Here is a 121,896-nt window from a genome sequence, read left to right on the forward strand (position 1 = left end):
GGTCATCCAAGGTCACCACGGGTCATCTGAGGTCAAATTAGTAAAAACTCATATATGGGCATGAAACTTGGTGGGTACAGTCAACATTTAGAGTTATAAGTTAAGATCATTTTGGGGTCATCCAAGGTCACCCAGGGGTCATCTGAGGTCAAATTACTAAAACTGTCGTATGGGCATGAAACTTGGTGGGTACAGTCAACATTTAGAGCCAAATTTTTGGAAGGTCATTTTGGGGTCGCCAGGGGTCATCTGAGGTCAAATTTGTAAAAACTGTCATATGGACATGTCACCATCAGCCTGGTAATCGCGCCCAGCCGAGAACCGCCAAATATGGTAACCGCCTAGTCTATTTTAAAACTGATGCATCAATGACTATGTTCATCATGTCATTATTGTATCATTCTCACATACATTAGGAAATGAATTTGGAGAATAGAGGCCTTGCATGTGACATATCATCCCGTAAATATGGCGGACTACTCAAATGCATTCAACAAAAGCATGATTGCAATCAAATAGGTTGATGACAACATTTGATTGAATGGACTGCACTCCGCCATAACTACGGTGAAGGACACCGGCTCAAATCCTTTGTTTGGAGCCAATCGATAATTCCATGCAGGGCCTCTATACTTTCTGTTAATAAAATACTATGCTGACCTCACACTCCAGTAATTTCAGATCATTGAGCTCAGTAATACATCAAAGAATGTCTTCCAATTCATGAAAACAAATAGATAATCTGCATATCGGATTAAAAGCTTGAGGCATTTCAATTGCAAGGCCCATTACTTATACACCAACAACAACATAGGCCTACAAGTGTATATAATGTAGCATGTGCACACATTATCATGTTGTGGATGGTGAATCAAGCTGCAGTGCCTACCCATTCCCAAATAAATGCATGTGACCAACCGGTGTTCACTCATGATTGACGTACTGATCATTATGTATGATTTAAACTCATAGGTTTTGGCAATTTGGGAGGGGGTGGGTTCAAAATGACCCCAAAGGATTATACGGGGGTAAAAATTTCAAATTGCTCAAATACCCCTTTCAAATATATCAAATTATTTAAATAAATGAATGAATGAATGAATGAATGAATGAACGAATGAACGAATGAATGAATGAATGAATGAATGAATGAATGAATGAATAAATAAATAAATAAATAAATGAAAAAAAAATTGAACAAATTGTAGCGTAGCATTAAAATCATAATAACCATTGCTGGCAGGCGGATTCGAACCAACGATATTGACATTACAAGTCTGATGCTCTAACACTGAGCTATGCCATCATCTAGTAATGAGGGTCAAGTTTTTAGCGTATACAGTGTTTGTCTGTGAAAATGCCGCCTTGTGAAATAAATAAATATAAAGTCTCAATTTTTAATTTAAATTTATTTGATAATTTTCTAACCTATATTTTCTTTAGAGCAGGGACAAATATTTCCCCTTTTATCCAATTTGGCCGCTAAATAAGAATCTACTTCTTTTATTACTGATTTAATTCCGCGATTTGTTCCATTCAGCAATATCAAAGATTAATGTCAAGCATCTCACGACAGATATTTAGTTGGCTTAGTGCTTTTGCACAGTGCTTTTTAACCGGGAGGTACCGAGATCGATTCCCACCTCTGCCTGCAATTTTTTTTCAAGACTGGGAAATAATAACCTGACATTCGCCGCTGACATTCGTACTGCAGAAGCGGAGTTGTAACTTGTTAAACTCTGCTCCTTCCGTAAAAGGGTACACTATTTTGGCACTACATTATTTCTTTTTTTCCACATTGCTGGTAGGCCCCTATTAAATATCAAATGGTCATAATTGGCGGTCACTTCAAATCATCGCCAACTGAACGAGGTTCAGGAATGTACTCTCATTGTTAATTGTTGGTTAATCCACCACTTGAACAGGACTTAACCAAAGGGTCAGTCCATGTCGAAACAGACTGAGTGTACACCCACCCTCTTGGATTATGCTCTCCTTTGGCTCAGGGGTACCTTTCATGGACCCCTAGGTGAGGTCACAAGAAAAAAATCAAATTCAATTTCGTTTCCGAATGGCGGGCCATCTAAGTTTGGCGACCTTGACCAAAATTGGGAATTTAAGGTGTCCAAATGACAAAGCGCTCTCTTTGAGAGGCATTTTCTTCTTAATTAAATCAGTTGTGACCCTCTTTTTTAATGTGGTCACTCACTGGCTGTGTCTGAAATGCCTAATGCCAAAAAAGATTGATTTCGGAATTTCGTTGGGATTTCAGAGGGGGTCAAAATCAGCACTTCATACTGTTCAATCAAATTATCTTTGATTTTGAAGGACCCATGATAATGCCACAGTGCACTTATAGGTCCTAATTATGTTCAGAATGGATTAACCATGTGCCAATGTCTATGAGCAATTAAAAAAAAGAGACATTTCTAGACCCCCTACAGAATTTTAGGCCCCCCTAAAGTGGTTCAGCCACAAATGGCGCTTAAAATCGGCAAATTTTGACACCTAATAACTTAAGGTGTACACCAGATATGAATTTCTAGTCTTTTGCATCTGAAAGAATGTAGTCTAATGTTACTAGGAACATAAGATTTGTTTTGTATTTTTGTGTTTTGATACTTTCAAAAGGTCATTGACCTATGAACATTTTTCGTCATAGCGCCCTCCTGAAAGGTCTGACACATAACAAACTATACATTTTGGAATCCTCATGACCATACGAGTAATTTGATATATTACTTGACATAATTGGGAGCATTCTGAAAATCTGACCCCATAACCTGTACTTTGCATGTGCATCGTTGCCAGGAAGTGCATTTTGACCCCTTAAAAATCCATACAGAGGATTAGAAAGTAGTTTTTCTTATTACTTGACTCAAGAGCAACTTGAAATATCAGGATAAATAATACAAATGGCTATAAAGTGATCAAAAATATAAAAAATATCATACTAAAATTGGCATTTTGTACCGTATCCTGTATGCATGGTATGTTAGGCAAAAATGACTATTTTTGAAAGCGTCAACTTAATACTAAAACACAAAAAATACAAAACAAATCTTATGTTCCTAGTAACATTAAACTACATTCTTTCAGATGCAAAAGACTAGAAATTCATATCTGGTGTACACCTAAAGTTATTAGGGGTCAAAATTTGCCGACTTTAAGTGCCATTTGTGGCTGAACCACTTTAGGGGTGGCCTAAAATTCTGTAGGGTCTAGAAATTTCTCTTTTTTGAATTGCTCAAAGACATTGGCATATGGTTAATCCATTCTGAACATAATTAGGACCTATAAGTGCACTGTGACATTATCATGGGTCCTTCAAAATCAAGATAATTTGATTGAACAGTACGAAGTGCTGATTTTGACCCCCTCTGAAATCCCAACGAAATTCCGAAATCTATCTTTTTGGCATTAGGTATTTCAGACACAGCCAGTGAGTGACCACATTCAAAAAGAGGATCACAACTGATTCAATTAAGAAGAAAGTGCCCCTCAAAGAGAGCACTTTGTCATTTGGACCCCTTAAATTCACAATTTTGGTCGAGGTCGCCAAACTTTGATTGCCCGCCATTCGCAAACGAAATGGAATTTGAATTTTTTCTTGTGACCTCACCTAGGGATTCATGAAAGGTACCCCTGAGCCAAAGGAGAGCAAAATCCAAGAGGGTGGGTGTACACTCAATCTGTTTCGACATGGACTGACCCCAAAGCAAACAAAGACTTAAGCTTTTTTACGAATGCTATACATAAGTATAAGCTTATTATCCTCTTCAACAATAGGATTAAAGATTGGTGCTTGACAGGAATTACGTGCTAGTGTCATTGGTTATTGTTAAAGGCAATAAGGTGTGTAATTGCAATATTTCCTCTGAATAGGAAAGACTCTCTACATCGAACCATGGATGCTGGTGGTTCGAATTAAGCCCGATCCTGACTCCACTTCGCAGCGGTATGCGATGCTGCGATGCTTTTCAAACATCTCAGCATCCCGCGATGAAATTAAAATGTACAGGTGGAGTCAGTATCGGGCTTTAGGAATAAAAACTCAATTCGAAATGATGCGCTTGAGAATTCAACAATATAACTAATTGTAGCTCTATTATAATACACATTAATGATAAAATTCCAAAATATAATACGTTTTCTGTCTTTGCTTGTCACGTGGTAGCGATTATATTTTTAAATAAGTTTCAAATTAAATAACAACAAGACAAGTGGTCGAGTGGTCTAAGGCGCTAGGCTCATAATAGAGTACTAAGCGTTGCGCCGTGAGTTCGAACCCCGCCTCAGCCAAACTTTAAAAGAAGTAAATTAGAATTTGACTTTTTTTAATTTCATATTTGGGAAATGTGACTGGGAGAATTTATGTATGGTGTGGAGTGGTGTGATAGGGCATGTACTTTAACTGGCCGGCGCGGTCCGGTGACTAAGTCTTTATTGGGCGTTTTATCGGCAGTCAACGAGTAATGATCACATATTCTTGTGCTAGGCCTATATTATTATCCCAGATTATTATAATAAAAGCTCAATTATTCCAGTAAACGTTAGCTTTGTCAATTTTATATATACATTTCCATTAGAACACAAAGCGTAACACCAACTTTATCTGTTTCCTCCCCCTAACACCCCCCCCCCCCCCCCACCGGCACCACCTCTCCATATCCTCCCCTCCCTCCATCTATTCATCTATCCTCGCTCTCTCAAACTTTATCCTCTGCTTTAATCATACTGCAGTGACTGTCCGTTTTCCTATACACAATACACAGTGCTCTCACCATTGAGCTGTGACCTCTACAAATCGTGCCACGTTAAAAGGATAGGCATTTGCCTAGTTAACGTCAATGTGTGAAAAATAACCGGCCAATATTAAAAGAAAAATAAAAAACTTCTAGCAAATATATTTCTCTAACATGACCTAAAATTACAGCTAGGTTAGATGTTCAGAAATATTCGTACTTTGGTAAAACAGTGAGTGAGGGCAAGGCATAGCTAGCCAAATCCCGTGTTAATTGAATGGAGATTTGACCGAAAATTTTGGTAAACGGACCGCTCACTTCTGAAGAATGCCACACGAAAACGGTACAAGCTACATTTAAAGTACTCTCTGTTCGATCATCATGATGATTTTTTTTAAATAGTATGCCGAAATTTGTTACTGTAGGTAATTGACAAAGGGTCGTACTTCGCTGATGAGTAAGTGACAGTGAACATGAAAATCAGGGCCCATAACCCAAGTTAGTAGCTAGTTAGTGGAGGCCGTCACGGGACTGATTATTGATTATTGAAGTGCCTTATTAATAGATACGCACGATTTAGGGCTAGAAAAAAAAACCGGGACACTTTTGGAGACATCATCATCATCATCATCATCATCATCATCATCATCATCATCATCATCATCATCATCATCATCATCGACATCATCATCATCGACATCATCATCATCATCACTTTCTACATTTTTTCTATATAACATAGGGCCTACCGTTTTAATAAGATTTTTTCTTGAAATGCATGTAACTATAATTATTGTTTAGAGCGTGATGAAATAAAACATCACGATTTTCATCACAAAACAAATATAATGCACAAGAAATCGTTTGTTTTAGAGCGTGATGATGAAATAAAACATCACAGTTTTCATCACGAAACAAAGTAATATACATAAGAAATCGTTTGTTTTAAAGCGTGATGAAATAAAACATCACGATTTTCATCACAAAACAAAGTAATAGGCCTACAAAAGAAATACATTTTTCGAGAGTGATTAAATAAAACATCACGATTTTCATCACGGAACAAAGTAATACATAAGACATCGTTTGTTTGATTGCAATCAACCGCGACAGTTCGTCTCACACACATAACAATGTACTGCGATCAAATAGGTTGATGACAACATTTGATTGAATGGACTGCACTGCGCCATGATTACGTGCACCGGTTCAAATCCTTTGTTTGGAGCCAATCAATAATTTCACGTACAGCCTCTATGCAAATTAGAGTTTACACACGCTGCAGCTGGGGTAATCGACCGAAGCTGGTTGCCGTTAGTGATCGAATGCATGAGCTTATTTGCTTTATTGAATCGATTTACTGGATTAATTTCCTGTTAACTGGGTTTAATGCCACAAAGGTCGAATCGGGCTTGCCATGGACCATAAGTGCATCATGTACCCCATTTCCACTATACGGTGTTCTGTCATTTCCCGGCCACTGTACTTTTTTTAGTTTGGCTTGATAGTGAGTATATCCGTTTATCAATAGTTCTCATGGTAAATTTTCGCCATGTTTTGTGTGCATAACTCGAGCGGTGAGGGGCGGGGTAAAAGGTTACGCACGCTTTGTGCGTATAAGTGCCATGGCGGAAATTATGGACGACCCCTTACCCAAACTACAATAATCTTTTCTACACATTGGGTGGTTTCCATTGTCATGATTACTGAAGAAGTAGGCCTATGTAGATATTGATGTATGCAGTTCCAATATTACAACACTAATTATAAAAAATATGTATAGGCCTAATTCCGAACAATTCAACCGGTTTTTATGTAAAAACATGTTGTCCAAAACCACAAAGTTAGAATGCTTATTTTTTGGTAACAATAGGCCTACTCTTTTAATAATGAATAATTTGGTTGACATACAATATCCATATATGCCCCTATGTATAACTTCTGTTTGATGAGTGTGTTTGAAGAGTGTGAGCGTATAGCGTGGCACATGTTAGCATTCTTATGAATCGGGGTATACACAAGGTAGGCCTAAATGAATAAAATAAATAATTAAATAACATACTTGAACAGTAGGCCTACAAACATTTTTGGTTATATAGAGGTGTAATTATAAGACACGCAACGTTGTAACAAAATGTTCACAGTAGCTGCAATTCGCAGAAGTTTAGTACACTGCCAGTAAAATCAGACCATTTTTACGGGAACTTAATCCCCTTGGCGTTGAAGTCAAGCCAAAACTTTGTTCCGCAAACTGATTTGGTGTACGTCATGAGCACACACAAAAGTATATATCAAGTGTGACGTTTGGAAAAAAAAAATTTTGATCTAATTCAATCAGTAATTTTCAGCAACATGTGGCATGTTTTTTACCCAAAACAAATTAGATTTCCAATAATTGGTCTATTAACTAGATAATACATAAGTGGTAATTATGTAGTCTATGAGGAAATATGCAAACCATTGTTCTTAATTATGACGTATTTTCATCACAATTTACGGCACACTATAGATTCTCGCGTTAACTTTAACTTCAAGCGGCTTTAATGGCAGAGTGGTTTTGAATGCATAATCCTCAATAATCCTCTAGACGTTAAAGTTTGTGGTTTCTAACTTCACTTCGCAAAGTATCTATTATCACAACCAAATCCACAAAGTAAGCTGCTTTGAAATGTCTGTACGCACATTTGGAAATAACACCAAAACACAAATAAATTTAGCTCATGAAATGAAAATTTTTATTTCTGTTTGAAAATAGTTTTAAAAAACATGCTTAAACATGCTTTTTGTTTATTGTGCCATCAGTTAACAAAAGATAGTGGATTTTCTTAAAGCAAATTATTCTCTCTATAAAAACGTACTTAATCTATAACCTGTATGATAGACTTTCATGCTAGATACAGTAAGTCATGACCAATCCAAATTTTAGCTTAAGTCTTATTTCAGCGCCTTTTAATGTTTACTCCAGGTAAAAGTAAAACCAGCAATACTGTCGAATTCTATTTATTGTTGTGATATCTTTACCGTGGTAAAGAAATATAAGGCCATATACGGTAAATTCAGGTCATGCTGCTACAAAAGAGGTAAAATCTTATAAAAAGCAGTTGTATCTGTAAAAAAAACTAACCAACAAGTAATAAATTAATATCCTTCAAATAATATCGTTTTTTTACAGTTGAGTATTGGATTGATCCAGTTTATGTCTTCGATGAGTGTGATGCCGCGGTGGAAGTAGTCGTTCATAGAATCGGATATTTACAAAACACTGATGACACAGTTGGTAAGCTTAAAATATCTTATGTTGCGTTAATGGTATGATAATTGTTAAAAATTAAAGAACAAATTGAAAACCCACTTAATTTATTTACAGGCATATACACGACCGCCGTATCTGCTACAACCGCTGATTTTACTGATATACCAATGGCTACAGCAACGGTTTCATTTAATGCAGGTGACACTGCTGTTGCTCATCCTCTAACCCTAACACCTGATGACCTGGTTGAAGGAATTGAATATTTTATGGTTGTTATAGCAACACCCGGTGGGGCGAATGCGGCAAATGCTTTGGTCCATACAGTCTTAGATACTGCAAAAGTGTTTATCCTAGATCATTCGAGTAAGTAGAAAAACGTAGTTTTTTTTCGTAAACTTCCTACCATGATACTTTTTAATAATGATAACTTCGAAAATAAGTGTTGTAAATTTTAGAAAAACAATTTACAATGCAAAATGTAACATATTCCTTAAACACATTTTAGAAAAACGATTTACAATGAAAAATGTAAACAAATCTTATCCATCTGTAATCTGTATTAATGCGCAGCTAAGCTTGTAAATAAAAGACAAATCAAACACATTGGACCTCAACTTTTATTATCGTATGAAAGTCATTCAAAAAATTCTACCTCCATCATCAAATCTCTGTTATCTTAAGTGTTAAGATATTGAAATTAAATTTATACTCTTAAATCTAGGCTACAAAATAAACAAAATAAAACTTATTTGATTAAAATCTGATTATTAGTTGTTTAGATAGTTATGTTGGTTGAAGCAAATGCAGAAACGCTTAAACACTGAAGCAAAAAGTTAAGTAACAATCATATTGCATCTTTGGATAATCTCCATAAAAATGTTTTTGAGATGCAGTTGTTCAACTGCTGCAGCAGCTGCTGCTCTTACTCAGGATAAATATTTTGTTCCTATTTGAGCTCCCTGGCATGCCTTGGGACTTCAAAATAAAATAAAATAAAACATGTTTTATATGAGAAGAAAACATCAAAGGGTTCAAAAGACATACAAATGTTAGTGAAATTGGCCAGATTTGAACTAGACTGCTTTTAAGGGTTATTCATAATTACGCCCTTATTTTAAGAAATGGATGCACCTTGACGTTGGAATAAGATAAACAGTATTTGTTAATAGCCTTTATACTTACAAAATACAAAAAATGTGCATACGACTTATTTGATTTTAACTTATGGCCCAATTAATACGACTTGAACCAACACGTGCTCACCCGATGAAAGGGTTAATATGAAGGCTATTCTGAACATGTATCGGTTTTATTTTGCAAAAGACACGATGCCAAGTAAAACTGTACTATCTGCAAGCAAATGTCCTCCATCATGTTTTGAATCATATCGTTATGAACACGGCAGAATGCCGAATACGCAAAGTTGTTGTTCTGAGTAACGGCGTTTGAAAATCTTGATACCATTCCATTGATCTTTCTAAAAATTTAGAACATTCGTGAGCATTCATTTGAAATGTATATTATAGAACTGAATGTACACGAATTATTGGCAATGCTTGCATGTTCTAAAATAATCGATATATCTCTCAAAACGCGTTTTAACAGCTATTCGGCTTTATGCTGTATCCAAAATGTCTCTACCACTGCGAAGATAGAGGTCGAATACGCATTCAACTACGTGTAAACCATAGCACGCATTCTTGATTTGGGGCTTTTGTGTAGAAACTACTGGTTGTCCCAAGGCTGTGTAGACTTAACTTGCTATATAAGTTATAAATAGTCATCCCTGTAATATTTAGCAAAAATAATAATATTGGCCTATATTTTGCGTATGATTTTCCGGGATTTTCCAAATTCACGGGCGCGCACTCACATTATTAAAACACTGGAATATCATGTGGGGAATGTTTGTACTTATTTTGGTTTCACTGGATAAAAGATACCTACAGCTATATGTTGGTATCAAATATATTAGTATAGGATTCGTAATGTAGAAAATTCGGGGTTTCCCGCTACACAATACTATAGATCAACATGATTTGTACAGCTAAGTATACGATTCGTCTCTCTGCCGAATTCATTTATCGCACTTAGGCGATTTCATTAACTACGTCGGTGAGTAAGATTTAACATTAATTTTTAGTAGAAATAAAATATAACCTGAAACATAATCATAAGCATATAAAAAGTCACTTTGCTCAAAATTCTCGTTTCGTCACTTTGCCGAATTCATAACGATATCAACATCAAATAATACTAATTTTCACTTAAATTGGACACACTGGAATTTTACCTCTTTTGACCTTTGGTTGAATCTTTTGTGACCATAAAATGACTTTCATCAAATTTTGATTCATATCAGGATCAATATACTAATTTTTATTCAAATTGGACACAATTTAGAATTTCACCCCTTTCGACACCCCAAACAGACCCTTCCCCATGTTTAGACCAAATCTGATTATAACCTTATAAGCTCCTAACGCTAGAGCTATTTTGGCATTATTCTGATGATCACAGCACTTATTATGCAGCAAATACATGACCTTTATTTATTTATTTATTTTATTTATTAAGGTATAAAACAATCCAGCAAGCAGGTCATAGACCTGATACGCCTGGGTAACAATTAAAAATATGTAAAAAATCAACACACAAAGCAACAAAAAATGCAAACAATAGCATAACCTAGAGGATCTGGTTTAAATACCTTCTCTGTCTCTGGCCCAAGGGAATGGAACAAACTCCCTAAAGCCATCAGGGAGTCTCCATCAATTCCAGTTTTCAGGAAGAAACTGAAACTCACCTTTTCAGTTAGCTTCTTTCTTGTTCCGCTGTTTTTCTTTTTTCCATCCTTTCTCTTCATGTTCAGCGCTTTGATCAATTTTAAAGGCGCTTTATAAATATGTATGTATGCATGATTGGAACCAACATCATTTGGAGACTGCGAAATAGGCTCACCAAAATAAATTAATTCTTCTTGTTCATTTTCATGTTGTTTGTAATTTATTCATGTAATGATTTATAATGCCGCTTTGGTGGCCCAAATGTATTTGTTCATTATTGAATAAAAAAATTCGTATGTATGTATAACCTTCAAAGACAACAAAGAAATCACAGATTATTAAGACGCTGAACAACTTGATGAATGGTAGATTGCACGTACCCGGTTCGCTTACAGCGAGGGGGATCAATCTGTTGGGCATACCTAAGATTCCTACCGTGTCGATCACCTTTAGATTTACTGTCTTTTCAGTTAGCTTAGATTCGTGTATTTTTAAGATATTTGAAAAAATTTAAAAAAATGTGGTCAAAGTCATCGAAGAAAAGTGTAAGTACACCCTTAGACCCAACGTGATTTATACTTTTCAAATTCCGAAATTCAATTTAAAACCCCATTGCTTTTCAATTTTGCCTCATTTTAGGCAGTTACCTGGGTCCACCAAAATGGTTTGTGACCTTTTCACAAATCGAATGGGACGGTCCATTCTCAACTTAAGGAGGGCAAAGACCCTATCGAATTAAGAAAAAAATCTGTCCAACAAGAGGCCTCCACAGGGAATATACATGATAATACAATAAAAGTTAAAAAATAGGTGATAGGTATGAATGGTTGTGGAATCGACCTGTCCCTCTAATAATTAGATCTGTCTTTTCAATTGTTATACCGTTCCATAAAGTTCGTTAATTATGTAGTCAAATCCAATTTTCTTCTCACGTTATTAGACAGTTTCGTCAACCAGGTCGGTTAACTTCATCAGTAATGCGATGATCCGCCTACTCACCCGCAAAATTTCTCATTTCCTGCACAGTTCTTAACAGCGGATCATACATGTGATTTAGAGAGTAGATGCCCTCGTCACGGCTGATAATCTGGGTGCCCCTCTTTCTGATCCAAAGTGCTTCGTGTATCAATCTAGTTTGCTTGTTAGTGTCCTTGTTAATTATGCTTGCCCCCTCCCAATTAATGAAATGATTCTCTTGAGCAACTTGGTCTGTAATGGTCGATTTATGCTGTTCCGAAACAGATCCTTGTCTTTTTGACCTAGTATACTTGGTGTCCTTGACTTTTTCGACGTCTTTCCTGTGCTCATTTAGTCTTGTTTGAAATGTATGATCCGCTGTTAAGAACTGTGCACCCGAGGAGTGAGAAATTTTGCGGAAGAGTAGGCAGATCATCGCATTACTGAAGAAGTCAACCGACCTGGTTGACGAAACTGTCTATAGTCGTGTTCACACAGTCGGACTTAAATCACTTATTACCGATCTTAAATTACGTCGGTAATAGTATCGGATATAAGTGGCAGTGTGAATTAGCGTCGGATATATCTTTATCCGACGTAATGTGCTTTAATTCCGACAATTTGTTCACACAGTCTAAAATTTAAGGCTGACGATGACCAGGGTTAAGAGCTGTTAAGACCGATCGAAACGTTACGTCCGGTAAATCTTGGCAAATTGCTCAACTATTCGTTTTTAAATTATTATATTCAGCTAAACGAACAATTGTCCACCATTTTCATCAATATCGGAGTAAGCCCTGTACAACCAAAATGAGTTTTTGTAGGATAACTTAATCACGACAGGACGCAGATAGCGCACACTATACACTAGTTTAATCCTTGGGATCAGCAGAATTGTACCCGAGTCACGCTCGTCCCAGTCCGAGCAGAGCCGAGTCCATTCGTTTCTGAGTCCGAGCCAAGTCTGATACTTTTGTGTCAGAGTCCGGACTCGAGTCCGAGTCCGGTGGTGCCGAGTTCGAGCAAAGTCCGAGTCCCACAAAAATAAGAACAGAGTTCGGACTCGAGTGCAAACTCGGCCAGAGTCAAATGCCTGAGGGGTTTGTTATTCAACTTTAGTGTGACAGGGATGCCTACTGGCTTAGTAAGGGCCTATTTGTATAAAATAATGCTATAAAAAGGGGTTATTGTGTATAGCATAATGAAAAAGGGGTAATTGGGCATAAACATTTGAAAGAATGAGGTCATACGGTATGGCTCATCGGGCCGAACATTTCCCACCAATGAAGCAACATTCTAAATTTAGTTTCTACGTAAGTTGCCAAATGTATAATACAAATTTTCTGAAATTATAAGAGAATTTGAAAGTTTTACAGTAAAGAATTCTTCTGATCATACACTAATTTGATTGAATTGAAATGAAATCGATTGTTTATAATGCGAAAATGAAATCTTGATTCGTTGCGATCATTCAATCTTGCGCGAAAAAGAATGACACTTTTAATTAATCGAACGCACATGTTGCGAAATTGACCAGGAAAACCTATATATATAACATTTAAAGAACTTTTTTTCTCGAAAACTTCATGCATTTGCAAAACTGTTTGCCCAAAATATTTTACAATAACGTTGAAAAAGTTTTCATGACCATTTTGAGTAATCGATTTAAGAACATTTTCGTGTTTGTTGGCTTATGTATTTTTTATTTGTGAATTTACCATAAACCTCTGTTTATTATTCATCATCAGCTTTAATCTGGATCGATCCCATATATGTCGGTGAAGAAGATAATACGGTTTGTATTTATGTTCATCGTTCAGGATATTTAGGAGACGATACAACAGTCGGTAAGTACTCTGTAATATCATTATTTTTTATACTTCCAAATGAAGGCACGAGTCTAAGAAGTACGATAGATCTTTTTTGAGTTATTTTAATTAAATGTTACCTATAACAATATTGATCATGAAACTATAAAAAATAAAGGGTAATATCATAATTACTTGCGCTATATGAGATTAATTGAGTGGTGTCTAGCCCTTTTTTTCTAAAACACACGCCATCTCTGCCATTAGTTGTATTTCCAACTTTGCAAAAAAGACTATTTTGCACATATCTATGTATCCCTGGTAAAGACATTTCATTCGAAATACACAACTGAAAAAACAAAGAAGCGAAGAATAATTAAAATGTCGTAACATACGACTGTAATATTTATTAACCCTTTTTGGGCGTTTAAAATACCATCGACCAAGTGGTGCTTGATTTCCACAATTTTTAAACATATTAAAAAATTATGTTCGACTTAATAAGCAGGTCCTACTTGAGGAGCGGCACTTCAACATTATGTGAAGTTGTAAAAGTCCCACCCAACTACCCCATATTATTGGATTATACATGGCCTGTCAACCAGAGTCCCATTATACCTTCGTAGATCTGTCAAAGGTTTTGTAAACCCTGGTCATGGGTTCGATTCACGGACGGGATCACCTTTTCTACTTGTCTCCTTTATTATCTGCAACGTCGAACTTGTTTATTTTAGATATTTAAATTCTCGTTGACCATGCCCCTGTTTATCCTTGTTCTGTGAGAATGTTTGAATTATGTTCTCACCTGATGACCCCAATAAAGGGACCCATCTCTCTCACGCCACCCCCTTATTCCTACATTTTATTTCACCGAAAGCCCCTCTATTTCAATGTTTCAGCCTTTAACCTGTTTCAATTTCATAACAAAGTACCTCTCCCTCCGGCATCAATCTCTTATGCAATGTTATTTTTTTTTACTATAGCCCTAACCTTGGGTGCACCAGCAACTGCAACTGTTACCGACGATTATGCAATCGATGGCGGAAGCACTGTACCAGTTGTCTTTGCAGATGGCGATCTAGTAAAGAAAGTGGTTATAAACCTAGCAGAAGACGATGATATAGAAGACACGGAATATGTTACAGTTACACTTGGGGCTATAACAGTAGCTGACACTGCCAAAACTACATTAGACGCAGACAGAGATACAGCCACCATATTCATACTAGATCGTTCATGTAAGTTGTATAGATTTAGTAATGCAATGCGCCCGTATAAAGTTATATTTTATGGATGTGATTTGTTAACAATTGTCTAGTTACACATGGGCTAAACCTCTGCCCATTAGCCTTTTAGAGGTATGGCCGACACAATAGGATGACACTGCACGAAACGGGTAAATGCTTTTGTATTTGACACATTTTACCCATATTGAATACTGCCCTGCTATTGTGTATGTCATGCTTCGAAAACTCCAATGCCGTGTGGCTCATGAACGAGAAGGGTCATGTAGCCAGGCTTCCGAGTTAGGGTTTCGTTTTTGCCAATTTATATAAATTATTATAAACTGATGGAAGTAATGGTGTCTGAAGGGGCATTTGCCCCCTCAGAATTTGAAGAACTTTGAAAAATATAGTCCCAAGTGAAGGCATTTTGTGCAATAATTTGATATTATTATCAGAAATATATGGGTTCAATATATTATAGCCAAGAGGCACATTAGCGCGGTTAAAAATAGAAGTTGCAAATCAGGTATGTTATTTATCATCACAAATAATATCAATTATTTTCTTATTGTCCTGTGTTATATCACTTCCTCCATCTCTGATCTGAGCTTTCTCGGTCATCGTTGTTTTGCAAACGAAATGATTTTAAAAGAAACTTCAAATCTAGATGAGACACAGAGCCAAATTACTCTGCTAATTTATTACATTAATATTTTACACTTACAAATCGCCCCGCTAATCCTAAGATTAGAACGACAGGTTCTCCTTTTTTGTGACAATTTTAAGGGATTCGATCGAACCCCCCTGGCTATGGGCCTGATTTGTTTCTATTTAAATACACAATGCTTGTTTCCGTAACAAAGCCACAAGTATGAATTTAATAACCTTAGTCAAATCAAAACCAAATCAATATATTACAGTCATGTTTGGGATAGATACAAGTTATAAAGGCAGCGACTGTGACAATAAACTGTGACTGCAGTTTCTGTTTGTTTTTCGCGGCGTTTCTTTATGCAGAATAAAGGTTGTGCAAAATGACATATTTAATTAATATGTAAACTTGTATGCTACACCGGCCTTAATGCTGAAAAGGGGCAATAATATTTGTTATAATTGTATATATTTGTAACACAGTAAATCGTTCGTATTCTTAATCCTATCAAATATTATCGATACATTACAGTCATGTTTTGGATCGACCCAGTTTATATTGGTGACGAGTGTGAGACACTATGGTGGAAGTAGTTGTTCACAGATGCGGCTATCTGGGACATACTGATGATGCAGTTGGTAAGCTATAAAAAAGACAGTAAATCTTTCGTAACCTTAATGTAATCAAATATTATCAATATATTACAGTCCTGTTTCGGTATAATCCGATATATATCGGCGAAGAGTGTGATACTATGGTGGAAGTTGTCGTTTACAGGTGCGGTTATTTAGGACACGCAGTTGCAGTTGGTAAATTGAAATTTACATAATGTAAAACCGCTGAAAAGATTTATAAGAGTATTGATGATTGAAAAACTGCAAAGCCATTGCTATGAATTAAATAACCGAATTGGGTATGACTAATATTTGTTTAAATCAGAAAAAAAAGTTAGATAAAATGTTTGTTAAGCTTTAACAATTTTACTGTCAAGGTATTCAGATTAGAGTGTGTAATATCCGTATTCTCTGCATTATCCATAAACAAAGGCATTAGCCTATTATGCTTTTGAAAATTCATATCGTGATTTAGGAGAAGTCCTCAGTGTAATATAACTTATGAATGGCAAAACTACATAGATTTCATTTCATTAGGATCGCGAATTCAACATCCAATTCAAATTGTGTTCAGACAATACGATACAACGTATGAATAGTAGTAGCAACCCGTATTTACAACGGTCTCTGCATAATTCATTCATTCGTTTATTTCCACATATAAAAATTGACCGTTATACACCTTGAACACACCTTCTTCTTGGGCTCTTGTTGAAGGAAAAAGTCCTTATGTAGCCCATCCAATTTCATCACAATACCCTTACTGCATAATCTATTATGGGGCCATGTTAATAAACAACTTTCTGCCAGAGAGCTCCCGTTCCATGGGTGAACTTGTTGTATGTCTTCTCTAGAGCTCTATCTATGCCATTCTTGAATTCATTGGTAGTCTTAGCATGCACTGTATTTGCAGGCAGTCCATTCCATGCGCTCACCACTCTATTGCTGAAAGAATTTCCTCTGATACGGAGTCTAGTGTGTTGTTTCTGCACCTTGAGACTGTGACCTCTTGTTCCCACACCTTGCTGTGCCATTTGAAAGATGGAGGCTGGATTGATGTCATTAATACCATGGATTATCTTATACATCTGTATCAGATCTCCCCTTATTCTTCTGTAGGCTAATGTGGGTAAATCAAGCTCCTTCAATCTCTCTTCATACGTCATCTCTTTCAGGTCTGCAACAATTTTTGTGGCTCTTCTCTGTACTCTCTCAATCCTTACATTATCTCTGTGTAGAACTGGACTCCAAATACAATTTGCATATTCTAGGTGTGGACGCACTAGACTTTTGTACAGAATCTTCAGCATATCTTTATTGATGTAATCAAATGTTCTCCTTATGATTCCAACCATCCTGTTGGCTCTATTGGCAACCATATCAACATGCTTTGAAAAGGTCAACGAGGGGTCAAATTTCACTCCCAAATCTTTCTCTTCTTCTAGTACTTCTAAATTTCTTCTATTACCTTCTTCTGACATGCTATATGTACATGGTGTTGGTTGTGAACCATAGTGCATTACTCCACACTTTGCTACATTGAATTTCAGCTGCCAGGTATCTGACCACAAACTCAGGTTGTCCAAATCCTCTTGAAGCTTCTCGCAATCCTCTTCTTTCTGAACATGCGTAAACACCTTTGTGTCATCAGCAAATATCTTTACATAACTTTCAACTACATCAGGTAGGTCATTGATGAATATGATGAAGAGGATAGGACCTAGGACACTGCCTTGCGGGATACCGCTAATGACGTCTGCCCATTCAGATGTTCCACCATTTACACAGACTCTCTGTTTTCTACCTGTCAGGAAGCTTTCTATCCAACTCTTTAGATTTCCATCTATGCCATGAGCCTTCACTTTCTTGAGTAGGCGCTGGTGTGGTACGCTGTCGAAAGCCTTCCTGAAGTCCAAATATATCACATCAATACCTCCGCCCTCATCCAACATGCTGGACCACAAATCCATGATCTCTATCAGCTGAGTCACACATGACCTTCCAGCTCTAAACCCGTGTTGGTCTTCACTAAGCAGCGTATTCTTGTTCAAGAAGTCCATGACATGGTCTCTGATAATTGACTCAAGGAGTTTACAAATGACTGATGTTAGACTCACTGGTCTGTAGTTGCCTGGGCTTTTTACTGATCCCTTCTTGAAAATTGCCGTCACATGTGCTATTTTCCAGTCATCCGGTACTATCCCTTCACCAAGTGATTTGTTGAAGATGATGGTCAGTGGTTTTGTAATTGCATATGTGACCTCCTTAAGCACCCTTGGATGAAATCCGTCAGGACCTGGTGATTTATTTGGTTTTAATTTATCCAACTTTTTCTTCACCTCCTCCTCTGAAACTGTAATATCCTTTAGCCTATCACCAACATGTTTCATCTCAGGTTCTGGGATGTCTTCATCATTCTCTCTTGTGAACACACTAGCAAAAAACTTGTTCAATTCCTCCGCTTTCTCTTCATCAGTGTGCGCAAGTGTTCCATCTTCTTTTTCCAAATCACTTATCCCTTGTTTAACATGGGTCTTGGAGCGGACGTATTTCCAAAAACTTTTCGGATTTACTTTGATCTCCTCAGCGAGTTTTCTTTCAAATGATCTCTTAGCTTTCCTAACTTCATTTGTTGCTGCATTTCTTGCTGTACAATAATCTTGGTAGTCTTTTCCCTGCCTAGTAGCTAGGTACCGCTGCCATGCATGGTATTTCTTCTTCACCTTACTCATCGCATCTTTATTCATCCATAATGGGTTTCTCTTTTCTCTGGCTTACTTTGTCTTGGTTTGGTCTTGGGAATATTGTCTTCCATGGCCTCATACATCTTAGTTGCAAATAACCTCCAACTGTCATTTGCATCCATACTTCTCATCTCCTCCTCCCAGTTAATTGCATTTAACTCTTTTTTCATTGACTCATAATCTCCCTTGTTGAATAGATATCTCTCTTTTTCAACTTCATCATCCTCTTCCATGTAGCACTGAAGTTCAAAATGTAAAACAACATGGTCACTTTTCCCCAACGGACATCTGGCTTGCACCTCCTTTATCAAGCCATCTTCATTAGTGATGGCAAGATCCAATAAGCTTGGCTTTTGACCCTCTCTAAATCTAGTGCTGCAGTTAACCGCTTGATAGAGGAAGTTGTTCTGTAAACAATCTATCAAACCCCAACTAGGGTGATTCATACTGGCTTTACTAGACCATGTGTCCCATTCTATTTCGGAGTAGCTGAAGTCCCCCATAATAAGTAGATGTGAACTTCCCCTTCTACATGCTGCATCTATAAGGTGATGTAATTGGTCATTGTTGTCACTATCGGAACTTGGGCTCCTGTAAACGTAGCCAACAAGTAACTTGTCTTTATTTTTCAGCCTTAATTCACACCAAATGCTCTCCTGAAATGATAAACTCGAAAGCTCATCAACAGGAATTGCCTTAAACTTCTTTCTTGTGTAAATGCAAACTCCTCTACCTCCGGTGCTAACTAAGCAGTCATAGCCATCTAGCTCGAATTCAGCTTTTTGAACTTCCGTCTCTACATTCTTCGGAAAAACTTCTGTAATTGCAATTACATCTGGCTGCAAGCTGGCAATATTTGCTTCGAGCTCCTTCCTCTTATTCAATAAACTATCTGCATTTGTGTACATGCATTTCAAGTGTACTGGTGTGGTATTGGCTGCATTTGTTTGCTCGCAATTGACACTGGTTTTTGTCTCCTTATTCGGCTTATTGTCATTAGCGTTCGAGGTACTCTTTGTCCTCTGCTTTGTAAAGTCATTAGTCTTCTTCTGTCTCTCATTATTTGTCTCCTTCAGTTTTACTTCCTCATTTATCACCTCAGATTTATTCAAAGTAGTACTTCTGTGCTTCTCTCCAAAGCTTGGTGAGTTTTCCTCTCCGACTGAGGTTTTTCTATTATCTTCCCTCCTCTCACTGTATTTCTCCTCTCTTGTCTTGTTAATCTTACTTAATGTCTTCTTTTTCCGCTTCACTTCCTCGTAGGTCACCCCTGCTGTATTCAGGGTGGTAATACTGTCCTTTACCATCTTCTCACTGGTTTCCTTCTCACTTAACTTACTTGAGCTTAACAACTTCTTCCTCAACTTCACTTCCTCATCATTCATCCCGGCTGTATTTACAGTGGTACTTGTGGGATGGAATGATTTCATCTTCAATTTCACTTCCTTCTCTGTCTCAACTGTGTTAGAATTGTCAAATCCATGTCTACCGCTCAATGAATCTATTTCCCTCTTCTCACCGTTTTCTTTCGCAGTCTCATTTGTCTTACTGAACTTACTTGACTTACTTATAAAGGAATTAATCATCTTCGGCTTCGCTTCCTCCTCCCTCTTCTTTTCTTCACCTGAAGCGGTATTTCTATTCCTGTCCCTACTTCTCAAATAGTCTTCCTCCCTCACCGCGGATTTTCTATCCTCATCCCTCTTCATCTTGGATCCCTTCTCATTTGTTCTGCTCAACTTACTTGTCTCACTTATCTTACTTGTGTGGCCAGAGAACTCCGGTTCCATTTCATTTTCTATCCTCTCGTCTACCTCATCTGTCAATACCTCAAATTTATTTGAAGTGGTACATGCAATCATTACTCTACTACTTGAAGTATCTTCAGAACTCATCGAGGATATACTATCCTCATCACTATCATTGTTTGAGTTCCCACTTACATGTAACTTACAAATCTTACTCATGGAGTACCGGTAGTCAGTCTTCTTCAGCCTCACTCCTCCATCAATCTTCTCGTCTTTGCTCGAAATGTTACTTTTCGACTCATCACTACTGCTTGCAGAATCTTCATCCCTCTTTGGGGATTTACTGACATGATTCTCACTTAACTTACTTATGTATTTACTGACATGCCTCTCACTTAACTTACTTGTGGAGTATCTATTTACATCATCAATCTCCTTTTCTGTGCTACATCTGATTACTGGCGAAATTTTCGCAGCTTTTGCTGTGCTCCTGGCACTATTGTTACAAGAGTCCACTTGGGTAAACTTACTGCTTCTTTCATTCAGTTTATACTTCTGAGTTTCACTGTAATGGGAATTCTTTTTCCTTTCAGTGTCTATATGTATACGGTGCAACTTTGTAGCTCCAGGGGTGTATATGGTGCTTTCAACATACGGTGCGGTGTGCAAAACATGTTTGTTGTGCGATCCCTGCAGCTACTTCCTTTATCTTTTTTAACGAAAGGATTGAGAATTGGATGGTTGAAACGTCTCATCATCACCATCTTTCTGTATCTGAATAATCTTCCCTCTCCGTATCACTAATCCCTCTTCACCTTCTTCGGTTCTTCTCTGTAAATCTTCTCTCAGACTCTTGTTGTGTTGACGTTCTTTGGGTGAGAAGTCAGGGGTTACATAAATGTTGCTCCATTGATCTGTTTCTTTTAGCTTTTTGGCATTCGTTAACATGTTCCTTTTTGTCTTGACCGAGTCTACTGTTACTTTTAAAAGTCTTGCTTTCCTCTCCACTTTCTTCCCTAACCTCACAACTGAACTCAATGCTACCTCTTCTACTTCTAGGCCCATATCAATCATATCTACTACTTGCTCCGTATCTTCCCTAATTCTGTCTTTAGATTCTTCTTGTTCCGATTCAGGTAAATTATGTATTATTACATTACACTTTCGTAATTCCCTCTGTCGGTACTCCTCAATGGCCTCTTGGACCTTAGTATCAATAGAACTCTCCAGCTTGTCAACCTTTATGTTTAACTCCCCAAGTCCAGTTTTACAGCTGTCCTGCTCGTCTCTAACACCCTGGAGTGTTTTCCCCAAATTTTTTATGGTAGGAAGTGCGTGCATGCAAGAGTCACATGTCCAAATGATGTTGGGTACATCTTTATCAAGCATTAGGTCGTACATAGGCTCTGACACTGCCGTGCAGTATAGGCACATCCACATGGCGCAAAATTCACATCTCAGTGCCTTTATATTCTCATTTATTACACCATCACATTTAGCACAGCTTACGGGAGTATCATTTACTTCATTACCACTAGTACTACTGGCGCTTAATGACTGATCTGGTTCGCCCAATACCTCCATCAATTCCTTTTTACCTCTTTGTTTTGTCTTACTTCTTACATTACTTCTGGTAGGTTTGGTTTGCTCACTACAATCAGTACTACTACTGCCTTTGCGTCTACCTTTCCTATTGCTGATGCTAATCTCTCTACTACCTGCATGACTTGAGGAGCGGAATTTGACGCCTTTGGGTTTAACGCTTAAGCTTAACTCTGATTCTGCTAACTCCTCTTCATTTGTTACCACACTTCTACTTCCTCTTTTACCTCTCTTATTCGTGGTACCTCTTACTTTCTGGGTCTGTGTTACTTCTTCTTCACTATCGGGGTTCTTGACCTCCATCTTGGGTAAGCTTCAAAGTATTACGCCACCCACACACACCAGAAAATCTTCACAAATCTCTAAATCGGTACAGCATACACTTTACCTACTTACATCGAGTAAAGCCAAGGACATAAAAGACAATATGCAGTGGGTATTGTGGTGAGAAAGGATGTTAAAACATAAGATTTAGTGAAAAGTTTTACTCAATATCGATGACAACAATCTTCATCAGTCTGACCTCTGACCTCCTCCCTGAACATGAATGTTAATGAATTGGGAAGGACGGCATTCACCCCAAATATTGAACTTAAACTGCAAATGCTTTTAGGGGTTTTAAGCCAAACATTCGTCCCTCAATCATCATACACAATTCCGTCCAGCACCTAGAGCTGCTCAAAATTAATAATAATTTATCAAAATTAATAATTGAAAACTTACACAAATGTGAATAATAGTGTTGGAAGTAAACATTTTAAGGATTAACTGAGCTATGCAAAGCAATAACATATTCTAGTTTGAACGCCTTAAATTGCGTTTTACATTTTATGTACTTCCATAAATTATACAGTATAATTTGTACTCCACGATTAAAATGTAGTTTTTGCATTTACTTGCGATCAAAATCGGTTTGAAAATGTGTCTAGACAATATAATTCAACACAGTCTCAATAGTATGGCTAGAAATCTAAGGGGTTTGCAATGTTTACTATGGGGTTTTGCAGAGAAACATTTGTCATAGACACACAATTTATGGAGTTCATGAATAGAAAAGTCTATAGATTATTATATATACCTTACATTTTCTATACTGCATTTAAGTAATACAGTATTATAGGCACTCGGTTGTATTCTTGTTTTATAGGAGTAAGTACGACTTCAATTTATACAACTACATTTACTTCGTCAACTCCTATAATATACCTCTTTTAATTTTGAATGTATATTTTACACAGAGATATACACGTCTACGACAGGCGTAACTGCTTCTGGCGCCGATTTCACCGAAATAGCTATGGCTAACCCAGTAGATACGGAGGTCTCTTTTGCACAAGGTGATTGTGCAGTTGCTCATCGACTTGCTTTAACACCTGATGACCTGGTTGAAGGAATGGAATATTTTGAGGTTGTTATAGGAACAATTTCTGGTACCAATGCGGCCAAAGGCTCCGTCCATACAATCTTAAATACAGCAAAAGTGTTTATCTTGGATCATTCAAGTAAGTAGGGAAACGTTATTAGAGATAAATAAGTCAGAAGAGAGTGCAACGTAGAATGCTGCCCTCAGTCGTCAACCGTCTGGTTTGACGACTGAGAAAACTACGTGGAAAAAATGTGACGGATTTTGCAACAGGATTTCTGTGGCTTAGAGCATGCGCAGTTGTGTCCAAATTGACCTTTTGACCGAGTTTGTTGTTTTTAGAAGTTCAGAGCGCGATCTTGTCACAGCGGCGTGGTACAGCGACGCGGTAACGGGCGCCGCTAGTCAGTCGCGCTACGGCGCACAACCAAAGTCGCATTGAATAGTTTTCAGAAGTCCGCCACGATATGAAGTGCAAGATAATCAGTCGTCACTACGAAGCATACACAGTACATGCAAAGTGTAGACGGCTGATTGGAATTAGTCTAAGTGCAACGTGGGATGAATATCACAATAGCCAACATGGACAGAGTACCAAATTCAATCTCATTGAAATACTGTATGAGCTACGCACTTTTTTAAAATTCCATATCAATATTACCCACAATGCACTCTATTCTGAATGATCAATATCTTGTTTCTTTTGTTTAACGACATTTCTTTTGATGTTGTACAACTTAAAGCTCCTAAACTTTGGAGTCGTTGTACACTCTTTATTAGAAGCATGAACGTTTCAACACATGAAGTACGAGGTCCAATGTTTATTTAAAACGTTGGGCCTTTTTTGATTTTACACAAAAAGGTAATCATTTCAGAAAATCTTGGCAAATTGCTCATCTTCATGTAATAAGAATCAAGAAACTGCATGGAACATGCATTGTGATATCTTTACCTGTTATGCGCAAGTTACAGTCAAATATTAATAGTGGTTACGGCATGTGCTTGACCCAGTTGGCACTCTATTTCAGTTTGTTAACACATTCGATAAGCAAAACTATTCGTTTTTAAATTATTATATTCAGCTAAACGAACAATTGTCCACCATTTTCATCAATATCGGAGTAAGCCCTGTACAACCAAAATGAGTTTTTGTAGGATAACTTAATCACGACAGGACGCAGATAGCGCACACTATACACTAGTTTAATCCTTGGGATCAGCAGAATTATACCCGAGTCACGCTCGTCCGAGTCCGAGCAGATCCGAGTCCATTCGCTTCTGAGTCCGAGCCAAGTCCGATACCTTTGTGTCAGAGTCCGGACTCGATTCCGAGTCCGGTGGTGCCGAGTTCGAGCAAAGTCAGAGTATTTGTATAAAATAATGCTATAAAAGGGGTTATTGTGTATAGCATAATGAAAAAGGGGGTAATTGGGCATAAACATTTGAAAGAATGAGGTCATACGGTATGATATTTAAAAAACAGGCCCATCGAGCCGAACATTTCCCATCAATAAAGCAAAATTCTAAATTTTGTTTCTACGTAAGTTACCAAATGTATAATACAAATTTACTGAAATTATAAGAGAATTTGAATGTTTCACAGTAATGAATTCTTCTGATCATACACTACTTTGATTGAATTGAAATGAAATCGATTGTTTATAATGCGAAAATGAAATTGGGATTCGTTGGGATCATTCAATCTGGCGCGAAAAAGAATGACACTTTTAATTAATCGAACGCACATGTTGCGAAATTGACCAGGAAAACCTATATATATAACATTTAAAGAACTTTTTTTCGAAAACTTCATGCATTTGCAAAACTGTTTGCCCAAAATATTTTACAATACCGTTGTAAAAGTTTTCATGACCATTTTGAATAATCGATTTAAGAAAATGTTCGTGTTTGTTTGCTTATGTATTTCTTATTTGTGAATTTACCATAAACGTCTGTTTAATATTCATCATCAGCTTTAATCTGGATCGATCCCATATATGTCGGTGAAGAAGATAATACGGTTTGTATTTATGTTCATCGTTCAGGATTTTTAGGAGACGATACAACAGTCGGTAAGTACTCTGTAATATCATAATTTTTTATATATACTTCCAAATGAAGGCACGAGTCTAAGAAGTACGATAGATCCTTTTTGAGTTATTTTAATTAAATGTTACCTATAACAATATTGATCATGAAACTATAAAAAATAAAGGGTAATATCATAATTACTTGCGCTATATGAGATTAATTGAGCGATGTCTAGCCATTTTTTTCTAAAACACACGCCATCTCTCTTTTAAATGCTTACATGCCATTAGTTGTATTTCCAACTTTGCCAGAAAGTCTATTTTGCACATATCTATGTATCCCTGGTAAAGACATTTCATTCGAAATACACAACTAAAAAAAACATACGACTATAATATTTATTAACCCATTTTGGGCGTTTAAAATACCATCGACCAAGTGGTGCTTGATTTCCACAATTTTTAAACACATTAAATAATTATGTTTGACTTAATAAGTAGGTCCTACTTGAGGAGTGGCACTTCAACATTATGTGACGTTGTAAAAGTCCCACTTTTCAGCATCTATGTCACCCTAATACCCCATATTATTGGATTATACATGGCCTGTCAACCAGAGTCCCATTATACCTTCGTAGATCTGTCAAAGGTTTTGTAAACCATATTCATGGGTTCGATTCACGGACGGGATCACCTTTTCTACTTGTCTCCTTTATTATCTGCGACGGCGAACTTGTTTATTTTAGATATTTAATTCTCGTTGACCATGCCACTGTTTATCCTTGTTCTGTGAGAATGTTTGAATTATGTTCTCACCTGATGACCCCAATAAAGGGACCCATCTCTCTCACGCCACCCCCTTATTCCTACATTTTATTTCACCGAAATCCCCTCTATTTCAATGTTTCAGCCTTTTACCTGTTTCAATTTCATAACAAAGTACCCTTCCCTCCGGCAACAATCTCTTATGTAATGTTATTTTTTGTTACTATAGCCTTAACCTTGGGTGCACCAGCAACTGCAACTGTTACCGACGATTATGCAATCGATGGCGGAAGCACTGTACCAGTTGTCTTTGCAGATGGAGATCTAGTAAAGAAAGTGGTTATAAACCTAGTAGAAGACGATGATATAGAAGACACGGAATATGTTACAGTTACACTTGGGGCTATAACAGTAGCTGACACTGCCAAAACTACATTAGACGCAGACAGAGATACAGCCACCATATTCATACTAGATCGTTCATGTAAGTAGTATAGATTTAGTAATGCAATGCGCCCGTATAAAGTTATATTTTATGGATGTGATTTGTTAACAATTGTCTAGTTACATATGGGCTAAACCTCTGCCCATTAGCCTTTTAGAGGTATGGCCGACACAATAGGATGGCACTGCACGAAACGGGTAAATGCTTTTGTATTTGACAGATTTTACCCATATTGAATACTGCCCTGCTATTGTGTATGTCATGCTTCGAAAAGTCCAATGCCGTGTGGCTCATGAACGAGAAGGGTCATGTAGCCAGGCTTCCGAGTTAGGGTTTCGTTTTTGCAAATTTATACACATTATTATAAACAGATGGATGTAATGGTGTCTGAAGGGGCATTTGCCCCCTCAGAATTTGAAGAACTTTGAAAAATATAGTCCCAAGTGAAGGCATTTTGTGCAATAATTTGATATTATTATCAGAAATATATGGGTTCAAAATATTATAGCCAAGAGGCACATTAGCGCGGTTAAAAATAGAAGTTGCAAATCAGGTATGTTATTTCATCACAAATAATATCAATTATTTTCTTATTGTCCTGTGTTATATCACTTCCTCCATCTCTGAACTGAGCTTTCTCGGTCATCGTTGTTTTGCAAACGAAATGATTTTAAAAGAAACTTCAAATCTAGATGAGACACAGAGCCAAATTACTATGCTAATTTATTACATTTATATTTTACACTTACAAATCGTCCCGCTAATCCTAAGATTAGAACGACAAGTTCTCCGTTTTTGTGACAATTTTAAGGGATTCGATCGAACCCCCCTGGCTATGGGCCTGATTTGTTTCTATTTAAATACACAATGCCTGTTTCCGTATAAAGCCACAAGTGTGAATTTAATAACCTTAGTCAAATCAAAACCAAATCAATATACAGTCATGTTTTGGATAGATACAAGTTATAAAGGCAGCGACTGTGACAATAAACTGTGACTGCAGTTTCTGTTTGTTTTTCGCGGCGTTTCTTTATGCAAAATAAAGGTTGTGCAAAATGACATATTTAATTAATATGTAAAGTTGTATGCTACACCGGCCTTAATGCTGAAAAGGGGCCATAATATTTGTTATAATTGTATATAATATTTGTAACACAGTAAATCGTTCGTATCCTTAATCCTATCAAATATTATCGATACATTACAGTCATGTTTTGGATCGACCCAGTTTATATTGGTGACGAGTGTGACACTATGGTGGAAGTAGTTGTTCACAGATGCGGCTATCTGGGACATACTGATGATGCAGTTGGTAAGCTATAAAAAAGAGAGTAAATCTTTCGTAACCTTAATGTAATCAAATATTATCAATATATTACAGTCCTGTTTTGGTATAATCCGATACGAGTGTGACACTATGGTGGAAGTTGTCGTTTACAGATGCGGCTATTTAGGACATGCAGTTGCAGTTGGTAAATTGAAATTTACATAATGTAAAACCGCTGAAAAGATTTATGAGAGTATTGATGATTGACAAACTGCAAAGCCATTGCTATGATCTAAATAACCAAATTGGGTATGACTAATATTTGTTTAAATCAGAAAAAAAAGTTAAATAAAATGTTTGTTAAGCTTTAACAATTTTACTGTCAAGGTATTCAGATTAGAGTGTGTAATATCCGTATTCTCTGCATTATCCATAAACAAAGGCATTAGCCTATTTTGCTTTTGAAAATTCATATCGTGATTTAGGAGAAGTACTCAGTGTAATATAACTTATGAATGGCATAACTACATAGATTTCATTTCATTAGGATTGCGAATTCAACATCCAATTCAAATTGTGTTCAGACAATACAATACAACGTATGAATAGTAGTAGCACCCCGTATTTACAACGGTCTCTGCATAATTCATTCATTCGTTTATTTCCATATATAAAAATTGACCGTTATAGTTATCCAAATTAATAATTGAAAACTTACACAAATGTGAATAATAGTGTTGGAAATAAACATTTTAAGGATTAACTGAGCTATGCAAAGCAATAACATATTCTAGTTTGAACGCCTTAAATTGCGTTGTACATTTTATGTACTTCCATAAATTATACAGTATAATTTGTACTCCACGATTAAAATGTATTTTTTTTTCATTTACTTGAGATGAAAATCGGTTTGAAAATGTGTCTAGACAATATAATTCAACACAGTCTCAATAGTATGGCTAGAAATCTAAGGGGTTTGTAATGTTTACTATGAGGTTTTGCAGAGAAACATTTGTCATAGACACACAATTTATGGTGTACATGAATAGAAAAGTCTATAGATTATTATAATTATATACCTTAAACATTTTATATACTGCATTTAAGTAATGCAGTATTATTGGCACTCAGTTGTATTTTTGTTTTATAGGAGTAAGTACGACTTCAACTTATACAACTACATTTACTTCGTCAACTTCTATAATATACCTCTTTTAATTTTGAATGTATATTTTACACAGAGATATACACGTCTACGACAGGCGTAACTGCTTCTGGCGCCGATTTCACCGAAATAGCTATGGCTAGCCCAGTAGATACGGAGGTCTCTTTTGCACAAGGTGATTGTGCAGTTGCTCATCGACTTGCTTTAACACCTGATGACCTGGTTGAAGGAATGGAATATTTTGAGGTTGTTATAGGAACAATTACTGGTACCAATGCGGCCAAAGGCTCCGTCCATACAGTCTTAAATACAGCAAAAGTGTTTATCTTGGATCATTCAAGTAAGTAGGGAAACGTTATTAGAGATATATAAGTCAGAACAGAGTGCAACGCAGAATGCTGCCCTCAGTCGTCAACCGTCTGGTTTGACTACTGAGAAAACTACGTGGAAAAAATGTGACGGATTTTGCAACAGGATTCCTGTGGCATAGAGCATGCGCAGTTGTGTCCAAATTGACCTTTTGACCGAGTTTGTTGTTTTTAGAAGTTCAGAGCGCGATCTTGTCACAGCGGCGTGGTACAGCGACGCGGTAACGGGCGCCGCTAGTCAGTCGCGCTACGGCGCACAACCAAAGTCGCATTGAATAGTTTTCAGAAGTCCGCCACGATATGAAATGCAAGATAATCAGTCGTCACTACGAAGCATACACAGTACATGCAAAGTGTAGACGGCTTCTTGGAATTAGTCTAAGTGCAACGTGGGATCAATATCACAATAACCAACATTGACAGAGTACCAAATTCAATCTCATTGAAATACTGTGTGAGCTACGCACTTTTTTTAAAATTCCATATCAATATTACCCACAATGCACTCTGTTCTGAATGATCAATATCGTGCTTCTTTTGTTTAACGACATTTCTTTTGATGTAGTACAACTTAAGGCTCCGAAACTTTGGAGTCGTTGTACACTCTCTATTAGAAGCATGAACGTTTCAACACATGAAGTACGAGGTCCAATGTTTATTTAAAACGTGGAGCCTTTTTTGATTTTACACAAAAAGGTAATCATTTCAGAAAATCTTGGCAAATTGCTCATCTTCATGTAATAAGAATCAAGAAACTGCATGGAACATGCATTGTGTTAACTTTACCTGTTATGCGCAAGTTACAGTCAAATATTAATAGTGGTTACCGCATGTGCTTGACCCAGTTGGCACTCTATTTCATTTTGTTAACACATTCGATAAGCAAAACTATTCGTTTTGAAATTATTATATTCAGCTAAACGAACAATTGTCCACCATTTTCATCAATATCGGAGTAAGCCCTGTACAACCAAAATGAGTTTTTGTAGGATAACTTAATCACGACAGGACGCAGATAGCGCACACTATACACTAGTTTAATCCTTGGGATCAGCAGAATTATACCCGAGTCACGCTCGTCCGAGTCCGAGCAGAGCCGAGTCCATTCGTTTCTGAGTCCGAGCCAAGTCCGATACCTTTGTGTCAGAGTCCGGACTCGATTCCGAGTCCGGTGGTGCCGAGTTCGAGCAAAGTCAGAGTATTTGTATAAAATAATGCTATAAAAAGGGGTTATTGTGTATAGCATAATGAAAAAGGGGGTAATTGGGCATAAACATTTGAAAGAATGAGGTCATACGGTATGATATTTAAAAAAAGGCCCATCGAGCCGAACATTTCCCATCAATAAAGCAAAATTCTAAATTTTGTTTCTACGTAAGTTACCAAATGTATAATACAAATTTACTGAAATTATAAGAGAATTTGAATGTTTCACAGTAATGAATTCTTCTGATCATACACTACTTTGATTGAATTGAAATGAAATCGATTGTTTATAATGCGAAAATGAAATTGGGATTCGTTGGGATCATTCAATCTGGCGCGAAAAAGAATGACACTTTTAATTAATCGAACGCACATGTTGCGAAATTGACCAGGAAAACCTATATATATAACATTTAAAGAACTTTTTTCGAAAACTTCATGCATTTGCAAAACTGTTTGCCCAAAATATTTTACAATACCGTTGTAAAAGTTTTCATGACCATTTTGAATAATCGATTTAAGAAAATGTTCGTGCTTGTATGCTTATGTATTTCTTATTTGTGAATTTACCATAAACGTCTGTTTAATATTCATCATCAGCTTTAATCTGGATCGATCCCATATATGTCGGTGAAGAAGATAATACGGTTTGTATTTATGTTCATCGTTCAGGATTTTTAGGAGACGATACAACAGTCGGTAAGTACTCTGTAATATCATAATTTTTTATATATACTTCCAAATGAAGGCACGAGTCTAAGAAGTACGATAGATCCTTTTTGAGTTATTTTAATTAAATGTTACCTATAACAATATTGATCATGAAACTATAAAAAATAAAGGGTAATATCATAATTACTTGCGCTATATGAGATTAATTGAGCGATGTCTAGCCATTTTTTTCTAAAACACACTCCGTCTCTCTTTTCAATGCTTACATGCCATTAGTTGTATTTCCAACTTTGCCAGAAAGTCTATTTTGGACATATCTATGTATCCCTGGTAAAGACATTTCATTCGAAATACACAACTGAAAAAACCATACGACTATAATATTTATTAACCCATTTTGGGCGTTTAAAATACCATCGACCAAGTGGTGCTTGATTTCCACAATTTTTAAACACATTAAATAATTATGTTTGACTTAATAAGTAGGTCCTACTTGAGGAGTGGCATTTCAACATTATGTGACGTTGTAAAAGTCCCACTTTTCAGCATCTATGTCACCCTAATACCCCATATTATTGGATTATACATGGCCTGTCAACCAGAGTCCCATTATACCTTCGTAGATCTGTCAAAGGTTTTGTAAACCATATTCATGGGTTCGATTCACGGACGGGATCATCTTTTCTACTTGTCTCCTTTATTATCTGCGACGGCGAACTTGTTTATTTTAGATATTTAATTCTCGTTGACCATGCCACTGTTTATCCTTGTTCTGTGAGAATGTTTGAATTATGTTCTAACCTGATGACCCCAATAAAGGGACCCATCTCTCTCACGCCACCCCCTTATTCCTACATTTTATTTCACCGAAAGCCCCTCTATTTCAATGTTTCAGCCTTTTACCTGTTTCAATTTCATAACAAAGTACCCTTCCCTCCGGCAACAATCTCTTATGTAATGTTATTTTTTGTTTTTTTTTTCCTTAACCTTGGGTGCACCAGCAACTGCAACTGTTACCGACGATTATGCAATCGATGGCGGAAGCACTGTACCAGTTGTCTTTGCAGATGGAGATCTAGTAAAGAAAGTGGTTATAAACCTAGTAGAAGACGATGATATAGAAGACACGGAATATGTTACAGTTACACTTGGGGCTATAACAGTAGCTGACACTGCCAAAACTACATTAGACGCAGACAGAGATACAGCCACCATATTCATACTAGATCGTTCATGTAAGTAGTATAGATTTAGTAATGCAATGCGCCCGTATAAAGTTATATTTTATGGATGTGATTTGTTAACAATTGTCTAGTTACATATGGGCTAAACCTCTGCCCATTAGCCTTTTAGAGGTATGGCCGACACAATAGGATGGCACTGCACGAAACGGGTAAATGCTTTTGTATTTGACAGATTTTACCCATATTGAATACTGCCCTGCTATTGTGTATGTCATGCTTCGAAAAGTCCAATGCCGTGTGGCTCATGAACGAGAAGGGTCATGTAGCCAGGCTTCCGAGTTAGGGTTTCGTTTTTGCAAATTTATACACATTATTATAAACAGATGGATGTAATGGTGTCTGAAGGGGCATTTGCCCCCTCAGAATTTGAAGAACTTTGAAAAATATAGTCCCAAGTGAAGGCATTTTGTGCAATAATTTGATTTTATTATCAGAAAGATATGGGTTCAAAATATTATAGCCAAGAGGCACATTAGCGCGGTTAAAAATAGAAGTTGCAAATCAGGTATGTTATTTCATCACAAATAATATCAATTATTTTCTTATTATCCTGTGTTATATCACTTCCTCCATCTCTGAACTGAGCTTTCTCGGTCATCGTTGTTTTGCAAACGAAATGATTTTAAAAGAAACTTCAAATCTAGATGAGACACAGAGCCAAATTACTATGCTAATTTATTACATTTATATTTTACACTTACAAATCGTCCCGCTAATCCTAAGATTAGAACGACAAGTTCTCCGTTTTTGTGACAATTTTAAGGGATTCGATCGAACCCCCCTGGCTATGGGCCTGATTTGTTTCTATTTAAATACACAATGCCTGTTTCCGTATAAAGCCACAAGTGTGAATTTAATAACCTTAGTCAAATCAAAACCAAATCAATATACAGTCATGTTTTGGATAGATACAAGTTATAAAGGCAGCGACTGTGACAATAAACTGTGACTGCAGTTTCTGTTTGTTTTTCGCGGCGTTTCTTTATGCAAAATAAAGGTGCAAAATGACATATTTAATTAATATGTAAAGTTGTATGCTACACCGGCCTTAATGCTGAAAAGGGGCCATAATATTTGTTATAATTGTATATATTTGTAACACAGTAAATCGTTCGTATCCTTAATCCTATCAAATATTATCGATACATTACAGTCATGTTTTGGATCGACCCAGTTTATATTGGTGACGAGTGTGACACTATGGTGGAAGTAGTTGTTCACAGATGCGGCTATCTGGGACATACTGATGATGCAGTTGGTAAGCTATAAAAAAGAGAGTAAATCTTTCGTAACCTTAATGTAATCAAATATTATCAATATATTACAGTCCTGTTTTGGTATAATCCGATACGAGTGTGACACTATGGTGGAAGTTGTCGTTTACAGATGCGGCTATTTAGGACATGCAGTTGCAGTTGGTAAATTGAAATTTACATAATGTAAAACCGCTGAAAAGATTTATGAGAGTATTGATGATTGACAAACTGCAAAGCCATTGCTATGATCTAAATAACCAAATTGGGTATGACTAATATTTGTTTAAATCAGAAAAAAAAAAGTTAAATAAAATGTTTGTTAAGCTTTAACAATTTTACTGCAAGGTATTCAGATTAGAGTGTGTAATATCCGTATTCTCTGCATTATCCATAAACAAAGGCATTAGCCTATTATGCTTTTGAAAATTCATATCGTGATTTAGGAGAAGTACTCAGTGTAATATAACTTATGAATGGCATAACTACATAGATTTCATTTCATTAGGATTGCGAATTCAACATCCAATTCAAATTGTGTTCAGACAATACAATACAACGTATGAATAGTAGTAGCACCCCGTATTTACAACGGTCTCTGCATAATTCATTCATTCGTTTATTTCCATATATAAAAATTGACCGTTACAGTTATCAAAATTAATAATTGAAAACTTACACAAATGTGAATAATAGTGTTGGAAATAAACATTTTAAGGATTAACTGAGCTATGCAAAGCAATAACATATTCTAGTTTGAACGCCTTAAATTGCGTTGTACATTTTATGTACTTCCATAAATTATACAGTATAATTTGTACTCCACGATTAAAATGTAGTTTTTTTTTTCATTTACTTGAGATGAAAATCGGTTTGAAAATGTGTTTAGACAATATAATTCAACACAGTCTCAATAGTATGGCTAGAAATCTAAGGGGTTTGTAATGTTTACTATGAGGTTTTGCAGAGAAACATTTGTCATAGACACACAATTTATGGTGTACATGAATAGAAAAGTCTATAGATTATTATAATTATATACCTTAAACATTTTATATACTGCATTTAAGTAATGCAGTATTATTGGCACTCGGTTGTATTTTTGTTTTATAGGAGTAAGTACGACTTCAACTTATACAACTACATTTACTTCGTCAACTTCTATAATATACCTCTTTTAATTTTGAATGTATATTTTACACAGAGATATACACGTCTACGACAGGCGTAACTGCTTCTGGCGCCGATTTCACCGAAATAGCTATGGCTAGCCCAGTAGATACGGAGGTCTCTTTTGCACAAGGTGATTGTGCAGTTGCTCATCGACTTGCTTTAACACCTGATGACCTGGTTGAAGGAATGGAATATTTTGAGGTCGTTATAGGAACAATTTCTGGTACCAATGCGGCCAAAGGCTCCGTCCATACAGTCTTAAATACAGCAAAAGTGTTTATCTTGGATCATTCAAGTAAGTAGGGAAACGTTATTAGAGATATATAAGTCAGAACAGAGTGCAACGCAGAATGCTGCCCTCAGTCGTCAACCGTCTGGTTTGACGACTGAGAAAACTACGTGGAAAAAATGTGACGGATTTTGCAACAGGATTCCTGTGGCATAGAGCATGCGCAGTTGTGTCCAAATTGACCTTTTGACCAAGTTTGTTGTTTTTAGAAGTTCAGAGCGCGATCTTGTCACAGCGGCGTGGTACAGCGACGCGGTAACGGGCGCCGCTAGTCAGTCGCGCTACGGCGCACAACCAAAGTCGCATTGAATAGTTTTCAGAAGTCCGCCACGATATGAAATGCAAGATAATCAGTCGTCACTACGAAGCATACACAGTACATGCAAAGTGTAGACGGCTTCTTGGAATTAGTCTAAGTGCAACGTGGGATCAATATCACAATAACCAACATTGACAGAGTACCAAATTCAATCTCATTGAAATACTGTGTGAGCTACGCACTTTTTTAAAATTCCATATCAATATTACCCACAATGCACTCTGTTCTGAATGATCAATATCGTGCTTTTGTTTAACGACATTTCTTTTGATGTAGTACAACTTAAAGCTCCGAAACTTTGGAGTCGTTGTACACTCTCTATTAGAAGCATGAACGTTTCAACACATGAAGTACGAGGTCCAATGTTTATTTAAAACGTGGAGCCTTTTTTGATTTTACACAAAAGGTAATCATTTCAGAAAATCTTGGCAAATTGCTCATCTTCATGTAATAAGAATCAAGAAACTGCATGGAACATGCATTGTGTTAACTTTACCTGTTATGCGCAAGTTACAGACAAATATTAATAGTGGTTACCGCATGTGCTTGACCCCGTTGGCACTCTATTTCATTTTGTTAACACATTCGATAAGCAAAACTATTCGTTTTGAAATTATTATATTCAGCTAAACGAACAATTGTCCACCATTTTCATCAATATCGGAGTAAGCCCTGTACAACCAAAATGAGTTTTTGTAGGATAACTTAATCACGACAGGACGCAGATAGCGCACACTATACACTAGTTTAATCCTTGGGATCAGCAGAATTATACCCGAGTCACGCTCGTCCGAGTCCGAGCAGAGCCGAGTCCATTCGTTTCTGAGTCCGAGCCAAGTCCGATACCTTTGTGTCAGAGTCCGGACTCGATTCCGAGTCCGGTGGTGCCGAGTTCGAGCAAAGTCAGAGTATTTGTATAAAATAATGCTATAAAAAGGGGTTATTGTGTATAGCATAATGAAAAAGGGGGTAATTGGGCATAAACATTTGAAAGAATGAGGTCATACGGTATGATATTTAAAAAAAGGCCCATCGAGCCGAACATTTCCCATCAATAAAGCAAAATTCTAAATTTTGTTTCTACGTAAGTTGCCAAATGTATAATACAAATTTACTGAAATTATAAGAGAATTTGAATGTTTCACAGTAATGAATTCTTCTGATCATACACTACTTTGATTGAATTGAAATGAAATCGATTGTTTATAATGCGAAAATGAAATCGGGATTCGTTGCGATCATTCAATCTGGCGCGAAAAAGAATGACACTTTTAATTAATCGAACGCACATGTTGCGAAATTGACCAGGAAAACCTATATATAACATTTAAAGAACTTTTTTTTCGAAAACTTCATGCATTTGCAAAACTGTTTGCCCAAAATATTTTACAATACCGTTGTAAAAGTTTTCATGACCATTTTGAATAATCGATTTAAGAAAATGTTTGTGTTTGTTTGCTTATGTATTTCTTATTTGTGAATTTACCATAAACGTCTGTTTAATATTCATCATCAGCTTTAATCTGGATCGATCCCATATATGTCGGTGAAGAAGATAATACGGTTTGTATTTATGTTCATCGTTCAGGATTTTTTGGAGACGATACAACAGTCGGTAAGTACTCTGTAATATCATTATTTTTTATTTATACTTCCAAATGAAGGCACGAGCCTAAGAAGTACGATAGATCCTTTTTGAGTTATTTTAATTAAATGTTACCTATAACAATATTGATCATGAAACTATAAAAAATAAAGGGTAATATCATAATTACTTGCGCTATATGAGAATAATTGAGTGGTGTCTATCCCTTTTTTTCTAAAACACACGCCATCTCTCTTTTAAATGCTTACATGCCATTAGTTGTATTTCCAACTTTGCCAGAAAGTCTATTTTGCACATATCTATGTATCAATGGTAAAGACATTTCATTCGAAATACACAACTGAAAAAACATACGACTGTAATATTATTAACCCATTTTGGGCGTTTAAAATACCATCGACCAAGTGGTGCTTGATTTCCACAATTTTTAAACACATTAAAAAATTATGTTTGACTTAATAAGTAGGTCCTACTTGAGGAGCGGCACTTCAACATTATGTGAAGTTGTAAAAGTCCCACTTTTCAACATCTATGTCACCCAAATACCCCATATTATTGGATTATACATGGCCTGTCAACCAGAGTCCCATTATACCTTGGTAGATCTGTCAAAGGTTTTGTAAACCCTGGTCATGGGTTCAATTCACGGACGGATCACCTTTTCTACTTGTCTCCTTTATTATCTGCGACTGCGAACTTGTTTATTTTAGATATTTAATTCTCGTTGACCATGCCCCTGTTTATCTTTGTTCTGTGAGAATGTTTGAATTATGTTCTCACCTGATGACCCCAATAAAGGGACCCATCTCTCTCACGCCACCCCCTTATTCCTACATTTTATTTCACCGAAAGCCCCTCTATTTCAATTTCTCAGCCTTTTACCTGTTTCAATTTCATAACAAAGTACCTTTTCCTCCGGCATCAATCTCTTATGTAATGTTATTTTTTGTTACTATAGCCCTAACCTTGGGTGCACCAGCAACTGCAACTGTTACCGACGATTATGCAATCGATGGCGGAAGCACTGTACCAGTTGTCTTTGCAGATGGCGAACTAGTAAAGAAAGTGGTTATAAACCTAGCAGAAGACGATGATATAGAAGACACGGAATATGTTACAGTTACACTTGGGGCTATAACAGTAGCTGACACTGCTAAAACTACATTAGACGCAGACAGAGATACAGCCACCATATTCATACTAGATCGTTCATGTAAGTTGTATAGATTTAGTAATGCAATGCGCCCGTATAAAGTTATATTTTATGGATGTGATTTGTTAACAATTGTCTAGTTACACATGGGCTAAACCTCTGCCCATTAGCCTTTTAGAGGTATGGCCGACACAATAGGATGGCACTGCACGAAACGGGTAAATGCTTTTGTATTTGACAGATTTTACCCATATTGAATACTGCCCTGCTATTGTGTATGTCATGCTTCGAAAAGTATAATGCCGTGTGGCTCGTGAACAAGAAGGGTCATGTAACCAGGTTTCCGAGTTAGGGTTTCGTTTTTGCAAATTTATATACATTATTATGAACTGATGGATGTAATGGTGTCTGAAGGGGCATTTGCCCCCTCAGAATTTGAAGAACTTTGAAAAATATAGTCCCAAGTGAAGGCATTTTGTGCAATAATTTGATATTATTATCAGAAATATATGGGTTCAATATATTATAGCCAAGAGGCACATTAGCGCGGTTAAAAATCGAAGTTGCAAATCAGGTATGTTATTTCATCACAAATAATATCAATTATTTTCTTATTGTCCTGTGTTATATCACTTCCTCCATCTCTGAACTGAGCTTTCTCGGTCATCGTTGTTTTGCAAACGAAATGATTTTAAAAGAAACTTCAAATCTAGATGAGACACAGAGCCAAATTACTATGCTAATTTATTACATTTATATTTTACACTTACAAATCGTCCCGCTAATCCTAAGATTAGAACGACAAGTTCTCCTTTTTTGTGACACTTTTAAGGGATTCGATCGAAACCCCCCTGGCTATAGGCCTGATTTGTTTCTATTTAAATACACAATACCTGTTTCCGTAACAAAGCCACAAGTATGAATTTAATAACCTTAGTCAAATCAAAACCAAATCAATATATTACAGTCATGTTTTGGACAAGTTATAAAGGCAGCGACTGTGACAATAAACTGTGACTGCAGTTTCTCTTTGTTTTCGCGGCGTTTCTTTATGCAAAATAAAGGTTGTGCAAAATGACATATTTAATTAATATGTAAAGTTGTATGCTACACCGGCCTTAATGCTGAAAAGGGGCCATAATATTTGTTATAATTGTATATATTTGTAACACAGTAAATCGTTCGTATCCTTAATCCTATCAAATATTATCGATACATTACAGTCATGTTTTGGATCGACCCAGTTTATATTGGTGACGAGTGTGACACTATGGTGGAAGTAATTGTTCACAGATGCGGCTATCTGGGACATACTGATGATGCAGTTGGTAAGCTATAAAAAAGACAGTAAATCTTTCGTAACCTTAATGTAATCAAATATTATCAATATATTACTGTCCTGTTTTGGTGTAATCCGATATATATCGCCGACGAGTGTGAAACTATGGTGGAAGTTGTAGTTTTACAGATGCGGCTATTTAGGACATGCCGTTGCAGTTGGTAAATTGAAATTTACATAATGTAAAACCGCTGAAACGATTTCTGAGAGTATTGATGATTGACAAACTGCAAAGCCATTGCTATGATCTAAATAACCAAATTGGGTATGACTAATATTTTGTTTAAATCAGAAAAAAAAAAGTTAAATAAAATATTTGTTAAGCTTTAACAATTTTACTGTCAAGGTATTCAGATTAGAGTGTGTAATATCCGTATTCTCTGCATTATCAATAAACAAAGGCATTAGCCTATTATGCTTTTGAAAATTTATATCGTAATTTATGAGAAGTCCTCAGTGTAATATAACTTATGAATGGCAAAACTACATAGATTTCATTTCATTAGGATCGCGAATTCAACATCCAATTCAAATTGTGTTCAGACAATACAATACAACGTATGAATAGTAGTAGCAACCCGTATTTACAACGGTCTCTGCATAATTCATTCATTCGTTTATTTCCATATATAAATATTGACCGTTATAGTTATCAAAATTAATAATTGAAAACTTACACAAATGTGAATAATAGTGTTGGAAGTAAACATTTTAAGGATTAACTGAGCTATGCAAAGCAATAACATATTCTAGTTTGAATGCCTTAAATTGCGTTGTACATTTTAAGTACTTCCATAAATTATGCAGTACAATTTGTACTTCACGATTAAAATGTAGTTTTTTTTTTCATTTACTTGAGATCAAAATCGGTTTGAAAATGTGTCTAGACAATATAATTCAACACAGTCTCAATAGTATGGCTAGAAATCTAAGGGGTTTGCAATGTTTACTATGAGGTTTTGCAGAGAAACATTTGTCATAGACACACAATTTATGGAGTTCATGAATAGAAAAGTCTATAGATTATTATATATACCTTACATTTTATATACTGCATTTAAGTAATGCAGTATTATTGGCACTCGGTTGTATTTTTATTTTATAGGAGTAAGTACGACTTCAATTTATACAACTACATTTACTTCGTCAACTCCTATAATATACCTTTTTTAATTTTGAATGTATATTTTACATAGAGATATACACGTCTACGACAGGCGTAACTGCTTCTGGCGCCGATTTCACCGAAATAGCTATGGCTAACCCAGTAGATACGGAGGTCTCTTTTGCACAAGGTGATTGTGTAGTTGCTCATCGACTTGCTTTAACACCTGATGACCTGGTTGAAGGAATGGAATATTTTGAGGTTGTTATAGGAACAATTTCTGGGGCCAATGCGGCCAAAGGCTCCGTCCATACAGTCTTAAATACAGCAAAAGTGTTTATCTTGGATCATTCAAGTAAGTAGGGAAACGTTATTAGAGATAAATAAGTCAGAACAGAGTGCAACCCCAGACAAACGAGAACCTAGACCTATGACTTTGACTCGCGTAGTGAAGCCGACACTGCTTAGCAACGAATTTGACAAGGACGCATACCCGGACGCAAACAAGCAGACATGTTCGCGTCTATGGAACATGTTGCATTTGACGCGGTGATAACGGCGCAGTAATCACGCAAACGAGCGCGTCGAACATGTATGCGATATTTCTCCGCGCCTAGTAACCCCGTCAATCCGTCAATATCACCTTGGATACGGGGCTTCACCTCCCGCTGTGGTAAAGGATGGGCAGTAATAGGTCTAGGTGGTATGTCTATGAGTGCAACGTAGAATGCTGCCCTCAGTCGTCAACCGTCTGGTTTGACGACTGAGAAAACTACGTGGAAAAAATGTGACGGATTTTGCAACAGGATTCATGTGGCATAGAGCATGCGCAGTTGTGTCCAAATTGACATTTTGACAGAGTTTGTTGTTTTTAGAAGTTCAGAGCGCGATCTTGTCACAGCGGCGTGGTACATCGACGCGGTAGCGGGCGCCGCTAGTCAGTCGCGCTACGGCGCACAACCAAAGTCGCATTGAATAGTTTTCAGAAGTCCGCCACGATATGAACTGCAAGATAATCAGTCGTCACTACGAAGCATACACAGTACATGCAAAGTGTAGATGGCTGATTGGAATTAGTCTAAGTGCAACGTGGGATGAATATCACAATAGCCAACATTGACAGAGTACCAAATTCAATCTCATTGAAATACAGTGTAAGCTACGCACTTTTTTTAAAATTCCATATCAGTATTACCCACAATGCACTCTGTTCTGAATGATCAATATCGTGCTTCTTTTGTTTAACGACATTTCTTTTGATGTAGTACAACTTAAAGCTCCTAAACTTTGGATTCGTTGTACACTCTTTATTAGAAGCATGAACGTTTGAACACATGAAGTAGGAGGTCCAATGTTTATTTAAAACGTGCAGCCTTTTTTGATTTTACACAAAAAGGTAATCATTTCAGAAAATCTTGGCAAATTGCTCATCTTCACGTAATAAGAATCAAGAAACTTCATGGAACATGCATTGTGATATCTTTACCTGTTATGCGCAAGTTACAGTCAAATATTAATAGTGGTTACGGCATGTGCTTGACCCAGTTGGCACTCTATTTCAGTTTGTTAACACATTCGATAAGCAAAACTATTCGTTTTTAAATTATTATATTCAGCTAAACGAACAATTGTCCACCATTTTCTTCAATATCGGAGTATAGTAAGCCCTGTACAACCAAAATGAGTTTTTGTAGGATAACTTAATCACGACAGGACGCAGATAGCGCACACTATACACTAGTTTAATCCTTGGGATCAGCAGAATTATACCCGAGTCACGCTCGTCCGAGTCCGAGCAGAGCCGAGTCCATTCGTTTCTGAGTCCGAGCCAAGTCCGATACCTTGTGTCAGAGTCCGGACTAGAGTCCGAGTCCGGTGGTGCCGGAGTTCGAGCAAAGTCCGAGTCCCACAAAAATAAGAACAGAGTTCGGACTCGAGTGCAAACTCGGTCAGAGTCAAATGCCTGAGGGGTTTGTCATTCAACTTTAGTGTGACAGGTATGCCTACTGGCTTAGTAAGGGCCTATTTGTATAAAATAATGCTATAAAAAGGGGTTATTGTGTATAGCATAATGAAAAAGGGGGTAATTGGGCATAAACATTTGAAAGAATGAGGTCATACGGTATGATATTTAAAAAAGGCTCATCGAGCCGAACATTTCCCATCAATAAAGCAAAATTCTAAATTTTGTTTCTATGTAAGTTGCCAAATGTATAATACAAATTTACTGAAATTATAAGAGAATTTGAATGTTTCACAGTAATGAATTCTTCTGATCATACACTAATTTGATTGAATTGAAATGAAATCGATTGTTTATTTAATGCGAAAATGAAATCGGGATTCGTTGCGATCATTCAATCTGGCGCGAAAAAGAATGACACTTTTAATTAATCGAACGCACATGTTGCGAAATTGACCAGGAAAACCTATATATATAACATTTAAAGAACTTTTTTTTTCGAAAACTTCATGCATTTGCAAAACTGTTTGCCCAAAGTATTTTACAATACCGTTGTAAAAGTTTTCATGATCATTTTGAATAATCGATTTAAGAAAATGTTCGTGTTTGTTGGCTTATGTATTTCTTATTTGTGAATTTACCATAAACGTCTGTTTATTGTTCATCATCAGCTTTAATCTGGATCGATCCCATATATGTCGGTGAAGAAGATAATACGGTTTGTATTTATGTTCATCGTTCAGGATTTTTAGGAGACGATACAACAGTCGGTAAGTACTCTGTAATATAATTATTTTTTATACTTCCAAATGAAGGCACGAGTCTAAGAAGTACGATAGATCCTTTTTGAGTTATTTTAATTAAATGTTACCTATAACAATATTGATCATGAAACTATAAAAAATAAAGGGTAATATCAAAATTACTTGTGCTATATGAGAATAATTGAGTGGTGTCTAGCGCTTTTTTTCTAAAACACACGCCATCTCTCTTTTAAATGCTAAAATGCCATTAGTTGTATTTCCAACTTTGCAAAAAAGACTATTTTGCACATATCTATGTATCCCTGGTAAAGACATTTCATTCGAAATACACAACTGAAAAAACATACGACTATAATATTTATTAACCCATTTTGGGCGTTTAAAATACCATCGACCAAGTGGTGCTTGATTTCCACAATTTTTAAACACATTAAATAATTATGTTTGACTAAATAAGTAGGTCCTACTTGAGGAGTGGCACTTCAACATTATGTGAAGTTGTAAAAGTCCCACTTTTCAGCATCTATGTCACCCAAATACCCCATATTATTGGATTATACATGGCCTGTCAACCAGAGTCCCATTATAGCTCCGTAGATCTGTCAAAGGTTTTGTAAACCCTGGTCATGGGTTCGATTCACGGACGGGATCACCTTTTCTACTTGTCTCCTTTATTATCTGCGACGGCGAACTTGTTTATTTTAGATATTTAATTCTCGTTGACCATGCCACTGTTTATCCTTGTTCTGTGAGAATGTTTGAATTATGTTCTCACCTGATGACCCCAATAAAGGAACCCATCTCTCTCACGCCACCCCCTTATTCCTACATTTTATTTCACCGAAAGCCCCTCTATTTCAATGTCTCAGCCTTTTACCTGTTTCAATTTCATAACAAGGTACCTTTCCCTCCGGCATCAAACTCTTATGTAATGTTATTTTTTGTTACTATAGCCCTAACATTGGGTGCACCAGCAACTGCAACTGTTACCGACGATTATGCAATCGATGGCGGAAGCACTGTACCAGTTGTCTTTGCAGATGGCGATCTAGTAAAGAAAGTGGTTATAAACCTAGTAGAAGACGATGATATAGAAGACACGGAATATGTTACAGTTACACTTGGGACTATAACAGTAGCTGACACTGCCAAAACTACATTAGACGCAGACAGAGATACAGCCACCATATTCATACTAGATCGTTCATGTAAGTATTATAGATTTAGTAATGCAATGCGCCCGTATAAAGTTATATTTTATGGATGTGATTTGTTAACAATTGTCTAGTTACACATGGGCTAAACCTCTGCCCATTAGCCTTTTAGAGGTATGGCCGACACAATAGGATGGCACTGCACGAAACGGGTAAATGCTTTTGTATTTGACAGATTTTACCCATATTGAATACTGCCCTGCTATTGTGTATGTCATGCTTCGAAAAGTCCAATGCCGTGTGGCTTATGAACAAGAAGGGTCATGTAACCAGGCTTCCGAGTTAGGGTATCGTTTTTGCAAATTTATATACATTATTATAAACTGATGGATGTAATGGTGTCTGAAGGGGCATTTGCCCCCTCAGAATTTGAAGAACTTTGAAAAATATAGTCCCAAGTGAAGGCATTTTGTGCAATAATTTGATATTATTATCAGAAATATATGGGTTCAATATATTATAGCCAAGAGGCACATTAGCGCGGTTAAAAATAGAAGTTGCAAATCAGGTATGTTATTTCATCACAAATAATATCAGTTATTTTCTTATTGTCCTGTGTTATATCACTTCCTCCATCTCTGAACTGAGCTTTCTCGGTCATCGTTGTTTTGCAAACGAAATGATTTTAAAAGAAACTTCCAATCTAGATGAGACACAGAGCCAAAATACTATGCTAATTTATTACATTTATATTTTACACTTACAAATCGTCCCGCTAATCCTAAGATTAGAACGACAAGTTCTCCTTTTTTGTGACAATTTTAAGGGATTCGATCGAAACTCCCCTGGCTATGGGCCTGATTTGTTTCTATTTAAATACACAATGCCTGTTTCCGTATAAAGCCACAAGTATGAATTTAATAACCTTAGTCAAATCAAAACCAAATCAATATATTACAGTCATGTTTTGGACAAGTTATAAAGGCAGCGACTGTGACAATAAACTGTGACTGCAGTTTCTGTTTGTTTTTCGCGGCGTTTCTTTATGCAAAATATAGGTTGTGCAAAATGACATATTTAATTAATATGTAAAATTGTATGCTACACCGGCCTTAATGCTGAAAAGGGGCAATAATATTTGTTATAATTGTATATATTTGTAGGATGGCACTGCACGAAACGGATAAATGCTTTTGTATTTGACAGATTTTACCCATATTGAATACTGTCCTGCTATTGTGTACACCATGCTTCGAAAAGGCTAATGCCGTGTGGCTCATGAAAGAGGAGGGTCATGTAGCCAGGCTACCGAGTCAGGGTTTCGTTTTTGCAAATGTATGTTAATTGTTATAAACTGATGGAAGCAATGGTGTCTAAAGGGGGATTTGCCCCCTCAGAATTAGAAGAACTTCGAAAAATGTAGTTCCAATTAAAGGCATTTTGTGCAATAATTTGATATTATTATCAGAAATATATGGGTTCAAGATATTATAGCCAAGAGGCACATTAGCGCGGTTAAAAATAGAAGTTGCAAATCAGGTATGTTATTTCATCACAAATAATATCAATTATTTTCTTATCGTGTGTTATATCACTTCCTCCATCTCTGAACTGAGCTTTCTCGGTCATCGTTGTTTTGCAAACGAAATGATTTTAAAAGAAACTTCAAATCTAGATGAGACACAGAGCCAAATTACTATGCTAATTTATTACATTTATATTTTACACTTACAAATCGTACCGCTAATCCTAAGATTAGAACGACAAGTTCTCCTTTTTTGTGACAATTTTAAGGGATTCGATCGAACCCCCCTAGCTATGGGCCTGATTTGTTTCTATTTAAATACACAATACCTGTTTCCGTAACAAAGCCACACGTATGAATTTAATAACCTTAGTCAAATCAAAACCAAATCAATATATTACAGTCATGTTTTGGACAAGTTATAAAGGCAGCGACTGTGACAATAAACTGTGACTGCAGTTTCTCTTTGTTTTTCGCGGCGTTTCTTTATGCAAAATAAAGGTTATGCAAAATGACATATTTAATTAATATGTAAAGTTGTATGCTACACCGGCCTTAATGCTGAAAAGGGGCCATAATATTTGTTATAATTGTATATATTTGTAACACAGTAAATCGTTCGTATCCTTAATCCTATCAAATATTATCGATACATTACAGTCATGTTTTGGATAGACCCAGTTTATATTGGTGACGAGTGTGACACTATGGTGGAAGTAGTTGTTCACAGATGCGGCTATCTGGGACATACTGATGATGCAGTTGGTAAGCTATAAAAAAGAGAGTAAATCTTTCGTAACCTTAATGTAATCAAATATTATCAATATAATTATTACAGTCCTGTTTTGGTATAATCCGATATATATCGACGACGAGTGTGACACTATGGTGGAAGTTGTCGTTTACAGATGCGGCTATTTAGGACATGCAGTTGCAGTTGGTAAATTGAAATGTACATAATGTAAAACCGCTGAAAAGATTTATGAGAGTATTGATGATTGACAAACTGCAAAGCCATTGCTATGATCTAAATAACCAAATTGGGTATGACTAATATTTGTTTAAATCAGAAAAAAAAAAGTTAAGTAAAATGTTTGTTAAGCTTTAACAATTTTACTGTCAAGGTGTTCAGATTAGAGTGTGTAATATCCGTATTCTCTGCATTATCCATAAACAAAGGCATTAGCCTATTATGCTTTTGAAAATTCATATCGTGATTTAGGAGAAGTACTCAGTGTAATATAACTTATGAATGGCAAAATTACATAGATTTCATTTCATTAGGATCGCGAATTCAACATCCAATTCAAAGTGTGTTCAGACAATACAATACAACGTATGAATAGTAGTAGCACCCCGTATTTACAACGGTCTCTGCATAATTCATTCATTCGTTTATTTCCATATATAAAAATTGACCGTTATAGTTATCAAAATGAAAACTTACACAAATGTGAATAATAGTGTTCGAAGGAAACAATTTAAGGATTAACTGAGCTATGCAAAGCAATAACATATTCTAGTTTGAACGCCTTAAATTGCGTTGTACATTTTAAGTACTTCCATAAATTATGCAGTATAATTTGTACTCCATGATTAAAATTTAGCTTTTGTTTTCATTTACTCGAGTTCAAAATCGGTTTGAAAATGTGTCTAGATAATACACGCAACATAGTCGCAATAGTAATAGCACCCTGTATTGACGGCAACATACTTGAGCGCTTATGTCATTGAAATTATAAATAAGTGAAAAGCCACACACATTTGAATTGGTTTAGAAGCACAATTTAAAAGAGTAACTGCGCTGTGCAATGCAATAAAAGATTCTAGTTGAACGCATCTTTTGTGTGTTCGGCATTTTATACATTTCCATAAAGTATGCATAATTACACTCGACTAAGGGATGAGCTAATTTATCCCTAATGTGGCCAGAAATCTAAGGGGTTTGCAATGTTTTTGCTAAGAAACATTTGTCAGAGACACACAATTTATGGTGCACGTGAATAGAAAAGTCTATAGATTAGTATATATACCTTACATTTTATATACTGCATTTAAGGGCTGGGGTATGAACGTTTGGACAGTATTTATTTTGGGACATTAGAGCACATCAGACATATCGAATTGCATTCTGAATACGAAGAATGTCATTCTGATATCAAATAATTTTGATTTCTTGAAAATCACAATTTAATACACATTTTATGGCAAATCGTTAAAAATTGATATTTTTGATATTTAACAGTACCTGAAGTAAACTTTATAAATCTGATGATTTATACTTAAAGTGTATGTAGGTGGGGTGAAAAGCCGACGATCAATTGAAAATTTGGACCTTTGGTATTGAAGATATGGATTTTTTTCCATTAAAAAAAAAAAAAAAAAAATTAGGTCTTTTGGGGAAAAAATCCATATCTTCAATATGAAAGGTCAAAATTTTCAATTGACCGTCGGCTTTTCCTTCCTGCTACATACACTTTAAGAATATATCATTAGATTTATATAATTTACTTCGAGGACTGTTATATATCAAAAATTTGAAAAATATCAAATTTTTATAATTTGTCATAAAATTTGTATTATATTGTAATTTTCAAAAAATGAAAATTATTTGATATTAGAAAGACATGCTTCGTATTCAGAATGCAATTCGATAGGTTTGAGGTGCTCTCATGTCCCACAAAAAATACTGTCGAAACGCAATAAACGCTCATTTTAGATCCCTTAAGTAATGCAGTATTATTGGCACTCGGTTGTCTTTTTGTTTTATAGGAGTAAGTACGACTTCAACTTATACAACTACATTTACTTCGTCAACTCCTATAATATACCTCTTTTAATTTTTAATGTATATTTTACACAGAGATATACACGTCTACGACAGGCGTAACTGCTTCTGGCGCCGATTTCACTGAAATAGCTATGGCTAACCCAGTAGATACGGAGGTCTCTTTTGCACAAGGTGATTGTGCGGTTGCTCATCGACTTGCTTTAACACCTGATGACCTGGTTGAAGGAATGGAATATTTTGAGGTTGTTATAGGAACAATTTCTGGGGCCAATGCGGCCAAAGGCTCCGTCCATACAGTCTTAAATACAGCAAAAGTGTTTATCTTGGATCATTCAAGTAAGTAGGGAAATGTTATCACAGATATATAAGTCAGAACAGAGTGCAACGTGGGATGAATATCACAATAGCCAACATTGACAGAGTACCAAATTCACTATCATTGGAACATTGTGTGAGCTACGCACTTTTTCTTAAATTCCATATCAATATTACCCACAATGCACTCTGGTCTGAATGATCAATATCGTGCTTCTTTTGTTTAAACGACCTTTCTTTTGATATAGTACAATTATTTAAAGCTCCTAAACTTAGGAGTCGTTGTGCACTGTCTATTAGAAGCATGAACGTCTCAAAACATGAAGTACGAGGTCCAATGTTTATTTAAAACGTGGAGCCTTTTTTGATTTTACACAAAAAGGTAATCATTTCAGAAAATCTTGGCAAATTGCTCATCTTCACGTAATAAGAATCAAGAAACTTCATGGAACATGCATTGTGATATCTTTACCTGTTATGCGCAAGTTACAGTCAAATATTAATAGTGGTTACGGCATGTGCTTGACCCAGTTGGCACTCTATTTCAGTTTGTTAACACATTCGATAAGCAAAACTATTCTTTTTTTAATTATTATATTCAGCTAAACGAACAATTTTCACCATTTTGACCAATATCGGAGTAAGCCTTGCACAACCAAAATGAGTTTTTGTAGGATAACTTAATAACGACAGGACGCAGATAGCACCAACTATACACTTGTTTAATCCTTGTGATCAACATAATTGTACCCGAGTCACACTCGTCCGAGTCCGAGCCGAGCCGAGTCCATTCGCTTCTGAATCCGAGCCAAGTCCAATACTTTTGTGTCAGAGTCCGGGGTGCCGAGTACAACTCCGAGCAAAGTCCGAGTCCAACAAAAATAAGAGTTCGGACTCTAGTCCAGAATCGGTCAGAGTCAATGCCTGAGGGGGTTGTCATTCAACTTTAATGTGACAGAATTATGCCTACTGGCTTAGTAAGGACCTATTTGTATAAAATAATGCTATAAAAAGGGGTTATTGTGTATAGCATAATGAAAAATGGGGTAATTGGTCATAAATATTTGATAGAATGAGGTCATTGGGTATGCTATTAAAAAAAGGCTCATCGGGCCGAACATTTCTCACCAATGAAGCAAAATTCTAAATTTTGTTGCTACGCAAGTTGCCAAATGTACAATACAAATTTGCTGAAATTATCAGAGAATTTGAAAGTTTCACAGTAATGAATTTTTCTGATCATACACTAATTTGATTGAACTGAAATGAAATCGATTGCTCATAATGCGAAATTGAAATCGGGATTCGTTGCGATCATTCAATCTGGCGAGAAAAAGAATGACACTTTTAATTAATCGAACGCACATGTCGAGAAATTGACCAGGAAAACCTATATGTAACATTTAAGGAACTTTTTTTTCGAAAACTTAATGCATTTGCAAAAGTGTTTGCCCAAAATATTTTACGATACCTTTGTAAAAGTTTTTCATAACCGTTTTGAATAATCGTTCTAAGAACATGTTCATGTTTGTTGGCTTATGTATTTTTTTTAACTTGCCATAAAAATCTGTTTTATTATTCATCATCAGCTTTAATCTGGATCGATCCCACATATGTCGGTGAAGAAGATAATACGGTTTGTATTTATGTTCATCGTTCAGGATTTTTAGGAGACGATACAACAGTCGGTAAGTACTTTGTAATATCATTATTTGTTATACTTACAAATAAAGGCATGAGTCTAAGAAGTACGATAGATCCTTTTTAAGTTATTTTAATTGAATTTTACCTATAACAATATTGATCATGAAATTATAAAAATTAAAGGGTAATATCATGCGCTATATGAGAATAATTGAATGGTATCTAGCCCGTTTTTCTTAAACACACACCATTTATCTTTTAAATGCTTACATGGCCAAAAAAACAATTTTTGCACATATCCATGAATCCCTATGGTAATGACATTTCATTCAAATCACACAACTGCAAAAACATACGACTGAAATAATTATTAATCCATTTTAGGCGTTTAAAATACCATCGACCAAGTGGTGTTTTATATCCACAATATTTAAGCACGTGTAATAATTATGTTCGACTTATTAAGCATGTTAAGCAGGTCCTACTGAGGGGCGGCACTTCAAAATTATGTTGTAAAACTCTCTTGTCATCCAAATACCCCATAGTTGAATCATTTTCTTACGATCCGTGACCATTCATAGCATACCTTTGCTTCTCTGTGGATTTGACTAGATGGACATATTCTAAGAAAAAATAGCTCCTATGTCCCTCCCAAAAATGGCGGGAAAATCTATTTATAGCTCATTTTTCAAAATGGCCGCCGGTGACATTCTAAAAAACATGAATATCTATATACCATGCTCTGGATGGGCTATAATGACAAATAATATGCCGTTTTCCACTATCTTTGGCATGCCCAACCTTTTAAGATAAAATTCAGTGTTGAGAGGTCATCTTGACCCCTAAATCCAAGATGGCCGCCAGTTTCATATTGAAAAACATGAAAATCAATATATCATGAAGTCGATAGGCTATAATAACAAACAATGTGTCGTTTTCAACTATATTTGGCATGCAAAACCGTTTAAGATCATATTCAAAGAGTTTGGGGTCACATTAACCCCTAAATCCAAGATGGCCGCCAGCGCCATATTGACAAAAACATGATAATCTATATACCATGAAGTGGATTGGCTATACTGACAAACAATGTGTCGTTTTCCACTATTTTTGGCATGCCAAATCTTTTTTTGTCAAATTCAAAGTGTTTGGGGGTCATCTTGAACCCTAAATCCAAGATGGCCGCCAGCGCCATATTGAAAAACATGAAAATCGATATATCATGAAGTGGATTGACTATAATAACCAACAATGTGTCGTTTTCAACTCTTTGTGGCATGCAAAACCATTTAAGATCATAGTTTGGGGTCACCTTGACCCCTGAATCCAAGATGGCCGCCAGCACCATATTGACAAAAACATGAAGTGGATAGGCTATACTGACAAATATTCCACTATATTTGGCATGCCAAACCTTTTCATGTCGTATTCAAAGTGTTTGGAGGCATCTTGACCCCTAAATCCAAGATGACTGTCTAAGCCATGTCGAAAAATATGAACATCGATATTTAAGATGTGACACACATGAGGCCAATACTTATTTTTACTCAATTACTTATACTATAGATTTTGAAAGTGTTACCTTTGTTTTTTCAGAAAAGTTGCACGTTAAGAGCATGTGATGGCGAACAGAACAGACACCGAAGAGCTACAGAGCAACCAAGAGACTGATAAACTAGAATGCATGCTGAAAGATCATTGCCATGTAAAAGACAGTTTAGAAAAAGAAGAGAAATGGGAGAACATTAAGGACACATTTTTATAATGGAAGGGCCTTGGTAAATTTCAACATGTCAATACAACAGTGGAATGGGATAAAGGGCCTAAGGGTTTTCATATGCATGCTACTTGTTGTACCACGTTCGGTGGAAGCTCTATAGTCCGAAGGTTCTTTAGTCCGACGGTTCTTTAGTCCGAAGGTTCTTTAATCCGACGGTTCTATATTACGAAGGTTCTTTATTCCGACGGTTCTTTATTTCGAAGGTTCTATAGTCCGAATTTCAAAAAAGGTTCCCTAATCCGAATATTAAAAGAGGTTCTTTAATCCGAATTTTAAAAGCGGTTCTCTAGTCCGAATATGAAAATAGGCTCTATAGTCCGAATTTTAAAAAAGGTTTGATAGTCTGAATATGGGAATAGGCTCTATAGTCCGAATTTTAAAAAGGTTCTATAGTCCGAAATTGCAAAGCGGTTCTATAGTCCGAAACGGATACCGTGTTCTTTAGTCCGAATTCTTAAACAGGTTCTATAGTCCGAATTTTATTTTCATCATTTGTTTCAGTGTCAAATCATCAATTGTTAAATACATCTCCGCTGAAGTTCAACATGATTGCTTTTTCTGAATATTTTCCGTAACATACATTGACGTTTATCTATATTCTGGTGGTATTTTCTTCATTTTCATCTATTGTGCATTCCGTTGTAATAATGTATTATATACTATGCGATATACTAAATAATCAAAGGTGTATTCGAGTTCTAATTTTAATTGCGCCATCCCGCGATCCAAGTTAAATTTTTTAAGCTATAGGCCTAACATGCCTCTCTTTTTCCTTACAAGTCCACATCATCATCATCATCAGTCGGCTGCGGAGCAGGCGACTGCAAGCTTTCTCCAACTAGTGCGATCTTGGGCAAGCGACACAATTTTGTTTGGCTGCAGCATCCCTTCAGTATCTCCCAGGAGGTGCTGGACATACTGTAAGTACAGTGTGCGCGGCCGTCCCGAGAAATTTGAGTTGATGAATCTTGACTCTGGCAACCAGTGGAGTGGTGTTGGTCAGGTTGTAGATGGTTTCATTTGGAATCCGATCCAAAAAAGGCCAAAAAAGAAGTCCACAAAAAGGCCAAAATGTTTCCAAAAAAGATTTAGTTTTTACAGGAATCCACCCACATTAATTACATCGTGATTTGGTGGTGTGCGCACTTTAGCAGTAGCGTCATCCCGTTTACCATATAAACTCTGCTTTATCTAGCTAGAGGGCGCAGTATATGTTAATGTTTTAACAATTCGGACTATAGAACCTTTTTACTGATTCGGACTAAAGAACCCTTTTTTGATTTCGGATTATAGAGCCTATTTCTATATTCGGACTATAGAACCTTTTTTTAAATTCGGAATATAGAGCCTATTTCTATATTCGGACTATAGAACATTTTTATAAATTCGTACTATAGAGCCTATTTTCATATTCGGACTAGAGAACCGTTTTTAAAATTCGGACTATAGAACCTTCGAAATAAAGAACCGTCGGAATAAAGAACCTCTTTTCAATTTTTTTTCGGACTAGAGAACCTGTTTTAAAATTCGGACTAGCGAATGCTATGAACACATGTTCGGACTAGCGAACCTTCGGACTAAAGAACCTTCGGATTATAGAACCTTCGGATTATAGAGCAGTCCCCGTCTAACACACACGCTCACTGCTAAGCCACAAAACGCAAGCACACATCTGAGAAATCAAAAAGAAAAAGAAAAAAAAAGGCGTTCTGCATGATAAGGCAATGTGCGTCCACAAAAGTCTGGTAACCGGGACAAAAACACTTTTGTTACTTTTGACACAAGATGCATGGAGAAGATTCAAGGCACACACTATCTACATTGCAGATGAGGATACAAGAGAGCGGTTAGATACGTTTATAACGTTAATCCCAGACAGGCAAAAAGCCTTTGGCTTGGAAATCAGATACCACCGTCATTGCTGGTGTCAAAATATCAGCAATCAAGCGAGAGATAATCTCAGTGGAAATGCAGAGCATCTACAGCATGTTAACCTTCGGGAGGCTCAAGCTTTGTTCTTTCAAGTCCTTGAAGGACTGCTCCAAGATTACATTCGTATTACTTCAAACCACGGGCACTTTTCCCAAGTAAGGTCCAGCTACCTCAAGGAACTTCTGATCAAAGAATTTGGAAAAGACATAGGATTTCACGTACGTATTCAGAAGAAAGTTAGTGAGCTTGTGTATGATACAAGAGCTGCCGATACATACATCGAGGCCGCGCTGTTATCACTAGGAGTAACGGATGACCAGTTGGTCAAGAACAGGTCCTCAAAAGAACCACTATTCCTTGGAACCCGTATATACATGAGGTGGAGCAAGCTGAAAACTTGAGTGAGCTCCTACTAAAGTTCATTACCTGGTTGAAAAAACACAGGTCTAACGGATGACAACCCAAAGGTCCGATCAATTGCGTCAATCTTAGGGAGAGATCGTTATTTACGAGAGGGGGGAATGGGCATTTTGAGGGGGAACCCGAATTTTTTATTTGATCTTGAGGTGGAAACGCAAAATTGTTTGTTGAAGCAGGAGGGGATTGTTAAGTTTAAAAGGGTGAATCTGACAATTTTGAGTGGATGCAAGGGGGGAAAGCAAATTTTCAAATTCCGCCCTTGTTTAAACTAATTACTCAATTAAAAACTTAACAATCCCCTCCTGGTTTCAACAAAAAATTTTCGACCCCCTCAAGATAAAACAAATCGGGTTCCCCTTCAAAATGCCAACCCCTGTCGTAAATAACTATTGCTCTAAAGATTGACGAAATTGATCAGACCTTTGGCTTGTCATCAGCTGAACCTGTGTTAGGTTTTTTCAACCAGGTAATGAGCTTTAGTAGGAGCTCACTAAAGTTTTCATCTTGCTCCAACTCATGTATGTACGGGGCCCAAGGAATAGTGGTTCTTTTGATGACCTGTTCTAAGTCGTATTGCGACATTGTTGACCAACTGGTCATCCGTTACTCCCAGTGATAACAGCGCGGCCTCGATGTATGTACCGCCAGCTCTTGTATCATATACAAGCTCACTAACATTATTCTGAATACGTTCGTGAAATCCTATGACTTTTCCAAATCCTTTGATCAGAAGTTCCTCGAGTTCCTCGAGGTAGCTGGACCTTACTTGGGAAAAGTGCCCGTAGTTTGAAGTAATGCGAATGTAATCTTGGAGCAGTCCTTCAAGGGTGTGTATTTCACGATCTTTAAATATGACTTGTTGGATATGTTGAAAGAACAAAGCTTGAGACTCCCGAAGGTTAACATGCTGTAGATGATCTGCATTTTCACTGAGATTATCTCTCGCTTGATTGCTGACATATTGACGCCAGCAATGACGGTGGTATCTGATTTCCAAGCCAAAGGCTGTTTGCCTGTCTGGGATTGACGTTATAAACGTATCTAACCGCTCTCTTGTATCCTCATCTGCAATGTAGATAGTGTGTGCCTTGAATCATATCCATGCATCTTGTGTCAAAAGTAACAAAAGTGTTTTTGTCCCGGTTACCAGACTTTTGTGGACGCACAATGCATTATCATGCAGAACACCTTTACTTGAATGAAGTTTCTTTGGAGGAGGTCCTGAGAAAGATAATTGCTGACCGGACATCCCAGCCTTTTTTTTTTTTGATTTCTCAGATTTGTGCTTGCGTTTTGTGGCTTGGCAGTGAGCGTGTGTGTTAGACATCGTGGTACAACAAGTAGCATGCTTATGAAAACCCTCCTTAGGTCCTTTATCCCATTCCACTGTTGTATTGACATGTTGAAATATATCAAGGCCCTTCCATTGTAAAAACTTGTGTTCTCCCATTTCTCTACTTTTTCTAACCTGTCTTTTACAGGGCAATGATCTTTCAGCATGCATTCTAGTTTATATCAGTCTCTTGGTTGCTCTGTAGCTCTTCAGTGTCTGTTCTGTTCTCCATTACATGCTCTTAATCGTGCAACTTTCCTGAAAGAACAATGGTAACACGTTCAAAATCTATTGAGTAAAAATAAGTATTGGCCTCATGTGTGTCACATCTTAAATATCGATGTTCATGTTTTTTGACATGGCTTATTAGACAGTCATCTCGGATTTAGGGGTCAAGATGCCCCCAAACACCTTGAATACGACAGGAAAAGGTTTGGCATGCCAACAATAGTGGAATATTTCGTCGCCAGAGTGCTACACTATCGTAAGTGACATTTTTGGCCAAAATGAGATTTTGACGAATTATTGAAGGTCATATAAAAACGCACATTTTAAACCAGGTTTTAAGTTTCAAAATTGCTTAATTATTTTTTAATTAATAAAATAAAATATCGTAAGTGCAATGCAATTTTAATTAATGCATGTAAGACTATCGTATGTGCCACTTACGATGGTCTTGCACGCTAATTTTGTTTTTCATTTGCTGCAAGACCATCGTATGTGCCACATACGCTACTTTATTGGGCCTAAACAACAAAATCACGGAATGCTACACCATCGTAAGTGCAAAACAGTCTCTAACACATCACTGGCTGTGACGCTGACGGCTTTATGCGTTGTCGCCATGCTGACTAAGTTCGTAGCTCCCACGACTGGTAATAGAGACGATAAATCCGGTGTTTTTAGTTTTAGATTCAGTAATAAATCTTTGGAGATAACATTACGGCAAAAGGTGTCTTGCTATTGTAAATACTATGTGCCAAAATAAATTAACACTTGTTAACAAACATAAAATGACAAAAAATTGGATATTTGAGCCGATATTATGCATATCTTAATTTAGCAATGCATGCTACACTATCGTATGTGGCACATACGATAGTGTTGCACTCTACACTTATTTCTATTTGAGTGCATCACTATCGGATGTGGCACATACGATAGTGTTGCACTCTACACTCATTTCTATTTGAGTGTAACACTATCGTATGTGGCACTTACGACATCTAAATCAGTAAATAATTCATCGATTTATTAACTTTAACACCATTTATATAGTTTATATTATTAAAATCAAATTGCTTTACATTCCCATGTCATTTTATGGCTACTTGGAAACAAACGGCTACGCTAAACACAAAAATGCTCCTCCTGTAAAACTGTCCAAATTGCACTTACGATAGTGTAGCACTCTGCCGACGATTTATCAGTATAGCCTATCCACTTCATGATTTGTCTATATGGTGCTGGCGGCCATCTTGGATTTAGGGTCAAGGTGACCCCAAACTCTTTGAATATGATCTTAAATGGTTTTGCATGCCAAAAATAGTTGAAAACGACACATTGTTTGTTATTATAGTCAATCCACTTTGATATGGTTTTGTGAACCGTGATCACCTTTTCTACTTGTCTCCATTATTATCTGCGACGGCGAACTTGTTTATTTTAGATATATATTTAATTCTCGTTGACCATGCCACTGTTTATCCTTGTTCTGTGAGAATGTTTGAATTATGTTCTCACCTGATGACCCCAAAAAAGGGACCCATCTCTCTTACGCCACCCCCTTATTCCTACATTTTGCTTTCACCGAATTTCTATGTCTAAGCCTTTTTACCTGTTTCAATTTCATAACAAAGTACATTTCCCTCCGGCATCAATCTCTTATGTAATGTTATTTTTTGTTACTATAGCCCTAACCTTGGGTGCACCAGCAACTGCAACTGTTACCGACGATTATGCAATCGATGGCGGAAGCACTGTACCAGTTGTCTTTGCAGATGGCGATCTAGTAAAGAAAGTGGTTATAAACCTAGTAGAAGACGATGATATAGAAGACACGGAATATGTTACAGTTACACTTGGGGCTATAACAGTAGCTGACACTGCCAAAACTACATTAGACGCAGACAGAGATACAGCCACCATATTCATACTAGATCGTTCATGTAAGTATTATAGATTTAGTAATGCAATGCGCCCGTATAAAGTTATATTTTATGGATGTGATTTGTTGTCTAGTTACACATGGGCTAAACCTCTGCCCATTAGCCTTTTAGAGGTATGGCTGACACAATAGGATGGCACTGCACGAAACGGGTAAATGCTTTTGTATTTGACAGATTTCACCCATATTGAATACTGCCCTGCTATTGTGTATGTCATGCTTCGAAAAGTCCAATGCCGTGTGGCTCATGAACAAGAAGGGTCATGTAGCCAGGCTACCGAGTCAGGGTTTCGTTTTTGCAAATGTATGTTAATTATTATAAACTGATGGAAGCAATGGTGTCTAAAGGGGGATTTGCCCCCTCAGAATTAGAAGAACTTCGAAAAATGTAGTCCCAATTAAAGGCATTTAGTGCACTATTTTGATATTATTATCTGGAATATATGGGTTCAATATATTATAGTCAAGAGGCACATTAGTGCGGTTAAAATAGAAGAAGATGCAAATCAGGTGTGTTATTTCATCACAAATAATATCAATTATTTTCTTATTGTCTTGTGTTATATCACTTCCTTCATCTCTGAACTGAGCTTTCTCGGTCATTGTTGTTAATTTTGCAAACGAAATGATTTTAAAAGAAACTTCAGATCTAGATGAGACATACAGCTAAATTACTATGCTATATTTATTACATTTATATTTTACACTTACAAATCGTCCCGCTAATCCTAAGATTAGAACGACAAGTTCTCCTTTTTTGTGACAATTTTAAGGGATTCGATCGAACCCCCCTAGCTATGGGCCTGATTTGTTTCTATTTAAATACACAATACCTGTTTCCGTATAAAGCCACAAGTATGAATTTAATAACCTTAGTCAAATCAAAACCAAATCAATATATTACAGTCATGTTTTGGATAGATACAAGTTATAAAGGCAGCTACACTAGCAATAGACTGTGACTGCAGTTTCTGTTGTGTTTCTCGCGGCGCACAGTGGGCCAGGCCAAAGTCAAAGTGTGCCAAAACCCTACTTTAGTGACTTTCAATGTTCGAATTTTTTTATGCCATTTGGAAAGATAATGAACCTAAGAATATTTTCTGAAAATATTTCCCCACTGGTTTGTTCTTAAAGGTGGTATTTTTTATAATAAACACGCGAAATTGACACAATCTACTTCTTATTAGAAAAATCATGATTTGGGGGTAAAATTCTATAATTTTGTTTTGACATTTCTGATTCATCTGTGCTTTCACAGCTATTTGATAAACTATTTGTAGAATATAACAATATGATATGAAGAATGTGAAAACCTTCAGGGAATTAAATATTTTGTCTTAAACGTCCTCGAAACTAAGGAAAAATTACATTTTAACAAATTTGATCTCGAAAGATTAGATTCCCGTTGATTCCCGCCTTAAAACTTATACAGGCACAATCAGAAAAGGTTAATCTTTGTGATGGTACCAAATTCAGCTGCAGCTTTCTGCAGTCTTCTGCAGTGGAGTCAGTTTTATGAGGCCCTGTGCCAGTAAAAGTGGCAACAAAATCGTAAATTCAGGTGAAAAGAGATGTACCGCGCTGCAGCGTGTACAAACATCTGCACCTAGTTCTATTAATAGCTTGATGGGAGAATACCGTACAATCGCCATATAGATGGATAAAGTTTAGAATTTAATAGAAGAAGCCTAGAATTTAATATTTAATTCGCGAATTTAACATTGAATTCGCATATTTAATATTTAATTCACCGATTTGATATTTAATTCACCGATTTAATATTAAATCTGCGAATTAAATATCAAATCTGCGAATTTTAAATTTATAAAATAAATTAATTAATTCACAGATTTAATATTAAATTGGCAGATTTAAAATTTATTTTGCGAATGTTATATTTAATTCGAAATTTTTAAATACACTAGTAGGCCTAGATTTTAACATTTAATTCGCGAATTTAACATTGAATTTGCCGATTTAATATTCGTATATTTTAATATTATATATTAGCATTTGAATTCGCAGATTTAATATTTAATTAGCAAATTGAATAATTAATTCGCAAATATTAAATGTGCAGATGTAATATATAATTCGCAGATTTAATATCAAATCTGCGAATTAAATATAAAATCCAAGAATTTAAAATAAATTTCGCGAATTAAATTTCAAATCTGTGAATTCAATATTATATCTGTGAATTTAATATTGAATAAATTAAATATTAAATCTACGAATTTAATATTAAATCTGCGAATTGAATATTATATTAGATTCGTTAATTGAATATTAAATTTGTGAATTAAATTAATAAGTTGTATCATCCGGGGCGGGGGTCTCCCATTGATATGGTATGCGTATATGACTTGCCTTTTGGGGTGCTTTTCGCCAATTTTTGTATAGCGATGGGTGGGTTTTCACTACAGACGAAAGCACCCAGTATGTCATTGTGTATTTTGAGACACATGTTGGTAAAAGTACCCAATTTGGGCAAAATTTGTTGTTTTTTTTCAAGGAAATTGGTATACAGTGATGGGTTGAAAATTAGGGCCAAAATTACGTTTAAGATAATGGCGACATTTTGGAGTCGGACAGGAAGAATCACTTACAAATTTTGAGAAACCACCCCAACATCTAGTCTGGCTGGTTGTTTGTTTGCTTGCTTATATTAAACAATTAAAATGTCAGCATTTTAAATTGATGTCATACGTATTAGAAAATGCCGTCAGTGAATTTTGCAGTCCGTATAACATTGAATATGCTATTTGCTAATAGTTTTCCAACCGTACATTTGAATTACTGTTGTAAGAGTTGTTACCCAATCACGGTTCGGTATTTTAATGACGTCATATGCTTTGGAAAATGGCTCTGTTGGATTCCGCAGTGCTTAAAACCCCCGATTTGAAAGTTTTTTAATAATTCTTACACAGGCATTTGAATAACTGTGGGAGGAATAATTGACCAATCACATATCAGCATATTAATGACGTCATACGCTTTTGAAAATGTCATCACTGAATTTCGCACCCCTTGGAACCCCTATTTAGCTTTTTCAATTAAAATATTAACATATGTCATTTGAAATACTGTTGTAAAAATAATCGACCAATCACCGTTCAGCATTTTGATGACGTCATAATGTCTCCATTGAATTCTGCAGCCTCAAAAACCCCTAATACAGTAATTTTACCGTGTTTTTATGCGTTTGATTGTCCGTTTATAATTTTGGCACACTTTGAGGCGATTCTGGCCCACTGTGGGCGTTTCTTTATGCAAAATAAAGGTTGTGCAAAATGACATATTTGATTATTATGTAAAATTGTATGCTACACCGGCCTTGTTGCTAAAAAGGGCCATAATATTTGTTATATTTGTATTTGTAACACAGTAAATCTTTCGTATTTTTAATCCTATTAAATATTATCGATACATTACAGTCCTGTTTTGGATAGATCCGGTATATATCGGCGACGAGTGTGACACTATGGTGGAAGTAGTCGTTCACAGATGCGGCTATCTGGGACATGCAGTTGCAGTTGGTAAAAAAAAACATAATGTAAAACAGTTGAAAAGATTTATGAGAGTATTGATGATTGATAAACTGCAAAGCCATTGCTATGAATTAAATAACAAAATGGTTTAAATCAGACACAAAGTTAAATAAAATGTTTGTTGTAAAAATTCTAATGTCGAGGTATTCAAATTAGAGTGTGTAATATTCGTATTCTCTACACTATCCATAACAAAAGCCTATTATGTTATTACATGTAAACATTCATATCCGGATTTAGGAGAAATCCTCAGTGTAATATTACCTATAAATGGCAAAACTACATATGATTCATTTCATGAGGATCGCCGGTTCAACCACCCGGAGGACACTCACATAAATGATCTGTACGCATGCGTGACCAAAAAACAAGTAAAAGGGGGTGTTTTTTTAGGCAAGGCATGTTACGCGCATGGCGCATTTAGGGTCTAAAAAACACCAATTTTCAAGAATAAAGGTAGTTTTTTGAATCTGAAGAACTTGTTTAGGGTACCTGATTGGTAAATTATTTGTTGCATTTTTACTAGCCATAAACTCATTAAGGGGTAAATTCTATATTAAATTACCTTATTAAGGGGCTAAATTTGCTGGTAGGGTAAAACTCACTTAGGGGGTGTTTGAAAAAAATTTGGTCACGCATGCGTACACTGTCATATTTAAGTGGTCCCCCGGGAGTTAAACATCCATTTCAAAATATGTTCAGACAATACAATGCAACACAGTCGCAGTTGCGTTTATATACTTCCATAAATTATGCATAATTACACTCGATTAAGGGATGAGCTTAATTTATCCCCAATTTGGCCAGAAATTTGAGGGATTTGCAATGTTTACTATGAGGTTTTGCAGAGAAACATTTTGTCATAGACACACAATTTATGGTGCACATGAATAGGAAAGTCTGTATATTATTATGTACATTTTATATACTGCATTTAAATTATGCAGTATTATTTGCACTCGATTGTACCGTTGTTTTTATAGGAGTAAGTAGGTATTCAACTTACGCAGCTACATTTACTTCGTCAACTCCTATAATATACCTCTTTTAACTTTGAATTTATATTTTACACAGAGATATACACGTCTACGACAGACGTAACTGCTTCTGGCGCCGATTTCACCGAAATAGATATGGATAACCCAGTAGATACGGAGGTCTCTTTTGCACAAGGTGATTGTGCAGTTGCTCATCGACTTGCCTTAACACCTGATGACCTGGTTGAAGGAATGGAATATTTTGAGGTTGTTATAGGAACAATTTCTGGGGCCAATGCGGCCAAAGGCTCCGTCCATACAATCTTAAATACAGCAAAAGTTTTTATCTTAGATCATTCAAGTAAGTAGGGACATGCTATAAGTGATATTATAAGTCAGAACAGAGTGCAACGTGAGGTGATGTCACAATAGCCAACATTGACAGAGTTCACTGTCATTGAAACACTGTGTGAGCTACGCACTTTTATTTTATTCCACATAAATATTACCCACAATGCACTCTGTTCTGAATAATCAATATAGTGTTTCTTTTTCTTCTTAACGACCTTTCTTGATTCTTTTTTATATAGTACAGCTTAAAGCTCCTAAACTGGGAGCCAAATGTACACTTTCTGTTAGAAGCACGAACGTTTTAACACATGAAGTACGAGGTCCAATGTTTATTTAAGACGCGAAGCCTTTTTTTATTTGACCCCTGGTGACCGCTGAAGATCAGAAAAAGGTCATACGGCGGTAGAAATTTGAAAATTAAAATTACTCACCTGATAATATTGGTTAAAATGCATAGTTTGTGCTATCAAGAACCTATCGTTGTTGAATTATCATACTAAAAGAGTTAACATTTCAACATTTCAAAAATTTGGGCAAATTGATCATCTTGAATCTTGATATAAATAAGAATCAAGACACGGCATAGAACATGCATTCTAAAGTGTTAACTTTACTTGTTATTTTCAGTTACAGTCAAAGATCAATAGTGGTTACCTGCATGTGTTTGTCCCTATTTGCACTCTATTTAAGTATGATAACACAATCCATGAGCCAAACTATTATTATTATAATTCAGTTACATGAACAATTTGCCACAATTTTTGCCAATATCGGAGTAAGTTCAAATTTCTAGCCCTATACAACCAAAATGAGGTTTTTGTATAACTTAATAACGATAGATCGTAGATAGCACACACTATATTGTGATCAGCAGACTTGTACCCGAGTCACGCTCGTTCGAGTCTAAGCCGAGCCGAATCCATTCGCATCTGAGTGCCAGCCAAGACCGGGTTCTTTGTGTCCGAGTCCGGACTCGGGTCCACGTCCGGCGGTAAGGAGTCCGGGTCAAGTCCGAGTCCAACAAAAAGAAGAACGGAGTCCAGCCTCCATGATAGGCGTAACGTGACAGGCTCGATACCTACAGGAGAACTATATCGTTGAGAACTGATGTTTGGGTACTTTACCGCATAAACCAAACGTAACTAAATAACTAGTGATGTTGAGGAACATACGGAGCCCCTAAAGTGACATGGTTAAAGTATTTTGGGGATGTTAAAAACATTTTTTCGGAAATTATCTCGAGATAATAAAATTATCCCGAGATAATATCTCGAAATAATAAAATTATCTCGAGTTAATCAAATTGTCTCGAGATAATCAAATTATCCCGAGATAATATCTCGAGATAATAAAATTATCTCGAGATAATAAAATTATCCCGAGATAATAAAATTATCCCGAGATAATAAAATTATCCCGAAATAATATATCGAGATAATAAAATTAACTCGAGATAATAAAATCATTTCGAGATAAGATCTCGAGATAATAAAATTATCTCGCGATAATAAAATTATCCTGGGATAAGATCTCGAGATAATAACATTATCCCGGGATCTTTATCTCTTTAACAAGGCCATGTCAATCACACAAATTTATATTCGTTTTTAATAGACGCCCGTACTGTCAGGTGTGCGTACGTCTGATTAGGAGACTGTTGCAAATGCACTGCGCATGCGCAGACCGGTAACTTAAAAAAAACAGGAAATTACACTTCGGACGTAAATATTGCCGAAATGCAATGACAATACCCACAAAATACAGCCTTTTATTTTTATCAGAAGTACAATCGGATAAAACCAATAACATATGCATGAAAAGTGAAAACAAAATATAAGCTAAATAATTTGACTTGATTTGCTCAAATAAAGATAAAATCGACAGTTTTTCTCACACGAATCACGCCCAAAAATGTCACACAATTTCCCGCGACAATTTCTCTCCAAATTTCATGCAAAATTTTCCCAAAAAACTGCTCTATTGTGGCCGCAATTTTTGATTTTAAGAATTGAAAATTAAAAATTAGCTTTAGCATGGGGTTTTATTTCAACCATAACTTGAAATGCATCACTGGAAAACTAAAAGTAAAACCTCCGAAGCAAAATGGACAGCAGGGTTTTTCGGGATAATTTTATTATCTCGGGATAATAAAATTATCTCGAGATAATTATATTATAAAATATATTTTTACATCCCCAAAAATATTTTTACCATGTCACTTCAGGGGCTCCGTGGGAACATACAAGCTATTACATACTTTTTTTCACATACTATTTTACGATACTCCCTCATTTTAAAGCCTTTCCACGGAGTCAATATCTATCAATGACAAGTACAGACGCATCATGCGCTTATGATGCGCAGTGATTATGTCATCTTAATTTTTAATCTTAATAGTTCATCTGAAAGCCCTTCCCAAGTTAAAAAAAACCCTAATACGGAATGCGGTTTTAATTAATTAATTTTTTAAAATTATTTTTTTAATTTAAATTTTGTGTATAGGAGGCAAGAATAGACCACCTTTTTATCTCTTAGGGAGGAAAAACTGTTCATCATTTCACAAATCTATCGTTCATCAAATTAATTTGACCGTTGGTATTGAAGATATATTTTCCTAAAAAGTGTTGTTAAGTACATTTTAATAGTGATCTGTATTGTTACACGTTGTAACCCCTCTTACGGATGAAGATATTTGAAACATTTTTTTCAGCTATTCTATGGATTGATTCGACATACACCGGTGAAGAAGGCAGTATGGTTAAGCTTCAGATCCATCGATTTGGTTACGTTGGACAAGACACATCAGTTGGTAAGCACCACATTAATTAGACTTAACTTAAAAGAGCCCGGACTCTGTGTCGTATTTGCATGTCGCCGGGGCATGTCGCTCACGGAGGGCAATATCATAGACTAATACAGATATACATACGAGGTATTTATGATACGCTGTTTCAAAGAGATTACAGCGTGTGTGATGATACATAATATATAAATAACAAACAAGAATAAAAGCAAACAAAAGCATATGAAACAAATAATCATTGTGTGAAAGGGTGTGTTTTAAGTGCGCAGAACGCACAGCACCTGGTATAGTGTTCCACAACCGGGGAGCAACAAAGGTGAATGATCTGTCGGCAGAAGATTGAAGAACGCGAGGTGTGAAAGTTTGTCCAGTGAGTCTGGTAGTGTCGGTTGAAGATCGTAAGCCAGTTCGTGCAGGTGAGTGCAGAGACAAGTTGCAGACATGGTATGATGGAGCAGAGACATTTAGGCACTTGAAAATAATGACCATGATTTTGAATGTTGTTCTGTTCTTGGTGGTAAGGTAGCCCAGTGGAGCTATTTAATGAACTGTATTGCATGATCATGATTCTTTCTACAGAAAATTAGGTTTGCCGCCCAATTTTACAGTCTCTGTAATCCCGCGATGTCAGTTGCGTTTGCTCCAAGGAGAACTGCATTGGCATAGTCGAGACGAGAAAGAATTAATGACCTAACAATATGGTGGCATGAGTATCTGTCTAAGAGCCGGCGTATAATGTGTTATTGAATTGGAAAGCTGTCGACCATCAAACAGGACACCCAGATTGCGCGCGAACAGTGTCAGAAGGAATGATAACATTGTTACCAACTTGAAGATGGATATTAGATGGTTACTTGCGCCTATTGTGCGGTGGCTAAACGATAACAAAACTCCGTTTTGTTATCGTTTAGCATCAACAAGTTGTTAGTAATCCACAGTTTTATTTCGCTAATGCAGTTTGAGAGTCTTGTCAGAGCACTGTGAATTGAATTTGGATAAGAAGGATTGAAATTCAAAAACAGCTGAATGTCGTCGGCGTACATATGGTAATGAATTTGATGCTTCCTGATAATACAAGCAACCGGGATGATGTAAATTCTGAAAAATGCTGGACCAACGATGGGTGTCAAATGCAGCTAACAGATCTAGTTATACCAAAGACACAGCTTGCTGGTTGTGGAGGTGCTGCATGCATATGTTAGTCTTGACGTGCAGAAGCGCCGTCTCTGTACTATGCAGAGGGCGTTACTAATATGAGCATTGATGCATCTAAAAAACATATTTCTCGATCAGTTTTGAAATGAATGGAATATTTGCGACAGGACAATAGTTTTTCATAACATTTGGATCTAGAAATTGCTTCTTTATCAATGGGTTAATAGTAGCTTGCGTGAGAGTGTCTGGAAATACCCCTGTGGTAAGAGATACATTAATATATAATACGGTGGATTATAGGTACGGAACCAGACATATTTTGCTTGATATACCAAGTGGGTATTGGATCGAAGAGACTAGTTTCGTACTTATTGATAAGATCAACAACATCATCTTCATTAACAGGATCATAATGAGCAAGATTGCAAGAAGCAGTATTATCATACGATACATCAACAAAATAAAACCACGTGATTCGTGCTTGATAATTATTTATTGGTTAGAGCGTCGTGCTAGTATTACGAAGTCGCCGGTTCGAATCCGGTTGGATGCACTGTTTTTTTTCAATGTCTATGTGCACTCTGGGGACGGATTAAAATGTGTTCAACCTAATAACCCAGAGAACTAAGTGTAATAAGTTTCATACTTATGTGACGTGTAGGCCTATTTGTTATAAATTTGCAGTTCTGATGCCTTCCGCTAAGAATGCACGTACGAACATCATTCAAACCTAATACCTAGAGATTTATATCTTCCGCTCGTCTCCAACGTGCCTCTTTAGCTCAGTTGGATAGAGCGTCGTGCTCGTATTATATTGGCGATGAATGTATTTACAATTTGTGTTTTTTTTTTTTTAATGCAGAAAAATTGTTCCAACGTCATGTATACGTATCATAGCACTCATTATAATTATTATACTGTTGTTGAGAAGAATTTACAGACAATACATGTATTTCTAGCGCTATGGTTTTACTACTGCAGCGCTATCAACTAATAATAATAATATTAAGGGGGTACTACACCCCTGCCCAATTTTGTGCCTATTTTTGCATTTTTCTCAAAAATTATAGCGCATTAGTGACAAGTAATATGTGTATATTATAGGGGCAAGGACTACAACTACTGCACTGGAAATTTTATTTCAGCACAGACAACAGTTGTGGAGTTACAGTCAAAAATGAGGAAAACCAATATTTGATTAATAAATCAATAACTACTTGCCTTGAGTTGCTGACTTTTCAGTGCAGTAGTTGTAGTCCTTGCCCCTATAATATACATACTTTACTCGTCACCAATGCACTATAATTTTGAGAAAAATGCAAAAATAGACCAAAATTGGCCAGAATAGTACCCCTAAAGTGATTAGTATAATAATATCTTAATATTCACAAGTTCAATATTGGAAACAGCAGAGCTTCAACGTTATACCGATGATGCTAATGAGATGACCTCTTAAAAGTTGTGATATTTGCTACAACTAATTAATGGATGGCAATTTGCTTTTTCACTCTAAGTTACGGAGAATCTCTGTTTGTGCACATTTTAATTACAAAAACAACACAAATTTACCTGCTACCATTATTTACCGTTAATAGGCCTAACATTGTAAACATCTCGTCTTTCTTAAATTTAGCAATAACCTTGACTCCGCAAACCGCTGTAATCGGTGACTACGTTGACATTGGCGGGGCAACAACTATTGACTTTGTGGACGGCGAGATTGTGCAAGAATTGTTCCTTGACTTAGAGACCGATGCACTCGTAGAAGGTATTGAATACTTTCAAGCTGTACTTGGAGCCGTGACTGTCGCTGATACTGCTAAAACAACAGTGGATCCTATGTTGAACACAGCTAACATATTTATCTTGGACTTGACATGTAAGTTTCAAACTAATAAATAAATAAGGACGTAATTTACAATTCTAAAATGTTTTTATTTTCTTGAAGTGATTCAGTTGAGAATCTGTAACGTTCAGAATACGCACGCAAATGTCTCAACACCATAAAATTTTAAAGATATACACTAATTAACTAATCGTCTATGTGGCTTTTCACCCTTGAAAAAACCCATTTAGGAAAGTTATTTTCGTATACAAAGTCATCTACATGTATTGATTGATGTTGTTTATGGAAAACCATTTCGTAGAGTGAATTTATTAAAGTGTGTTAAATGTTCGTGCTTTATTTATGTTTTTCTGTATTAACGTCAATGTGTATTTATCCGCCTCATGTATAGGTTGACGGACTGTCGTCAACGTTGAACCTCTATTGAAACGCGAAACATTTGCTAAGTTTAAATATTATGTTTACTAATTTTTTGAATATCTGGTAGAGTCAAACATAAAACTTGCATCTGAGCAAAATTGTTACATGTAAATACAAATCTTCTGCAATAACATTGTGAGCCGTTCTTACAAAACCCATTATATGTCGTTGAGATAATAGCCTTTAACAGAAACATTCATTGAACCAGATTGCGCATCTTTTAAAACAGACTTTTAGAGTCACTGGTTGTTATACCTGATCCCTATCAAAATTTAGATAATCCCTATTTAGTGATATGTAAATTTCTCAGAATTCCATTTGACACTATCAGGTTTCATTGTAAAGCTTATTTCAATTTTTTTTTATCTTTGCGGTTATATAAAATCAGAAGATGAAGTTGAATTCGTTTACTACATCTGCAATTAGCCATCTGCAATAAGTTATAATTGAGTTAAATTAGAAACGTGTCCTCAATGTCGCGTGAAACCTTGATTAGAGGGCCCTTTCTCAGCATGGCCTCCATATTGACAGTGACCTATTTTCCTATGCTACCATTGGTCAAAAAAACATAGATGATGAAACTATTATTTATTCGGTTGATTAATCAAACCGAACATTTTGATCAAAATCGGAGCATTTTTGCCTCTTTGACCTATGCAGAGCCCAAAACTAGGTAAACCTACATTAAACCAATCATTAGAAACATTGCTTTGTTCAATGACCTCTTGCAGAGTTATTGCCCGGGTACTATAAGTCTACCCTCTCTTTTTTGTCATGGCCCATGATCTAGTTTATGACAGCGAAGAGTAACATAGGGGGTATCATGAAAAAAGTTCCCTCAGACAATGGACTAAATCCTGCAAAATGCCAGTGGTAGAGAAAATTCATAAGTGTTTATTATTGATTTTACGCAAAATTGGTAGTACGTTTTATGAATAGAATACAGTGGTGGATTTCATTAGATTTGAAATGTTTTAAGACTTGGTGTTAATAAACATTGTCGACTTGCTTACATTTTGCGTTCTCCTTCATATTTTCCTTTCTTTAAATATTCCTTCAAATATGCAATTTAGTCAACTTGGACAAGCAAGCAAAAACTGTGAATATCGATCGATGTAGTCTTTACCTGTACAACACCGTATTGATTGCAATAGTATTCTTGATGTTCAATCATTCTTCCTTCACAGCGTATTTCTGGATAGAAGAAAAGCAGTTTATAGCATTTGAGGAAACCACGTTACCAGTTACATTTCACAGAGGTGGTTATCTTGGGCGAACGGATGTAATAGGTGTGTGACTATGGATTGAGTTTGCGCAATACTGAGTTCTTTTAATTGTTATGCACATGCGCTCACATCATGAGTACCGACGGCTTTTTCGATTGACTTTTTAAAACTGGTTTTAGGGCCATTCCAAGGGATGTCACAAAGAAAGGTAGCATCGAACTCTGTTGCAATGTGAACTAGATTATTAAACCATTTTGAATTGAGTTTTCTGGGACTTGATTTGTCGATAACTTAAGAATGCTATGAACACGATTACATGACAGAATCTGATTTAACCATGTTACATACCGTGACACCCCGTTACCACTGAAGCATTTTTTTTAAATAAAGGTCCGAAACCTAAGGATAGTTATCGTTAGAAGCGTTGCGCACTTAGGGCGTAGCGCGTATTTAGGCACAACGCGTTACACACAGAACGCCAACAACGACATATACATTGACTTTGCTAGACGAAATTAACCGCACTATTGGCCCTCCATGAGCCACACACAAACATGGCGGAGTCAATAATCTTTGGTTCTAATCAAAATGCCCCCGACATTTAATGTGTCCTGCTACTTTGGTGGGTCATCTTTAGGCGGGAACATTTTTGCAAACTTCCAACAATTCTCAGTAATAACAATCAACTGAGTCGATACAAGGTGTTCAAAGAATTGAGTGGAGGTAGAACTTGCAGATTGTAGGCACAGAAAATGAACCTACATACACAGAAAATGAACCAACATACAAACATCAAAAACCTTCTCAGCATTTACTATCAAATGAGTTTATGAATATTCCCGGGAAATATACAGACACCACTGAATAATCACAGACCATGTGAGAAATACGATTACTAACTTCTTATTGCATGTTGTAGGTTAAACATTTCTCATTTATCTACTATAATTACATAATATATTTTTTAAAAAAATACTGAACAAAGTTATGCTACAACTTTTTTGGAAAATTCAACTAAATTGCGCCCTTCTGCTGTGCTTTAACAGTTTGCACAGATAGACATAACAACTAGCACAGATGATTTTAACTGCTAAAATTAAAAAAAACAAAGTGAAAAGTCTGTGAATTCACAGCGCCCCCGAACTGATATAGCAGTACATAATGTAGGCATAGACAATGAGTCTACGTGCAATAACACAATCCTGCTGACAGCCTCGATGTATTATTTCATCACTTATATTAGAGGTGTCATATACCGATGCAAGGGCGACTGATCCTGAAGACTACGCTCCAGTCGGAGATGCTACCATCACCTTCAATGACGATGAAACTACTGCAACAAAGATGATTGACATTGAGCCTGATAATATTTTAGAATACAACGAGATGTTCTTTTTGGAAATCGAAATACCAGCCGGTTCAACTTTGTTAGATACTGCGAGACTTGATTCCCCATCTGTGTCAGAGGTCATCATAAAAGACCGTAAGTAGCATGATAAAAGTATTGCACAATTTGACTATCGTAGTGGAAACAAGATACCGTGATTTAGTTTTGACAGTACAAAAATTATAACATTTCTTATTGCTCTTTATTTAATATAATAAACTTACGTGCATTTCCATACATATTAACGGTATATTTGAGTTGTCCTATATCTGACAAGCTAAACATCAATTATATATTAGATGTGGTTCATGGCTTCAATATCATGAAATACCTACCAATAAATTTATCTAACCTATATTAATCCTCTAGCCACATGGTACGTATTTGACTGTGCAGACTTCACCGTTATTGAGTCCACTGGGGAAGTTAACATAATTATTGTAAGAAAGGGAGATCTCCGAACCGCGGGACATGTCTGTAAGTGTAGACCTTAGCTATAAAAGTGCCAAAGTCCAATTTTGGCATTTTGAGATATATATAGTAATCAGTTAAAGTTTTCAAAATATTGTAGTAAAAGGTATGAAAATTTAAGTTGACTCCCCCTAAACAGCATTTAAAATGATGAACTTGGTTTAAGAAAGTTTTCATTATATTTTCTGATCCCTACTAATTAGAGGTTAATAACTGCGCATCGGTTATTTGGAGGGCATTGTGAACAATCTAAACATTTTGCCTTTGGAACCGAGAAATATCTACGCCTCGAGGGATATTCCGAGGTCCAAAGCAAAATGTTTAGATTTTTCACAATGCCCGACATATTACCGATGCAAAGTTATTAATATCATTCATAAGCGTCACTTTGATCTTTACAAAATAACACAAAATTTTACTCAAAAGTTTGTAAAAATAAACAATTTTTACATCTTCCCTTTCCCAAAATCGATCAGGCTAAAACAAGACGACCAATATCAAAAGTGCGTATCAGAATATGTGCAAATATGGTAGCGCGCAACCAAAATACGGCAGCTAGCGCGCGCAGTTTGTTGGACGCACTATACGGCGCACGCAGAAGTCAATTGTGTGCGACATTGGAACAATTACGCATTTTGCGGTCAATTGTGAGATATTAATGATCTCGATTTGCGTTCGCGTTTTCACAAATAATACAATATGTGACCGTCCATGGCGGATGAGCCGTAAATTCCTCCCCCGGTCAATTTTGTTTTATTTCGTGTTTAAAAAATAAAAATCATAAACTTAAAAATGGTATATCATTTGACTTCAAACGATATCCAGAAGCGGAGTTATGGTTAGTTAAACTTTGCTCCTTCAACAAAATTATAGCTTTTTGGTTTCTATGTGTGTCTCTTTTTCCACATTGCTGGCAATAAATATCAAACAGTCATAATTGGCGGTCATTTCAAATAATCCCCAAGTCAACGAGGTTTAAGAAGGTTCTCTCATTGTTAATTGTTGGTTATGCATACCTATACAAATAACCCACCACTTGAAAAGGATTTTAGCAAAAGCAAACAAAGACCAGAGCTATTAAAAGTTCTAAAGCCATCTAAAGGTAGAAGGTTATTATCCACTTCAATAATAGGATTATTGATTGGTGTTGTGACTATCCAAAATAGACAGATGTCGCGCCAGCTTAAGTGACCGATGAATACGACCTTCGTACACATTTTACACCATAACTCAGAATACAATTTAGGGAATTTACGGCTCGTTTGTGCTGCCGGGTCACATATGATTGATTGAGTTTATTAATGAGGTTATGAATATCAATTCATAACCTAACGCTTAGACCGTCCCCACATAACAGGTAGCGAACCTCACTCGATTCTATATTGCTGTAGACTGTCCCTACATAACAGGTAGCGAACCTTACTCGATTCTATGTTCCTGTAGACTGTCCATACATAATAGGTAGCGAACCTTACTCGATTCTATATTACTAGAGACCGTCCCAACATGACAGGTAGCGAACCTTACTCGATTCTATATTACTATAGACCGTCCCTACATAACAGGTAGCGAACATTACTCGATTCTATATTACTACATGTATAAACCGTCCCTACATAACAGGCGGCGAACCTTACTGGATTCTATATTACTATACAGGGTGTCTCAATAAAAATAGGCCCTATGGAAATTGGTGCATAACTTAAAATATCGGCAGTAAAATAAAAAAAAATTCTTAAAGATTCAAAAACCATGAAGTGTATGCTTAACAATGGTGCAAACATGATCCAAATCCGCTCACACGTTACTGAGCTAATTAAATTTGTACAAACAGACACATTTTTGGACCATTCCAATGGGGTAATATACATAAACAGAAATGTGTAGTTTATTATAAAAGAAATTAAAGGAAACGCCAAGTGTTGCTGAGTAGGAGTTCAAAATCAATCAATCAATCGCCCAAAGAATGTTCTTCACACGTTTCTCTTTGGCTTAAGGGCTCGGATAGCAACGTTTGCGCAGTATTTTTTATGGGACCTGAGAGCACATCAGAAATATCGAATTGAATTTTGAATGCGGGGAATGTCCTTCTGATATCAAATATTTTTGTATTTTTTTGAAATTCGCGATATAACACACATTTTATGCAAATGATTAAAAGTTGATATTTTATTTTTTATTTTTGATATTTAACCATGCATCCTCCAAGTAAACTTCATAAATCTAATGATATGTACACCTTTCATATTAAAGATATCGAGTTTTTTTCCAAAAAAAGACCCATTTTTTGTGTGTTTTGTGTTTTTAGGGAAGAAATCTTTATCTTCAATATGAAAGGTCAAAATTTTCATATGATAGACGGCTTTTTGTCCCAGTTACATACACTTTAAGTATACGTACATATCATTAAATTTATACAATTTACTTCGAGGACTGTTAAATTTAAAAAATAACAATTTTTAATCATTTGCCATAAAATGGCATTAAATCGCGAATTTAAAAAGAAATTGATATCAGAAGGAAGTTTTCAAAATGCAATTCTACATGTATATGTCTGATGTGCTCTCAGGTCCCCCCAAAACACCTGAAAATGTCGCTGTTCATACATCTGTGTGGGGGTGTGTGTGGGGTGTGTGGGGTGTGTGTGTTTCCTGTGTTCCTCTGCTCCGCAAAAAGTCCAGCAAAGCCACTTTCAAAAGATAACAGCCCAATTCTTTCTGATAACAGCGATAACGACGAAAATATTTAATCATTTATTATAGGGATTGGAACACGAGATCGACTAACACCCGTTGAGTTAACAGCTTCATCAGACACAGACTTCACGCCTATCGATATGCAAGTCGACTTTGACCCAGGTCAGTCGGTGGAGACAGTTACCATAGATATAACTCATGATACGTTAGTCGAAGGAGATGAGCAGTTCCAGGTGTATCTTTACGATCCTGACACGGCTGAAGCACTGGGAGATTTACATAAAGCAATCGTGACGATATATGACGATGACGACTCATGTAAGTAGAATTATTGTTACAATTAAAAACAAATTGATTGAGATGAGCACGGATTATTATCATGCAATATCTACATTTTAATATTATGGTATATTAAGGGCAGAAAAAAGTCGTATTTACGCCGTTGAATCTTTCTATCTTTAATTACAGCTACATACTCGTTTAGGAGAGTGGTACATCACGTCACCGAATCTAGTGGATCTGTAATCATCACTCTTTTGCGTGACGGGCCTCTTGTTAGTGATACTGATGGATCTGTTGGTAAGACAAAACAAAACAATATAAACCATAGTGTGCCGAAATGTCTTATTTCCAGTGGCATAGCTCATTAATTAATCTAAAAATTTGACATCCAGTTGAGCAGCATGAGTTGGAGTACCTTAGATTCAAAGACCATTCGTTATTGTACAATGCTATTGGATTAAAGACATGTGTCATTCAAATCGCCCTGTTGAGATCATCTGGACGGCTACTTGGAGGTTTACTCCATACATTTTGGATGTTTAAAATCGTTAGCCGTATCACATACTGACGTATTCACCTAGGTTTCATTATCATATAGCGCAGTGATTTATAGTGCGCTACGCACCTGCACAACGCCTAGACGTTGATCCACAAGCCTCAGCACACTTTACAGGCGGTCGCTGACCACTACGGCCCCACATCATTCCATAAACCATGAAACAACAAATCTGGGGTTTTGCTGCTTCAAGAGCGCACACCCTAGACATTCCACAAGTAACCTTCGCAACCAGGATCAGCTCCCCGAGTTTCGTACGGGTTACAATGAGACAAATTAGCAGTAAGTTCCTTGTCCAGGGGAATTTCAAGCTTATTCAATTTTTTCCACGAGCGTACTAGGCACCGCCAGGTTCGAACCCGCAACCTCTCGCACCATAGTCGAACGCCTTATCGATTGAGCTAACTTGACTGCCATAGGACTTTTTTATTTTTCAGAGAAGAGCAGGTGGGGCAACTACTTGATTATATTTCTACATGTTTATACCACATACTCTGAAAATTTTTGAAAACTAGCGTTGGTCAGTTTTTTAAAATCACATTTTTGTTCCTAAAATGTGGGTTATAGCGCCCTTAACGGGCACTCTCGCCATAGGGCTACATGTAAAGACCAGTTATAGGAAAATGGCCCTAAAATAAAACTGACTCGTTCATTTTTTCCTCAAATTTTGCATATTATGTAGATTTAACATCTGGAATGTAATGCAAGTGGTGTCGTTGATGCTCTTCTAAATTCATTTATAAAATGTCCGCCCCAGACCAAGGTGTATTCGACATTTTTAACATTTTTGATAAAATTGGAACTTATATTTGTTATGTTTTACTCTATATATACGTCAAAAACCATGCCTCAAAGTGGCTTAATTAGTAGGATATTAATTCATATAATTATGTCGTATTTGCAAAACCTTGAAATAATTTATTTGTATCACGTAACGACGTATTTGCCGATCATCAATACTGCGCAAGTCCATTATGTCGTATCTGCAATTGGGAAGAATTTACCGTTTTCACATAGTGACGTATTTACGCGACGTATTTGCGCGACTTGAACGGTAAAATTGTTTGTTTTGTCCTTTTCACATAGTGACGTATTTGCGCAAATGCTCCACATAGTGACGTATTTGCACGACGTATTTGTAATTTAAACGGCGAAATTGTCATTAGTACTTTTCCCATAGTGACGTATTCTATTTAATATTGATTTTTGTAGAATAAGTTAACCTCTGAGAGTAATAAGTGAATAACATTGAAAATATGATATATTTGCATTACATTTAACCAGGTTTTAATCGACAATAATATTTTGGTCAAGAGTATGCAGCAAATGAAAATCGCTAAATTTTCAGTTCGATTGTCTGGAAATGCGTATTTTGCAAATACGTCAGTATATACGGCCGACGTTATACTTTGTTCAGCTCGTAATTGACGGACGATTAATATCAAAATATCTTATTTTGAGAATTTTCTTCACCAGAACCATCACGAATTATCCTATACTTTCTCTACATTCATTAACACACAAAATCAGCAAAATGAAGACCAGACAGGTCAACAATAGCACTCTTAACGTGGGTATACGGCGTAGTGATAAACGCCTAACATTTCCCGCCTTTTACGAGCTGATCAAACAATACCGCTAATTAATTCATTTTAATCTATTGACACATTCTTTGCTACAATTACAGATATAAGCACTGTAGACGGCGTTGATAGCAGATTCCTGACAGCTGAAGATGGTACAGATTTTGTCGGTTTTGAAAGTGAAACTATCAAGTTCCCTGCCGGTAATCGGATTGTACATCACACCATTAGTCTCGCTGATGGCGTAGACGTTGACAAACAAGAATACTTCGAAGTATGTATGTCTAACCCAACGTTTGGAACCATCGATCCACCAGAGTGCGCTATTGTTTACATTGAAGACGACGATTGTAAGCAAATATTGTGTTGATATTCTCATTACCTTACACCCGCCTTACACATTTACATCACAAGTTGAGTTTCTCTGAGATTTCCTATCATTCACTGAGGTGATCATAAACAGTTATAACCAGATGCATGATATAAATGAGTCCATGGTTTTTTTTACTTACGATAACCATATTTCGTCGGCTGTATTCCATAGTGGCGTATAGTGATTTTTGGTCATTTTTTTGAAAATTGGCACATATGTTTTTTAATGATGTTCTCTTTCATTTTTTCTAAGTCTCATCAGTCATAATTAGCTAATTAATTAGTAATTAATTAATTAAATGTGGCGTATAGTTACAAAGTGACATTTTTTGTATTCCATAGTGGCGTATCGACCATACGCCACTTTTTATACACATTTTATAATTATGAAATATCGGCAAAAATGAAAAACATCGTATGTCATAGTGGCGTACGCGTATCGGACCTATACGCCACTATGGAATACGAACGACGAAAAGTAACGCCATAGGGATTACACGGCGACCGAGGTGGCGTACGGTTAACGTAAGGTTAGGGTATTGCGTTTTGTTCGTTTTCCATAGTGACGTATAGTTTTATTGTCAGTTTGCCAGCAATAGTATGTATTTATTTCTTTTGAAAAATATATAACAATAAAATCTATTTAGTTTACTACAGAAATTTCACATCATTTACAAAATATAATGAATGTCTGATTTACACAACTCGATTTTAAATTGGCATTTCTTCAAACCCGATTTTCTCGAAAAGTTGTTTATTCGCGGCGCCCCACTATACGCCACTATGGAATACGGACGACGATTTAGTCTTGACTTTCTAATAGAAAGTCACTTGAGGTATTTGGTTGTCAATGGGGTATTTCAGTTGAAGCCTTTACATCCCGTATGGAAGACATGGACCTAAACTTCCACATAGAAAGTGTAAGTTTCAAATGAAATGGTTTCCCTTCACCCCTCTTTGTGGGAGATTAAGACCACCAATTTGGCTGAATAAAAAATTATATATATAATATATCACATTATATTCTTAAAAACACTTGTATCCTAATGATATCTACGACCGTTATAGTAGTACAGAGCAATTGCCTGTAATATTAATTTGTACAATAAGTAATCTTTTAAAGTATGAGTTTGCATTTTAAAGTACTTCATCACCAATTTCTATCATTTACAGCTGTGTTCGGATTCGATAAACCCGTCTACTATGTAAAAGAAGACTCATCTGTTACGGTTAACATCGTTCGTCTTGGCTGCCTTAAAGTTAGGGGCAGTGTTGGTATGTACAATTTGTTGATGTTAAAGTCATACTTTAACTTCATGTGACTATTAAAAGTAAAGGGTAACACCATATCATATTAAATGACTACACCCAAAAGAATTAGTGGGTTTTAGCGGGTTCGCCGTTCGACAAACTTAGAACTGTCAAGCTTTCGTCAGGAGTAGCTCTAGCTCCTGACGAAAGCTTGGCACTTCTATACTTGTCCGACGGCGAACCCGGTAAAACCCACTAATTGTTATAATTCCCGTCGTAAAAGCATATCCCACAATTTACACCCAAAAGTTTAAGAAGCCTTCGATGCTGTTGAAGTAGACATGCTGTTGGCCAACTTGACATATATTTTTGTCATAAAGCAAAATGGAGCTAATAAATATACCTAGTATATATTGGTCCCGTTAAGGATTTTTTTTCAAATCGAAGATATAGTGAAAGAATGCTCAACCTGCACTAACTGTCAGGTGTCATAAGTGTACAGGAAAGGCTATTGTATATAGGGTCATTTTCTTAATTGTAGCCCTACAATCATTATTAATGTAGGTACACTCTGGCACACTAATTGTAAATCGCAGCCCCTCTCCCCATCTCCCCAAATTCAATGTTGATGAAAGCAATTTTGACATTGGGTTATCCAGTCCCCACAACATTGGTTGAGGGGGAATGGGTTTGTACTTCTCATCACACATTTAAACCAATTTCACTGGCTTAGAAAAGCGGCAATGAAGACATTTAACAGATTGACAAAGTGTGCCAACCATTTTCTTCCTTGATTGTCTGAGCAATCTGTTAAGACAAATCTATTTTGCTTCACAGTTTTAGAGTGGAATGACATCTAGCTTGTATCAAATTTACAACCACACTATATTTTTATATCATGTCTAAAGAACCGAACCTAAAAGTATCTGGTCAATGATTATTGAAGGAGTGTCGATATTTTACTATGTATACTGGTATTGTATTAATGTATCACTTTTATTTATGTTACGACTAATAACGAAGCTATTACACTTTATTTTTTAACGATTCTTCTCCACCTGTTGTTTTTAGTTATCAGTACAAATGACGTAACTGCGTTGGCGGATGCCGACTATAGATTCATAACCAACAGACCTCTATCTTTCGACGTCCAGCAAACACATCATACTCTCGAAGTTTTAACGTCGTCCCCTGACTTTCGCGTTGAAGGAGAAGAACGTTTCGAATTGTGTCTAAGTAATCCTGTTCAAGGTGTTTTAGGACTTTATGGACTGATTCGATGCACGACCGTTGTCATAGAAGATTGTGATAGTAAGTTAGCCCGTGTGCGTATAAATATTCTATTGACTGTATGAAGATTTTATCCACGTTCCTCGTGACTTACAATTGTCACACTTATGTTATAATTTGTCGACTTCATTCTATAGTTGTGTAATGTGGGGCACCGTGAATAAAAAACTTTCTGAGAAAATTAAGTTTGAAGAAATGTCAATATAAAATCCAGTTGTACAAATATATTATGTATTGTTATCTTTATATAATAACTTTCAAAAGAAAAAAATAAGATATATTAATACTGGCAAATTGAAAACAATACGTACGAGTCAATGTGAAAAATACTCAAAACACAAATACATAACCCTACGCCACCTCAGTCGCCGTGGAATCCCAATTGCGTTTCTTTACATCGGCATCATTCCATAATGGCATAAGGTGACCTTACGCCACTGTGGAATGAAACAAGGTGATAGCTATACGCCAAATTAAATTATTTGTTAACAAAACTTGACTGTTGAAAAAGTAAAGGGAACATCATCAAGCACATATGTGCCAATTTAAAACAAAAGAGACCAAAAAACAGCTTACGCCACTATGGATACAGCCGACGAATTTGGTTGATTTTTCACAAACATTAAAGTTTGATCAATGTTCAGTTACACCGATACTATACCGAAATCTGGTTCCAACAATTTGCATATAATGTGAAGTCGCATTTTTGACATTTCATGATATGAATAACAAATGTGAGCACAAGACAATAACCTTTAAAATGATGCCAAAAGTATAAATAGTACCAATACTTTTCAAGATATGGATAATTTTGTAAATGAAATAATACCTTGATAGTTTTGTCAAATTGCTATTCTGAGTAGTGGAACAATTAGTTTCCGGCCTTACACAGGATAGTTTAACTGTTATTTATTGAATAAATAAACCTCTTTTTAAGAAGTAAGTTCAAGAATTTGAAAGTCCATTAAGTCCCAAAGTAAAATATCATGAATTTAAGAATTCCAAAACTTGATTTTTTATGGGAATGTCATCTTTAAAGACCTATAACTCAAAAACATGTCTGATGACTTGTTCTTTTTTTTTTTGAGCTGGTCACATATTAAAATAAATCTCATTTATTCGCCATTTCCTTTTTTGTAGCTGAAGTCATATTCGGGGACGTGACATACACAGTAAACGAAGGTGTTGGTGTTGTAACTGTCAAAGTTGTCCGAAGAGGATATCTCAATAATATCGTCAGTGTCGGTAAGACAAACACTGATTAATAAAACTCTTAAATCATGTTAATCCTCAGCGATTGCTCCCTGATGAAAGAGATGACGAAGTTAAACCGTACTTACTAACAAATAAGCATTTGGTACATATTAAAACTTGGGATAACTAATTTGATTCAGGCTGAATTATTTTGTTCGACCATGCGAGCTTAGCAGATATCGCATTAGCTGGAGCAGTGCCTCCGTGGCCTCAGATTTATAGAAGTTCATAACGGTCCTTATACTGTTTCTTCATTGACAAAGGGTTGTGCATATTGACATATCTACCGACCTCTAGCCATCATCAATTATTTGTATGTTAGATAACTATCGGTGGCGTAGCGTCATGAGGGTGCCTCCCTCATCGATTTTAAAAAATAGAACATCCTGTGGGAAAAACAGCTTTACCCCAAAGTCAGCCCGGTGCCCTCCTTCAAAGTCGGTGCCCCCATAGGTTGACTCAAGCTACACCACTGATAATAATAAATATTATTACGTAATCACACCTCATTTAAAATATATTGTTTCCTGTATTTGTTCAAAAAGGCAAATAACAGTTGCATATTTCTGACTTCTGGTTACTTACATAATTATTAAAACATTAGATGGTAAATGCTCCTGATGTTGAGCCCGAACTTTTACCTCTCTGAGCTAACATCATCTTTAGCAGTAGCCTGAATCCTATAATACAGGTCTACAAATTTACGACAGGTTTTACAGTGCGGTATGGTATGGTATGGTATGTATTCCCGTAGGATTTGTTTGCTAAAATTAATTTTGTTGGTGTTTTGGTTTCTATAGGGACCAAACTGTCAGAAAATGATGGGGTTCAAATTTTCACATCCCTTCTTCCTGGGGGGTCACCTCAATTTTGGCCCCCTTAACCTATTTTTGCACCTATTTCTGCCATTTGTTAACGAATTTTAATAATGTTTGAAACTTTTTTGTATCTTTTAAGGTATACTGAATATATTTACTATACTTTCTAAGCCACTTTCAGTATCTTTGTACCCATTTATATGGTCCTTCTTCATCATTGGACCCCTAATGGTCCAATTCACAAAGTCAGATTTTTGGTTTATTGGTATTCTCAGTTTCAATGACAGCCAGAATGGAGTCAAGTGACTCTCAAAGTGGAATAAACTAGCACTGACTCTCAAAAGGAGTCGCCTGACTGTCACAAGAGAGTCAGTTGACTCTACCCGTGGAGTCAATTGACTCTACCTGTGGAGTCGCGCACGACGTGGTAGTTATTTAACACTGACTCTCAAAAGGAGTCGAACTTGACTTTTACTACAGAGTCAATTTTCTCTACCCATGGAGCTAATTGACTCTACCTGTGGAGTCATCTACACGGTACACGTGTATTGCTGTGGTAGTGGCCATTTTGCATTATATTGTTGCTGTTTGCTGCTGTTCAGCATGCTGGTCATTCGCATGGTGTATCATATGTTGGTGTTTGGTGTGATGTGGTATTTTCATGCTGTAGGCTATTAAAATTAGGAACAAAAAATAGTCGGCTGCCTTGGATTATTAGAAATCTTCCCATCAATTTACTTTCCTCAAGCAACTTGATGAACTTGTCTCCAGTTCGAAAAGGTCGTTAACTTTTGTTTGTTTATTTATTTATTTTTTGACGAGTTGTTAGGCATAAGCCTTTATTATACATATTACGAAAACCACATATTATACATATTTAAATCATTAAATCACACATTTTCAGAACACAAAGATTATTGCATTTCACTTTATAAAATATACAAGTATACGAAATTAAGTTGAACAATTAGATATATTGCGAATTTTGAGTTCATTATCAAACAAAAAGAGAAGATTGGGGTGATTACCATATCTATGTTTGCTAATACAATTACATAGTTGACAAACAAGTTGTCTTTGCCGTGTGAACCATGTTCACCAAACATGACATTTTTAACATTGAGAGAGATGTTATGTTGGATATTCAAAGATATCACTGTTTTGACTTTATCCCAAATGGGATTGCATTTTTTGCAATAGTAAAAGAAATGATCAACATGATCAATAACATTACAGGTTTCACACGTATTAGAATTTTCTTTGCCCATTTTATACAACATTGTTTTTGTGGGGTATATGTTGTGAAGAATCTTCCAATTAAGAGAAATCAGACGAGCTTCTTTAGTGCATTGGGGGACATTATTCCAAATAGAATTCCAGTTAAAATGATACCTGGGGAATTTGTTCGCCCAGAATTTGTAACACGTTGGGATGGTATACATCGACCTGATTTTAATTTCTTAAAAATCTTTAGCGATGCATTTTTTTTTTTTTTTTTTATTAAAAAAGATGTCAGAGCGTTCTTCACAAGGCATAGGATGAGTTTTCAAATCTTTAGGAAGAGCATTATGAACATCAAAGTAATCAATGAAGACCCTTGGATTTTGAGGGATACGACGCTGAATATCTTGAACAGAAAACATAGACCCTTGATTGTCAAAGAGATCGTTAATTCTTATGAAGCCTGCTCTGATCCAGTCATGCATAAACAGTGATTTACTGTTAAGTTGAATAGCATTGTTGTGCCATATTATTTCAGTACCAGGCATATCAGTAGAAAACGGGACTTTCCAGGTATTTTTTAATTCTATTGTTTTAGTGTGACTTATGACGTAATCATTGCCATCTGTTGTTTATAGTAAAAATAGTTTGTTTATAGTAACCAAACATTTGTTTGTCACTGACCATTATATCCAGGATTGATTCAATATTGGGGGTATTATGAGTACATTGGGTATAGCCAGAAAATATCAATATGGTTTATGGGAGTAGTGAGTTACTCCTTTATGCATCTGATCAATGATAGGTAAAAAAGTACTTACTATCCAATATTGTTTGTCACTGACCATTAGCCTATACCCCAGAATTGATCATTATTGGGATATCTAGTAATTGCAATTGGTATATCCAGAAACATCAATATGGACCAGTGAATAACCCTTTTCCTCTATCTAATCAATGTTAGGGGGTAATAAAAAAACAAAAACAAAAAACAAAAACAAAAAAAGCAACTTTATTTTTCTCCTATCTGATCAATGATATATAAAAAAACAACTTAATTATTGTACTATTTTGTGTGGAAAATGATGTTTTTTATTATTATTATTGTGTGTGTGTGTGTGTGCTACTAAATATTTATATTTGTTTGTAACGTTGCTAAGGATGCCTCTCACAGTAAATCACAATAAAACTATTATTTTAGGCATCTTCAAATCCAGACATTTTTACTTGCATTTTGCATCTTGAAGGAGTAAAGTAGACGGAGCTGAAATGACCTAAGTTCTGTCAAAATGTCGGAGTAGCAGATGCGAACATTAATCGAAATATAAGTTTGAACGTATGGACAGTAAGATGAAATTTGTGAAAGATGGAAAAGTGTGTCGATGTACTTTCTGTGATCCATATTATGGTTGTTACGGTAGTTTAATGGATATGAACATGGACTCGGTGAAAGAAGCCAGAATGCCCCAGAATTTCCTTACCATTTTGGAACAGTTATTAACAATGACGTGTGCTTGAAAATTCATGAATGGGAAACGGAATCTAGATCTCTATCCACGATTCATCCAGACATGTTTTTGCTAATCGCATTGATAAAAATGCACCCTCGATTTTATTTTTTTTTAAAGAAAAGGGATAGAGAACAGTTTAAGCCTCAAAGTGGAAGAAGAATATACAGAAGGAAAAAAATAAGAATCTTACTTTTAAACAGAAGTTGTGGTCCCAGGAACAAAAACAAACTGGTACATCATCATTCCAATTTTCCATGGATGAGAAAAAAACTCATTCCTGATTTGTCTGGTAGATGAGATGTGTGGGTCAACGTTAAGTGAAGTGATCGAGAGCAAAGAAGGGTATCCGGTAAGTTCCAAACGTATTTTTCACATTGGTAATGTGGTTTAATGAACATCAAATCCTATTTATAATTTGGTTTCATTTGGATATAAACAATGACAAATAAACCCAAATTTACAGGAAAAAAGACTTGATATTCTGTCAAAATACAGCAGATCGAGATGAAGTATGAGATTGTATCGTCAACAATGCAATGTAGATAGTCCTAATTTCCCCAAAGTGAAACAAAATAATAGCGTGTATGCAGCACATCCAGAAAACATGTCTGTATTCTTGTATACCTTAGCATGTTATGTATTAGGTGGGTTGCTATGGTCTATACTGTTACAGATACATTATATTGTTATGTAATCATAGTCATGATAGTGACCACAAGAAATCAATCTTTGTATATTAATGCATTAAACACAGGGAAAATGGATTGATTGAATCTATACAATTTACATAGTGGTTATTTCAAAATTCTTAAGGTCTATATACTTACATACATAAATGGATATAAAACTTTATAATGACTATAGGCCTATGGTTCAATGAACTATCATGTACATGTTAAATATGTTGGAACCCCCCTTAAGATCTATATCTGTTTATATTATATATACGGTATGTATAATTTTAAGTTATAGTAATTTATTAAATGATTAATTACAGATCTTCTTAGAGGTCATAAATGTGAATGCTAATGGCACCGAAGTTAGTATAAATAATTAGTGATGAAAGTGAAAACAATGATATGTGGGAAAAAAGACCAAAGTGGAAAACAATAGCTACCGGACGCATAGATGTAGTCACCAAGCAGAAAAAACAGCAGTGAATGGAAGGGGCAGTAGTGAAAGAAAATCAAAGTGAAAAACCAAAATAGCTGTTGGTCATGTATAGGTGGAGCCTCAAAACATAACAGAGCGATATAAAAGATGTCAATGAAATGCTTGTATGAATGAGGAATCAAATGGCATACAATGGGGAAAAAAAGAACAATCACTCACCCAGGATGTATGGCATGAAGTTGTGTGACTGTTATATTGCTGATATTATTTAAATGATTGTTTGTAGTTACAATACATAAGGTAACTGTTCACTATCGGTTGTTTTGCAAAGTGATGAACAGTGACCCTTCACATTGCCTTACAATATACATATATATATGAAATTATTTTTGACCAGTATCATTTCAATTTATCAATGGTATACGACAGGGTTGCTACAATGACTGCTAAAAAGTCTAACTCCATTTTGCATTATTGGAATGCAACAAATATTTCAGTTTCTTACCATACTTGAGAGCACGTCATAATTGTTCGAATTATGATGAATTAATCATAGATGAAGGATTTTGGGAAGATGAATAGATATCGAAATTTATATTATAATTATTGGTTGCATATCATTATGTATGATTTTTGTTTTAATTCTCCGTACTCCCAAACTCATCCCTCCTGTTTTTTATATTTTGTTCTTACACTTCTACATGTATGTTAAAACAATAATGTAAAAAAAATAACGTAAAAGATTTTTTTTTGCAAGAATAAGAAAAACATGTCAAGTTAAAACAATCGTAACAAAACAGTTACGTGTAATATTGAAACATGAAAAAAAATTATAAGATTGATAAATATTATATTTAGATAAAAAGTGAAACACAAAATGAGAAACAAATAAAATTTAATAAAAATGTAATGAGTACAACATGTAACAAAAAAAAAGGTGTAGCAAAAATGGAAACACATTAGTTAAGATAATATAACAAACGAAAAGGGCAACATTAATTTGTAGCATTAAAAAAGGATGTAACAAATAATTTGTGTTTGTAAAGTAAAAGAAATGATAAAAACTGCTTAAAAAGAATAATAATTGTGTATAAATGATATTAAATATAAAGCGTGTGTGGTTATCAGCAATGATATTTTGTTGCATGCATACAAGTAAATAAAAAACAAGCTTTGTGTCATGAAGCATGGATCTATAATAGCCTATGCATTTTTGTCTAATAATATAGATATCAAAGCAATTAAAATACTCTCATTACAAAAGTGAAATAGCAAGCATTTTTTTCTTGAAAATCATTCACATAAACTTACCTACATGTAGTCCGTCTATTACACTTAGTATGCTGAATGAGAAACGCCCATTCACATAGAATTCTAAGCAGAATAATTGCCATAATAAACCTATATCCATGTCTACTCAAAATATTAAAATGATTTAAGTGGCAATAATCATCTTTATTTGAGCTGTGGAAATACACTTTGCATCACCAGTATTTATATTATATCAGCACCAAACTAATATTTCAAACCCTTCTAAAACAGGGGATTGGATTATAAATTCCACAAACTCCTGTTCATAACATACTGCTATGATTCTTTCACACTCGTTCGACTAGCCTTTTTTCATCATCTAAACAAAGGTTACAATGAGCAATTGAGTAACAAATTGAGCAGCAAAACGAGCAAATGAGTAACAAATTGAGCAGGATGAGCAGCAAAATGAGCAAAGGGATAACAAAATAAGCAGGATGAGTAGCAAAACGAGCAAATGAGTAACAAATTGAGCAGGATGAGCAGCAAAATGAGCAAATGGATAACAAATTGAGCAGGATGAGCAGCAAAATGAGCAAATGAGTAACACATTGTGCAGTTGGAGTAGCAAAACGAGCAAATGGATAACAAATTGAGCAGGATGAGTAGCAGCTTGAGCAAATTAGTAACAAAATGAGCATGATGAGCAGCGAAATGAGCAACATATATGAGCAGAATGAGCAGCTATAAAGAAACTATAAAATCTGGTTTTCCTTATGTTTCTAATCATTAAGTTCTGAACTCTCAAAGAATCAACATGAATGCCTTATCAGCTGCCGGTAAACCCCATGCTTGTTCCTTGTGCGACAAAATGTTTGCTCGCCAGTTCAATCTGAAGCGACACAAAGAAACTGTACATGCTGTTGAAGAGTCTGAAAAATACGAAGATGAAGATTCTGAAGTAGATGATTCAGAAACTGAAAATTATCTAGGAGATAATTTTGAGTCAGACTATTCTGATTCAATATCTGAGGATTCAGATTCCAACAGGAAAATAAAATCTGAATCATCTGATGAAGAGATGTCTGGTGACGAGTTTGAAGACAATGCTGCATATCAAGAATTGTATCAGCAAGCATTTGAAGAAACGCAACCGATAAGGGATGAAAAATACCAAAAGTATATCAACCAGGGTATGGATGAAGAACAAGCAAATGAAAAACCTTACATTAAAACTTTGTGGGCACTTCAGCGGACCTTTTTTAACAATTACATGACATATTTGTGGCGTAATATTCATCTGAAAGACGATGAAACTCACCAGGAGATTATGGATGATCTTGAAGAGAAAATAGATGGTGACTTGGACATACGCAAAGCTCTGAACATGATGAAGAGAGTAATAGCTAAACATCGGAGCAAATTTGATGGTCTTTTCGTTTACGATGACGGGACGGATGAAGGAATGGAAGAGGATGATCATGAAGACAGCGCTTGAAAAAAGGAACCAAAATTACTTTACCAACACCACCACCACCACCACCACCACTAAAGTACTTAACACTATACTGTAAAATAAATACCAATGCTGTATATAATTTAATACTTATAATAAAGTATATTTAATATTAATTCTGTACATGAAACCATCATGTGATACAAATAACCTTTAAAAGTCTATAATAAAAGCATTGTATAATGCGAGACATTTATCTTCTTGTACTGTACTGTGTTGTTGTTACTATTTGGATCTATTTTTTATAACACGTTTAGGATTTAGGCAATGTATTCCATATTTTCAAATATCACACATAAGGTATCATTTTCACTTCACATTAGCAACTTAACGAGTTAACAACAATAAATGTACATAACTTAGGCTGCAATACCCTGCTGGATTCTCTATAGTCAGGGACTAACTTTTGAGGAGAGCGAGAGCAACCACTCTCTACTGCTCTCCTTAAATTTGATATTGGAGAGTGATTTTTAGCTTGATCATTCTCTCTTTACATTCTATTGTAAATGCTCTGAACAGCTTTCCTTGAAGACTCCAGAAGAGCTATTTAATGCTCTCCTGCAAATTCCAAAAGACAGTGCCTGTATAGTAATCCCTTAAAAATATTGGAGGACATTTTAAATTGATTTGGGCGGTTAACGTATACAATTACAAATAAGTATATTGGCCCCGTGAGTACCATACTTGACTCAGTTGACTGCCGGCTACTGCACCTGATGTACTACTGCTCTTGCGCCCTGGTTTCTTGACCCCTGTCCCTGACCACACCCATTAATATAGAGAAGTCCAATCTGAGAGTAATATGACTTGCTGCATAATCAAATACTGAACATATAATCTAGTGGACAAAAATATCTTTTATCTGTATAGCATTAGCAAGAAATACTTTATCAGGGATATGAGACAAAATATCCCTGAAGTTATACACTTCAAAGATTTTGTAGTATAATATTTTAACATAACAATTGTTTGATATATATGAAAGTATGAATTTGTGGTAATAAAATAGACAACAGGAAAACAAGAAAAACAATGGAATGCTGATTTAATTCTTTATTCATCTGAGATTTATTTTGCATAAGGAATTCTTACAATATTTGGACGTAATATTTTTAGATGGCAAAACATATTTCTGAACCTTAAAAAGCATCAAACAGAATGTATTTCAACATGTATCTGGTCAATAATATTATCTTATTATACAAGGTATGGTTAGAGACCTCTTATTAGAGGCATTAATGGTAACACACTCTGTCTTGATTTGTGCATATAACATAACAGCTAGCTCCATTCAAGTTCCAATGACATGATTTCAGACAATATCAGTGACTATAATAATTAATGTTAGTCGTTTCTTCACTGAATTCACTGAAAAGTAACTTGCATATATCATAAATGCTAATGCATAGTAAAAATCATTGTTTCCAAAATGAAGATATGACACTCTGCTCACACATGGTATGCTACTTTGCATGTCCAGAAAACAGTATTTAAGCAAGCAGTTCCTTGTTAACAATATCAGCTCCTGGGAAAGATCAGTTTGTTGCGACAAATTTAGCGACATCTATACTTGGACCAGTCAGATCTATGAATACCCCTATGTCTCTGTTTTTGTAATTGTCAATTGATCTGGCATTGGATGAAGGCAATATATACATAATCTGCCACTTTTAATAACAAAGATCGTAGAAGAATACCAAGTCAGGTACTCTGAGAAGCGATGATAAGCTTAAGCTGACTGGAGAATCACACAGATCTAAGTATCTTTTCAGTTCCAGTGTCAAGAATTGTCTCTCATTTTAGTTAGTCTTTCGACTGAAACGTTTTGTCAGCCTGTCCACTTTCATGCGTGCTGCATGCACTGCCTCTGCTTCTGATAAGTAACCACTTAAGTGACTTCCAAGATGCATAAATCGCATCTGTGCAGGTCCGTGGAAATATTCCTTGCCGTTGCGATACTCCTTGTTGCTCAATTTTGCACACGATTCTGTTACTGTCTCGTCAAAATCAATCACCTTAGGATCAAGTTGCAAAATTTTAGCTGACTCCAGGAATATAGCTTGTACATAGCTCAGGTCAAGTTTATCTAGGACTTCCTCGTAGATTATGTCAAACAATGGATCCTCACAGGCTACACAGATGTGCTGCAATTGACTCGGATTATCTACTTGATATCCGTTGCGCCGTTCTTTCATCAATGCATCCGAACTTTGTTCTAGCTCGTCGCCGATTATGTAGTTGAGCAGGTATTGTAGTCGACGCATCGGTTACTCAGTGGTTGCTTGTCTCGACTGACACTCTTGCCATAAGTAAACCTCTGTTTCACTGTCCCATCCGTCACTAGCCATCTGACCTAGATAATTATTAGTCTTCTCTAGACAGAAATGATGAAATGCTGGAGATGACAGATAAACTGTACTCTACCAGATGCAAAATACAAGTGAAAATATCTTGATTGGAAGATGTCTCAAATAATAGTGATACCACTTTTTTTTTTTTTTTTTTTTAATCCGAGTTTTATTGTGTTTTACTGTAAGGGCGTTCTTAGAAACGGTTACTCACCACTCCCATAAACCATATTGATAATTTCTGGCTATACCCAATGTACTCATAATACCCCCAATATTGAATCAATCCTGGATATAATGGTCAGTGACAAACAAATGTTTGGTTACTATAAACAAACTATTTTTACTATAAACAACAGATGGCAATGATTACGTCATAAGTCACACTAAAACAATAGAATTAAAAAATACCTGGGGAGTCCCGTTTTCTACTCATATCAATATCCTGTTTGTAAACAACCGGTTTTGTGTTAAACCAATATTTGATTACAGATGAGTAAAACTTGGGTAACTTATAAATGATATTGACACAATCAATGCCCATGGTTTTAATAGAGCAGTTACATTTAAAAAGGTCTGTATTAAGACCAATCTTAGACACATGATATAAAGCAATATTTTTCCACACAGCAACCTCATTATTGACGGGTTTCTTTATCCAAGACAACATGTTACATGAAACATTTTTATTCCTCCCATATCAAAGTCAGAAATGATTGTTCTGCGTTTTACCGCTTCAGCTCTATTCCAAACAAATTTTATGAACATGTTGTTGATTTTTGTCACCACTTTGTCTGGAATAATAATCGTGGAAGCAATATATGTGAGCTGTGATGCTAAAAGAGATATGACAATTAAGTTTCTACCAATCATTGATAATCCTCTCATTTGCCATGCACGGATAGAACTCTCGACTTTTTTAATTTTTTCATCCCAGTTACAATTGATTTTTTCAAGAGGAACGTTTGGGCTAAAGGTAATACCAAGGATTTTAATAGTATTATCTGGAGAAAGCTTCCAATTAACATTACCAATTTTAAAATCGTTGTTTTTGAGAGAACCAATCCAGATGGCGTCACATTTATTGTAATTCAAACAGAGACCAGATAGAAGCGCAAACTTATCTAGAATGACTAGAGTATTTTGGAGTGCTTCAGCAGAATTGACAAATATTGTTGTATCATCAGCAAAGGCTGAAATGTTGACTTCGTTGCGACCATATCCTTCTATAGGAAGTTTTATACCTCTAATAGATTTGGATTGGCGAATTTTACATGATAACAGTTCCACACTTAGAACAAAGAGCAATGATGCAATCGGGCATCCCTGTCTTACACCGCGTTCGACTTCATAGAATTTAGAGATATGCCCATTGTTTATGATACAATTTGATGTGTTTTTAAAAATGACAGAAATCCATTTTATAAATGATTCATAAAAATTGAACTTTCTTAAAGCATACAAGATAAATTCACGTTCAATTGTGTCGAACGCTTTTTTATAATCAACACATAACATAATACCAGGAATGTCATTATCATCAACATAACGTAAAACATCTTCGATTAAACGAATGTTATTATGAATACTACGACCTTTTACAAATCCATTTTGATCATTGTTGACCCTTAAGTACTTTTTTCAATCGAGCAGCAAGAGACTTTGTTACAATCTTGTAATCGATGTTAAGAAGTGTAATTGGACGCCAATTATCGAGCCTATCACGAGGCAATCCTTGCCTTTGTGAACAGGTCGTTAACTTGAGTTTCTTCATTTTGTCCCACACTGAGAGTCTTCATGTAGAGATCAAATGTTCAGAAACGAACTCGACAAAGCGCTTCTGCAGAATGCCGTTCTTTGCCTCATCTGACACAAGCGCTGATCCAGACTTATCAATGGATTGTCTCTACAGTGCAACTCAGTCAGGTGACGCAGCTTCGGAGCATTTGCTCTTGACCTCACTGCAGTCTCTCCTGAGAGCTGATAATGTTCTGTCCTTACAGAAGATCTGGAAGCTTTTGGAAAGCTATTGAGATATTGATTCACTAGACCAGCTAGAGCTGTGGTAGTGACTAGTCGGTCTGGTGCGGCTTCATCTCCACTGAGTCTAACCATCCCACCATGTCCCTTTAGCTTCTTGATTTCCTGGTCGAGGCCTTGATCAGTGAAGAGATGCGCGAAGGGTATCTGATCTTACCACTACAAATTCACCAGACTTCAGTGCATTCCATGCTTATGGGTCATCTTTTTCAAATGTATTCATTTGAGCAAGATGGACAGGCATCAGACGAGCATAGTTAAAGAAATCATGCTGGATAAAGTTATCTAATGATGACAAGTAGCCCTCCTAATCACCTGAACGACAAGAGCTGATTAGATAAAGAACATTCTATACCTGGTGAAGATACTGAGTCAAGAACTGAATGAACTTGTTAATGTCTTTCTCATTCCATCTTGACATTTCTTGAGTACCAGGACTGGATTTCTCCAAAGTTCTCTACTATCTGAGGGCTACATTTGTGGAGTTTGCCCTTGAGATCACTACACGGGATACGAACTGGACATTTTGGAAGTGTCAATAAGATGGCATTCATTCATTCATTCATTCATTCATTCATTCATTCATTCATTCATTCATATTTTATTTTCATCAATCATCAGGCATTAATGATCATGATTTCAAGGCTGGTATTGATGTGGTACTCAAGGCCTCGCTTGTAAGCTTTGCCATCGAAGATCACACGAACAGCTCCTGATGTGCACCACTTTCAATAGCACATGTGTCAAGGCCACTTCGATCAATAATATGTTTTACCAAGAGCATGTCAGGCAGCAAATTAATACAATCGTTCTTAGGATCCAAATGGTGTTTCCATCCGACTGCTGAATCTTCAACGCACTAAAAGGTCACGATCTAGTGTTATCAGGGTCTCTCTATGAAGGCCAACGACAGTGGTAGAGATACCCTGGGTTAACTACATAGCAGTATAGAGGGTCCAGTCTAATGATGAGGTGTAAACAGTGGAGCAATAACCGCTGTGTTTTTACGTGTGTAACTTTTGGAGGACTATGAAGGGTTTTTAACTTTAAATTGGGCTTAATTAATATCGTTACAAGAGTGCCTGTAATTTAAAGAAAGGAACGAACGAGAATCAATGACATATCTCAACCCTTGGACTTTGCAGAATCAGAACAGAACCACAGGAAATGCCCTTCAGAATGTTCTGCGCCTGTAGTAAAAAAGGTTAATTGTCAATGGATGCCCCTGAAATGATCAAAGAATGGTAAATATTGTTCTTATATTTGCCAAGAAAAGAGAACGAGCTAGAGGATTAGACCGAGGAATATAATGATGACTGAAAAAGAGACGGGGTCAGTCTGGGGATCCCAGCTGTATAGAGACCCTTGCTGCTGCTCTGAAAGTCAGAAAAGACACCTCTGATTGGTTTTAAAGTGTAATAAATCAACTCGGAATATTTGAAAACCTACAAAATAACTTTTTTTTAACGAAAATTGGTTGTTAATTGGCTGAAATACTGTTCTGGGGGTCCCAAAATGGGTGACCCCCTAGAAAGAGGGCAGGGATCGGGAAAATTTGAACCCCGTCAATTTGCGATACCCTTAAGAACCCAGAACTGCAAAAAAAAAAGTCAATTTTAACACAAGAATCATACGGGAGCTGTTTTCTTGACATTACCACACCACACTATTAACGCATAGGTACCGTGCGTAGACAATTAACGGTTGATGAATTCAGCCAAAAGAAAGCCAAAGTCGAGATGATCTAGAGTAATATAAAGCACCAGTAAACACCAATCTACGGAACTTGATATCAACTCATACTTAAAGGATTTCATATTAAAAAAAAAAAAAAAACCACCCAGTTGTTTGATTTAACGTGCGCTTCAGCTAAGCATTGCCTAATTATCAGCACACTTCAACAATGATTCCGCTGCCATTGGGATATATCAGAATAATTTCCGCTTTACCAAGTTCGCAACTGATGCGCAGGTGCTCTCAGCGGCTTAGATTGCAATTTCCCAAAGCAGCTCCCCATTTTACACCTGGGTGGAGTGAAGCAATAAGGAATTGAGCTATCTTGCTTAAGGGCGCAATACACTGGCCGTGGTGGGGCTCGAACCCGCAACCTTTCGATTATGAAGCTCGCGCCCTAACCACTGGGCCACCGTGCTTCACGGTGGTGCCATCACAAACATGATGAAATTAAATTTCGCTATTTACGAAGAAATGAGAAATAAATTATGACAAGTGGTAACTTAATCCATATTACACCAACAAGTGGGACTGTGTAAATCAATTTAAAGTAAAATTTTAATATACAAATTAACATGCAAATTACTTGGCAGTTTATTGACTTTAAATATAAATTACTTGCATTTGAAAATCTGGTAGGTATACAATAGTGCTGAAACAAAAAGCAATTTATCTAAAAAAAGATTTAAAAAAAACATGCTTAACAGGAATCATCAGAACTAATGATGGTTAGCTTAACTGTGCTGCATAGTGTACAATTCTGCAAGTTTACCAAATGGTCCATGTTACCCAGTGCAGAGTCCCTGATTGAATGCGTTTAGGAGATCATTCGCACACTGGAGCTCTCTCGTACAATTCCCAGTTCTATAATCCGATCCATATTACACACTTACAATAGAATTTTGATTTGATTACTTCAACGTAAATTAAGCTGGCAATCTTTACAAAAGTACAAAAAGGTTACAGCACTGTACTTTCTTTGTTTGAACCTAAAAATACATTCGAAAGATCGTATTAGACCCAATGATTCAACAGAGAGGACTATAATATTTTTTCTATAAACGGATTTTCATGTACCCCAAGGTCTACATATCAAAAGGATATTTCCTCTTTGTTAATGAACTTAAGTACTGTTATAAATTACCCAAACTAATTTTGAATTCCATGCTTCCCTATCGTTACACCATTACAGATGTTGTGTCGTCAGATGTTAATGCCAAAGCTGGTGCTACTAAAGACTATATCGATGTCCTTCACACCGTAGTATTTGGTGTAGGTGATGATCCTCAGGAAAACACGGTTTGTTTTGATATCATTGTTAACGATGACGATGTAGTGGAGCATTTAGAGACGTTTCATCTGGAACTACAAAATATCAACAATGGTCTTATCGGTGAGCCCAGGATTGCAGAGGTCTTTATTGAAGACAACGATGGTGAGTAGGGTTATATTTTAGATGTGGTTTACATGACAATATAACACTGTCATATTCAAATTTGGAGATACCTTTCATATACCCAGCAAACACTAAAATGTTTTTAAAACGTTTTAAACATGTTATATTTTGGGTTTTGATTTAGATAACATTTAATGTCGGGTTTATATAAAGGTCAAGGAAGCGTTTTAAAACGATTTGTATGAAAACACACTACAACAAATTTCAAAAATGTTTTCAAAATGTTATTGTAAAATATTTTTGCAAACTATTTTTTGCCAAACATTTTGGCAAAAAAGATGCATGCAAAGTGAAGATGTTTAAAACTGAAGATGCATGCAAAGTGCCAAAACGCGTATAATCGGTATTCAAAGAAAACGCTGTGTTACTTTATCTAATTTCTGAAGTGTAGATATGGTTTTTCATAAACAGTTCAGGAAATACTTTCACAGATGTGACATGTTTTTGTAGAATACGTTTGCGTTTTACAGTTTAATATGTAGCCATATTTTTTTTTTTGCTTACTAAATAAAAAGAACAAAAAAGTTACCAAATAAAAGGGATAAAAAAGTAAAACTAATAATAAGGTACTGAATACTTTGAACTGTTTATGTTTGTTTATTTTAGTAACATACAGCTTGGATTCTACTAAGATCTGTGGATCCGAAGCCGATGGCGAAGTTAAATTCACGGTAACAAGAGATGGTAATCTGAACGAAGAAACCTCAATTGGTAGGTATATTATTGGAAAATTGTGCTAACCATCTCCTGGCGACTGCAAAATATAACGATAGAAGAACATATTCCTTTCTTGGAAGAGGTACGCACTGTGACGTATTCTAGATCTTTACCGTTATTACTGGACAGTAGTATATTGACTACATCCATGACATAAGATGTGTCTGGTTCGCAAGCACCCATATGTATATGGACGGTAAGCTCATTACCTATAGCCCACAACAACGCTGTAGTAACCTATTCTACATTTTCTTATTATACTAAACAACAAAAAATCCCACTATACTAATAGCCCATCACTTCATTCACGACATCTGATGTAATCTGGAAATTCTCAATTCGTCAATTTTAAACAACAACCTTTCACATCACAACACTTCCTGGAAAATTTCATATGTCATATCCATTTTAAATTCTCGGGAATTCTCAATCCATAGATAGTCCTGACTTTGTTTACTGTGATTACATGACAAGTATATGCCTAACTACAAATTGTAAAGAAAGATAAATTATCACATTAAATTATGCTGGGTACATCAGAATATCATTACCTACAAGACATTCAATTCTGTTCAAGAAATTATACCTTCAGTAAAATACATTAAACAAAAACATTTTAAAAGTGTAAAGTAAAGTGTACCTATAAAGTGTGCTGAGGCTTGTGGATCAACATCTAGGCGTTGTGCCTGTGCGTAGCGCACTATAAATCACTGCGCTAAAAGGGAAACGAGAACCGACAAAAACTAGTAAATACCACAGTCAAAGTCATGCGAGAGTCCTTGTGCGGGTTTGTATGTCAACGTTTGTTCGTCAAGCATGTGTGAGTCACGCGGTAGCCGTGACCAGCAAGTTTTTAAAAAAAGACTGATAAAGAAGACTAATAACAGATGCTCCCACGAGACTATATTTACACCTAACATTAAAACACTTGACTTCTATTGTTCTATGATATTTTTCGCTGGGTACAAAGTGTATCTAAAACCGTGTTTAATGTTATTTAGAGTCCCAAATGAAATACATTGACAACTCATTAATTCAAAAAGGGACACCAATCCTACAGTCAACCATTGTTTGATAATAAACAAACACTTTTGCTTCATTTCACGCGGTATTTCATAGCAAAAATTAGTGGAAAATAATGCTGATCCAGAATTTTTGGACAAGGCTACAGCACTAGCGGGCAATCACCTACACACTACTTTTTCAGATTTACTTCCAATTATACCCTAGCATTTTCTGAGATACCCTACATACAAATTCTGAGCCCCATTCGCCAAAAAATCAAGTTTTTCACAATTCTTTTGTTCTTTCCGGACGATGCACCCATTCATATAATAAATACTGTACTTCGACACAGCAATTTACAACAGAGTCCTGTGGCTCAATGGTTTCGGCGTTCGACTCCGGATCCGGGGATCCGAGTTCGAAATCCGATGACCAACTGATTTTTTCAATATTTTATTAATCAATCATTCTAATGCGATCAGATAAGCGACTATCGAACCAGTTACCTCAAATACGTTCAATACATTTTTTGTGACAGATATTTTCACCAGAGATATATCAACATCTTCATCTCAGCCCAACCAAGACTACCTACCACTTCTGGAAGAACTTTCTCACAATGTCATTTTTGCTCCGGGTGAAACCTCTAAGACAGTGACCATCGATATTGTGGATGATACCTTCTATGAATTACCTGAGGAGTTTGAAGTAATACTGGCGAGTGACATAACCGCTCAACTCAGTGCCCCAAGTAGTGCTGTGGTTACCATCATAAGTGATGATAGTGAGTCATAAACATGAAATTAATGACAATTTCTGTTGCCATTCGGTCTAATATCGTTTCGTATAATTCCCATTTAGTCTATATTCAATTGGTCAATTATCAAAAAGGCTAATTACTATTTTGTTAAGACGAACAAGTGCATAAACAAACGAACTACACTGGGTATCGAATTATATACATTATTCCCAGGAATTATCAGTAGAATTACTTGTATAGTTATAAGACTGATATATAGACCTGATAGGTATTAGACCAAATGGTTATTGAACTAAATGATTTTAAAACTTATCGGTTATTATATAAGATCAAATGGTTATTGGTCCAAACGATATTAAACGCAATGGATATAGAGCTCATGTGTTTAGCCCAAATGTATGTAGACAAAATGGGAAATGATATTAAACCAAATGGTCCTCAAGTCCCCAATAAAACGACTCGTATGGCAATTTATTGTTTGACTGGAGGGAACTGAATGACAATGTAATATGATTTAAACATTAACATAACACTTACCATTCTTATGGATTGTAAAAGACACACTATTTATATAATATTGTAAATATTGAATGCTTTACTCTTTTATGCGATATTCCGATTTTGAGTCAAATATCCTCATATCATAATAGTTTTACTACGACACTAAACTTTTCGCTTACCTTGAAGGTTTACACTAGTTCAACTAACGTTTTCAGAATATGGTGATGCTGTGATAATATCTTGTCTACACTGATGACGTCATGTTATTGACAGTATGACGTCATATGATGGTATGATGTAGTTCCGGCTCCTGGCCATCAGCAGGTTATCCCAAATAGGATCTGTCCTTGGTCACTGTTCAATCTCGGTTTTTGATCCTTGTGTGTATAGCTTCAAGTACTCCCCGGGAACATTCGTTTTATTCCCGATCGAGCACCAATAAATCTGGTGACCTTTTGATCTCACAACATGTTGCCTGGCCGCTGATTTGGAGCTGCCAGCAGTAGACTTGTGTTCGCTAAGCCTTTTCCCAAGCTTCCTGGCGGATTCACCAATGTAATTTAAGTGACATTAATATACGATCCCAGACTGTTTATAAGGGCTCTGTCTTGTCTTTAGGAGTTACATGCTGTTTGAAGGTGTTCTGCTATTTGAAATGGTGAACGCTCTACGTAATTTCTCAGAAAGACCTTCTATGTACGGTATGGCGACAAAACCATTATTGACTGTCTCCAGGTTTTGGTTCGGAGAAGTACTGTCTTTTTCCAGGTCAACGAAAAATTGTGTAGTGTCAAAGTTAAACTCTTTATTCATTTTATCTACCACTACGTACTCGTATGAATATTCACTCGCATATCAATACGCTTGCACTTTAGATGATACACAGTGGACGCATTTTGGTTTTAATCAATTATTAAGCTGTAGTAAGGAGTATACTTCAGACAAAAGTGTATGCATTATCATCATATATTCTATTCATGCCACTTTCTTTTCAATATTCCAGTCACATGCGCATTCGATTGTCAAAATGGCGGATTCTGTGTTGGTCCAGATGAATGTCAATGTGCAGATGGATATACAGGCACATTATGTGAAGAAGGTAAGCATTCTAGAATTAATTTATTTGAATAAACATAGTAGTATCATATAACTCGTCGTGATTTCCTCATAATGTCCAATACCAGATTATTATGAAACTTACGAGCGATTTGTATTTAACCAATGAGGTAGAGAGCTTTTCCCAACGAAAGTAAAAGCTCAAAACATCATTGGCTAGAAACCAATCGCTCGACGTTCAGCGATGAAGTATAAATTTAGCTTATAAGAGTCAAAACCGTGAATTGTGAGTATCAAAATTGGCAAAATTGAAAATAAAACACGGAGAAGAAAGTGACGCCTTGTATAGTCACCTTGTATAGTCATTATAATACAAAGGGACGGGTTCGAGTCGTGATTCGTCATTATGCGAGAAAGCTAAGGGCTATATTTGATTTTTTTTTTTTTCATTTTATGTGTGTGCCATTGCAGTATAACGTATAATCTAAAGAGCAGAGAGAAACAGCATTATCTTGTTATTGCAAGGCTGGCTTATATCAAATTAACACCAAATTTAATAAGTACATGTATAATTAAACAAGTTTTACCGCAAACAGTGGCGTACGCGGGGGTGTGGGGTGGGGGTGCGTACATTTGTTAGTCAATGTGGGTGGGGGAATGCACCAAGTTGGGGGAAATTTGGGGTGTGGGGTACCTATTACGGTGAACGAAGCGAGACGAACACTTTTGAACAGTCTGGGGAATCGAGACCAGTACCTCCGCCACTTTTGAAAACCGGACGCCACTGACTGCAACATGCAAAATATGTCAATTTAATGAGGGAAAGATTCAAATTATGGTTGATGAGTTGTGTCCCTTTTTATACCGTTCCTTTTAATATAGATAAAAATGAGTGTGAGTTAAATCCACCAGTGTGCATCGGCAACAACATAGAATGTTTCAACAAAGTGGGAACATACAAATGCATTTGCACAGATCCAGAATATAGCCTTGAAGGCAATCGATGTGTTCGTAAGTTAATATTAGAATTTATAATATACTTTCACTTAAGCTGAAATAATACCATCACCCCTACTATCCATCTATGGAGTTTCATAGTCGTGTATTTCAAGCCATACGACAGGTGCTCTTATGGAATGATGTAAATGAAACAAAGTATCTTATAGTCGTAATATTTTACAGAGTCAAGTATCAAAAAGGGCTTTCAGATGATACCAAAATATCCATTTGAGTGGTAATAAAGTGTTGATGAGATTTTTGATATCACTATCTTATAAATTCATATCTAATTATGCGATTGAACATAATTATAATTAAAACAGCGGGTCATGAGAAAAGTACTGCATTTTAGAACAAGCTCTGAATAAACATAAACGACAAAATATTATTATCGAGCAATTCGATTTGTATAGCCATCACTTAAGAACAGATTAGGAAGTGAGAGTTGAACTGAGCAGCTGTAGTCCTACATATGTAGGGAATAATGGACCTAATTGTATAGACTATCCCTATGCTTCAGGTGAATCTTGTGCCTTCTTATGTTACACTCTCACCATTTCCATGGGAAACATCGATTATGAATGTGTGGGTTTAAGTGTACTCTCTTACTTGATTTAAATATGTTGATACCATAAATCATTCACACATTCTTAGATAGCGAGAATCAATCAGAGCAAGCGTTAGAAAAACGGACGCGCACTCCACGTGCTATATTTATTTTGGTTGGTGCATTTTTAGTTGTTTGTATTTGCCAACACTTTAGTAACGATTTTGTTTTAAAAGTAGCCAAAATCGTGGATTTTTGCTCGTGTATAAAATAGGTTAATAAATGCGTATCACTTTCTTGTATTTGCTGCATGTAGGTGAAACAAAAACTTTTATTGGACGAATCGACGCATATGAGTTAGATGACCTACCACTCCAATTTGTGAGAGAAATGTATGACCCTGATAGTGAAGAATTTAAAAACCTGGCGGATATTGTTGAAACTCAAGTTAGTATCAAATTACTGCTATTGATGTCCATGGAATAAATGAAAAATCGCACAAAATCTTAAAAAATTCTCCAATTGCTGATAATCTCACTATACAATGAAGGCTCTGTAGAATCTACGTTTGCTTATGCAAATTCCATCCGCAAATTTCGTATTTTCTGCAGATTTTTAATATCTCACGTTATGACATGTGCGGAATCCCATTACCCCCCCCCCCATACACACACCCCCCAACGACATGGGTATGTTGATGGTTATGATGAGATTAATTCTAGAATCAACAATATTAAATCGACATGTTTCATACTGAGGTACAAATACAGGAATTGCAAGTGCGTGATATATAGGTACTATAGCATTAGTATTACACAGCGAGAGCAAAAGTACTGACCATTGCAATTGGTGGAAGGTTTGGCAATACCTAGGTACTATTATCTTTTTAGCTTTCGTTTCTGTTCTCGTTTTTGTTTTGAAAGTTATTTAAATTTCGGACATGAAAACTTGAGGTGAGAGGGTCGGTGCTCATCCAGACATCCAGAAGCAAATACATGAGCAGGCATCCGTATCTCTTTGGCTTTCGTCCTATTTCACTCTAGTCGTTACACAAATAACTGAAAACAGAAAATCGCAGTATTTTCAGTGCATTTTATTAACAGGTTAATATCAAATCACAGACAGACTTGGTATGAAAAATGTTTTTTCTTGATCAATTTTCTCATCTTCAGCGACTTCATTCCTATATATCGTATCACTTGTAAGTCATTATTAATAATACAAAGTATTACCGATGATTAAATTAGATATTAATTTTGAAATTAAAATGACTTATCTACGTCAGATGATTTGCAGTGATAACGCATGCATGCTGGAGACATTATTGACAGCATTGTTGTTTGTGTTTTTCTTTAACGCTTCTTATGTAGAGTATAACAATATAATCATATATTTTGTTTTCTCTTTTATCTCGTATTGAAATTTCGGTAGTTTCGCAATATACTGCCACGTGCCGTCGATGGTTTTTATGACGCATCTGTTGCACGAATATTTCCTACGCCAGACGGACACGTGGGGGTAGTGTTTGAAACGAGTGTGGCTGCCGCTTCACGCACTGACGGGACTGATGTTGACACCCTCATCGCAGCGAGTATAACACCAGATGGGTATTTGGGAGACAGTACTTTGAGAATTGCCAGACCCATAGGTAATACTAATACAAGCAAGCAACCGAAAATCATCATCATCATCACCATTGTCGTCGTCGTCGTCGTCATCATCATCATCATCATCATCATCATCATCATCATCATCATCATCATCATCATCATCATCATCATCATCATCATCTCCACCATCACCTCCACCACCATCACTACCACCACCATCACCATCACCACCACCACAACCACCACCACAACCACCATCACAATCACAACCAGCACAACATCCACCACAAACACCACCCACCAAAACTATAATAATCATCACAGCCACTACCGCCACCAACACCACATCCACCGCCAACACCACCCATCACCACCACCACCACCACCACAACCACCACCACCACCATCATTATATCTTTGCTTTATCACAAGGACAAGGACAATACACACGAAGTATCGAAGGCATATTTTATGCGAGCAATGGAGAGGAGTTCGACCCGAGATTGCTGGACACAAATAGTCCCGAGTTTCTTCAATTTGCCAGTGAAGTTAACCCAGCAGTACGTGTAAAAATTGTTTGTATCATTCAAAACCGGTATAATTTCGGAAAAGGCTTTTTGCAAAGCCTCATTAAATGGTGTATAAGTAACCACTATTAACGCATACAGTTCGTTTGATCTGTCCCCTTAGGATGCTTCCAGATTGTTTGGGTTATTTTGAAGTGCGTTTTTCAAACCAATGTTGTACTAACCTATGACGCTTAGTTTTAGAAAACGTGTATTTTACCCTATGGGTGCCCGGTCCCATGATATCAGGGCTAGGCCTAACCACGGACAAAAGGTGACTCAAAAGAAGGTCCGATTAAGATTAGACATAGATGATGAGCTGGTTTAAAATGCTACAGAAACCATGTGTCGTGCGCCTTGTTGACATGTATCAACCTACTAAATATGCAGCCCCTGCCCATGTCCGGGGCCCATGTGTCATTTAAATTTGAGTTCATATGGTATGAAACATATCTGCTGATATTTGGTGACGTTGTTAAGTACAAAATAATGCTGTAGTTAAAAGTCAGGAGTGCATGCTATTATGTTTATGCTTAACCTCCCGATAGTTTAACAGCCTAAACATGGCATGCATGGCAAACTGTTTCAACTTTGGATTGTAATAGAAGAATGAGTTCCAAGAGTGTCACCTATAAATTCTTATCCTCTCCTTTTTTGTCTCAGTTGGCACCAATATTCCCTGATCTCGAAGGACTCCAAGGTCTTCCTCGAGTAAAGGAAGTTATCCAGCTCGGAGACATGATCGGTGTGGTCTACGAAGTCCCGGTAGCAAGCACTTCACCGGCAACAGTTAGCGACGTCGATGAGGTTTTCGCGCGTACTACTGGTTTGTCTGGATATTTAGGAAACACAGACCTGTTACTTTTGTCGATTGGTGGTAAGAACTAAGAACTATCTGGCTACAGAAAAGGTTACAACTATCTGATTCCCTTACGAATCGTTAAAATCACGCGGACAGTGTAGAATTTGGCGTAATTACCACACTAGTACTAAGCAGTGTAAACATTTGAGATATGGAGCTATATAAATACCATCCCAATCAGATCTTTTAATTGTTTGTAATATGTGCTGAAGTCTATAAATACCATCCCAATGAGATCTTTTAATTGTTTGTAATATGTGCTGAAGTCTATAAATACCATCCCAATCATATCTTTTAATTGTTTGTAATATGTGCTGAAGTCTATGACTTAATAGCGTTATGACATTATACATCATGAATGTGCAGTGAAGCTTTATACCTCATTTTTACCTTGTCTCATTAAGCTACTAATGTTAAGGGAAGATTGTTATTTACACACTATCGTTGGGTAGATTTCCTATCAGCGTAACATGTTTTCCAGTAAAATGGAGACAAATAAAAGGTGCAAAATTAGCCGTGTTTGGATTCTGGAATCCCCTTGTTTTTTTGATTATTGATTGAATTATTAATTAAATTATTATCATTAACTTAATTGGTGTGTTTCTCTCTTTAGATAGATGCCCAAGTTCCTTTTGCGCTAATGGAGGCGTCTGTACCGTGCAAGGCGATTTCACTTTTAGTTGCATGTAAGTCTGCAAGTCATGTGTGGGGGTGTGTGGGTGTGTGTGTGTAGGGCATACTGCACTAATGCAGGGCACATTATTTAAATAAGTACATCTTAAATTCTAAAACATCTAAATTACAACTCTCAGGTGATTTGTAAATGACTTATAGCCATTTGAGTGTATTGGGGGTCTTTTAGGACGCCAATATAGGTTTGAAGGTTACCACAATAACATTTTTATTGGTCCAACGGGTTTCAGACCCCCCAAACCTGGATATTGTCACCAAAATTACAACTCAATGGTAGGCAATAAAAGATTTATATCCATTTTTGGGCAATCAGCTTTCCGGAAGTCCGATGTTCGTAGATGTTTAATATGGGTTTTTTTTATGCCAATTAACCAAAACAGTTGAAAAACCTATAGTAACATTTTTTTTGTCCGGGTGTTTGTTACCCGTCTAAATTTGAAGAGAAAAATTAAGATCAGTAATTTGACATTTTCATCAGTATCTTATAGAGCCATTGATGTCTCTTTGGTGTCAAGTTAATGCCATGTTTGCCTGTGACTGTATGAAAACCTACAATCTTTGAAAACAGCCTTGGAACACTTTGATATCAAGAAGTGACAACTGTCACTCGTTCTCCCCCCACACTATACGTTATTTTCGTGGTCTTAAAAAACTCGTGCACGGCATTTCCAACAAGTGTGTCCATTGTTCCAAGAACGGAAAGTAGAAAGTAGAAAGCCTCAAAGTGAGTTTTTTTAAGGCAGAGGTAACGTTATTTAGAATCTACTTTATTAGAAGTTACTTTTTTTTAATTGTTCGTTGAGAGGCTCTTGAAGGCGTGGAGGGTGTATGTACAGTTGTGCCAGTGAGATATGCGTAGGTTTTGTGTAGAATTTAGTAGGTTAGGGTGGGGGTGGGGGTGCTTGGAAGTATATTAATTATACCTTTAGGTACATTAGTTGTGTACCATTCCTAAGATCTCATGCGGTTAAAAGTTCATATTCGTATCTTTTTTTTTTTCACCTACATATTTCAATTCAGGTTTTTGACATGGAATTTATTTCCTAGTATATCATTGGTGGTATTTACCAATAAATACCGATATATCCCACCCGGTTTAGGTGTGCCACGCGCAAAATGTTACTAGCATTCTCAATACTTGTCAATGCAAAATTATGAAACATGTTCTTCATCAAGGCGTTGTCTTTTTTAAAGACATTTCTTATTTATAGTTTTGGATATTTTCATTACTCTATACATTTACTGTTTGCAGATGTGATGCTGGTGTAAGTGGAGGTCGATGTCAAGGAATCAACGGTACTGGAAACACTGCAAATGGTAAATATTCAATGCTTATACTTTTCTTCCTTTTCACGGAGAGAAGAGAAAGAAGGAAGGAAGAATGGAAAAAAGAAAGGCAGAAGAGAAAGGTTGCATCATGTAGACTGGTATTGAACTCCGTTGACATAAGCTTAAAAAGCTTTTTTATTTTTATTTTGCAGCGTCGTAGCTTGCGCCGCTATCACGGTGCCTTCGTTCAGCGTAGTGATTACTCTCCTTCGGTCGCATAACCACCCGGTTATTGACCCCCTTCCATATGTCAAGGGTCTGTCGGAAAAGCTAACAACATCTTCTGTGACCACGGGGTCAACGCATACCTGAAGCCGCTTAATACAATAATGTCTCTCCTAGTCCATCCCAAGGATATAATCCAGGACTCTAACAATGGTGTTATATAAACACTCGTCACTAGGTTCAATGAACACACTAGATCCAAAGCCCCGACAGCTGGAGCTATCAAACAGAGTCATGTATTGATTATGGATGATGCCACACCCATCTCTGATAGGTATGAGACCTGTGAAACATCCGTTCGTGAAGTTGCTGAGAAAGTTATTGGAAAGCAAGAGCCATGCGGACTGCCAAGTCGGGTATGAGATTCAACCATCAAATTTAAACTGGAGGTATGAAGTCAAAAAGTGGTACTCCATTTCAAATTCTCGTCAACACCAGCCTTAACAACTCTTATAAAGCTGACGAGCTTGCTACCCTAAATAAGCTAATAACCTGAAGCTGGTCGACGAGATGGGGAATTACACCACCACTTGCAAAATCATGCACTCACTTTCTGGTAAGAACTTAAGGAAAGGGTTGAAAGTCAAAAAGAGGGATGGCACAGCCCCAACCAGTGACCATGAACTGCTTGGGGAATGGAAGGAATATTCTAGCTCACTACTTAACAACGACAGTGGCACAGCAGCTTCAGAACTTCCTGCTCAGCTATAGAAGATCTTCCTATCATCACTGACCCCCAACTCGTGAAGAAGTAGTTGATGCAATAGCAGCCATGAAGACCAACAAGACAGCAGCATTGGACTGTGCTATAACTGCAGAAGCACTCCAGTGAGGAGGGGATAGCATGATTGATATGATTCTCGAATTCTGCATGGACATATTCTCAACGCTGACACCGCCACGTCAATGAGTCACAAATGTGATCATTCCTCTACCATTCCTCTACCTCTCTCTCTCTCATGACAAACTACCGTGGTATTTCGTTTATGTCCATTGTCGCAAAAGTGTAAAACAAGATCCTTTTGAACAGGAGCCGATCTCACGTTGATTGGTTACTGAGAAGCAAATCAGGTCGCATCAGGTCACATTTTGAGGAGGATCATGGAAGGCTTCAAGGAGTACCAACTTCCCTTGACCGTCACATTTGTGGAATTCAAAAAAGCCTTCGACTCCATCAACAGATCCGTCATGTGTTCAGTGCTGCGGCATTATGGAATACCAAAGGTTGTGGTAAATGTCATCCAGGTGCCCTTACTGCCCTACAAAGACTCCAATAGTGCCATTGTGGTAGATGAAAGTATCTCAGAGCCTTTCCAAATAACAACTGGAGTGCTTCAGGGTTATGTGCTAGCACCATTCCTGTTCATTATCCTGCTAGATTACCTTCTGAAGACATCAACTTCTGGAATTGACGCTGGTATTGTTAACTACCCACGTCGGTCAAGCAAGTATCCTGCTAGGATGCTGAATGACCTGGATTTTGCGGATGATATTGCCCTGTTGGAATCTTTCACAGCCCGGGCCCAGTCGCAGCTTACTAGGACTGCAACGGCAGCAGCAGATCTAGGTCTTGACAGAATATATGACCGCAAACTGTAATGCCCAACAGCACTTGAAGTCTATGGTAGTACCATCAACCACGCCACAGACTTCAAGTGCTTCGGTTCCAAGATGGGCTCTAGTGCTGGAGACATAAAAGGAAGAAAAGCACTAGCCTCGGCTGCTTTTTGGAAACTGGAACGCCTTTGGAGAAGCCCATCCTTGCCAATCGAGACAAGCTGTTTGAGACAACTTGTGTTACTGTCTTTCTGTATGGGTGTGAGTCATGGGTCTTCTTCTTAGCGTGTCCTAGCGCAGGGTCAGATGCGCCCGAGCCAATGGCTGACGCAGTGACGAGCAGAATCGATGAATTCAGCTAGGTCCTCATGTGTGCATTGTTGCCCCATCTGTGGACACACCAACAGGTGTTCCATAGTCTATGGAACCGTTCCACACTCACAGGTAGTGTTTTGCCCTTCTGGTAGGTAGTCATGGGTAATCACCAAGGACATGGAAAAAAAGATCAATGCCTTTGCCACATCTTGCTACAGAGTCATCAGCGTGTGGATCGGATTTCAAATGAAACCATCTACAATCTGACCAATACCACTCCACTCGTAGTCAGAGTCAAGATTCATCAACTCAAATTTCTCGGCCATATACTGCGTCTTGAAGACGACGAGCCTGTAAAAGAATATGCCCTTTATATTCCACCACATGGGAAGAGGAAACCGGGACTGTACTTAAAGTATGTCCAGCACCTCCTGGGAGATACTGAAGGGATGCTGCAGCCAAACAAAATGGTTTCGCTTGCCCAAGATGGCAATAGTTGGAGAAAGATTGTAGTCGCCTGCTCCGCAGCCGACTGATGATGATGATGAAACACTCGTCACTAGGTTCAATGAACACACTAGATCCAAAGCCCCGACAGCACTGACTGCAGTTGGTGAACATACATCTAATCACAAACATAACATCAGTTTGGACAACGTGGAACTTTTGGAACCGCAAGATCAGAGAAGCCTTGGAAATCAAGACCCAAAGACTCAACAGAGATGCCGGATATAACCTGCCCACCATCTATGACGATTTGCTGTAGATCAAGATCCAATGAATTACACCCAACCGGGGTGCCGGATATGACCTGCCCGTCATCTATGATGACGATCTGCTGTCATCTGACTATCCACCAGGTGGTCAGGTGATCGGAGGAGAGTAATCACTGCACTGAATGAAGTCGCCGTGATGGCACCGCAAGCTACGTCGCTGCTCATGCTCTAAAAAGGTTATTTTTAAAGCTTGAGAGAATTTTTTTTCTTTGGCCCGGTTACGAGCCACACACATATCGGGAGTGCTTGGTGAACCGGTCACAGTTTTTGGTGCATATTGTGCGCGGATGATTGCTCAATGGTATCATGGGGATGCTCGCGTTTACAGTTGCTTTGTTTAAAAATATCGCACTGCGGAACAAAACTAAATGAAAATAAAATAAAAGCAAAATACGAAATCGAAGAATATTATAATTATATACGTTATTTTTTTTTAAATAACCGATAATATTTTATAAAACAGTTTAGATTCTTTGACAATATATACTTTAATATACGATATCTTGCATGAATAATAAAGCAATGCTAACTACTGCATTTTATCCCATTGGTTTCACCGTGTGTAAATGATATGTTTTGAGACACCGTGTATAACCATGACGATTTATTTATATTTATTTTAAAGACATAGGTATAACAACGAATGGTTGGATCGCCCTCGGATATGGGGTTGGTTGTTCTGCTTTAGCTGCACTTTTAGTAGCTCTCTGTTGTATTTATTGCCGTATGGGAAGAGTCGGAAGAACTAACATACCTTTCGACATAGAACCTCCCCTACCGTCTTACGTAGTAAGGGACCCTTACATAGAAGTAGACGATCCTAATCAACTCATTCTTGATACGCCACTGGAAAGCATTTACAGGACAACAGGGCAGCTTACACCAGCTTTCCCGTCACTATTGGTAAGTTAATAAAACAGTACTACTCTCAGGTAATAGGAAAACGTATCCCAGATTTCCCGTCATTATTGGTAAGTTAAACATTACTGCCCTCCGACAATAGGACAGCTTACCCATGCTTTCCCGTCATTATTGGTAAGTTAATAAAACAGTACTACTCTCAGGTAATAGGACAACGTATCCCAGATTTCCCGTCATTATTGGTAAGTTAAACATTACTGCCCTCCGACAATAGAACAACTTACACCAGCTTTCCCGTCATTATTGGTAAGTTAATAAAACAGTACTACTCTCAGGTAATAGGACAACGTATCCCAGATTTCCCGTCATTATTGGTAAGTTAAACATTACTGCCCTCCGAAAATAGGACAACTTACCCCAGCTTTCCCGTCATTATTGGTAAGTTAATAAAACAGTACTACTCTCAGGTAATAGGACAACGTATCCCAGATTTCCCGTCATTATTGGTAAGTTAAACATTACTGCCCTCCGACAATAGGACAGCTTACCCCAGCTTTCCCGTCATTATTGGTAAGTTAATAAAACAGTACTACTCTCAGGTAATAGGAAAACGTATCCCAGATTTCCCGTCATTATTGGTAAGTTAAACATTACTGCCCTCCGACAATAGGACAACTTACCCCAGCTTTCCCGTCATTAGTGGTAAGTTAATAAAACAGTACTACTCTCAGGTAATAGGACAACGTATCCCAGATTTCCCGTCATTATTGGTAAGTTAAACATTACTGCCCTCCGACAATAGGACAGCTTACCCCAGCTTTCCCGTCATTATTGGTAAGTTAATAAAACAGTACTACTCTCAGGTAATAGGACAACGTATCCCAGATTTCCCGTCATTATTGGTAAGTTAAACATTACTGCCCTCCGACAATAGGACAGCTTACCCCAGCTTTCCCGTCATTATTGGTAAGTTAAAAAGTACTACTCTCAGGTAATAGGACAGCGTACCCGAGATTTTTGAAATCCATCCGAGTTTCCATTTTGACAAACGGATAACAGCAAAAAAAGTTTTAACATTGTCATCTATGGAAGAAAAATTGGGACTCGAAAATAAATTTTCTTCATTTTTTAAAATCTTTATATATGCTTATTAACTTAAAAAACCAAAACACGAAACAAAATTCTAAGCTGATACTCCATGTGAATGATTTTCCCTAACCCGAACCCAAACCCTAACCCTAATGCTACTCATAACCCTAATCCTAACCCTAATTTTGTGTAAAAGTAAGCCTACATGATGACGAAATAAACAAACTACACTAGAATATTGGAATAATAATTGGAATAATAGCCTCATACCCCAACTCCGCCTGCTGCTTTCGCTTCACTCTTTAAGGGTAGACGAGGTATTGTTGGTCGAAGCAACCTAAAAATCGATTCTCATTATCTAGATCAATATATTATTGAAAATTGACACCTTGATGTTTTGCAAAAGTTCATTCTACAAATCTTATACTTTGCAAACTTGCTTAATTTATTGTTGTTAATGAGTTATATACGTTTTACAAAAGAATTGTTGTTTCAGCCCTCTTTACAACGTAACTCAAGAACCGCAGCACCTATAAAAGTATATCTGTGATATTTTAATTCTTCTACACGCTCGCTATGAATTGAGCAATGCAGTTTTTGCCAAAGCTCACTACCATTCGTAAGATGCTGTGAACTACCAAATCACAACAGTTTAAAATAATTAATAACCTTAATACCTGTTATGGAATTGTGACAGGTATTGATATGCAGCCTCTCAGAGCGTCCGAACTTTTGTATCACGTGACCCTGCTCCATATGGGCTCTTCCAGATATTTTTGGCCCTACCCCTAAAAGAAGACACGGGGAAACTTAATCGTTTTGACAGATCTGACCTCGTAAATCATAAGACAAATGAAAAAAAAAGGAAATATCATAGCCAGCAGTAGTAGCCTACATAGAGTATCGTGCCTACGGATTTCATCAGTCTTACCTTAGCATGCTGGTAAGCAGCGTTTGATATGGTGTTAATCGATAGTCGATAACCGATAATCAATGATCAATCAGCTATGAATATTTAATTGGATTCTAAAAATAATGATCACAGACTCTCATGTTCAAAAGTGTGTGGGGTGTACCCCCACATGTTGGTGCTCGCAATTGCTGAGGACGGTTTTTTACAACTAAAGAAGACATGGGAAAACTCAAACTTTTTTGGGAATCTCATGTCTTCTTTTAATAAGGCAGGTGTCGTTAATTTCTGTAATAGCCCAATAGGACAGCTTACACCAGCTTTCCCGTCATTATTGGTAAATAAACCTTACTACTCCCATTCAATAGGACAGCTAACCCCAACTTTCCCGTCATTATTGGTTAGTTAAACAGTATTACTCTCAGGCAATAAGACAGCTTACCCCAACTTTCCCGTCATTATTGGTAACTTAAACATTACTACTCACGGGTATTAGGACAGCGTACCCCAGATTTCTGGTCCTTATTTTTAAGTTAAAAATTACTACTCCCAGGCAACAGGGGAGCTTACACCAGCTTTCCCGTCATTATATGATTATTGGTAAATTTAACATTACTACTCCCGGGTAATAGGACAGCTTACCCCAGCTTTCCCGTCATTATAATATTATTGTTATGATTATTATAATAATAATAATAATAATAATAATAATAATAATAATAATAATAATAATAATAATAATAATAATAATAATAATAGTAATAATAATAATAATAATAATAATAATAATATATTTTATGTTTTTTATTACTTACAGAATATGGCGAATTCTGGAACAGTCAACAATGCCTATTTGGATGTTTGAAGCTGCATTCGGGATATCATGACCATCATGTGATTTCTGCACATCGATTATTATCGGTTTACTATTATTACCATTGCTATATTTATACCCGTGGCAGTGATCATAATCCGTGGCAGTTTTCATTCAACGCGTATTATGTAGCCACCATGCTAAAGAAACTTCCCACTGGCCTAAAAGTCCAAATCGTGGCCCTCTTTAGTCATTGTAACATAAAGGGACGGTTTATAGTCATTCAGGGTACGTCATTATGCGGGAATCATAATGATATCGCCTGTTCATGATATTGAATTAATTTTGAATCTCAAGCAGTTACGTATAGTTTGGAATAATATGACCCTAACATCATCGTTAGCCTGTAATTGATTTAATAAAATGTAAAAAGAAAAGAATGTGAAAAAGATTACAATAAGTATCAGTCTAACCGATGAGAAAAAACAACAAACAAACAAATTCATATAGTTTAAAAGTTTCGCCGTGCGGGTGAATCAAATGAAACTTAAATTTGTAATATAATTATACAATAACATAATAAATTACTAAGCGAAAAAGAAAACATTGAATCAAATCGAATAATAATTGAATATTTTTGTTATACTGTTATTTTTTATCCAATGATGAGATAAAAGTGACTTCACTTAGTTAAACGTACGCATATTATTTTGTATAAAGTGCTACACGATACGGAAAATGAAATGTAAATATATTTTAGAGAGTTCAATGCTTATTTGCTGAATTCTGCTCAGCTAAGCCTGAAAAGCTGCAATATGTAGTAATAGTTATCAGGCCATGATGAAGTCAGTCGAGTAATCTAAGAGCCACATTATTATTAAATTCAGGCCGGAAGGACCACCATTGCAGTGTGACCCCCCTCCCTCTTGGCCCGATACACACCATATCTAAATATTTACCTACGGGCCAAAATATTGTATATTTGTTAGTAATTTTTCGGGTAAATTTCGAGTAAGTTAGTGTCAAGACTTTTCCATGTTTGTAGTTTCTGTAAAATAATTGCCAACAGAGTGAGTGCATATCTAACCTGGCCGGGCTAAAGTTTAATTTTGCACCAAGTGAACAAAATGCTACCGCCCAGCCCTATAGAAACAGCAGTGGAATCCAAACAGGGCGACTGAGCCACTTCAACTGTACACATTTGTCTGGCATGACTTCTAAACTATGTTTGCTTCGGAACAAAATTGATTATTTTATGGTTGTACCGCTGTTTGTCCTATGAGAATGTTTGACATTATAAAGCTTAATTAGAATAAAGTATTTAAGACTTGTAAAAGCTACATTTGCTGAAGAAAAATCTCATAAATAAGATTAAGAAAACAAACCGTCATAAATAACTCAAAATCACCAGGTAACATGAATGTGATGAATTTTTTCCTTCACTACCCACGACTAACGTTGAACATTAAATAAGGTTTGGTTTTCAAATTAAACAGTGGTACAACCATACGTTGGTACTTCGGGCCCTTCATTGTTTGGAAACTTAAAAGCCTCTTGTATGTAATAATCTAAGATGTACATAGTTAAGATATGATATTTTGATGTTTAATCATTGTCTTTCTATAAACACGATTTACTAACGGTCAACCTCTATACATCCAATGCACATTAGCTTTGCGCAACGTTGATTGAATTAGCATCAGTGTTAATTATAATTGAAGACCAAATTTTAAAGACTAGTTTGCGTCTGACGTCCTGTCAACCAGACCAAAAATGCCGTACTACACATGTCAGCAACCAATCACAGCGCGACGTTGCCCTGACTAGTCTTTTTTTAATTCGGTATTCCATTATATTTGGCGACCATTTGTGGTGATAATTTCACCAACATTGGGTAAAGTTACTGTGACATCAAACCTCATATATATCTGATATATAGGTAAAACTATTACCACTGTACATTTGTAATCTAACAATAATTCAACGGGTTTTCAACGGGGTTTCATTGTCAAAAACTATATACAAAATGTTTGTTTAGTTTATTATAATTATAATAACGTGTTTAAGTTTTTTGTAGCTGTAGAAAGTATAATAATCGGAAAACAAAGATGTAAAATATCAAGGTTCGGTATTTGCCTTTTTGCCGGCAAGGGTGGCAAAAAAAATGGCAAAAACTCACAAAGTAACACATAAAGCTCATAAACAGTTAACACAAAACTTTGAAATAATCATTCAACATATTTTTGGTCTCATCAAGTCCTTAAAATTAAAAAGTTTTGATTTGATTGCAATTCTTTTTGTAACTTGATATTTTGTTTTGAGATGAACGAATTGAACTATAAATCACTTTTTTAGTTTTCGCCATTTTTGCAGGCAGAAACTGGCAGAAACTGTTTTTGCCAAGCGGTTTTTCCACCTACGGGAAAAACCTGCGAACCCTGTAAAATATGTATTATCTATTTGCTTTTTGTGATTGCATAACACAAATATTAATTACTTAAATATGTCTTAATGTTTTTCCAGCACTTGTTAACCGTCCCTTATGGTTGTTCTTAAGCCAGGTATTATGGGAACATTATACTGTGAAGTTGATGTATGTGGGTGTGTGTGTGGGGGTGTGTGTGGCAGAAGCATTATACTACATACTTATAAGTATGTATTGCTTGGTCAACAAGAACCCTCAAACGTGTTTAAACAATGTTCTTATTGTTTTTATGCATCCAAAAGAAATGACCTGGTTATAGTATATACTTCATAGTCCAAGGTTTTTTTTTCATTATATTTTTAACAATATGTCTAAATTTCACAGAATAAAGTACATGTATATCAATACCATGATATATATTTTTTATTATAACAAGGGTAAATTACTTCGTTATTTTGGCGACATTCAAAATCATTTAATGATTCCTATTACCATTAGAAGAAATCCGAACCCCTTATATATATAAGTGTGTATTGGTAATTTGGTATTTGCTAAGGCATCATAGATTAACAGTAATTGTAAAGTAGAGACCACTTAAAGGGGGGTAACCCTATCAGTTTAGGATATGGATTGTCTTCAAACTTACATACAATTTCAAATATTGTCCCCTTTATGCATCTATGTGAGAAAACGAGAACATTTTCAGCGTAAAAGTGAATAATTAGCACAATTAGTAAGCCAATACGTTGGTACCATGAATTGCATTGTGGTCCGGCATCCAGAAACAACACTCCCGTCGAGTGCTTCGCCATACCACTACGCTCATCTTTCTTGTGACAAAATATCTCATTCTTTTTATTTTAATTTGACCCTGATACATTTCCTTTTAATTTTGTATATTATCATCACGTACATTTTACACTTATCTTTCATTTTAGGAACTGTTTTAATGAAAAAATGGGATTTTTATAATATTTTTAATTAATTAATTAATTAATTTTATAGTGGGGGACATTTTTTCTCATATTTTCTTTCATATTTCTCGTATCATACTTAACAAGATAAGGTCTTGTTTTGTATTTATTTCATCCCTTATGTATTTCTTTATTTTTGTTTTAAGCGTTTATCATTATAGCGCCCTCATTGATTCGGACCTATTTCCGTTCGTGCGAATTGGCATGGGAGTAACACGGCTCCTATTCACGGAATCATTTTTTCTACCCAGAATGTCGAAGCTGGTTACCAGTATAGCCTGTTTGTTTCTTGATTTCTCCGAAAATACATGAAATTGGATCGTCAAATTTCAGGATGGTAATGAGAAAAATATAATTTATTAAATGATACCAAAACCACAGACCCTAGAAAAAAATGAGAAAAATCGGGGGATGATGCTGTCGATCGGGTCACGGACCTTTAAACTATTAGCTTTTGTTTGTACACAGTATCCCCAGCAAACACACAAAATATTTTAGAAACATTATAAACGTGTTATATACGCGTTCGGGTTTGGGTAAAAGTAATAACATTTAAATGTCGGGTTATATTATGATCATGGAAACATTTTTATATTAAAAAGCAGTACAAACACTATGTTAAAATGTTTTGCAGCACATTTTCAAATATGTTTTCTGAATGTTATTAATTATGATAGCAAGACATATAAAAGAAAACGAGGCTCATCACATACGTCTCAGCCACCGTGCATTTGCAGCGGGGCATTTGAGTAGGCGAAGTCATAGCATGGCAGATGCAGTATTCTATTCTGATCAACAGAATAATAAAACTTATTCAGTTTTATTTCAAGAGTTCGATCAGAAATGTACACTATTCGTAGAGTATAACACAGCGACTTCAAATCAATAAAACACAGAGCCTAAATGCAAATATTTCTCATGTTGATGACAGGAGAGCATGTAGAGAAACATTCACCAACATCTTCTCTAATGTCCTTCTTCCATTATTGTTACCACCAAGAGTCAGAAACTCTAAACGTGATTATTTTTAATGTACAATATTTCATTTTTCAATATGATTCTTTTGTGCAATAAATTCAACTATGACAAACAAAAAGAGAAAAATAAAAAGTAATAAAGAAATAAATATGAAAACAAAGCGCTTGTGTTCAAATTAGTATTGCGATAGTTTAATGGTTAGCCACACTTGACATCCCTTGCATGCGCTTATAAGTTTAGTTGCTTTTTAGATGCGGAGTTGAAACTTGGCACACAACTACAAGAAAGATGAATAAATATTATCTGACCAATTGACATTGGTTTGTTGTACAATGCGGTTCATTTTCTACATGTAACCTTTTTATGGGACACCTTGCATTTTGCTCAATTCTTAGAAAGAAAACACGTATATATTACCCAGTCACCTTAAAAAAACGTTTTATACCTTTTATATAACCCGACATTTAAACGTTTTCTGTAAAATATTTTGTGTATGCTGGGATCTTTATTTTATATTATATATTATTACTTTTTGTGCAATTTGCATATTTTATATTGTATTGAAAGAGACAATAAATGGCAAATTAAACAAAACCATATGACTGTTGTGCTTAACTTAACTAGTCTAGTCTTAAATTGGCTTGATCACTGACTGCGAAACAATGTTATGTCCATATTTGAATGTTGGAGTCTCCAGTCCTGTTGATAGACCCATAAGTGAAATGTACATTATTCTATTTGATTATTGAACCCAGATCCTCAGGCGTACGCCTAATATCGTCAATGGCATCGTTATAAGCTTTTCCCTGTGGTTCCACGATCTCAGACTGCACAAGGCGCTGTATCTGACAATGTCGCTGAATAGCAAATGAAATGCTAATTTGCTAGTGTGTCATTTTTCACTGCAATTTTCATGCGACTTTGCGCCTTTTCTACTTCAAATTTGAAGCATGGTGCAGCTAATGTCACAGTAGTATAAATATCACAGAATAGCAGGTTTATATGCTACAATGCGCTAATATATAAACACAGCCAAAAAAGAAAGTCTCCAGTAGTTCCATCCCCATTTAATCAGATTCGGATGAGTTTATGGCAAAATAATTTATATAATAATTTTCTATACACTTTCCTGCGAAGATTGATACCAAATTTGATATCAAAGTTTAATCATCATGAGCAAAGGAGCCGTTGTTTGGAAATTCGTGCAATTTTAAAATGACAAATTACGAATTGACCACGCAAAAATCAATGCATGGTATCAGCTTATTATGTGGCCTGAAGCATGCCCGTACAGGAATCATTGTACACTTGCCTGCGCACAATTGAAAGAGCGGGGTATTTGATTTGCATTTTGACATGCATGGGCAAACCTTTAACCTGCCGGCCTATTCAGGCGACGTAATTCTTGGCACTCACGCTAGCTCTGCTACGTGATACAATTCCTATGTCATTTTTAAAATTGCACGAATTTCCAAACAAATGTTTCTATGCTCACGATGATTAAACTTTTGATATCAAATTTGGTATCAATCTTCGAAGGAGAGTGTATAGAAAATTATTATATAAATTATTTTGCCATAAACTCATCAGAATCTGATTAAATGGGGATGGAACTACTGGAGACTTTCTTTTTTTTTGGCTGTGTTTAGTATAATGTTATTTCAGATATCATAATATTGCAAAACACGATCGTGCTACTGTGTGTAAATCAGGCTAATCATAATTAGTATTTATTAACAAAATAACACCTACTTGAGCTTTATAGAGCTATATGTGCAATCTTATTTCAGATTACATAATACTGCAACTACCGTGCTAGTGTATGCTAATCACGTTAGAGCTGTACAATGTCCTACATAACGCTATTCGTGCAACTTTGTATTTCAGATAGCGTAACACTGCTACTATCGAGCCAGTGGGTGCTAATCATGATACACATATTAATTTGCAACAAAATAGCGCCCCTCCGTTATGAAAGTCTGAAAATTATTTTTTTGTTCACTGACTCGGTACTCGTTCAATTGAGCTCTTGTTGCATACACAAAATCGCACCTTATTATTGTTTAGTGTGCATCCGACATCAAGTACTTAACCTGAATTTGGACTAGGACCTTAGCGTGGAGGTTTTGACACTGTTCAAACTATACATTTTCTGAATCCTTATGATGAGAGAAAGCCATTAGTATGGTTTTAAAGACAATTTGACAAAGTTTATGTACTTTTCTGAAATGAATGGTGATTAACTGGTTTCTGTTGCAGTTAGTGGTGGGTTAAGCCTTGTTTTTCCTTAATTTGATTGACATATTCCCCATTTTTTAAGTAATTACTTTTCCATTGGATTTGCCTAGCAAAATGCTTGAATCACGAAAATGTAAAATCTGGGAGACACATTTAAAAAGCTGTTTCCTTTACGTTTACTACTCCCAGGCAATAGAACAGCTTACCCCAGCTTTCCCGTCATTATTGGCAAGTTAAACATTACTACTCCCATTCAATAGAACAGCGTAGGGCCTACCCCAGCTTTCCCGTCATTATTGGTAAGTTAAACATTACTACTTTCCGACAATAGGACAGCTTATAATAATAATAATAATAATAATAATGATAATAATAATAATAATAATAATAATAATAATAATAATAGTAATAATAATAAACAGACACTTATTATAGCGCATTATTACGAAGAGCCTCAATGTGCTTTACAACAAAATAAACGAGCAAACATTAAAAGAAAGATAATTATTATTATTATTAGTATTACTAATAATATCAATCAATATTATCATTATTGTTACTATAATCATATATTTTAATGTTTTTTTTATTATTCACAAAATATGGCGAATACTGGAACAGTCAACAATGCTTTATGCGGATGTATGAAGCTGCAGAAGGGACATCGTGACCACCTTATCATCTGTTCATGATATTGACTTAATTTTTAATCTCAAGCAGTTACGTAATATTTGGAATAATATGACTCTTAAATCATCGTTAGCCTGTAATTGATTTAATAAAATGTGAATTAAAAAATAATGTAAAAACATAGCAATAAGGAAAATGAGACTAAACGGCGAGAAAAAGCAACAGACGAACAAACAGACGCATATAGTTTAAAAGTTTCGCCAGACTGGTGAATCAAATTAAACTTAAAGTTGTA

General features: G+C 36.2%; 1 protein-coding gene across 1 annotated transcript; it reads left to right on the forward strand.

Moving 5' to 3' along the window:
* Positions 1-16,007: 16,007 nt before the first annotated feature.
* LOC140172291 (uncharacterized) lies at positions 16,008-119,321 on the forward strand. The gene is made up of 42 exons (XM_072195545.1): positions 16,008-16,065; positions 23,374-23,637; positions 25,472-25,570; positions 26,523-26,777; positions 27,946-28,050; positions 29,247-29,510; positions 31,345-31,443; positions 32,418-32,651; positions 33,814-33,918; positions 35,118-35,381; positions 37,211-37,309; positions 38,259-38,513; positions 39,677-39,781; positions 40,989-41,252; positions 43,532-43,630; positions 44,578-44,832; positions 46,964-47,068; positions 49,167-49,430; positions 66,275-66,373; positions 69,156-69,401; positions 70,976-71,077; positions 72,258-72,497; positions 72,771-72,878; positions 75,635-75,886; positions 76,037-76,147; positions 78,094-78,339; positions 79,535-79,636; positions 80,684-80,923; positions 82,043-82,147; positions 96,901-97,143; positions 97,771-97,875; positions 99,425-99,670; positions 101,151-101,246; positions 102,086-102,214; positions 103,066-103,196; positions 104,181-104,397; positions 104,792-104,919; positions 105,589-105,802; positions 106,401-106,473; positions 107,733-107,797; positions 111,308-111,585; positions 114,360-119,321. Exons 1-42 carry the CDS (start codon positions 16,008-16,010, stop codon positions 114,405-114,407), a joined length of 7,017 nt encoding a protein of 2,338 aa, XP_072051646.1. The 3' UTR covers positions 114,408-119,321.
* Positions 119,322-121,896: the final 2,575 nt, after the last annotated feature.

The sequence above is a fragment of the Amphiura filiformis genome, chromosome 2 (assembly GCF_039555335.1).
Source record: "Amphiura filiformis chromosome 2, Afil_fr2py, whole genome shotgun sequence".
NCBI classification, from domain to species: domain Eukaryota; kingdom Metazoa; phylum Echinodermata; class Ophiuroidea; order Amphilepidida; family Amphiuridae; genus Amphiura; species Amphiura filiformis.

Coding starts and splice junctions, on each gene's coding strand:
- LOC140172291 (XM_072195545.1), top strand. CDS start 16,008: ATGGTGGAAGTAGTTGTTCACAGATGCGGCTATCTGGGACATACTGAT. Junction 78,340..79,534: donor TTACATTGAAGACGACGATT/GTAAGCAAATAT, acceptor TATCATTTACAG/CTGTGTTCGGATTCGATAAA. Junction 104,920..105,588: donor CCAGTGAAGTTAACCCAGCA/GTACGTGTAAAA, acceptor TTTTTGTCTCAG/TTGGCACCAATATTCCCTGA.